Source organism: Lampetra fluviatilis, chromosome 71, assembly GCF_964198595.1.
Source record: "Lampetra fluviatilis chromosome 71, kcLamFluv1.1, whole genome shotgun sequence".
Taxonomy (NCBI): Eukaryota; Metazoa; Chordata; class Hyperoartia; order Petromyzontiformes; family Petromyzontidae; genus Lampetra; species Lampetra fluviatilis.
The window spans coordinates 301979-446157 of NC_136345.1; the positions used below are offsets into that span (position 1 = coordinate 301979).

The 144179-nt window shown below is 49.4% G+C and overlaps 4 protein-coding genes across 13 annotated transcripts in view; all 4 read left to right on the plus strand.

Annotated features, from left to right (window-relative positions):
• The first annotated feature begins 4883 nt into the window (after window positions 1–4883).
• On the plus strand, window positions 4884–17966 carry LOC144952931 (uncharacterized). Of its 2 annotated transcripts, XM_078883404.1 has the most exons (5): window positions 4884–4913; window positions 5398–5424; window positions 7776–7839; window positions 8709–11131; window positions 15478–17966. In XM_078883404.1, the coding sequence occupies exon 4, from the start codon at window positions 8737–8739 to the stop codon at window positions 10291–10293; it is 1557 nt and encodes a 518-aa protein (XP_078739530.1). In that variant the 5' UTR covers window positions 4884–4913; window positions 5398–5424; window positions 7776–7839; window positions 8709–8736; the 3' UTR covers window positions 10294–11131; window positions 15478–17966. The 2 variants fall into 2 exon arrangements, with proteins under 2 accessions (XP_078739530.1, XP_078739531.1); XM_078883405.1 differs by lacking the exons at window positions 4884–4913; window positions 5398–5424; window positions 15478–17966 and adding an exon at window positions 13995–14087 and having other exon boundaries at window positions 6375–7839; window positions 8709–13841.
• Window positions 17967–20296: 2330 nt separating this feature from the next.
• Window positions 20297–25540, plus strand: LOC144952933 (uncharacterized). Its single transcript, XM_078883419.1, is given in 4 exon segments — window positions 20297–20456; window positions 20875–20901; window positions 23718–24356; window positions 24358–25540. Coding segments are annotated over 2 exon segments (1308 nt in total). The 5' UTR covers window positions 20297–20456; window positions 20875–20901; window positions 23718–23745; the 3' UTR covers window positions 25055–25540.
• Window positions 25541–38942: 13402 nt separating this feature from the next.
• LOC144952958 (uncharacterized) lies at window positions 38943–83842 on the plus strand. The gene is made up of 9 exons (XM_078883444.1): window positions 38943–39000; window positions 39292–39358; window positions 51082–52036; window positions 55062–55134; window positions 55496–55562; window positions 56700–58364; window positions 66458–66492; window positions 66785–66851; window positions 79986–83842. The coding sequence occupies exons 3-9, from the start codon at window positions 51110–51112 to the stop codon at window positions 81166–81168; spliced, it is 4017 nt and encodes a 1338-aa protein (XP_078739570.1). The 5' UTR covers window positions 38943–39000; window positions 39292–39358; window positions 51082–51109; the 3' UTR covers window positions 81169–83842.
• A 47325-nt stretch (window positions 83843–131167) lies between these two features.
• Window positions 131168–144179, plus strand: part of LOC144952932 (uncharacterized) — a 19638-nt gene continuing 6626 nt past the window's right edge. Inside the window, exons 1-4 of one of the 9 annotated variants that reach the window (XM_078883407.1) lie at window positions 131168–131415; window positions 131767–131833; window positions 135208–135585; window positions 138676–141121. In XM_078883407.1, coding sequence (XP_078739533.1) covers window positions 138704–140071 — 1368 coding nt within the window. In that variant the 5' untranslated portion in view covers window positions 131168–131415; window positions 131767–131833; window positions 135208–135585; window positions 138676–138703 and the 3' untranslated portion in view covers window positions 140072–141121. Of the gene's footprint in view, window positions 131416–131510; window positions 131610–131766; window positions 131834–134975; window positions 135586–137747; window positions 141122–141168; window positions 141170–144179 lie in introns of those variants that run through there. The other 8 variants (XM_078883409.1, XM_078883408.1, XM_078883411.1 and 5 more) reach the window with 8 other exon arrangements.

Genomic DNA, 144179 nt, shown 5'->3' on the forward strand with positions numbered 1-144179 from the left:
ACAATCACTCACACTGACTCACTCACACACAGCTCACCCACACACACAGCTCACACACGGCTCACTCTCACACACAGCTCACTCACACACACAGCTCACTCTCACACACAGCTCACTTTCACACACAGCTCATTCACGCACAACTCACTCACACACACAGCTCACTCACACACAGCTCACTTTCACACACAGCTCATTCACACACAGCTCACTCACACACAGCTCACGCTCACACACAGCTCACTCACACACACAGCTCACTCACAAACACAGCTCACACACACAGCTCTCACACACACACAGCTCACTCACAGCTCACTCTCACATAGCTTGCTCACACACATACACAGCTCACTCACACTGACTCACTCACACACACAGTTCACTCACACTGACTCACACACTCTCACACGCAGCTCACACAGCTCATTCTCTCACACACACAGCTCAACCTCACACACAGCTCACTCACACACACAGCTCACTCACACTGACTCACTCACAGCTCACTCACACTGACTAACGCACTCTCACACGCAGCTCACACACAGCTCATTCTCTCTCACGCACAGCTCACTCTCACACACAGCTCACTCACACTGATTCACACACACTCACAAGCAGCTCACACACAGCTCATTCTCTCACACACACAACTCACACACGAAGCTCACTCTCACATACAGCTCACTCACACACACAGCTCACTCACACAGCTCACTCTCACACACAGCTCACTCACACATACAGCTCACTCACACACAGCTCACTCACACATACAGCTCACTCATACACACAGCTCACACAAACTGACTCACTCATACTGACTCACTCTCACACACAGCTCACTCACACTGACTCACTCATACACACAGCTCACTCACACTGACTGACACTGACTCACTCACACTGACTCACACACACAAAGCTCACACACAGCTCATTCTCTCACACATACAACTCACCCTCACACACAGCTCAATCTCACACACAGCTCACTCACACATTTCACTCACACTGACTCACTCACACACAGCTCACTCACACTGACTCACTCACACTGACTCACTCACACACAGCTCACTCACACAGACAGCTCACTCACACACAGCTCACTCTCACACACAGCTCACTCACACACAGCTCGCTCACACACATACACATCTCACTCACACTGACTCACTCATACTGACTCACACTCACACACAACTCAATCTCACACACAGCTCACTCACACAGCTCACTCACACTGACTCACTCACACTGACTCACTCACACACAGCTCACTCACACACAGCTCACTCACACTGACTCACTCACACTGACTCACTCACACACAGCTCACTCACACACACAGCTCACTCACACACAGCTCACTCTCACACACAGCTCACTCACACACAGCTCGCTCACACACATACACAGCTCACTCACACTGACTCACACACACTCACGCAGCTCACACAGCTCATTCTGTCACACACACAGCTCACTCACACACAGCTCACTCGCACGGATTCACACACTCACGCAGCTCACACACAGCTCATTCTCTCTTACACACAGCTCACTCTCACACACAGCTCACTCTCACACACAGCTCACTCACACTGACTCACACTGGCACACACACAGCTCACTCTCCCACACAGCTCAATCACAGCTCACTCTCACACACAGCTCACTCACACTCACAGCTCACACACAGCTCACTCACACCTCACTCTCACACACAGCTCAATCACACACAGCTCACTCTCACAGCTCACACACACAGCTCACTCACACAGCTCACATGCACAGCTCACTCACACTGACTCACGGACTCTCACACGCAGCTCACACACAGCTCATTCTCACACAGCTCACCCTCACAAACAGCTCACTCACACTGACTCACACACAGCTCACTCACACTGACTCACTCACACACAGCTCACTCACACACAGCTCACTCACACACAGCTCACTCGCACACAGCTCACTCACCAACACTGCTCACTCACACACAGCTCACCTTCACACAGCACACACACCCAGCTCACTCACATTCTCACACACACACAGCTCACTCTCAAACACAACTCACACACAGCTCACTCTCACACAGCTCGCTCACACACATACACAGCTCACTCACACTGACTCACACACACACACAGCTCACTCACACACACGCAGCCCACACAGCTCATTCCCTCACACACACAGCTCACACACACACAACTCACTCTCACACACATCTCACTCGCACGGATTCACACACTCACGCAGCTCACACACAGCTCATTCTCTCACACACAACTCACACAAAGCTCACTTTCACACAGCTCACTCACACAGCTCACTCACACACACAGCTCACTCTCACATACAGCTCACTCATACACACAGCTCACTCACACTGACTCACACTGACTCACACACACAGCTCACACTGACTCGCACACACAGCTCACTCACACTGACACACACACTCACACGCAGCTCACACACAGCACATTCTGTCTTACACACAGCTCACTCACACACAGCTCACTCTCACACACAGCTCACTCACACTGACTCACACTGACACACACACAGCTCACTCTCACACACAGCTCAATCACACACAGCTCACTCTGACACACAGCTCACTCACACTCACAGCTCACACACACAGCTCACTCACACAGCTCACATGCACAGCTCACTCACACTGACTCACAAACAGCTCACTCACACTTACACACACTCACACGCGGCTCACACACAGCTTACACACAGCTCACTCACACTGACTCACACATAGCTCACTCACACTGACTCACACACACAGCTCACTCACACTGACTCACGCACCCTCACGCGCAGCTCACACAGCTCATTCTCTCACACACCAAAGTAACAGACAGCTCACTCACACATAGCTCATTTTCACACACAGCTCACTCACACACAGCTCAATCACACACACAGCTCACTCATGCACACAGCTCACACTGACTCACTCATACTGACTCACTCTCACACACAGCTCACCCACACTGACTCACACAGCTCACTCCCACTGACTCACTCACACTGACTCACACACAGCTCAATCTCACACACAGCTCACTCACATAGCTCACTCACACTGACTCACTCATACACAGCTCACTCACACTGACTCACTCACACACAGCTCACTCACACACAGCTCACTCACAAACAGCTCACGTTCACACAGCTCAAACACACCGCTCACACAGCTCACTCACAAAGCTCACCTTCACACACAGCTCACACACACAGCTCACTCACACACACAGCTCACTCTCACACAGCTCACTCTCACACAGCTCATTCTCACAAACAGCTCACTCACACTGACTCACACACACAGCTCACTCACACTGACTCACTCACACACAGCTCACTCTCACACACAGCTTACTCACACACAGCTCACTCTCACACACAGCTCACTCTCACACACAGCTCACTCACACACAGCTCACTCACACACACAGCTCACTCTCACACACAGCTCACTCACACACAGCTCACACACACACAGCTCACTCTCACACACAGCTCACTCTCACTCACAGCTCACTCACACACAGCTCACTCTCACTCACAGCTCACTCACACACAGCTCACTCTCACACACAGCTCACTCACACACAGCTCACTCTCACACACAGCTCACTCTCACACACAGCTCACTCACACACAGCTCACTCTCACACACAGCTCACTCACACAGCTCACTCACACACACAGCTCACTCACACTCACAGCTCACTCTCACAGCTCACTCTCACACACAGCTCACTCACACACAGCTCACTCACACACACAGCTCACTCACACACAGCTCACTCGCACACAGCTAACACGCAGCTCATTCACACACAGCTCACTCACTCACATTGACTCACTCACACACACAGCTCACTCACACTGACTCTCACACACACACAGATCACTCACACTGACTCACACTCACATGCAGCTCACACACAGCTCACTCACACTGACTCACTCATACACACAGCTCACTCACACTGACTCACTCATACACACAGCTCACTCTCACACACAGCTCATTCTCACTCATTCTCACGCACAGGTCATACGCAGCACAACTCACGCCGCCGCACACGCCGTTCGTGAGCACCTAACACAAAGATCCCTGTATAGCCTTAACAGACTGTAGGGGCAAGTGCTGTTAGCGAGCACCTAATAAGGGTGGGACGGCACACGAGGGGTGGGTGGCCAGCACAACGCCCGGCCGCCTTTGTCTCCCTCGTGGCGATGTTTACACACCGCACCGGGTCCTCGTTTGAGGCTGAGTCGACGTAGGGGAGGCTCAGGACCGGTTCAGAGACTCGTCACTGGCGGTGTTGGCCACGAGCGGGAATGGAACTCGGCTGGTCGGTGCGGAGCGCAGCGCTCACCACGACACTGCCGCTCCCCTTCTGTCAACAAACTTGAACTTTGACCCCGCTCTTTGACGTCACCGCTTAGCGTGACCTCATCGGCGTCAAACGCCTGCAGAAGTAGACCTTGCTAGTGACGTCATGTCACCCACTAACGACCATCGCGCTCTTGAGAGTGACGTCACCTCCGTTCGGCCACTGCCGATATCTGTTCCAGTGCCAATCCTTATTTGGGCAAAGCTACGCCCAATTACTGGCCGCTCATTAACATAATATATTCGTGAAAGCCGTCGCGAGTTTATTGCGACGAGTTTGGCACCAGCGCCCCACCCCTCCGACGTATGGGCCGGGCTCATTAACATAATTCATTTAAGTTAACAGAGCCGCTCATTGTGGGAGGGGAGTGTATCGTACCCAGCAAGTGACGTCATGTCACCACCTGCTGCGTGACGTCACGCGGTAACAGGAAGTTTCTGCTCCGCCCGTCCACTGAAATCCGAGGTGAGAAATTCTCATCGCGGTTGTGGTTCTTGTGGTGGTGGTTGTGGTGGTGGTTGTGGTTGTGGTGGTGGTTGTGGTGGTGGTTGTGGTGGTGGTTGTGGTGGTGGTTGTGGTGGTGGTTGTGGTGGTGGTTGTGGTGGTGGTTGTGGTTGTGGTGGTGGTTGTGGTGGTGGTTGTGGTGGTGGTTGTGGTGGTTGTGGTGGTGGTTGTGGTGGTGGTTGTGGTGGTGGTTGTGGTGGTGGTTGTGGTTGTTTACCGAGGTAGAGCCTCGCTCTCTCTCGTAGGGATGTCAATTGAGTAGCAGCGAGCATGGAAGCGATGCCCTCGCCTGATCGCATTTGCTTCAATTCTCTCGCTTAAATTGAATTTGTCTTGACCTGGCTCACTACTTTGTAACTTTGTTTTACTTTAAATATTCACGCAGTTTTTTTCATATTTTACCAAGCCAAGCCCGCTTTAGCTGCTCTACCGCTCTTGTTTTCAGAAGCTACCTACCCACAACAACAACAAGGTGAGGCTTGTCATCAGCGTGGCGGTGTTCACTCTCTGCATGTGGAGTGGGGACAACAGGAGGATCCGGAGGGAAATCCACGCGACCACGGGGATAGAGAGAGACACGCAAACTCCAAATATACAGCAGGCTTCAGGGTCGGAGAGGTTGTTAACATTTCACCACGGGGAGATAAGAGAGACACGCAGCCTCGGCTGTGTTGATTGATCCTCAATGAATTACTTGGTGGAGTAAGGAAGCATTAATACTGACCGGAAGAAAGGTGGCCAGGCATGGGTCTGGACACACCACCACCTGTTAACCATGCCAGTGTGTGACAGCGTCAAGTGTGTGTTTGCAGTAAAGTCTATTAACTCTTGAACACGGAGGTTATATCAAAACAATTGTTTGTTTTTGTTTTCCTCTGGAACTCTTTGTAAGAATGGAAACAGTCAGGAAGTTAACACAGTACACACATGCAGCTGAAGTCAGATCTGTTCATCCCAGCATGCAAGGACATCGTGAGCCTGGCTGGCTTCACACCTCTAAGTTGCGATTGGACATTAATTTCTGCATAACACTATTAGTTTTATTTTCAACACCTTTTGCTATGTCAGTGGAATTTAGCTTTTAGAAATGTTTATTTTGTAGCCAGACAGCCAAAATTGTGTGCTTGGATTCATATTCTTAGGTGTTTTCGGTAAAGTCACGTAGGTAAAACATTAAAATTAATAAAAGTAAAATAAAATAAAAATCACGACGTTTCGGAGGCAACACAAGTCTCCGTCATCAGGTGGGACCGTCACAGCCAGATTCGCTGCATCAAGTGAGGCAATGATTTAAGATGTAATCCCTTAAAAGCAAGTTGAGGGGGGGAGGAGAGGGGGGGGGAGCTCATCAGAATGTGGTAGCCAATGAATGGAACGCATCGGGAGGGGGAGGGGGGGCGGGGCCAAAAGAATGGACGACGTGGTACACGAGAGCGGCGGCGTGGACGTGATTGTGCGCAAGCAACTACTGCTGCACACGCCAACGCATTGGACAGAGAGGGGGAGGGGAGGCCAAAAGAGAGTTTGGGGTGTAAGTGTACGTTGACATGTGTGTGTACAAGCACCTGTTGATACACATGATAGAAAAGAACGAAAATGCCCATGTTTATACCAGTGCTGGCTGAACAATGAAGAGAGTACTGTTAAACACTGGGGATGTTAACACTCGGTAAAGTAAAGTAAAATAGTGCCTGTCAGATAAGATGGTCCAAAAATGTGTAATTAAGTCTTTTTTGCGTGGTTGATAACATCTTTCCAATGATTACTAAGTTTGTACCCATCATCACGGTTGAAATTATGTCTGTGTTTGTATATTTGTATGGCCTCGTGTACAAACCTTTGATGGTAGCCAGGAGGTTTGCAGAGAACCTTGGTCTCGGAAAAGACAATTTCATGAGAGCCCACCGAGTTGTAGCAATGATCGGCAACGGCCGAAGAATCAGTTCTGCCGTGTTTCAGATCTAACTTGTGCTCGCGGACACGATCAGAAACATGACGTTTCGTTTCTCCAATGTAGCAATCACCACAAATGCAACTCAATTTATAGACTCCAGGATACTGTAAGTCAGGAACGACATACTTCACAGATGGAATCAGATCACGGATTTTATGCACTGTACTGAATCGGACTTGGATCTTATGTTTGTTTAGAATTTTGGAGATCTTTTTGGTCACGCCTGCTATGTAAGGTAATGTGATAGTTTTGGTCGGAGTTTCATGTGGCTGTTTCTGTGTGGTGGGAGAAACAGCTTGGCGGATAGTGCGGTCAGATTATCCGTTCATCCTGAGGGCCCAATGTACATGTCTTAATTCACCGGTCAGGTGGTGTTGGTCAGAAATGCCATGGGCTCTGTGGTATAGCGTTTTGATGAGAGAATTCTTTTGAGATGGGTGGTGGTGGGAATCCGGTTTCAAGTAAGAATCTGTGTGGGTGGCTTTCCTGTAGACAATGTCCCAAGGATCCGTCAGGCCTCCTCTCAAACAGAATATCCAAGAATGGTAGTTTACCGACTTTCTCCACTTCCATGGTGAATCTGATGGATGGGTGTCTAGAATTGATGTGGTCCAAGAAGTGGTTCAATGCTGGGAGGCCATGTGGCCAGATGACGAAAGTGTCATCCACATACCTCTTCCACAGGGAAGGATGCAGGGTGGATGTCTGGATGGCGTCTGATTCAAACTTTTCCATGAACATGTTGGCTATAACTGGTGACAAGGGGGAGCCCATAAGGGTACCCTCATTCTGTTTGTAGAAGGTGCCATTCCAGGTAAAATAGGTGTTTTACTTTAAATATTCACGCAGTTTTTTTCATATTTTACCAGGCCAAGCCCGCTTTAGCTGCTCTACCGCTCTTGTTTTCAGAAGCGACCTGCCCACAACAACAAGGTGAGGCTTGTCAACAGCGTGGCGGTGTTCACTCTCTGCATGTGGAGTGGGGACAACAGGAGGATCCGGAGGGAAATCCACGCGACCACGGGGATAGAGAGAGACACGCAAACTCCAAATATACAGCAGGCTTCAGGGTCGGAGAGGTTGTTAACATTTCACCACGGGGAGATAAGAGAGACACGCAGCCTTGGCTGTGTTGATTGATCCTCAATGAAACATTAATACTGACTGGAAGAAAGGTGGCCAGGCATGGGTCTGGACACACCACCACCTGTTAACCATGCCAGTGTGTGACAGCGTCAAGTGTGTGTTTGCAGTAAAGTCTATTAACTCTTGAACACGGAGGTTATATCAAAACAATTGTTTGTTTTTGTTTTCCTCTGGAACTCTTTGTAAGAATGGAAACAGTCAGGAAGTTAACACAGCACACACATGCAGCTGAAGTCAGATCTGTTCATCCCAGCATGCAAGGACATCGTGAGCCTGGCTGGCTTCACACCTCTAAGTTGCGATTGGACATTAATTTCTGCATTTCTGCATAACACTATTAGTTTTATTTTCAACACCTTTTGCTATGTCAGTGGAATTTAGCTTTTAGAAATGTTTATTTTGTAGCCAGACAGCCAAAATTGTGTGCTTGGAGTTTTGGGATAACATTCATTTTGAAGATACGAGGGCTTCCAGGCATGTTTGTGACCATTTGCCTTCTCATTGTGTGCCATAACAGCCCGTGTGATGAATTTGGGACACTTTTTCACTATATCATGAATATATGAATAGGTATACACGTTTGACTGTATATATGCATTCCTCTGTGCATCGATACTGACGTGTAGATGGTGTTGATATTTTTTTTCTGTCTGCAGCTGTCACTTCTTCTGCATAATTAATCTAATGGAGCAAAGGCACTCTGCGCGGCTCGGTGCATACAGCACGGATCGTACTGGAAATTTGACACGGCACCAGAGAACTCGCACAAGAGAGAAACCCTTCAAGTGCAGTGTGTTTGGGAAGGCATTTTCACATCCATCTGCTCTTCAAAAACACCAGAGAACACACACAGGAGAGAAACCCTTCAAGTGCAGTGTGTGTGGGAAGGCATTTGCACGTTCATGTCCTCTTGTAATACACCAGAGAACACACACGGGAGAGAAACCCTTCAAGTGCAGTGTGTGTGGGAAGGCATTTGCACGTTCATGTTCTCTTGTAATACACCAGAGAACACACACGGGAGAGAAACCCTTCAAGTGCAGTGTGTGTAGGAAGGCGTTTGCACAGTCATCTACTCTTGCAATGCACCAGAGAACACACACGGGAGAGAAACCCTTCAAGTGCAGTGTGTGTGCGAAGGCATTTGCACATTCAATTTCTCTTGTAGCACACCAGAGAACGCACACAGGAGAGAAACCCTTCAAATGCAGTGTGTGTGGGAAGGCGTTTGCACAGTCATCTACTCTTGTAGAACACCAGAGAACACACACGGGAGAGAAACCTCTCAAGTGCCGTGTGTGTGGGAAGGCGTTTGCACGGTCATCTACTCTTGGAAAACACCAGATAACACACACGGCAGAGAAACCCTTCAAGTGCAGTGTGTGTGGGAAGGGGTTTGCACGTTCATCTACTCTTGTAGACCACCAGAGAACACACACAGGAGAGAAACCCTTCAAGTGCAGTGTTTGTGGGAGGGCGTTTGCACTTTCATCTCCTCTTGTAGCACACCAGAGAACACACACGGGAGAGAAACCCTTCAAATGCAGTGTTTGTGGGAAAGCGTTTGCACAGTCATCTACTATTGGAATACACCAGAGAACGCACACAGGAGAGAAACCCTTCAAATGCCGTGTGTGTGGGAAGGCGTTTGCACAGTCATCTACTCTTGTAGAACACCAGAGAACACACACGGGGGAGAAACCTCTCAAGTGCAGTGTGTGTGGGAAGGCGTTTACACGTTCATCTCGTCTTGTAGCACACCAGAGAACACACACGGGAGAGAACCCCTTCAGGTGCACTCCTTGCAGGAAGACGTTTGCACTTGCATCAAATCTTCATGCACACCAGAGAACACACAAGCATCAGAAGATCCAGAAGGAGTGGAGTCTGAAATTAGCTTGTGAAAGTCAAAGTGCCGCAATGAGCCCATCCCTCATTAAACAAGAACCGGAAGAAAATCCCAGCTTGGACACTTTTAAAGGTATCAAGGTGAAATATGAAGAGGTGAAGGTGAAATCTGAAGAAGTGTTGGTCAAGAGCGAAGAAGTGAAGGTAAAATGTGAAGATGAAGATTTAACTCCAAAATCAGACCTTCACATCGATAGAGGCAACATGAAGCAGGAGGAGAATTCTGACTGTGAGGCAGAGCGAGGCAACTCCCAGCAGTTTGTGGAAGTTGAGGTGTGGGTGGACTTCCTCTGTAACAATACAAAGTCAAATGTAGACCCGGTAGATGTGTAGCTTGAGATTATGTCGCTCCAATAGACGCACCTTTGTCACAGGCCTTTAATGACAATAATGTGAAGTTTAATGCACAATTCCTAGGTTCAACCTGCAGGGTAAGAGCGGCCAGTCTTTGTGGACCTGTGGGTTGCGTAGATCTCTAACCAGGAGCATTCGCTATGTAATCATAATTGCATTTACATGGTGCTTGTTTAATCGCCTCAGCAACTTGGAGTTTTGTATCGTATCTCGTCTCAAACACTCGAAGAGCATCCCCAAGTAGCAACTGCCCCTGTGTGGCACAAGGAGGTGGCCCTGCACCGGCCTGCATGTGGACAAGAGCCTGTCAGTAGGGGGCGGTGGTTGATGTGGCATCTTAGTTGTAGAGTTTGTAGGTAATGTTTTAGAATTTGATAAATTTTGACCCAGATGCCAGCATGCAATGGCCTCGTTTTAAATTACACAATATTATGTTGTACATACACTGTTAAGCAGACGATGCGTATTTTTTAAAATAACTTATTGTTAATACGATATAACCTGATTCAGCATAATTAGGTGCAGTAATTAAATTTTGTTAAAATGACTCAATAATTTAGAATTAATACTTGTCTTATTTTGTCTATAAGGGTCAAACATTGATTAAGTGATGTTAGGACAAAGTGTGTGTTTTGGAAGTAACCTGGATAGTTCACTCTGGTGAGACCCGTTGTTTTTGTGATACAGGTCAAAGGGTACTTTTGTGTTTTCAGGAAGCATCTCCCTTTGGAGCAACTCATTGTCTTTGAAATAGGGAGCTCATTCGGATCATTCATCAGTTACAAGGCATACCACTCAAAAGTTACACGAATAGGAGGTACATTCTCTACAACACTAATTATAATTTTGTATTACATGTTGATGTAGATTTTGTCGAACTAGGACTAGAAATTCTCCTTGCTGATTAACGTCTGAATGTTCACAACCATGGGTTGAAGCAAGCCCCTCACAACCTTTTACGGCCTTGGGCCAGGAAAGTCATGAAAAAAAACTGCGCACGAACGACGCATCCACGCAAGCTCCCGATGGTCCGTTTTGAAGTTTGAAAATGAAACAACGTTGAATTGTATTATATTTTGAATTAGATAATTGTATTTCTTCATTAAAAGCTTATATCATTTTACATCTGGTAGACTTAATCGAAAACGACATTTCGTGTAAATTTCCTCTCGTCGTTAAGTAGATGGCCTTGCCGGGGATTTGGTTCAATGCGGACTTTCACCTTGTTGGGATCGCGGGATCGAGATAAGGCGACACAGAGCTGGCTGTGCAATAAGACCGCCGTCCGTAGATAGATTCCAACGTGATCGAACGTCTATCCCTGCGCCTCCGTCGTTCATACAGGGGGTGTGTAGGTTTCAGCGCCCCCTGCATGAAAACGACGGAAAATGCAGCGTTCGTCACAGATAGATGAAGTTGTGCGCTTATATAAGAGTATAGCCAGTGGGTTTCAAAGTACCTTCGTCTTACAGCAATCAATTTCGCGTGAGCCCAACGCATTAAAACAATGCTCAGCTGAGCGGGGCAAGCCACGGTGTGGGGGGGGGAGGCACCTTATATATGTCGCGTGCCGTAGCTCACGTGACTTCTGCCGCGAAAATGTCTGGATGTTTTAATCTGATGACGACTGCTTGTGTTGTGATCAAAACGTCGCGATTTATTTTATTATTTTATTTTTTCTATGTACGTGACTTTACCGAAAGAACCAAAGAGTATGAAAGACGTCTTGTCTGCTGATCTTGTTCATATCTGTGTACATCGATATCCCACATTGCTTACATGTACACGCCACACTGAAATTAATATAAACTAGAACGACTTCCGGGGATGGGCAAAGATCGAGAAAACTCTTTCCATGGAGCGAGTTCAGTGTTTTCGATTCAACATCTCTGTCCGTCTTTGTCTCTGTTGCCTCTGTGTGTCTCTCTCTGTCTCCTCTATCTTTCTCTGTCTCTGTATTCCTCTTGTCTGTGTCTGTCCGCCTGTCTTGTCTGTCTGTGTGTGTCTGTCTATCAGCGTCTGTCACACCGGAGTCAACGACTGTCAATAGCAGCACACGCCCGTTTAACTCCCACGGCTACACGCCACTCAAACTTGCTCCGAACACACAAAGACAAAGATCCCCCGTATAGCCTGGACAGAATGTCGGGGCAAGTGCCCAAGCCTTGTCCCTCGTTTTCATGAGCTTAGTAATCAAAGGATCAAACCATGGTGGGCGGTTCCCTTTAGTTTTAAATCTAACCAACGGAGCATGTTTGTCAAGAATTTGGAGAAGCGTGTACCTGAAGATCTCCCAAGCCGTAGTCAGGTTTGGGATTTCAGAGACCTTGTCAATATCCAAGTGAAGCACATCGTTAGTAAATGCCTGAATGCTCAAGTGTCTCATGGAGTGCTTCTCAAACAATTTAGGGGGGGCTTTGGGTCTGGCTGATGATCTCACCCCAAATATGAAGGAGTGATCACTAAGGTTATTACCCAGAACACCAGTCAGTGCGATATTGTGAGGGTCATTTGTCAATAGGACGTCAAGCAGACATGACTATCCCGGATTTTTTAGGTTGGGTCTTGTGGGGACATTTATTAATTGAAATAGGTTAAATTCATCTGTAAAATGTGTGGCCACAGCCTGCGATTTTAGCCAATTCCAATTTAGATCACCCACTAAAACGATTTCACCTTTAGGGAGGCCCCCAAGAAGCTCTCTCAGTGCAGACGCAGCTTCAACATCCCTACCACTAGGTGGTCTATAGCAGCACACTACCAATATCTGTTGATTATTTGGGAGAGTTATTCTGAGAGCAAGACCTTCAAAGCAAGTTTTTTTAAACAAGGAGTGAGCTGGTGAACATGCAATAGTATTACAAATATAGATGGCAATTCCACCTCCTTTAGATCCTCGGTCAAGCCCAAAAAGGTTGTAGTTGTCAATCGTAATCTGCAAGTCATTTACAGCAGGAGTGAGAAATGTTTGTTAGGCAAAAAATGTCCGGGTCCAGACTTGCCACTTCTAGTTTTAGTTGACTTAATTTAATCACAAGCCCTCTGATGTTGACGTGTAGAACACCAACACCTTTTCTGCCAGAAAAATCTACGTAATTATACGTTTTCTTTGAGCCAGGATGAAGCTCAATACCACACAGAAATAAGAAAATTAGAATTAATAGTTTGCACAGGTATTTTCTGTGAAAGGATGAAGAGAACCTTGGACGAATATCAGCAACTCGCAGATGGTGATATTCTTAAGAGCAGAATGAAGTTTGGAAGGAGTGCTGGTGAAGTAATGGGACAAAGATAGGGTTGAAAAGGATTCAATGGAGTGTATAATTGTCTATACGCTGTTTCATTAGCAGGTGTAGTGGCAAATTGAGCAACAAGTATGGACGCGAAGTAACGAGGGTAGCCGTTTGTAGAGTTGAGTGTGGCACTAGATATGGCCGGGAGGGACAACAGTAGGATATACAGCAGGAGAATTGCCATCTTTAAAATATCAGGGGTATACTCTTAGTTCTTTCGGTAAAGTCACGTAGGTAAAAAATGAAATAAAAATGTATAAAAATAAAACAATGAAAATCACGACGTCGTGCTTTTCATTGTTTTATTTGTATTAATTTTTATTTCATTTTTTACCTACGTGACTTTACCGAAAGAACTAAGAGTATGAATCCTTGCAGTCACGAAAGCTTCAAATCTAGAATGAATATCAGGGGTACACACAGTTTAACACATAAGCGAAAAATATATATACTTGTAGGCCGAGCGCGAGAAACGTCTTGCCGCACTCGCCACACATGCACGGCTTCTCACCCGTGTGCTCGAGTTTTTGGAGATGAGCACCGCCCTCAATGTGACATCCGAGCAAGAGATCACTATTGGCCACAACATTGGAGGTGACGCGGAAGAGGTTGGCGCGCTCATTTATGGCCTTGAGCTTCTCGCTGCACTCGGGCGGCAGCTGAAGGTTTTCCAGGTCGTTGAACGAGCGCTGGAGGGCAGCTCCGTGCTTGCCGATCAGGTCGTTGCATGTGCTCATATCCTCGAGCTTGGAAGACAGCGAGCGGAGCGTGGTCTGCAGTTCCCTCTTTGCCGGCCTGTGCGCCTGATTTCTCATCGCCCGAGTCATAAGCTTGCAGCACGCTTGTAGAGCCAGCCCTCCTTCACCACTGTCACCTCTGCCATGGCGACGATGGCGTTGTAGTCCTTCTGCCTTGGCTCTCTCGGTCTGCTCAAGCACTCCGCCACAGACTCTCCGTGCACTTCACACGAGCATGAGCGAGGCGTCACTCCTCACCACCACGACCACGGCGGTCCGTAGGGCCCTGGGTGCTGCTCCCTGTGACTTCGGGAGACAAAGGCGGCCGGGCCTGGTTCTACCCACACACCTCCTCCTGTGCCATGCCAGCCCCTATTTATATTACTCGGGAACAGCACGTTAAGGCTAAATGTGGGTCTTCGTCGAGTGTGGTTGTGTGCAAGTCAACCCGTGGCACCTGGGTCGTGCACATAGCCTGGCACAAGCGTCGTGGTGACATCACCGCCACTTAGCGGCAAATTGCGGTTGTCACCATTTGTGTGTGGGTGTTTGTGAGTGTTGAGTTGAATATCTGCGCTTTTTGTTACGTCCTGGGAGTACTGCCTACAACCCGTCCTGGGTGTCACCAGGCCGCCTCGTGTGAGCAGCTCACAAACCTACGTTGAACTTCTTTCGCACCGTACACAGCTGACCGCGATAATCGGAGGTGCGGGGGAAGGACAACAAACTAAGCACGCAAACAAACTGTTCTAGAGAAAATAGTTTTCAATCTGCCCCAGTGGCTTCCTCATATTCATTCATAAACTGTAAAAGATAATACATTCGCAATATGAAAAGCTTGTAGCCTAGGGCTTTAGACAATGCGCTGGCGAACTAGCTGTTTTAGACTAATTTCCGGGTGCTGATTCCAAATCTGATCTCAGATTTGCTCTATCACATCTCATTTTTATGCTATCGGCATACCCCATTTTCATTGATTTTACCCGAAATTAACTCTGTCACTTATGATTGCAAGTTGTTGCGAGTCAGTGACTGCTTTAGTGTTAAAATATGGTGCTGTATTTTTAGGATAGTGTGTTTATAATATCATTTTATGTAGATATCCACATTTATTTAATATTTTTCTTCTGCAGGACGTGATCGAACAATGGCTACAACATCCGAAAGGAAATGCAGTAATGGCCCAGATATCTTCTACTACATCTGTGGCAGCTTCACTTTGCAGGATCAAAGGTGCAACATCAATACCTTTGTCAAGAAGGTTTATCTTGCCTACTTAAAAAATTGGGCTCCTCACAAAGTGTGTAAAATCTGTGTTGAAACTTTGCGATCATGGTCTAAAGGAAAGAATGCTAAGCTGAAGTTTGGTGTGCCAATGGTTAGGAGAGAACCTACAAACCATTTGGATAACTGCTACTTCTGCCTTGTCAATGTAAAAGGTTTCAATAAGAAAAACAAACAACATTTACAATACCCAGATATCCCATCTACCAGATGACCAGTTGAGCACTGTGAGGAAATACTTGTGCCTGTATTTACTGAGCTACCAGAGATTTATGCTGAATCCCTCAGTTTACCTGTTTATACAGATGATGATGATGCTCAGATAGAATATACGTCATCTGATGCAGATTGTGATAAAATGTATCTGTTTAGTCAGCCTGAATTGAATGATCTTGTAAGATATTTGTATTTGCCAAAGCAGTCTGCTGAATTGTTGGCTTCCAGGCTGCAAGAGAAAGGACTACTCAGACCTGGTACTACTGTCCCCTTTTATCGTAACAGAGAAGCAGTACTTCCATTCAGATGGTCAACTTGTTTATTGTAATGATGTTGAAGGGCTTCTTCTCAATATGGGACTGCCCGTATATGATTAAAGTGAATGGAGACTTTTTATTGACAGTAGTAAAAGGAGTTTGAAATGTGTTACTTCACAACAGAAATATATATGGTTCAATCCCAATAGGACACTGTAAAAATGAATGAAGAATATGCCAACATCAAGATTGTTCTGGATAGATTGGAATACCATGTTCATGGATGGCTAATTTGTGTTGATTTGAAAATGGTTAATTTTCTGCTGGGTCAGCAAGGAGGTCACACCAAATACCCTTGTTTCCTGTGCTACTGGGACAGTAGGGCTACATTAGAATACTGGGTTAAACAGAACTGGCCATCAAGAATCAGTTTGACGCCTGGTGACAAGAACATCAAGAATGAGCCTCTGGTTGATAGGAATAAAATTGTATTTCCCCCACTGCACATAAAACTTGGGTTAATGAAGCAATTCGTCAAAGCTCTTGATCACACTGGAGACTGCTTCAGCTATATATGTTCAACCTTTTCAAGTCTCAGTGCCGAGAAGAAAAGGCAGGAATATTTGTTGGCCCTCAAATAAGAACACTCATCAGGGATCCACACTTTGTTACAACAACGACTGCGGCAGAGGCTAGAGCTTGGAATGCATTATCTGATGTGGTGCGGAATTTCCTTGGGAACAGGAAAGTGGACAACTATCGAGAGATTGTGGAGGAGCTGCTCTTGAGTTTCCAAGCACTGGGATGTAGAATGAGCATCAAGGTTACATAGTCACTTGGCTCAGTTTCCAGAGAACATGGGTCACGTGAGCAAAGAGCAAGGTGAACGCTTTCGTCAAGACATTAAAGTTATGGAAGAACGTTACCAAGACCATATGGGACTCAAACATGATGGCAGATTAATGCTGGTCCTTGATGAGAGACATTCCACAAGCTGTGCATCGGAGATCGTCAAAGAAGAGGTCGTTTATGGAGATGTAACATCACTATTGTGAATGACCTTTTTGTACATATTTTTATTATCTTCACAATTCAATTCTTACATCTATATATATAAAATCGCAAATCTGTCTGTCTGTCTGTGTGTCTGTGTGTCGCCGGACCATACGCAGTTTCATTGGACGGCGGTTGCCCCTGGCAACGGGTAGCGACGCATTCGCTGCGGGGTGGACGCCATTTTTAATTCCCGTTAAAATATGCGCACGCATTAACACGCGACTCTGAGGTAAATTCAAGTTTCACGTCCTCTTCACTCCCCCCCCACCACAATGTGTGCAATTACTATTATAGGGTCGGTAGATAATAAAATTATAGCGATTAGACAGTATTATTGTAGCGCGGGGGGGGGGGGGTACCGGACCCAGTACCCAGCCTCAGCCGGGTGGGCAATTTAGGCGAGGCCGGAGGCTCTGCACGGTACTAGGCCTCGACACCCCACCACACTATAGGCCGTACATATTACTGCACAGAGGCCCAGGAGATCGTGGCTGGTGGGGGGTGTGGTAGCAGCCCATCTGTGTATATATGTAAGGTTATTAAGAAATATTTTTTTCACCCGGGCAACGCCGGGTACTTATGCTAGTGGTAATATACATTCACTCACATTGATATGCAGTCACTCTCACAACTTTGTGCTACGGCTCATTAAATGTTTGTTTCATTATTATTGTATCTTATCTTATTCTTGTATGGATGTCTGTTTAGCTATTCGTATATGAGCATACATTTGCTGATTTGATTGAACATGCAATATTTCATATCCCAAAAATCTGATGTGATAGACAAAAACTGATGCCAGATTTGGAATCAGCACCCCAAAATTACCTTAAAACCGTTGGAATACCTTATGCCAGAAAAAGTGTGACCAGTGTAATTTTTTACTCAATAAACAAATAAAAATAAACCCAACATTTCAATAAATATCCTTGTATTTGTATTACAATAAATATAGACACGTACATTTATATTTGAAAGTGCATAAATGTACACAAATTAACAAAAAAACAATACAAAAGCGGAGTGCTTTAGTCAAGGCACTAACGGACTAGGCCCTAAATCACATTCAAACTCATTAACACTAAATAAACGTAATCTTGTTCTCTCTGCCTGTGTCCTTTCTTTGGAATTTTCACACTTAAATTCTAACTTAGCAATCTTTGAAATACGTAATCAACCGGGCTATGCGTTAATTGTGTGCTGACCGACTCTCTGTGTTGCATTACATTACATTTCGATATTTTACTAGGTTATTTAATTTTAGTGTGCCTTTCTAATTTTCAAGCTTGTGTACCGTACCACGTTGCCATCTTGCTTACCGCTGTCTGTTCTCTCTGCCTGGGTCCTCTCTGGAATTTTCACACTTAAATTCTAACTTAGCAATCTTTCAAATACGTAATCAACCGGGCTATGCGTTAATTGTGTGTTGACCGACTCTCTGTGTTGCATTACATTACATTTCGATATTTTACTAGGTTATTTAATTTTAGTGTCTTTCTCCTGATTTTCAAGCTTGCATGCCGTGCCGCGTCGTCATCTTACTTGCAGCAGCATCACGTTGCCGTCCACTCATTGACATGCTAATTTTTTCTCTGCCCCCTCCCTCTCTCCGCCCCCCTCTCTATATTTAAGGCACCGTCACAGAAACGACCTCTCTCTTTGTGCCGATATGTGTCCTCTCTCTGTGTCCTTGTGATGTCTGTCTGCTTGTATAGTTTTCTAGTTAGATTTTTGTTGCTATTTCTTTTATGCCTGATGATGATTGCTTGTGTTGCAATCGAAACGTCGTAATATGGTATTATTTAATTTATTATTTTATCTTTAGACGTGACTTAACCGAAAGAACCAAAGAATAAATAAACGTAGTTAATAAAACTTACAATTAGAATAAATAAACATTCATTTGTATTGTAATGAATACCGTAATGAATACAGACACGTACATTTATATTGACATTCACGAGAGAGATGAAGGAAAGTCATGATTACGGACAAATGGAAAAAGAACACGATTAAACCCCCCTGCACGCGCCAATGTAAACACACACAGCTCACTCACACAGCTCACTCACACTCACTCACACTGACTCACTCACACTGACTCACTCAAACTGACTCACTCACACAGCTCACTCACACAGCTCACTCACACAGCTCACTCACACTGACTCACTCACACTGACTCACACTCACTCACACTGACTCACACTCACTCACACTGACTCACTCACACAGCTCACTCACACAGCTCACGCACACAGCTCACTCACACAGCTCACGCACACAGCTCACTCACACAGCTCACTCACACAGCTCACTCACACAGCTCACTTACACTGACTCACTCACACTGACTCACTCACACAGCTCACTCACACACAGCTCACTCACGCACACAGCTCACTCACACAGCTCATTCACACACACAGCTCTCACTCACAGCTCACTCACACATGCAGCTCATTCTCACACACATGTTATACAGTTATACTCACGCAGCACAACTCACGCCGCCGCACACGCCGTTCGTGAGCACCTAACACAAAGATCCCTGTATAGCCTTAACAGACTGTAGGGGCAAGTGCTGTTAGCGAGCACCTAATAAGGGTGGGACGGCACACGAGGGGTGGGTGGCCAGCACCACGCCCGGCCGCCTTTGTCTCCCTCGTGGCGATGTTTACACACCGCACCGGGTCCTCGTTTGAGGCTGAGTCGACGTAGGGGAGGCTCAGGACCGGTTCAGAGACTCGTCACTGGCGGTGTTGGCCACGAGCGGGAATGGAACTCGGCTGGTCGGTGCGGAGCGCAGCGCTCACCACGACACTGCCGCTCCCCTTCTGTCAACAAACTTGAACTTTAACCCCGCTCTTTGACGTCACCGCTTAGCGTGACCTCATTGGCGTCAAACGCCCGCAGAAGTAGACCTTGCTAGTGACGTCATGTCACCCACTAACGACCATCGCGCTCTTGAGAGTGACGTCACCTCCGTTCGGCCACTGCCGATATCTGTTCCAGTGCCAATCCTTATTTGGGCAAAGCTACGCCCAATTACTGGCCGCTCATTAACATAATTTATTCGTGAAAGCCGTCGCGAGTTTATTGCGACGAGTTTGGCACCAGCCCCCCACCCCTCCGACGTATGGGCCGGGCTCATTAACATAATTCATTTAAGTTAACAGAGCCGCTCATTGTGGGAGGGGAGTGTATCGTACCCAGCAAGTGACGTCATGTCACCACCTGCTGCGTGACGTCACGCGGTAACAGGAAGTTTCTGCTCCGCCCGTCCACTGAAATCCGAGGTGAGAAATTCTCATCGCGGTTGTGGTTCTTGTGGTAGTGGTGGTGGTTGTGGTGGTGGTTGTGGTGGTGGTGGTTGTGGTGGTGGTTGTGGTGGTGGTGGTGGTTGTGGTGGTGGTTGTGGTGGTGGTTGTGGTGGTGGTTGTGGTGGTGGTTGTGGTGGTGGTTGTGGTGGTGGTTGTGGTTGTTTACCGAGGTAGAGCCTCGCTCTCTCTCGTAGGGATGTCAATTGAGTAGCAGCGAGCATGGAAGCGATGCCCTCGCCTGATCGCATTTGCTTCAATTCTCTCGCTTAAATTGAATTTGTCTTGACCTGGCTCACTACTTTGTAACTTTGTTTTACTTTAAATATTCACGCAGTTTTTTTCATATTTTACCAAGCCAAGCCCGCTTTAGCTGCTCTACCGCTCTTGTTTTCAGAAGCGACCTACCCACAACAACAACAAGGTGAGGCTTGTCATCAGCGTGGCTGTGTTCACTCTCTGCATGTGGAGTGGGGACAACCGGAGGATCCGGAGGGAAATCCACGCGACCACGGGGATAGAGAGAGACACGCAAACTCCAAATATACAGCAGGCTTCAGGGTCGGAGAGGTTGTTAACATTTCACCACGGGGAGATAAGAGAGACACGCAGCCTCGGCTGTGTTGATTGATCCTCAATGAATTACTTGGTGGAGTAAGGAAGCATTAATACTGACCGGAAGAAAGGTGGCCAGGCATGGGTCTGGACACACCACCACCTGTTAACCATGCCAGTGTGTGACAGCGTCAAGTGTGTGTTTGCAGTAAAGTCTATTAACTCTTGAACACGGAGGTTACATCAAAACAATAGTTTGTTTTTGTTTTCCTCTGGAACTCTTTGTAAGAATGGAAACAGTCAGGAAGTTAACACAGCACACACATGCAGCTGAAGTCAGATCTGTTCATCCCAGCATGCAAGGACATCGTGAGCCTGGCTGGCTTCACACCTCTAAGTTGCGATTGGACATTAATTTATGCATTTCTGCATAACACTATTAGTTTTATTTTCAACACCTTTTGCTATGTCAGTGGAATTTAGCTTTTAGAAATGTTTATTTTGTAGCCAGACAGCCAAAATTATATGCTTGGATTCATATTATTAGGTGTTTTCGGTAAAGTCACGTAGGTAAAACATTAAAATTAATAAAAGTAAAATAAAATAAAAATCACGACGTTTCGGAGGCAACACAAGTCTCCGTCATCAGGTGGGACCGTCACAGCCTGATTCGCTGCATCAAGTGAGGCAATGATTTAAGATGTAATCCCTTAAAAACAAGTTGAGGGGGGGAGGAGAGGGGGGGGGGCTCATCAGAATGTGATAGCCAATGAATGGAACGCATCGGGAGGGGGGGCGGGGCTTAAAGACGGCACGAAGTGCCAAGTAGACCGCATCGGGAGGGGGAGGGGGGGCGGGCCAAAAGAGAGTTTGGGGTGTAAGTGTACGTTGGCATGTGTGTGTACAAGCACCTGTTGATACACATGATAGAAAAGAACGAAAATGCCCATGTTTATACCAGTGCTGGCTGAACAATGAAGAGAGTACTGTTAAACACTGGGGATGTTAACACTCGGTAAAGTAAAGTAAAATAGTGCCTGTCAGATAAGATGGTCCATAAATGTGTAATTAAGTCTTTTTTGCGTGGTTGATAACATCTTTCCAATGATTACTAAGTTTGTACCCATCATCACGGTTGAAATTATGTCTGTGTTTGTATATTTGTATGGCCTCGTGTACAAACCTTTGATGGTAGCCAGGAGGTTTGCAGAGAACCTTGGTCTCGGAAAAGACAATTTCATGAGAGCCCACCGAGTTGTAGCAATGATCAGCAACGGCCGAAGAATCAGTTCTGCCGTGTTTCAGATCTAACTTGTGCTCGCGGACACGATCAGAAACATGACGTTTCGTTTCTCCAATGTAGCAATCACCACAAATGCAACTCAATTTATAGACTCCAGGATACTGTAAGTCAGGAACGACATCCTTCACAGATGGAATCAGATTACGGATTTTATGCACTGTACTGAATCGGACTTGGATCTTATGTTTGTTTAGAATTTTGGAGATCTTTTTGGTCACGCCTGCTATGTAAGGTAACGTGATAGTTTTGGTTGGAGTTTCAAGTGGCTGTTTCTGTGTGGTGGGAGAAACAGCTTGGCGGATAGTGCGGTCAGAGTATCCGTTCATCCTGAGGGCCCAATGTACATGTCTTAATTCACCGGTCAGGTGGTGTTGGTCAGAAATGCCATGGGCTCTGTGGTATAGCGTTTTGATGAGAGAATTCTTTTGAGATGGGTGGTGGTGGGAATCCGGTTTCAAGTAGGAATCTGTGTGGGTGGCTTTCCTGTAGAAAATGTCCCAAGGATCTGTCAGGCCTCCTCTCAAACAGAATATCCAAGAATGGTAGTTTACCGACTTTCTCCACTTCCATGGTGAATCTGATGGATGGGTGTCTAGAATTGATGTGGTCCAAGAAGTGGTTCAATGCTGGGAGGCCATGTGGCCAGATGACGAAAGTGTCATCCACATACCTCTTCCACAGGGAAGGATGCAGGGTGGATGTCTGGATGGCGTCTGATTCAAACTTTTCCATGAACATGTTGGCTATAACTGGTGACAAGGGGGAGCCCATAGGGGTACCCTCATTCTGTTTGTAGAAGGTGCCATTCCAGGTAAAATAGGTGTTGGTGAGGCAATGCCTAACCAGCACAGGTACATCAGAATTCAATCCATGTTGGACTAAGTCCTCAAATATTGTTAGGGTGTCCGGTACTGGGACTTTGGTAAACAAAGATACTACATCAAAGCTGACGAGGATGTCATCAGGAGATAGTACCATGTCTCTAACCATAGAGACCAATTGGGTTGAGTTGAGTACTGCCGAAGAGGTCTTGCCTGTGAAGGGGAGCAGAGTATCTGATAGAAAACGGGCCAGTTTGTACGTAGGAGAGTTTATCGTCGACACGATGGGTCATAGCGGGGTGCCTTCTTTATGGATTTTGGGAAGACCATAGAGTCTGGGAGGTCTTGCCGCCGATGGTTTTAGAGAGGGCTTCCAGGCATGTTTGTGACTATTTGCCTTCTCATTGTGTGCCATAACAACCTGTGTGATGAATTTGGGACACTTTTTCACTATATCATGAATATATGAATAGGTATAGACGTTTGACTGTGTATATATGCATTCCTCTGTGCATCGATACTGACGTGTAGATGGTGTTGATATTTTTTTTCTGTCTGCAGCTGTCACTTCTTCTGCAGAATTAGTCTAATGGAGCAAAGGCACTCCGCGCGGCTCGGTGCATACAGCACGGATCGTACTGGAAATTTGACACGGCACCAGAGAACACACACGGGAGAGAAACCCTTCAAGTGCAGTGTGTGTGGAAAGGCGTTTGCACAGTCATCTACTATTGTAATGCACCAGAGAACACACACGGGAGAGAAATCCTTCAAGTGCAGTGTGTGTGGGAAGGCATTTGCACATTCAATTTCTCTTGGAGCACACCACAGAACACACACAGGAGAGAAACCCTTCAGGTGCAGTGTGTGTGGGAAGGCGTTTGCACATTCATCTACTCTTGTAATACATCAGAGAACACACACAGGAGAGAAACCCTTCAGGTGCAGTGTGTGTGGGATAGCGTTTACAATTTCATCTACTCTTGTAACACACCAGAGAACACATACTGGAGAGAAACCCTTCAGGTTCAGTGTGTGTGGGAAGGCGTTTGCACAGTCATCTGTTCTTAAAACACACCAGAGAACTCACACGGGACATAAACCCTTCAAGTGCAGTGTGTGTGGGAAGGCGTTTGCACAGTCATCTGTTCTTAAAACACACCAGAGAACTCACACGGGACATAAACCCTTCAAGTGCAGTGTGTGGGAAGGCGTTTACAGTTTCATCTGCTCTTGTACAACACCAGAGAACACACACAGGAGAAAACCCCTTCAGGTGCAGTGTGTGTTGGAAAGCGTTTGCACAGTCATCTGCTCATGTAGAACACCAGAGAACACAGACGGGAGATAAACCCTTCAATTGCAGTGTATGTGGAAAGGCGTTTACAGTTTCATTTGCTCTTGTACAACACCAGAGAACGCACACAGGAGAGAAACCCTTCAAGTGCAGTGTGTGTGGGAAGGCGTTTGCACAGTCATCTGCTCTTGTACAACACCAGAGAACACACACAGGAGAGAAACCCTTCAGGTGCAGTGTGTGCGGGAAGACGTTTTCACAGTCATCAAATCTTCAAAGACACCAGAGAACACACAAGCATCAGAAGATTCACAAGGAGTGGAGTCTGAAATCCGCTTGTGAAAGTCAAAGTGCCGCAATGAGCCCATCCCTCATGAAACAAGAACCGGAAGAAAATCCCAGCTTGGACACTTTTAAAGGTATCGAGGTGAAATATGAAGAGGTGAAGGTGAAATATGAAGAAGTGATGGTGAAAAGCGAAGAAGTGAAGGTAAAATGTGAAGATGAAGAGTCAACTCAAAAATCGGACCTTCACATCGATGGAGGCAACGTGAAGCAGGAGGCTAATTCTCACTGCGAGGCAGAGCAAGGCAACTCCTAGCAGTTGGTGGAAGTGGAGGTGTGGGTGGACTTCCTCCGAGACAATACAAAGTCAAATGGAGACCCGGTAGATGTGTAAGTGTGAGACGATGTCGCTCCAATAGACGCACCTTTGTCACAGGCCTTTAATTACAAGAATGTGAAGTTGAACTCAATTTCTAGGTGCAACCTGCAGGGTAAGAGCAGCCAGTCTTTGTGGACCTGTGGGTTGCGTAGATCTCTAACCAGGAGCGATAGCCAATAAGCTCCCAAGCTTTTGCTATGTTATCATAATTGCATTTTTATTGTGCTTGCTTAATCGCCTCGGAAATTCTGAGTTTTTTTTTATCGTATATCGTCTCAAACACTCGAAGAGCATCCCCAAGTAGCAGCTGCCCCTGTGTGGCACAAGGAGGTGGCCCTGCACCGGTGGCCCTGCACCGGTGGCCCTGCACCGGTGGCCCTGCACCGGTGGCCCTGCACCGGTGGCCCTGCACCGGTGGCCCTGCACCGGTGGCCCTGCACCGGTGGCCCTGCACCGGTGGCCCTGCACCCGCCTGCATGTGGACAAGAGCCTGTCAGTAGCGGGCAATGGTTTATGTGGCATCTTGGTTGTGGAGTTTGTTGGTAATGTTTAGAATTTCATCAATTTTGACCCAGACGCCAGCATGCAATGGCCTACTCGTTTTGAATGACACAATAGTATGTTGTACATATACTGGTAAGCAGACGGTGTGTATTTTTTTAAATAGCTTCTTGTTAATTCGATGTAACCTGATGCAGCGTATTTCAGTGCAGTAATTAAATTTGGTTAAAATGACTCAATAATTTAGAATGAATACTTATCTGATTTTGTCTATAAGGGTAAAACATTGAATAAGTGATGTTAGATTTGAAGTTTTCGTGACTGCAGGTATCCATACTCTTTGGTTCTTTCGGTAAAGTCACGTAGGTATATGTAGTGGTGGTATTGACGTGCGCCGACTGTGACAGTGATGGATCACGGGGCGGCGCGGGGTGCGGGGTTGGGCACGCGTTGTGGGCGTGGTGTGGACGCGCGCGCCGGGAGTGACAGATGACGGGGCGGCGCGGCGTGAGTGGTGAGGCACGATGAGATGTGGGAAAAGAGGATCGTAGCCAGCGCCCGGCGATTGGTCGAATAAGTGGGTGCTCGCAGCGACGTCCGCAGGTGGGGTATAAAGGGGGACGCGCGAGAGCACTCGGGGAGAGTTACCCAGTTGAAGACCCGAAGACGGAGCTGAAGACTTAGTCGCTAAGTGGATGTTAGTCATCCGAGTAGCTCAGTGGCGTTAGTCGCCGAGTAGCTAAGTGGATGTTAGTCATCCGAGTAGCTCAGTGGCGTTAGTCGCCGAGTAGCTAAGTGGATGTTGGTCATCCGAGTAGCTCAGTGGGCGTTAGTCGCCAAGTAGCTAAGTGGGTGGTTGTCACCCGAGTACTAAGTGGATGTTGGTCATCCGAGTAGCTCAGTGGGCGTTAGTCGCCAAGTAGCTAAGTGGGTGTTTGTCACCCGAGTACTAAGTGGATGTTGGTCATCCGAGTAGCTCAGTGGGCGTTAGTCGCCAAGTAGCTAAGTGGGTGTTGTCACCCGAGATACAAAGTAGGTGTTAGTCACCTGTAACCAAGTTTGATAAAATAAAGAGTGTGTTACCCGTGAAGTCGTCACCCGCCGAGTTACTACATTACAACTGGCGTCAGAAGTGAACCTGTCTTCAAGAAGTATGGACACAAGGAAGACTACCCGTACCCACGAGCGAGGTCGGGATGACGACGGCGTACCGGGGACACCGACCTCGGGAGTAGAGGACGAGGAGTTGCCGCCGATGCAGCACTTCGCGGTGATGGCCGACGCTCCGCTTGCCTCCGACACCGGCCTCCAGGACGCGCACGCCCGGTTGGCGGAGTTGCTACTCGCCGCCGCCGCTGTCTTGGCCGACATCTCCGTTCCGGCGAGCGGAAAAATGGCTGCGGGGGTCGTGGAGGAAGCGGCGGTGGAGGATTCCCGCCAAAAGGCGCTTCGCGCCAAGAGTCTGGAAGTTGCCGCCGTTTTTGGGGGGCCGCCACCGATTGGCGGGAAAGACGGACGCCACGTGGCCGGACACCTCCGCGCAGCGCAGCCCACGTCATCGGCGCGCGCCGGAGCCCTCCATTTTGCGCCTGACAACCGAGCCGACATTTTACACAACTCCAGCGGAGCGCGGGAAAATCTCTCCGACGTCGACGACGATCGGGTCCTCCAGCAAAGATTGCCCGCGCTGTCGGCGTTCAAGGCGGATGGGGGCGACTGGGGAGCCTTCCAACGAAGGTTCCTCGCTCATCAGGAGATGTCGGGGTGGTCCGACACCACTGCCCTGCGTGCGTTGCCAGCGATGCTTGACGACGACGCGCTTGCAGCCTTCACATCTGCTGCAAGGTCGTCCCGCTCTACGCTCCAGGCCGCACTACACCTGATGGCGAAGGTGTTCGGGCCGCCCTCCACGTGCCGCCACCAGTTCTACGATCGGCGGAAGGTGGCTGGGGAAACGACGCTAGCCTACCGCACGGCACTGCTCGCCTTGGCGGACGCGGCTTTTCCCCGCATGGATAAGGAGGGGAAGGACGCCATGGTGACGGAGCAGCTGCTGGTGTTGGCCCACGAGTTGGGGGTCCCCATCAACGTGGCAGACGAGATGGAGATCTGCTCCCTGGCGATCGCCACGAGCATTCACGCGTACGAGGTCCTCAAACGCAAGCCGGGGGTCGTCTGCAAATGGCCGGGGAATGCGGCACTGGCCGCCACGATCGCCGAACCTCAGCCAGCTGCGGTGCAGGAGCGGGGCTTCGCTGCATCGTGTCCGGGGGAGTGGAGAACGGGAGGTCGTTCGCCCACACGTTCGCCCCGCAAGCTGGAGCAACCGAAACCTACGACGTCCGTCGTCTGCTACAACTGCGGCCTTCGGGGTCACGTCGCAGCCGGGTGCCGGGCCCCGCGTCCGCGCGCCGCAGGACCACGTCGGGACGACGACCAGGGCCACAAGTCATCCCAACAAAACCCGGCAAGTCGCGGCACCTCACACGTTCGGTCCACAAACACGGCACATTCGGGTCGCCGCTTCGCGGTGGGGGGTTCGCGGCTGGGTGCCGGGGGTTCAATTCGGCGAGGGGGGTCCGTACGCGGCCCGCAAGCAGTCGAGTGGTCCGAATTGGCCCACAGGATCGTGGCTGCGTCAGCCGGGTCGTCCGTGGTAACGGGGTTCATTGACGGGGTTGAGGTCCGGGTGCTTGTTGACACGGGTGCGTCGGCCACCATCATCTCGGACCTTATTTATAACATTCTTCCCGTCCAAAGTAGACCCCTTCTGCCAGTAGACGTGCCATTTTATGCGGCGAATGGGGGATCCCTGGGGATCATCGGCCAGATTCGGGCGACTATTTGCATTGGGGACATTAAATTAGCGGGCCCTATTTTTGTATCATCATCGCTGGCCGTTCCCTGTTTGCTAGGTACGGACTTTTTGTCAAAAATGCCCATCAAAATTCTTATTGATCAGGCCTGCATAGAGCTTCCGTCAGGTCGGCGGGTTGCCTTCTTGTCGAGCCCTATCAAAGTGCGCACGGTTTGTGCGACGGTGCAGGCGCTGGCGACTCACACTGTACGGGTACCCCCGGGATCGCAAATGTTAGTACCCCTTCGGTTCAGGAAGCCACTCGAGGTGGGTGCGGAGGCACAGGGGGTGCTGTTGGGGCTGTCAAACAGAGCCAGTAAGGGCCTCGACTTAGCGGTTGCTCAAACCGTGGTGAGAGGGGACAGTGAGCCGTTCGTAATGGTCCTGAATACGGGGTCGCGGCCGGCCGTAATTGCGCAGGGAACGGTGCTGGCTCACGCCGCGCCGCTGCCCGTTGAGGAACGGCTCGTGGCTCAAGCAGATTTTACTGTCGAGTCGCATCCTCAAAGTGATGAGGGGACTGAGTGGTTGGACTCGCTGTGTGCGGGTTCTGCTAACTTGTCCGGGGTGCAATTGGGAGCATTGAGGGGTTTGCTCATCGAGTTTGCTGACGTGTTCAGCAAACATAAGTACGATATCGGCTGCACTGACCTGTTGCGCCACCACATAGCTACAGGGGACGCGGCCCCTATTCGTCAGAATCCCTTCCGGCTCAGCCCGGCCGAGAAGGAACATGTGCAATCGGCGGTTAATGATATGTTGGCGGCCGATATCATTTCGCCCTCTTCTAGTCCGTGGGGTGCTCCTATTGTCCTAGTAAAGAAACAGGACGGGTCCTTGCGGTTTTGTGTCGATTTCCGCCGCTTAAACAAAATCTCGATGGCGGATGCGTATCCGCTCCCCAGGATGGATGAGTCGCTGGATGCCTTGGCGGGAGCGCAGTTTTTTTCCACACTCGATCTGCTTTCTGGATTTTGGCAATTGCCACTCGATAACGAGTCTAAACCTAAAACTGCTTTCCGGACACCTGGGGGCCTTTTTGAATTCAACCGTTTGCCCATGGGCTTACATTCCGCTCCCGCCACGTTCCAGAGACTCATGGAATTGGTTTTGTCGGGCCTCCAATGGGATACCTGTTTGATTTATCTTGACGATATTATCGTCTTTAGTCGGACTTTCGAGGAGCACCTCCAGCGACTGAGAGCGGTGTTCCTCAGGATGCGTTCCGCTAAGCTTAAATTTAAACCGGCTAAATGTTTTCTGCTTCGGGAATCGGTCAGGTATTTGGGCCATATCGTGAGTCGTTCAGGGATCTCGACGGACCCTGCTAAGACGCATTGCGTCAGCTCATGGCCAACGCCAACCTCGGTCACGGAGGTTCGTAGTTTCATTGGTTTTGCCTCCTATTACCGTCGTTTTGTCAAGCAATTTGCCACCATAGCCAAGCCCCTGTACGCTTTGACGGCTAAGGGTGTGAGGTTTCACTGGGGGGCAGAGGAGGAGGATGCGTTCTGCTCCCTCCGTGACGCTTTGGTGCAGGCTCCCCCCTTGTGTTACCCCGATTTCACACAACCGTTTTTGCTTGACACGGACGCCAGCAATACGGGTATCGGGGGGGTGCTCTCACAGTTGGTCGGGGGGGTTGAACGGGTGGTCGCCTACGGTAGTAGGGTTCTTTCCCCCGCAGAACAACGCTATTGCGTAACTCGTCGTGAATTGTTAGCCATTGTGTTTTTTACACAGCAATTCAGGCCGTATCTTTACGGCCGTCATTTTACGGTCCGGACGGACCATGCGGCTCAACAATACGCTATGCGCGTGGCGCAGCCATCGGGCCAATTGTCCCGATGGTTGGAGCTCCTTCAAGACTACCAATTCACGACGATTTACCGCAAGGGGTTGCGGCACTCAAACGCGGACGCCTTGTCGCGGTTGCCGCCGTGCACGGACTGCACATGTTTGTTGGGATCAGCGCGGTGCAAACCCCCGGTCGCCGGCACCCCGGGAGTTGCGCTCGCCGCCACTGACACCCCGGGAGAGGACGCCCCCACGGGGAGGGATTCGCTGTTGTCGTTGCCCCTCATTGAGTGGGGCCGCCTCCAGATGTCCGACAGCTCCCTACTTACGCTGCGTCGGAAAGTTGGCGCTCCCGAACAAGGGGAGGCGCGGGTCGGTTCCTGGGTGTGCAGACAGGGCCTGTTGATGAGGTGGGACAACATGTCCCGGCGTCACGTGCTCGTTGTGCCTGTTGCTATGCGGGGTAGGGTTGTTCTGGCAGCTCATGAACGGCTCATGCATCTGGGTTTTCACAAAACGCTCGCCCTAATCCAGCGAGACTATTATTGGCCGGGGATGGGTAACGACGTGGCGAATATTCTTAAGGGATGCGTAGGGTGCGCCAAAAGGAAACCGCCACCATTGGCAGCTAATCCACCGCTGCAATCCATTCAGGTTTCGCGTATAAACGAATTGGTAGCGTTGGACATCTTGGGGCCCTTTCCGGTTACACCAAGGGGAAATAGGTTCCTGCTGGTTGGCGTGGAATACTTCACCCGATGGCCTATGGCATGGCCGCTCGCCAACCAGTCGGCTGCGGCGGTGGCGGACGCCTTTGTCCAGGGTTATGTGTTGGACAAGGGCGCCCCCGAACGCTTGCTGACGGATCAAGGGAAGAATTTTTCGAGCGTTTTGTTGCGCGAGGTGTGCGACCTGTTGGGTACAAAGAAAGTGCGTACTTCCCCCTACCACCCGCAGACTGACGGGATGGTTGAGCGTCTGAACAGAACGATTACGTCTATGTTGTGCCAACAGGTCTGCGACGATCAGGTTGATTGGGACTTACAGGTGCCGGGGGTACTCGCGGCCTATCGAATGGCCCCTCATGCGGCGACAGGGTTTTCCCCATTTTTTCTTATGTATGGGCGGGAGGCCGATCCGGCCATGGACGTCCAACTGGGGATTTCCCAGCCACGTGCAAAATCTAAATTGGCAGACCACATCAAATTTAATATCGCCAAATTGACTGAAGCGCGGGAGGGGGCAAGGTTGAATTCGCGGTCGCGGCAAATTGCAAACGAGAAATTGCATGAGCGGAGGGTGCATACGCATGATTGGAAACCAGGCGATAAGGCCTGGCTGCATTGTCCACATGCACCGTTGGCTACGTCCCCCAAGTTGTTGAGACCTTGGAGGGGACCGGTGGAAATTGTGCGGGTTGCACGGCCCCAGAGTATACAGATTAAATGGGGGAAACGCCGTTGGTATGTGCACCCCTCCCGACTGAAGCCCTATGCGGCACCGTGTGACCCCGTTCTGTGCCGTGACGACCGGGCGTGTGATGTGACCGTCGACTCGGGGAGGGAGGTGTCGCAGGCTGATCCTCACGTGTCTCCACCTGACCCACCCCCAGGTGCCTCGGGCTTGACGGCTGCTGACCGTCGAGAGCCTGAACCCCGGGGCACGCACGAGTCCTCGATGCCTGGCCGATGTCTTCCTGAACCGCCGGCACCACCGGACGTTCAACCGCGTCTGGTGCCGTACGACGGACCGGCAAGGCGGACTCGGGCTAGGTCTCAACAATTTTCATGAGGACGGTTTTTTTTGTGCTCTACACCGAGCTCGCCCGGTGTTCCCCTCTGCCGGGGTAATGTCCCGTTGTAGGGACGCTCGGAAGAAAAGGGGACACTGCACGAGTCGAAAGAAAAAAAAAAATTTTCCATTTATTTTTTTTGTATACACATTGCTATTGTCACTCGCCGGTTTGTATATATTGTTCTATTGTCGCGGTGGCATTGGTTGAGGGTTGCGGATGGTGGTGTTCGCGTCGTGTTGTGTTGTTAGCTTAGTTGTTGTTCTTGTTGTTGTGTTGTGTTACGGGGCACACAGGGAGGGTTTGTATATTTTTGTAGCAGCCGGGGCGGCTGCGAGCTATGTGGTAGGGGGTGATGTAGTGGTGGTATTGACGTGCGCCGACTGTGACAGTGATGGATCACGGGGCGGCGCGGGGTGCGGGGTTGGGCACGCGTTGTGGGCGTGGTGTGGACGCGCGCGCCGGGAGTGACAGATGACGGGGCGGCGCGGCGTGAGTGGTGAGGCACGATGAGATGTGGGAAAAGAGGATCGTAGCCAGCGCCCGGCGATTGGTCGAATAAGTGGGTGCTCGCAGCGACGTCCGCAGGTGGGGTATAAAGGGGGACGCGCGAGAGCACTCGGGGAGAGTTACCCAGTTGAAGACCCGAAGACGGAGCTGAAGACTTAGTCGCTAAGTGGATGTTAGTCATCCGAGTAGCTCAGTGGCGTTAGTCGCCGAGTAGCTAAGTGGATGTTAGTCATCCGAGTAGCTCAGTGGCGTTAGTCGCCGAGTAGCTAAGTGGATGTTGGTCATCCGAGTAGCTCAGTGGGCGTTAGTCGCCAAGTAGCTAAGTGGGTGGTTGTCACCCGAGTACTAAGTGGATGTTGGTCATCCGAGTAGCTCAGTGGGCGTTAGTCGCCAAGTAGCTAAGTGGGTGTTTGTCACCCGAGTACTAAGTGGATGTTGGTCATCCGAGTAGCTCAGTGGGCGTTAGTCGCCAAGTAGCTAAGTGGGTGTTGTCACCCGAGATACAAAGTAGGTGTTAGTCACCTGTAACCAAGTTTGATAAAATAAAGAGTGTGTTACCCGTGAAGTCGTCTCCCGCCGAGTTACTACATTACATATACAATAAAAATAAATTAAATCACAACGTCTTGGGCTCAACACAAGCGTCCGTCATCAGGTGGGACAACCACAGCAAGAAGCAACTGCTGAAGTGGGCAAAAGAGATGCTATTGTCTTCCTAAGATGCGTAAAGAAGGCTCTTCATTTCGGCCCACACACAAAGCTCACTTTCACACAGCTCACACACACAGCTGACTTTCTCACAGCTCACTCATACACAGCTCACTCACACTGACTCATACTGACTCACTCTCACAAACAGCTCACACAGCTCACTCACACGGACTCACACACAGCTCACTCACACTCTCACAGCTCATTCTCTCACACAGCTCACTCACACTGACTCACACTGACTCACACTCTCACAGCTCATTCTCTCACACAGCTCACGCTCACGCAGTTCACTCTCACACCCAGCTCACAGCTCGCTCACACTGACTCACACAGCTCACACACAGCTCACTCACACAGCTCACTCACATACACAGCTCACTCGCACAGCTCACACAGCTCGCTCACACACAGCTCGCTCACACACAGCTTGCTCACACACAGCTCGCTCACACACACAGCTCACTCACACTGACACACACGCAGCTCACACTGACACAGCTTACAGCTCACACTGACACAGCTCACTCTCAGACAGCTCACTCACACAGCTCACTCGCACTGATTTACACTCATGCAGCTCGCACACAGCTCATTCTCTCACAACTCGCACACACACAGCTCACTCACACACACAGCTCACTCTCACATACAGCTCACTCATACAGCTCACACTCACTCATACTGACTTACTCTCACACACAGCTCACTCACACTGACTCACACTGACTCACAGCTCACTCGCACACAGCTCACTCACACACAGCTCACTCACTCAGCTCACCTTCACACAGCTCACACAGCTCACTCAAACTGACTCACACACAGCTCACACTGAATCACGCACCCTCACATACAGCTCATACACACAGCTCACTCACACTGACTCGGACACACGGCTCACTCACACTGACACACACACTCGCACGCAGCTCACACACAGCTCATTCTCTCTTACAAACAGATCACTCTCACACAGCTCACTCACACACAGCTCACTGACACTGACTCACACACAGCTCACTCGCACTGACTCACACACTCACGCAGCTCACACAGCTCATTCTCTCTTACACACAGCTCACTCACACACAGCTCACTCTCACAGCTCACTCTCACAGCTCACTCACACTGACACACACACAGCTCACTCTCCCACACAGCTCAATCACAGCTCACTCTCCCACACAGCTCAATCACAGCTCACTCTCACACAGCTCACACTCACAGCTCACTCTCACACACAGCTCAATCACACACAGCTCACTCACAGCTCACATGCACAGCTCACTCACACTGACTCACAAACAGCTCACACACACTCACACGCGGCTCACACACAGCTCATTCTCTCACAGCTCACACACAGCTCACACTGACTCACACACAGCTCACTCACACTGATTCACACACACACACACGCAGCTCACACAGCTCATTCTCTCACACACCCAAGTCACACACAGCTCACTCACACACAGCTCACTCACACACAGCTCAATCACACATACAGCTCACTCATGCACACAGCTCACTCACACACCTCTCACACACAGCTCAATCACACACACAGCTCACTCTCACACACAGCTCACTCACACACAGCTCACTCACACTCACAGCTCACATGCACAGCTCACTGACACACGCAGCTCACACAGCTAATTCTCTCACACACAGCTCACTCACACACACAGCTCACCCTCACACAGCTCACTCTCACATACAGCTCACTCATACACACAGCTCACTCACACTCACACAAACAGCTCACACAGCTCACTCACACTGACTCACTCACACTGACTCACTCACACACAGCTCACTCACACTGACTCACTCACACTGACTCACTCACACACAGCTCACTCACACACACAGCTCACTCTCACACACAGCTCACTCACACACAGCTCACTCACATACACAGCTCACACAGCTCACTCACAAACACAGCTCACTCACAGCTCACTCTCACACAGCTCGCTCACACACATACACAGCTCACTCACACTGACACACACACAGTTCACTCACACTGACTCACACACACACGCAGCTCACACAGCTCATTCACACACACAGCTCACTCTCTCACACAGCTCACTCCCACACACAACTCACTCACACACAGCTCACTCTCACACACAGCTCACTCACACACAGCTCACTCACACACACAGCTCACTCACACTGACTCACACACACACACAGATCACTCACACTGACTCACACACACTCACATGCAGCTCACATACAGCTCATTCTCTCACACACACAGCTCACTCACAGCTAACTCAAACACAAAGCTCACTCTCACACACAGCTCACTCTCACATGCAGCTCACTCATACACACAGCTCACTCACACTGACTCACACTGACTCACTCACACACACAGCTGACTTACTCACACTGACTCACTCACACTGACTCACTCATACACACAGCTGACTCACACTGACTCACTCACACACACAGCTCACTCACACTGACTCACACTGACTCACTCATACACACAGCTCACTCTCACACAGCTCACACACAGCTCACTCACACACAGCTCACTCACACAGCTCACTCACACTGACTCACGCACACTCACACACAGCTCATTCTCTCACAGACAGCTGACACACACACAGCTCACCCTAACAGCTCACTCTCACATACAGCTCACTGACTCACACAAACAGCTCACACAGCTCACTCACACTGACTCACACTGACTCACTCACACACAGCTCACTCACACTGACTCACTCACACTGACTCACTCACACACAGCTCACTCACACACAGCTCACTCACACAGCTCACTCACACACAGCTCACTCTCACACACAGCTCACTCTCACACAGCTCACTCACACACAGCTCACTCACATACACAGCTCACTCACACAGCTCACTCACACTGACTCACACTGACTCACTCATACACAGCTCACTCTCACACACAGCTCACACACAGCTCACTCACACACACAGCTCACTCACACACAGCTCAATCACACACACAGATCACTCACACACAGCTCACTCACACTAACACACACTCACAGCTCATTCTCTCACACACAGCTGACTCACACACACAGCTCACTCACACACAGCTCACTCACACACAGCTCACTCACACACAGCTCACTCACAGCTCACTCTCTCACACACACAGCTCACTCACACACACTCACACACAGCTCATTCTCTCACACACACAGCTTACTCACACACAGCTCACTCACAGCTCACTCACACTGACTCATTCACACACACAGCTCACTCTCACACACAGCTCACTCTCACATGCAGCTCACTCATACACACAGCTCACTCACACTGACTCACTCACACTGACTCACTCACACACAGCTCACTCACACTGACTCACTCACACTGACTCACTCATACACACAGCTCACTCACACTGACTCACTCACACACACAGCTCACTCACACTGACTCACTCATACACACAGCTCACTCTCATACAGCTCACACACAGCTCACTCACACACACAGCTCACTCACACAGCTCACTCTCACACACAGCTCAATCACACACACAGCTCACTCACACTGACTCACGCACACTCACACACAGCTCATTCTCTCACAGACAGCTGACACACACACAGCTCACCCTAACACACAGCTCACTCTCACATACAGCTCACTCACACTGACTCACACAAACAGCTCAAACAGCTCACTCACACTGACTCACACTGACTCACTCACACACAGCTCACTCACAATGACTCACTCACACACAGCTCACTCACACACAGCTCACTCACACAGCTCACTCACACACAGCTCACTCTCACACACAGCTCACTCACATACACAGCTCACTCACACAGCTCACTCACACACAGCTCACTCACACACAGCTCACTCACACACAGCTCACTCTCACACACAGCTCACACACATACACAGCTCACTCACACTGACTCACACACACAGTTGACTCACACTGACTCGCACACACACGCAGCTCACACAGCTCATTCTCTCACACACACAGCTCACTCTCTCACACACCTCACTCCCACACACAGCTCACACACACACAGCTCACACACAGCTCACTCACACACACAGCTCACTCACACACAGCTCACTCTCACACACATCTCACTCACACACACAGCTCACTCACTCACATTGACTCACTCACACACACATCTCACTCACACTGACTCACACACACACACAGATCACTCACACTGACTCACACACACATGCAGCTCACATACAGCTCATTCTCTCACACACACAGCTCACTCACACTGACTCACACTCACTCATACACAGCTCACTCTCACACACAGCTCACACACAGCTCACTCACACACAGCTCACTCACACACAGCTCAATCACACACACAGATCACTCACATAGAGCTCACTCACACTGACTAACACACACTCACAGCTAATTCTCTCACACACACAGCTGACACACACACAGCTCACCCTCACACACAGCTTACTCACACACACAGCTCACTCACACACAGCTCACTCACAGCTCACTCTCTCACACACACAGCTTACTCACACACACAGCTCACTCACAGCTCACTCACACTGACTCATTCACACACACAGCTCACTCACACTGACTCACACACACTCACACGCAGCTCACACACAGCTCATTCTCTCACACACACAGCTCACTCACACACAGCTCACTCACACACAGCTCACTCACACACAGCTCACTCTCACACACAGCTCACTCACACACACAGCTCACTCACACACACAGCTCACTCACATTGACTCACTCACACACACAGCTCACTCAAACACACAGCTCACTCTCACACACAGCTCACTCTCACATACAGCTCACTCTCACATACAGCTCATTCTCACGCACAGGTCATACGCAGCACAACTCACACGCCGCCGCACACGCCGTTCGTGAGCACCTAACACAAAGATCCCCCGTATAGCCTTAATAGACTGTAGGGGCAAGTGCTGTTAGCGAGCACCTAATAAGGGTGGGACGGCACACAAGGGGTGGGTGGCCAGCACCACGCCCGGTCGCCTTTGTCTCCCTCGTGGCGATGTTTACACACCGCACCGGGTCCTCGTTTGAGGCTGAGTCAACGTAGGGGAGGCTCAGGACCGGTTCAGAGACTCGTCACTGGCGGTGTTGGCCACGAGCGGGAATGGAACTCGGCTGGTCGGTGCAGAGCGCAGCGCTCACCACGACACTGCCGCTCCCCTTCTGTCAACAAACTTGAACTCTGACCCCGCTCTTTGACGTCACCGCTAAGCGTGACCTCATCAACGTCAAACGCCCGGGGAAATAGACCTTGCTAGTGACGTCATGTCACCCACTACCGACCACCGCGCTCTTGAGAGTGACGTCACCTCCCCTCAGCCGCTGCCGATATCTGTTCCAGTGACAATATTTATTCGGGCAAAACTACGCCCGGTGACTGGCCGCTCATTAACATAATATATTCGTGAAAGCAGTCGCGAGTTTATTGCGACGAGTCCGTCACCCGCGTCCCACCCCTCCTACAGATGGGCCGGCTCATTAGCATAATTTATTTAAATTAAACCGCTCATTGTGTGAGGGGAGTGTTTTCGTACCCAGCAAGTGACGTCATGTCACCTCCTACTGCCGCGTGACGTAGTAAGGTAACAGGAAGCTGCCGTTCCGCCCGTGCACTGAAATCCGAGGTGAGAAATTCTCATCGCGGTTGTGGTGTTTGTGGTTGTTTTGATGGTGATGGTTGTTGTTTACCGAGGTAGAGACTCGTTCTCTCTCTTGTTGGGATGTCAATTGAGTAGCAGCGAGCATGGAAGCGATGTCCAGGTAGTAACTTTACAACGCGGGGCCTTGCCTCCTGCCCTCGCCTGATCGCATTTGCTTCAATTCTCTTGCTTAAGATAATTTGTCTTGACCTGGCTCACTACTTTGTAACTTTGTTTTACTTTAAATATTGACACAGTTTTTTTATATTTTACCAGGCCAAGCCCGCTTTAGCTGCTCTACCGCTCTTGTTTTCAGAAGCGACCTGCCCACAACAACAACAAGGTGAGGCTTGTCAACAGCGTGGCGGTGTTCACTCTCTACATGTGGAGGGGAAACCGGGGGATCGGGAAGGAAATCCACGCAACCACGGGGAGAGAGAGACACGCAGCCTCGGCGATGTTAATTGTACCTCAATGAATTACTTGGTAGAGTGAGGAAGCATTAATACTGAGCAGGTGAAGGTGGCCAGGTGTGGGTCTAGACACACCACCACCTGTGAACCATGCCAGTGTGACAGTGGTGAAGCCAGTGGGGGTGGGGTGGCACATGCCCCCCAACGATCCGATCTAAATCCCAAATTTCGATTGGATCATTGGGGTTTAATAGTAACTAGCTTCACTACCCGGCTTCGCCCAGGACTTGGATTCTTGTCTTGAATTCATTTAATATTCCCTTATTTCACTGAAATATTTTTTTATTATTGAAAGAATGAAAAAAGCCGAAACAAATCAATTTACCTAAATCGGATATTTTCACTCAATTCAACCTTGACCCACTTCTACGTAAACTCGATTTGGCCACTCGGTAAGGGAATGACAAGGTGAGCTGAAAATAGTCGCGTTCACTTAGAAATTCCAGACAGTAAATGCTGTGAAAATTTCATGATGCCAGAGCTCAGCGTTGTAGAGGTTTTGCTGCTTCAAACAAACAGATGTAAATTCTGCTTTATATTTAAGACTAGCAGTCGCCGCCCGCTTCGCGGGCGGTGTGCATATACTTGGTTGGTGGGGAGTTGAAAGTGGCTGGACACAATATACATATTTTGGTGATCGTTTTATGTTTATTTTTGTGAGGTTATATTATTTTAATGAGACGCTCAATCGACGGTATTCAAGAATACAACTTATTCAAATATAGAATGCAACTTATTCAAATATATCTGGCGATACACGATATTCTTCGTGTACACTCCGTCTTCCTCCTCGTCGTCAGGTCCCTCAATAAGCGCCTTGATGTTGGATCTTGCCGTGACTCGCGATAGTGCCACGTAAAGTTGGCCGTGCGAGAAGCATGGCGTTGGTAGATATAATCCCAGGTTGTGAACAGTTTGCCCTTGCGCCTTGTTGATGGTCATCGCGAAGGCTGGGACAATGGGGAACTGTTTGCGCCGAAGTCGAAATGGGAAGTCCTTCATGTCCAATTCGCGGCGGATATGGTTGTTCTCAAGCAGTGAGTCCAAGACCAAGTGTGGGTACTCGGAAAGCTGCAGGGGGTCGTCAAAGTCCGACAGAGCGATCCCACCTGCCGTGAGGAACTCGTGGAGGCTGTGAAGAGTCTTGAACTTTACCATTTCTTTTATTTTCTTTGATGCTGCTAATCCTGCATAATGCACGGGCATAAGTAGTACAAATCACATACCTGCATTTCCCATAAATATGCTAAATTCCTCTTGATATGCACATTTTATTGTGAAGTCGCCATTTCCCCCCCTTCCAACCCAGCTTATATATATGCTCCAAGCACGTGTGCTGTTTCATTCAGACGCTGTCGCCTCGACAGACCTGGTTTTCACCTGAGGACGGCTGCTTGCGTTGTGGCCGAAACGTCGTGAGAATTATTTTATTATGTTTAAATTTTTTTATTGTATTACTTCCCTTCTACGTGACTTTACCGAAAGAACCAAGAAGATTTACCATTTCTTCTTTGTTGGTCAGCTGGCGGTACTGGTACTCGTAATCCCGAGCCAATTCGTCGTAGAATTTATCCCAGAGAGCCTTCGTATCTGCTGGCATGGAATACAGCAGTATCGTAGCGAAGAGTTGACGAAGCTGGTACTGCATCTGAAAGAGCGAGGCTTCTTCCAGACACGCAACCCATTCGCCATCGCTCCCAAGGTAGCCTGCTCGCATGGCTGCTTCCAGCGGTTTGTTTTATTTTATTTTATTCGTAACGCACCATCCATATGCGCTCCACCATCCACCATGCCCTTGCATCGCAAAGACACAGCTCCGGTGTGCGTCAGCGTGTGCGCCATCCACAGTGACATTGGTCAGCAATTGCACCGTTCCGATCGCACACAGGTTGGCCCCTGCATCCTCCGTCTTTATGTACACACACACACAGACAGATGCGCTATGGGGCCACCTATTTTTTTCTTATATTAAAATGTATTTTGTTGGTGTGTTTACGTTTACGTATTCCCATTGTGGGTGTTGTACGCATGCATCAGATTTTTGGGTTCCTCACATATGGTATCAGAGGTGTGGGTCACTCCATTTCTCAATCGAACAATAACGGGGATCGTTTAAGTTATGGCAGCTTGCAGATAGAAACATTGCATGATCGTATACTAATAATGACAAAATTTGTACCCCAGTGGAGGGCATCCCCCACCCGGCGCTTCTTACCGGTACTGTGAGACTTACAAATCCAGACCTCTCCTCCTCCTGAAGCGTTCACAATACCCTGTGGTAGTACCATAATCATCTCAATAAAGCGATCACTTTCCAATGCCCATTTTGATCCCGGGAGTTACCCGGGTGGTGTCACACTGTACTCATTGTTTTAGCATGTCGCAAATTCCGATATGGCTTGTGCAACGGCCAGAGAGTGACAGCGGCGGGGGGCGGGCTGCAACCTTTTTAGACAGTGTATTCTATTTCAAAGTGCATGGGATTGGCACTCCAAAACATGAAAAATGTACAGTAATGCCAACTGCATCCGTGGCAAACATGATACGCGGACACATGCTGCATATTATGCAACACATGCCCTTACCAGCAGCAGCATGCCGTCCATGGAGACGTGATGAACGTCAATACATAATAATGGTAATAAGCCGGATAGTACCCATTGTACCCATGAATCAGTCAACTCGGTTGCCCCATGGGGGTATTGACCCATGGGCGAAACTATAGGGGGCGCTACGCAACTGGCCGTGGTCCCGGCAGGTGAAGCTGGCAGCTCAGTCCGCTAAGACTCACTGTATAGCGACCCCTGCCTACTCGTAAGGTAAAGTTGTTTGGTGACTCCACTAATCGCAACACGCAGCACCCATTTTTTACATAAATAAACGTAATATTAGCGTAACTACCATTCGCACACTTGCATACACACCACACTCACACAGCACAGGGTCTGCGCCCACAGTGCACTGCAGCACTGCGGCGCAGACCTTGCCAAACATATGATATCGCTCTCTTTCAGGCGTGTTAATTATTTATTTATATCGAATCAAAGTGAGCTGTGGCTTTTTGCCGGCTGTTTTATTTTCATCGAATCAGAGCGAGCTGTTTGGACGGGTCCGTAAATAAATTAACGTCCAGATACGCACGCAGACGACCAAACCACCGTAGTTGTTTAAGATAGCAGTTGTACCCGTTCTTTGCACGGATATGTATTGAACTCCAGGGGCGGTTTCTTCATTAGGGCGATTGGGCGACGCACCACCAATGTCATTCAACCACAGAGTCACGCTAGCCGTCACTGTCAGCCTCTGGATATAGTCCAATCAGCGTCATGTCACGTTCTGTGGAGTACCGCCTCTTTTTGGGCGATTTCACTCCGGCTGAGAATCGCCCCGAGTTGCCCCATAGACTTACATTCAAAGATGTTTTTTTCGAACGGGGGCGCTGCAATGCATTCTCTATGGCTTCCGGGAGGACATGCACTAACGTGCTTACGTCATCATACATGCTAACGTCATCATACGTAAGCACGTTTCATCCAACAATATAATTTATCGCCACCTAGTGGAATCTTTAATAAAATAAACTTGAGTGGTTTGTTTTAATAGTGAGTATATAAACAAATAAGATGTATTGTAAGAGTCACTTTATTTTTCATTAATATTAAAGAAGTGAAGTTGCCTTTACATGCTTAAGCTGTTAATTTATTCATTGCATGGGTGGACCTTATCCTTATCAATCATCCAGACATTTGCCCCCCCTGAGAGATTTTGCAGGAGCCGCCACTGTTGAACTCCGAGAAGCCAATGGCCTCATCGGCCAGGAGCGAAACGCCACCTAAAATCTCCCGGCACGCTGTTAACAGCTCTATGCATTGCAGAGCGCTTAACTCAGGTGTGTTGCGGGTTGATGCCACACACTTCATGGTCATTCCCCCCCCCCAAAATACAAAAGTCTATTATTATGCTTTTTACATTGTGTATAGTATGGAACCTACCCACATGCCAAATTTCAAGTGTGTTGCATGTTGGGAACTATGCTAAACATTTCGAAAAGACACACGTATCCACACATTTCCATTTTATATATAGACTAGCATAAGTACCCGGCGTTGCCCGGGTGAAAAATATATTTCTTAATAACCTTACATATATACACAGATTTCATTGTTATGTAATGTTTGAAAGTTTTCAGAAGATTTTAAATGTATTTTCCCCCCGGGCAACGCTGGGTATATCGAGTTTATACCACAAAGTCGTCGCTTGACACGGGTGGGGTGTCGAGGCCTAGTACCGTGCAGAGCCTCCGGCCTCGCCTAGATTGCCCAATCGGCTGAGGCTGGGTACTGGGGCCGTTAACCCCCCCCCCCCCCGCGCTACAATAATACTGTCTAATCGCTATGAAAAATATATTTCTTAATAACCTTACATATATACACAGATGGGCTGCTACCCCTGCCCCCCCCCCCCCAGCCACGATCTCCTCGGCCGCTGTGCAGTAATATGTACGGCCTATAGTGTGGTGGGGTGTCGAGGCCTAGTACCGTGCAGAGCCTCCGGCCTCGCCTAGATTGCCCACCCGGCTGAGGCCGGGTACCGGGGCCGTTACCCCCTCCCCCCCGCGCTACAATAATACTGTCTAATCGCTATAATTTTATTATCCACCGACCCTATAACAGTAATTACACACATTGTGGTGGGGGGGGGAGTGAAGAGGACGTGAAACTTTGATGAATTTACCTCAGAGTCGCGTGGTGGGTGTCGAGGCCTAGTAGCGTGCAGAGCCTCCGGCCTCGCCTAAATTGCCCACCCGGCTGAGGCTGGGTACGGGTGCCGTCCCCCCCCCCCCCCCCCCGCGCTACAATAATACTCTTCTTGGTTCTTTCGGTAAAGTCACGTAGAAGGGAAGTAATAAAATAATAAAAATAAAACATAATAAAACAATTCTCACGACGTTTCGGCCACAACGCAAGCAGCCATCCTCAGGCGAAGAATGAAACACCCCAAGCTTGGAGCGTATATTTAAGCTGGGTTAGAGGGGGGGGAGGTGGGAAGAAGAGCGTCTAAACAAAATAATTTGCATATCAAGAGGAATTCAGCATATGGAAAATGCGTAGGAGGTGGGCGGGGGGGGTTCCAAATCAATACTATGCCCGTGCATTATGCAGGATTAGCAGCATCAAAGGGGGGGGGGGAAGGGGGGGAGCATTAACAAAGGAAAGGAATGTTAATAGTATGTAGCTGTAGTTACTAAACAACCACGTAAAAAACTACAGTATAAACTGCATGACAAACTAAAGTATAAACTACATAGCATCATCAGTAAACTTACTATACTCTACAATAAGCTGAGTTACTAACAGTAAGTAATACATGAAAAATTCTACGTTGTAAAAAAAAAAAAAAAAATTATATAATATGCTTCCATCTAAACTTTATTCTCTTACATCACACGCGTCTATACCGTACTATATACTTCCATAGGCAAAACCAACATTAAATTACATACTGTATTGCTATAAACCACCCTATACCTTATACATTTTTAATATAACACTATGTATTATTCTACCCACCCTAATGTGTATCAAAATGGTTTATTACGTCCTTCCAGTGATTGCTAAGCCAGAATCCATCTTCTCGGTTAAAATTGTCTCTGTGTTTGTAAATGTGGATCGCCTCATGTACGAATCTCTCATGATAGCCAGATGGCTTGCAGAGAACCTCTGTCTTGGAGAAGTCAATGTCATGTGAGCCCACTGAGTTGTAACAGTGATCTGCCACGGCTGAGGTGTTTGTCCTACAGTGTTTCAGGTCAGCTTTATGTTCACGGATGCGGTCCGAGACATGTCGTTTGGTTTCCCCAATGTAACTGCTACCACAGAGGCAACTTAGTTTGTAGACACCAGGGTACTGTATGTCTGGAACCACATCTTTTACAGACGGTACCAGATCACGGATTTTATGTACTGTGTTGAATCGGACCTGGATCTTGTGTTTAATCAGGATTTTGGAGATCTTTTTTGTGACCCCAGCAATGTAGGGTAAGGTGATGGTCTTGAAAGGCTCCTCAACAGGATCCTTCTTGGTGGTTGGAGTGATGGCTTTGCGGATTGTGTAGTCGGAGTAACCATTAGCCTTAAGAGCTTGGCGTACGTGTTTGAGTTCACTGGAAATGTGTTCATGGTCGGAGATGCATTGGGCTCTATGATATAGAGTCTTGATGAGGGAATTCTTCTGGGATGGATGGTGGTGGGAATCCGGTTTTAGATAAGCATCCGTGTGGGTGGCTTTCCTGTAGACAGAGTGGCTCATTGAACCATCAGGTCTCCTTTTGATTAGGACATCCAAAAAGGGTAGCTTGCCATCATTTTCGACTTCCATGGTGAATCTGATGGCTGGGTGTATGGAATTGATATGGTCGAGAAATTGGTCTAGAGCAGGCCGGCCATGTGGCCAGATGACAAAAGTGTCGTCTACGTACCTCTTCCATAAGGTCGGGCGTAGAGTGGCAGTCTGGATGGCGTCCGTCTCAAATTTCTCCATGAAGATGTTGGCTACAACCGGAGATAAGGGGGAGCCCATTGGGGTGCCCTCAATTTGCTTGTAGAAGGTTCCATTCCAGGTGAAGTATGTATTGGTTAAGCAGTGTCTCACCAGGGGGGGTACCCCAGCATTCAGTCCTTGATGAACCAAGTCTTCAATGATTGCGATGGTGTCAGGCACAGGCACCTTGGTGAACAAGGAAACCACATCAAAACTGACAAGCAGGTCGTCTGGGGACAGGGCAATCCCCTTGATTGTTGATACCAGGTCAGTAGAGTTTAGTACTGCAGAGGTGGTTTTTCCAGTGAAAGGCCGTAGGATTTCGGACAAAAAACGAGCCAGTTTGTAAGTCGGGGAGTTGATAGTAGAGACAATGGGGCGAAGAGGTGTATCTTCTTTATGTATCTTTGGCAAGCCGTACAATCTTGGTGGCCTGGCTGCAGAAGGTTTCAACGAGAACTGTTTGGTCTGATCAATTAATGCGGTTGAAGCAGAAATGATGTTGTTGGTTTTGGAGACGAGGCTGTTGGTGGGGTCTCTTTTTATTTTTGTATAGCTGCCATCGGTGAGTAGTTCTTGAATTTTGTTGTTGTATTCTATTTTGTCCATGATGACAGTGGCATTGCCTTTGTCGGCTGAGAGGATGACAATGTCATCCCTCTTTTTTAATTGAGCTAATTCAAAACGCTCATCTTTGCTGATGTTGCTAGCTGGCATCTTAGCGTTTTTGAGGGTTACAGAGATTTCCGATCTTGCTACGTCTGCAGCGATGTGACTCAAGCCCTTGAGAGCTACATCTACTCGAGCAATTATATCATTAACTGGTATGTGTCTAGGTGTGACTGCAAAGTTTAGTCCTTTAGCTAAAACGGATTTCAAACCTTCAGAAATAGGACTGTTACTGCGATTAATTACGACTTTGTTAACATCTAGCTTTTCAATGTGTGGGTCCGGTTTCTTGTTTGAGAGGCGGTTGAATTTGGAAATCAAGTTGTCCTTACATTTAGTCGACATAGCGGCAGCTGAAGAGGCAGTCATTTTTTCCACATGTTCCCAATCCGATGTGGACATTGTTGCACTCAAGGATAAGAGTGCAACAATGTCCACATCGGATTGGGAACATGTGGAAAAAATGACTGCCTCTTCAGCTGCCGCTATGTCGACTAAATGTAAGGACAACTTGATTTCCAAATTCAACCGCCTCTCAAACAAGAAACCGGACCCACACATTGAAAAGCTAGATGTTAACAAAGTCGTAATTAATCGCAGTAACAGTCCTATTTCTGAAGGTTTGAAATCCGTTTTAGCTAAAGGACTAAACTTTGCAGTCACACCTAGACACATACCAGTTAATGATATAATTGCTCGAGTAGATGTAGCTCTCAAGGGCTTGAGTCACATCGCTGCAGACGTAGCAAGATCGGAAATCTCTGTAACCCTCAAAAACGCTAAGATGCCAGCTAGCAACATCAGCAAAGATGAGCGTTTTGAATTAGCTCAATTAAAAAAGAGGGATGACATTGTCATCCTCTCAGCCGACAAAGGCAATGCCACTGTCATCATGGACAAAATAGAATACAACAACAAAATTCAAGAACTACTCACCGATGGCAGCTATACAAAAATAAAAAGAGACCCCACCAACAGCCTCGTCTCCAAAACCAACAACATCATTTCTGCTTCAACCGCATTAATTGATCAGACCAAACAGTTCTCGTTGAAACCTTCTGCAGCCAGGCCACCAAGATTGTACGGCTTGCCAAAGATACATAAAGAAGATACACCTCTTCGCCCCATTGTCTCTACTATCAACTCCCCGACTTACAAACTGGCTCGTTTTTTGTCCGAAATCCTACGGCCTTTCACTGGAAAAACCACCTCTGCAGTACTAAACTCTACTGACCTGGTATCAACAATCAAGGGGATTGCCCTGTCCCCAGACGACCTGCTTGTCAGTTTTGATGTGGTTTCCTTGTTCACCAAGGTGCCTGTGCCTGACACCATCGCAATCATTGAAGACTTGGTTCATCAAGGACTGAATGCTGGGGTACCCCCCCTGGTGAGACACTGCTTAACCAATACATACTTCACCTGGAATGGAACCTTCTACAAGCAAATTGAGGGCACCCCAATGGGCTCCCCCTTATCTCCGGTTGTAGCCAACATCTTCATGGAGAAATTTGAGACGGACGCCATCCAGACTGCCACTCTACGCCCGACCTTATGGAAGAGGTACGTAGACGACACTTTTGTCATCTGGCCACATGGCCGGCCTGCTCTAGACCAATTTCTCGACCATATCAATTCCATACACCCAGCCATCAGATTCACCATGGAAGTCGAAAATGATGGCAAGCTACCCTTTTTGGATGTCCTAATCAAAAGGAGACCTGATGGTTCAATGAGCCACTCTGTCTACAGGAAAGCCACCCACACGGATGCTTATCTAAAACCGGATTCCCACCACCATCCATCCCAGAAGAATTCCCTCATCAAGACTCTATATCATAGAGCCCAATGCATCTCCGACCATGAACACATTTCCAGTGAACTCAAACACGTACGCCAAGCTCTTAAGGCTAATGGTTACTCCGACTACACAATCCGCAAAGCCATCACTCCAACCACCAAGAAGGATCCTGTTGAGGAGCCTTTCAAGACCATCACCTTACCCTACATTGCTGGGGTCACAAAAAAGATCTCCAAAATCCTGATTAAACACAAGATCCAGGTCCGATTCAACACAGTACATAAAATCCGTGATCTGGTACCGTCTGTAAAAGATGTGGTTCCAGACATACAGTACCCTGGTGTCTACAAACTAAGTTGCCTCTGTGGTAGCAGTTACATTGGGGAAACCAAACGACATGTCTCGGACCGCATCCGTGAACATAAAGCTGACCTGAAACACTGTAGGACAAACACCTCAGCCGTGGCAGATCACTGTTACAACTCAGTGGGCTCACATGACATTGACTTCTCCAAGACAGAGGTTCTCTGCAAGCCATCTGGCTATCATGAGAGATTCGTACATGAGGCGATCCACATTTACAAACACAGAGACAATTTTAACCGAGAAGATGGATTCTGGCTTAGCAATCACTGGAAGGACGTAATAAACCATTTTGATACACATTAGGGTGGGTAGAATAATACATAGTGTTATATTAAAAATGTATAAGGTATAGGGTGGTTTATAGCAATACAGTATGTAATTTAATGTTGGTTTTGCCTATGGAAGTATATAGTACGGTATAGACGCGTGTGATGTAAGAGAATAAAGTTTAGATGGAAGCATATTATATAATTTTTTTTTTTTACAACGTAGAATTTTTCATGTATTACTTACTGTTAGTAACTCAGCTTATTGTAGAGTATAGTAAGTTTACTGATGATGCTATGTAGTTTATACTTTAGTTTGTCATGCAGTTTATACTGTAGTTTTTTACGTGGTTGTTTAGTAACTACAGCTACATACTATTAACATTCCTTTCCTTTGTTAATGCTCCCCCCCTTCCCCCCCCCCCTTTGATGCTGCTAATCCTGCATAATGCACGGGCATAGTATTGATTTGGAACCCCCCCCGCCCACCTCCTACGCATTTTCCATATGCTGAATTCCTCTTGATATGCAAATTATTTTGTTTAGACGCTCTTCTTCCCACCTCCCCCCCCTCTAACCCAGCTTAAATATACGCTCCAAGCTTGGGGTGTTTCATTCTTCGCCTGAGGATGGCTGCTTGCGTTGTGGCCGAAACGTCGTGAGAATTGTTTTATTATGTTTTATTTTTATTATTTTATTACTTCCCTTCTACGTGACTTTACCGAAAGAACCAAGAAGATGAATCCCTGCAGTCACGAAAGCTTTAAATCGAAAAATACAATAATACTGTCTAATTGCTATAATTTTATTATCTACCGACCCTATAATAGTAATTGCACACATTGAGGTGGGGGGGGAGTGAAGAGGACGTGAAACTTTGATGAACTTACCTCAGAGTCGCGTGTTAATGCGTTCGCATATTTTTAACGGGAATAAAAAATGGCGTCCACCCCGCAGCGAATGCGTCGCTACCCGTTGCCAGGGGCAACCGCCGTCCAATGAAACTGCGTATGGTCCGGCGACACACAGACAGACAGACAGATTTGCGATTTTATATATATATAGATAAATCGGCATTTTGCGACCCCCACTGCCACCGTGTGGCATATTACGTGCCAGGGACTCTAAGAGAGGACAACGGTCTGAGTCCATAATTGGCAATAAGTAACGGCAAAGCAGTTGCAAGCGACTCAGAATTGTGCGCAGTTGCGTATACAGTACACGACTTCCCTGAAGGCAAACACCTTCAGCGAGCGCCATGCCGATCACACGCTTCGAATAAAAAGCATGGGATAAGTCCTTGCTTAATAACAACTCCTTACATACTAACAACTCCTATCATTTTTCATTGCTGGAGGGGTTGCCCCCCCTACTTGAAAATCCTGGCTCTGCCTATGAGTGTGGGACAGTGTCAAGTTTGTATTTGCAGTAACGTCTATTAACTCTATTGAGCATGGAGGTTATATCAAAATAGTAGTTTGTTTTTATTTTCCTCTGGAACTCCTTGTACGAATGGAGTCAGGAAGTTATCACAGCACACATGCAGCTGATGTTGGAACTGTTCATCCCAGCATTCAAGGACATCTGTGCCTGGCTTCACACCTCTAAGTTGCGATTGAACATTAATTTATGCATTTCTGCATAACACAAATAACACAAATAGTATTATTCTCAACACCATATGCTATTCCTTTTGGAGCCAGACAGCCGAAATTGTGTGCTCGGAGTTTTGGGTTAACATTCATTTTGAAGATACGAGGGCTTCCAGGCATGTTTGTGACCATTTGCCCTCTCATTGTGTGCCATAACAGCCTGTGTGAGGAATTTGGGACACTTTTTCACTATATCATGAATATATGAATAAGTATATACACGTGTGACTATATATATGCATTCCTCTGTGCATCAATACTGACGTGTAGATGGTGTTGATATTTTTTTCTGTCTGCAGCTGTCACTTCCTCTGCAGAATTTGTCTGATGGAGCAAAGGCACTCGGCACGGCTCGGTGCAAAAAGGCAACAATGCGACCAGCGTGCATACAGCACGGATCGTACTGGAAATTTGACACGGCACCAGAGAACTCGCACAGGAGAGAAACGCTTCAAGTGCAGTGTGTGTGGGAAGGCATTTGCATATTCATCTCTTCTTGTAATACACCAGAGAACACACACGGGAGAGAAACCCTTCAAGTGCAGTGTGTGTGGGAAGGCATTTGCAGAGTCATCTACTCTTGTAGAACACCAGAGAACACACACAGGAGAGAAACCTTTCAAGTGCAGTGTGTGTGGGAAGGCATTTGCACATTCAGATTCTCTTGTAGCACACCAGAGAATGCACACAGGAGAGAAACCCTTCAAGTGCAGTGTGTGTGGGAAGGCATTTGTACGTTCATCTCCTCTTGCAATACACCAGAGAACACACACAGGAGAGAAACCCTTCAAGTGCAGTGTGTGTGGGAAGGCGTTTGCACAGTCATCTGCTCTTGTACAACACCAGAGAACACACACAGGAGAGAAACCCTTCAGGTGCAGTGTGTGCGGGAAGACGTTTTCACAGTCATCAAATCTTCAAAGACACCAGAGAACACACAAGGAGTGGAGTCTGAAATCCGCTTGTGAAAGTCAAAGTGCCGCAATGAGCCCATCCCTCATGAAACAAGAACCGGAAGAAAATCCCAGCTTGGACACTTTTAAAGGTATCGAGGTGAAATATGAAGAGGTGAAGGTGAAATATGAAGAAGTGATGGTGAAAAGTGAAGAAGTGAAGGTAAAATGTGAAGATGAAGAGTCAACTCAAAAATCGGACCTTCACATCGATGGAGGCAACGTGAAGCAGGAGGATAATTCTCACTGTGAGGCAGAGCAAGGCAACTCCCAGCAGTTGGTGGAAGTGGAGGTGTGGGTGGACTTCCTCTGAGACAATACAAAGTCAAATGGAGACCCGGTAGATGTGTAAGTCTGAGACAATGTCGCTCCAATAGACGCACCTTTGTCACAGGCCTTCAATTACAAGAATGTGAAGTTGAACTCAATTTCTAGGTGCAACCTGCAGGGTAAGAGCGGCCAGTCTTTGTGGACCTGTGGGTTGCGTAGATCTCTAACCAGGAGTGATAGCCAATAAGCTCCCAAGCTTTTGCTATGTTATCATAATTGCATTTTTATTGTGCTTGCTTAATCGCCTCGGAAATTCGGAGTTTTTTTTATCGTATCTCGTCTCAAACACTTGAAGAGCATCCCCAAGTAGCAGCTGCCCCTGTGTGGCACAAGGAGGTGGCCCTGCACCGGTGGCCCTGCACCGTTGGCCCTGCACCGGTGGCCCTGCACCGGTGGCCCTGCACCGGTGGCCCTGCACCGGCCTGCATGTGGACAAGAGCCTGTCAGTAGCGGGCAATGGTTGATGTGGCATCTTGGTTGTGGAGTTTGTTGGTAATGTTTAGAATTTCATCAATTTTGACCCAGACGCCAGCATGCAATGGCCTACTCGTTTTGAATGACACAATAGTATGTTGTACATATACTGGTAAGCAGACGGTGTGTATTTTTTTAAATGGCTTCTTGTTAATTCGATGTAACCTGATGCAGCATATTTCAGTGCAGTAATTAAATTTGGTTAAAATGACTCAATAATTTAGAATTAATACTTATATGATTTTGTCTATAAGGGTCAAACATTGAATAAGTGATGTTAGATTTGAAGTTTTCGTGGCTGCAGGTATCCATACTCTTTGGTTCTTTCGGTAAAGTCACGTAGGTATAAAATAAAAATAAATTAAATCACAACGTCTTGGGCTCAACACAAGCGTCCGTCATCAGGTGGGACAACCACAGCAAGAAGCATCTGCTGAAGTGGGCAAAAGAGGTGCTATTGTCTTCCTAAGATGCGTAAAGAAGGCTCTTCATTTCACCCCACACACAAAGCTCACTTTTCACACAGCTCACACAGCTCACTCACACACAGCTGACTTTCTCACAGCTCACTCATACACAGCTCACTCACACTGACTCATACTGACTCACTCTCACAAACAGCTCACACAGCTCACTCACACTGACTCACACTGACTCACACTCTCACAGCTCATTCTCTCACACAGCGCACTCTCACAGTTCACTCTCACACCCAGCTCACAGCTCGCTCACACTGACTCACACAGCTCACTCACACAGCTCACTCACATACACAGCTCACTGGCACAACTCACAAACAGCTCACACAGCTCGCTCACACACAGCTCGCTCACACACAGCTTGCTCACACAGCTCCCTCACACACAGCTCACTCACACTGACACACGCAGCTCACACTGACACAGCTTACAGCTCACTCACACAGCTCACTCACACAGCTCACTCGCACTGATTCACACTCATGCAGCTCGCACACAGCTCATTCTCTCACAAATCGCACACACAAAGCTCACACACACAGCTCACTCACACACAGCTCACTCTCACAGCTCACTCTCACATACAGCTCACTCAAACAGCTCACACTCACTCGTACTGACTCACTCTCACACACAGCTCACTCACACTGACTCACACACAGCTCACTCGCACACAGCTCACTCGCACACAGCTCACTCGCACACAGCTCACTCGCGCACAGCTCACTCGCAAACACAGCTCACTCACACTGACTCACACACAGCTCACACTGAATCACGCACTCTCACACGCAGCTCACACACAGCTCATTCTTTCACACACACAGCTCGCTCTCAAACACAACTCACACACAGCTCACTGTCACACAGCTCGCTCACACACATACACAGCTCACACTGACTCGCACACACACAGCTCACACACACGCAGCTCACACAGCTCATTCCCTCACACACACAGCTCGCACACACACAGCTCACTCTCACGCACAGCTCACTCACACACAGCTCACTCTCACATACAGCTCATACACACCGCTCACTCACACTGACACACACAGCTCACACTGACTCGCACACACAGCTCACTCACACACAGCTCACTCACACTGACACACACACTCGCACGCAGCTCACACACAGCTCATTCTCTCTTACACACAGATCACTCACACACAGCTCACTCTCACACACAGCTCACTCACACACAGCTCACTGACACTGACTCACACACTTACACGCAGCTCACACAGCTCATTCTCTCTTACACACAGCTCACTCACACACAGCTCACTCTCACACACAGCTCACACACAGCTCACTCACACATAGCTCACTCACACACAGCTCACTCACACACACAGCTCACTCACACACACAGCTCACTCTCACACACAGCTCACTCTCACACAGCTCACTCACACACACAGCTCACTCACACAGCTCATTCACACACACAGCTCACTCACACACAGCTCACTCACACACAGCTCACTCACACACACAGCTCACTCACACAGAGCTCACTCTCACACACAGCTCACTCTCACACACAGCTCACTCACACAGCTCAATCACACACACAGCTCACTCTCACACAGCTCATTCACACACAGCTCACTCACACAGCTCACTCACACACACAGCTCACTCACACACACAGCTCACTCACACACAGCTCACTCTCACACACAGCTCACTCACACTGATTCACACACACTCACACGCAGCTCACACACAGTTCATTCTCTCACACACACCTCACTCCCACACACAGCTCACTCACACACTGCTCACTCTCACAAAGCTCACTCATACACAGCTCACTCACACTGACTCTCTCACACACAGCTCACTCACACTGACTCACGCACATACATTAACATAATATATTCGTGAAAGCCGTCGCGAGTTTATTGCGACGAGTTTGGCACCAGCGCCCCACCCCTCCTACGTATGGGCCGGGCTCATTAACATAATTCATTTAAGTTAACAGAGCCGCTCATTGTGGGAGGGGAGTGTATCGTACCCAGCAAGTGACGTCATGTCACCACCTGCTGCGTGACGTCACGCGGTAACAGGAAGTTTCCGCTCCGCCCGTCCACTGAAATCCGAGGTGAGAAATTCTCATCGCGGTTGTGGTTCTTGTGGTGGTGGTGGTTGTGGTGGTGGTTGTGGTTGTGGTGGTGGTTGTGGTGGTGGTTGTGGTGGTGGTTGTGGTGGTGGTTGTGGTGGTTGTGGTTGTTTACCGAGGTAGAGCCTCGCTCTCTCTCGTAGGGATGTCAATTGAGTAGCAGCGAGCATGGAAGCGATGTCCAGGTTGGAATATTACAACGCGGGGCCTTGCCTCTTGCCCTCGCCTGATCGCATTTGCTTCAATTCTCTCGCTTAAATTGAATTTGTCTTGACCTGGCTCACTACTTTGTAACTTTGTTTTACTTTAAATATTGACACAGTTTTTTTTTATATTTTACCAGGCCAAGCCCGCTTTAGCTGCTCTACCGCTCTTGTTTTCAGAAGCGACCTGCCCACAACAACAACAAGGTGAGGCTTGTCATCAGCGTGGCGGTGTTCACTCTCTGCATGTGGAGTGGGGACAACAGGAGGATCCGGAGGGAAATCCACGCGACCACGGGGATAGAGAGAGACACGCAAACTCCAAATATACAGCAGGCTTCAGGGTCGGAGAGGTTGTTAACATTTCACCACGGGGAGATAAGAGAGACACGCAGCCTCGGCTATGTTATTAATACTGACCGGTAGGGTAAGGTGATGGTCTTGAAAGGCTCCTCAACAGGATCCTTCTTGATAATGACTTTGAAACCCCCCCTCCCACCTCCTACGCATTTTCCATGAATATGCTAAATTCCTCTTCATATGCACATTCCTTCTGTTAAGGCGCTCTTCCACCTCCAACCCAGTTTATATATAAGCTCCTAGCTTGGTAGTGTCTCATTCTTCACCTGAAGACGGCTGCTTGCGTTGTAGCCGAAACGTCGTGAGAATTGTTTTATTATGTTTTATTTTTATTATTTTATTACTTCCCTTCTACGTGACTTTACCGAAAGAACCAAGAAGATGAATCCCTGCAGTCACGAAAGCTTTAAAGCGTCAAGTGTGTGTTTGCAGTAAAGTCTATTAACTCTTGAACACGGAGGTTATATCAAAATAATAGTTTGTTTTTATTTTCCTCTGGAACTCTTTGTAAGAATTGAAACAGTCAGGAAGTTAACACAGCACACACATGCAGCTGAAGTCAGATCTGTTCATCCCAGCATGCAAGGACATCGTGAGCCTGGTTGGCTTCACACCTCTAAGTTGTGATTGGACATTAATTTATGCATTTCTGCATAACACTATTAGTTTTATTTTCAACACCTTTTGCTATGTCAGTGGAATTTAGCTTTTAGAAATGTTTATTTTGTAGCCAGACAGCCAAAATTGTGTGCTTGGAGTTTTGGGTTAACATTCATTTTGAAGATACGAGGGCTTCCAGGCATGTTTGTGACCATTTGCCTTCTTATTGTGTGCCATTACAGCCCGTGTGATGAATTTGGGACACTTTTTCACTATATCATGAATATATGAATAGGTATAGACGTTTGACTGTGTATATATGCATTCCTCTGTGCATCGATACTGACGTGTAGATGGTGTTGATATCTTTTTTTCTGTCTGCAGCTGTCACTTCTTCTGCATAATTAATCTAATGGAGCAAAGGCACTCTGCGCGGCTCGGTGCATACAGCACGGATCGTACTGGAAATTTGACACGGCACCAGAGAACTCGCACAAGAGAGAAACCCTTCAAGTGCAGTGTGTGTGGGGAGGCATTTTCACATCCATCTGCTCTTAAAAAACACCAGAGAACACACACAGGAGAGAAACCCTTCAAATGCAGTGTGTGTGGGAAGGCATTTTCACATCTATCTGCTCTTCAAAAACACCAGAGAACACACACAGGAGAGAAACCCTTCAAGTGCAGTGTGTGTGGGAAGGCATTTGCACGTTCATGTCCTCTTGTAATACACCAGAGAACACACACGGGAGAGAAACCCTTCAAGTGCAGTGTGTGTGAGAAGGCATTTGCACGTTCATGTTCTCTTGTAATACACCAGAGAACACACACGGGAGAGAAACCCTTCAAGTGCAGTGTGTGTAGGAAGGCGTTTGCACAGTCATCTACTCTTGCAATGCACCAGAGAACACACACGGGAGAGAAACCCTTCAAGTGCAGTGTGTGTGCGAAGGCATTTGCACATTCAATTTCTCTTGTAGCACACCAGAGAACGCACACAGGCGAGAAACCCTTCAAATGCAGTGTGTGTGGGAAGGCGTTTGCACAGTCATCTACTCTTGTAGAACACCAGAGAACACACACGGGAGAGAAACCTCTCAAGTGCCGTGTGTGTGGGAAGGCGTTTGCACGGTCATCTACTCTTGGAAAACACCAGATAACACACACGGCAGAGAAACCCTTCAAGTGCAGTGTGTGTGGGAAGGGGTTTGCACGTTCATCTACTCTTGTAGACCACCAGAGAACACACACAGGAGAGAAACCCTTCAAGTGCAGTGTTTGTGGGAGGGCGTTTGCACTTTCATCTCCTCTTGTAGCACACCAGAGAACACACACGGGAGAGAAACCCTTCAAATGCAGTGTTTGTGGGAAAGCGTTTGCACAGTCATCTACTCTTGGAATACACCAGAGAACGCACACGGGACAGAAACCCTTCAAATGCCGTGTGTGTGGGAAGGCGTTTGCACAGTCATCTACTCTTGTAGAACACCAGAGAACACACACGGGAGAGAAACCTCTCAAGTGCAGTGTGTGTGGGAAGGCGTTTGCACGTTCATCTCGTCTTGTAGCACACCAGAGAACACACACGGGAGAGAACCCCTTCAGGTGCACTCCTTGCAGGAAGACGTTTGCACTTGCATCAAATCTTCATGCACACCAGAGAACACACAAGCATCAGAAGATCCAGAAGGAGTGGAGTCTGAAATTAGCTTGTGAAAGTCAAAGTGCCGCAATGAGCCCATCCCTCATTAAACAAGAACCGGAAGAAAATCCCAGCTTGGACACTTTTAAAGGTATCAAGGTGAAATATGAAGAGGTGAAGGTGAAATCTGAAGAAGTGTTGGTCAAGAGCGAAGAAGTGAAGGTAAAATGTGAAGATGAAGATTTAACTCCAAAATCAGACCTTCACATCGATAGAGGCAACATGAAGCAGGAGGAGAATTCTGACTGTGAGGCAGAGCGAGGCAACTCCCAGCAGTTTGTGGAAGTTGAGGTGTGGGTGGACTTCCTCTGTAACAATACAAAGTCAAATGTAGACCCGGTAGATGTGTAGCTTGAGATTATGTCGCTCCAATAGACGCACCTTTGTCACAGGCCTTTAATGACAAGAATGTGAAGTTGAACGCACAATTCCTAGGTTCAACCTGCAGGGTAAGAGCGGCCAGTCTTTGTGGACCTGTGGGTTGCGTATATCTCTAACCAGGAGTGAGAGCCAATAAGCTCCCAAGCATTCGCTATGTAATCATAATTGCATTTACATGGTGCTTGCTTAATCGCCTCAGCAACTTGGAGTTTTGTATCGTATCTCGTCTCAAACACTCGAAGAGCATCCCCAAGTAGCAGCTGCCCCTGTGTGGCACAAGGAGGTGGCCCTGCACCGGACTGCATGTGGACAAGAGCCTGTCAGTAGGGGGCGATGGTTGATGTGGCATCTTAGTTGTGGAGTTTGTAGGTAATGTTTTAGAATTTGATAAATTTTGACCCAGACGCCAGCATGCAATGGCCTCGTTTTCAATTACACAATATTATGTTGTACATACACTGTTAAGCAGACGGTGCGTATTTTTTTAAATAACTTATTGTTAATACGATGTAACCTGATTCAGCATAATTAGGTGCAGTAATTAAATTTTGTTAAAATGACTCAATAATTTAGAATTAATACTTGTCTGATTGTGTGTGTACATGTAGCATTTTGTCTAAGGGTCAAACATTGATTAAGTGATGTTAGGACAAAGTGTGTGTTTTGGAAGTAACCTGGATAGTTCACTCTGGTGAGACCCGTTGTTTTTGTGATACAGGTCAAAGGGTACTTTTGTGTTTTCAGGAAGCATCTCCCTTTGGAGCAACTCATTGTCTTTGAAATAGGGAGCTCATTCGGATCATTCATCAGTTACAAGGCATACCACTCAAAAGTTACACGAATAGGAGGTACATTCTCTACAACACAAATTATAATTTTGTATTACATGTTGATGTAGATTTTGTCGAACTAGGACTAGAAATTCTCCTTGCTGATTAACGTTTGAATGTTCACAACCATGGGTTGAAGCAAGCCCCTCACAACCTTTTACGGCCTTGGGCCAGGAAAGTCATGAAAAAAACTGCGCACGAACGACGCATCCACGCAAGCTCCCGATGGTCCGTTTTGAAGTTTGAAAATGAAACAACGTTGAATTGTATTATGTTTTGAATTAGATAATTGATTTCTTCATTAAAAGCTTATATCATTTTACATCTGGTAGACTTAATCGAAAATGACATTTCGTGTAAATTTCCTCTCGTCGTTAAGTAGATGGCCTTGCCGGGGATTTGGTTCAATGCGGACTTTCACCTTGTTGGGATCGCGGGATCGAGATAAGGCGACACAGAGCTGGCTGTGCGAGAAGACCGCCGTCCGTAGATCGATTCCAACGTGATCGAACGTCTGTCCCTGCGCCTCCGTCGTTCATACAGGGGGTGCGTAGGTTTGCAGCGCCCCCTGCATGAAAACGACGGAAAGTGCAGCGTTCGTCACAGATAGATGAAGTTATGCGCTTATATAAGAGTATAGCCAGTGGGTTTCAAAGTACCTTCGTCTTACAGCAATCAATTTCGCGTGAGCCCAACGCATTAAAACAATGCTCAGCTGAGCGGGGCAAGCCACGGTGTGGGGGGGGGGCACCTTATATATGTCACGTGCCGTAGCTCACGTGACTTCTGCCGCGAAAATGTCTGGATGTTTTAATCTGATGACGACTGCTTGTGTTGTGATCGAAACGTCGCGATTTATTTTATTATTTTATCTTTTCTACGTACGTGACTTTACCGAAAGAACCAAAGAGTATGAAAGACGTCTTGTCTGCTGATCTTGTTCATATCTGTGTACATCGATATCCCACATTGCTTACATATACACGCCACACTGAAATTAATATAAACTAGAACGACTTCCGGTGATGGGCAAAGATCGAGAAAACTCTTTCCATGGAGTGAGTTAAGTGTTTTCGATTCAACATCTCTGTCTGTCTTTGTCTCTGTTGCCTCTGTGTGTCTCTCTCTGTCTCCTCTATCTTTCTCTGTCTCTGTATTCCTCTTGTCTGTGTCTGTCCGCCTGTCTTGTGTCTGTGTGTGTCTATCAGCGTCTGTCACACCGGAGTCAACGACTGTCAATAGCAGCACACGCCCGTTTAACTCCCACGGCTACACGCCACTCAAACTTGCTCCGAACACACAAAGACAAAGATCCCCCATATAGCCTGGACAGAATGTCGGGGCAAGGGCCCAAGCCTTGTCCCTCGTTTTCATGAGCTTAGTAATCAAAGGATCAAACCATGGTGGGCGGTTCCCTTTAGTTTTAAATCTAACCAATGGAGCATTTTTGTCAAGAATTTGGAGAAACGTGTACCTGAAGATCTCCCAAGCCGTAGTCAGGTTTGGAATTTCAGAGACCTTGTCAATATCCAAGTGAAGCACATCATTAGTAAATGCCTGAATGCTCAAGTGTCTCATGGAGTGCTTCTCAACCAATTTAGGGGGGGCTTTGGGTCTGGCTGATGATCTCACCCCAAATATGAAGGAGTGATCACTAAGGTTATTACCCAGAACACCAGTCAGTGCGATATTGTGAGGGTCATTTGTCAATAGGACGTCAAGCAAACATGACTATCCCGGATTTTTTAGGTTGGGTCTTGTGGGGACATTTATTAATTGAAATAGGTTAAATTCATCTGTAAAATTTGTGGCCACGGCCTGCGATTTTAGCCAATTCCAATTTAGATCACCTACTAAAACGATTTCACCTTTAGGGAGGCCCCCAAGAAGCTCTCTCAGTGCAGACGCAGCTTCAACATCCCTACCACTAGGTGGTCTAAAGCAGCACACTACCAATATCTGTTGATTATTCTGAGAGCAAGACCTTCAAAGCAAGTTTTTTTAAACAAGGAGTGAGCTGGTGAACATGCAATAGTATTACAAATATAGATGGCAATTCCACCTCCTTTAGATCCTCGGTCAAGCCCAAAAAGGTTGTAGTTGTCAATCGTAATCTGGAAGTCATTTACAGCAGGAGTGAGAAATGTTTGTTAGGCAAAAAATGTCCGGGTCCAGACTTGCCACTTCTAGTTTTAGTTGACTTAATTTAATCACAAGCCCTCTGATGTTGACGTGTAGAACACCAACACCTTTTCTGCCAGAAAAATCTACGTAATTATACGATTTCTTTGAGCCAGGATGAAGCTCAATACCACCCAGAAATAAGAAAAGTAGAATTAATAGTTTGCACAGGTATTTTCTGTGAAAGGATGACGAGCAGCGAACATTGGACGAATATCAGCAACTCGCAGATGGTGATATTCTTAAGAGCAGATTGAAGTTTGGAAGGAGTGCTGGTGAAGTAATGGGACAAAGATAGGGTTGAAAATGATTCAATGATGGAGTGCATAATTGTCTATACGCTGTTTCATTAGCAGGTGTAGTGGCAAATTGAGCAACAAGTATGGACGCGAAGTAACGAGGGTAGCCGTTTGTAGAGTTGAGTGTGGCACTAGATATGGCCGGGAGGAACAACAGTAGGATATACAGCAGGAGAATTGCCATCTTTAAAATATCAGGGGTATACTCTTAGTTCTTTCAGTAAAGTCACGTAGGTAAAAAATGAAATAAAAATGTATAAAAATAAAACAATGAAAATCACTACGTCGTGATTCACTTTGCAGGATCAAAGGTGCAACATCAATACCTTTGTCAAGGTTTATCTTGCCTACTTAAAAAATTGGGCTCCTCACAAAGTGTGTAAAATCTGTGTTGAAACTTTGCGATCATGGTCTAAAGGAAAGAATGCTAAGCTGAAGTTTGGTGTGCCAATGGTTAGGAGAGAACCTACAAACCATTTGGATAACTGCTACTTCTGCCTTGTCAATGTAAAAGGTTTCAATAAGAAAAACAAACAACATTTACAATACCCAGATATCCCATCTACCAGATGACCAGTTGAGCACTGTGAGGAAATACTTGTGCCTGTATTTACTGAGCTACCAGAGATTTATGCTGAATCCCTCAGTTTACCTGTTTATACAGATGATGATGATGCTCAGATAGAATATACGTCATCTGATGCAGATTGTGATAAAATGTATCTGTTTAGTCAGCCTGAATTGAATGATCTTGTAAGATATTTGTATTTGCCAAAGCAGTCTGCTGAATTGATGGCTTCCAGGCTGCAAGAGAAAGGACTACTCAGACCTGGTACTACTGTCCCCTTTTATCGTAACAGAGAAGCAGTACTTCCATTCAGATGGCCAACTTATTCTAGATTTGAAGCTTTCGTGACTGCAAGGAATCATCTTCTTAGGTTTTTTCGGTAAAGTCACGTAGAAAGTAAAACTTGTTTATTGTAATGATGCTGAAGGGCTTCTTCTCAATATGGGACTGCCCGCATATGATTAAAGTGAATGGAGACTTTTTATTGACAGTAGTAAAAGGAGTTTGAAATGTGTTACTTCACAACAGAAATATATATGGTTCAATCCCAATAGGACACTGTAAAAATGAATGAAGAATATGCCAACATCAAGATTGTTCTGGATAGATTGGAATACCATGTTCATGGATGGCTAATTTGTGTTGATTTGAAAATGGTTAATTTTCTGCTGGGTCAGCAAGGAGGTCACACCAAATACCCTTGTTTCCTGTGCTACTGGGACAGTAGGGCTACATTAGAATACTGGGTTAAACAGAACTGGCCACCAAGAATCAGTTTGACGCCTGGTGACAAGAACATCAAGAATGAGCCTCTGGTTGATAGGAATACAATTGTATTTCCCCCACTGCACATAAAACTTGGGTTAATGAAGCAATTCGTCAAAGCTCTTGATCACACTGGAGACTGCTTCAGCTATATATGTTCAACCTTTTCAAGTCTCAGTGCCGAGAAGAAAAGGCAGGAATATTTGTTGGCCCTCAAATAAGAACACTCATCAGGGATCCACACTTTGTTACAACAACGACTGCGGCAGAGGCTAGAGCTTGGAATGCATTATCTGATGTGGTGCGGAATTTCCTTGGGAACAGGAAAGTGGACAACTATCGAGAGATTGTGGAGGAGCTGCTCTTGAGTTTCCAAGCACTTGGATGTAGAATGAGCATCAAGGTTACATAGTCACTTGGCTAAGTTTCCAGAGAACATGGGTCACGTGAGCAAAGAGCAAGGTGAACGCTTTCGTCAAGACATTAAAGTTATGGAAGAACGTTACCAAGACCATGGGTCTTAAACATGATGGCAGATTAATACTGGTCCTTGATGAGAGACATTCCATAAGCTGTACATCGGAGATCGTCAAAGAAGAGGTCGTTTATGGAGATGTAACATCACTATTGTGAATGACCTTTTTGTACATATTTTTATTATCTTCACAATTCAATTCTTACATTCACTCACATTGATATGCAGTCACTCTCACAACTTTGTGCTACGGCTCATTAAATGTTTGGTTCATTATTATTGTATCTTATCTTATTCTTATATGGATGTCTGTTTAGCTATTCGTATATGAGCATACATTTGCTGATTTGATTGAAAATGCAATATTTCATATCCCAAAAATATGATGTGATACACAAAAACTGATGCCAGATTTGGAATCAGCACCCCAAAATTACCTTAAAACCGTTGGAATACCTTATGCCAGAAAAAGTGTGACCAGTGTAATTTTAACTCAATAAACAAATAAAAATAAACCCAACATTTCAATAAATATCCTTGTATTTGTATTACAATAAATATAGACACGTACATTTATATTTGAAAGTGCATAAATGTACACAAATTAACAAAAAAATAATACAAAAGCGGAGTGCTTTAGTCAAGGCACTAACGGACTAGGCCCTAAATCACATTCAAACTCATTAACACTAAATAAACGTAATCTTGTTCTCTCTGCCTGTGTCCTTTCTTTGGAATTTTCACACTTAAATTCTAACTTAGCAATCTTTGAAATACGTAATCAACCGGGCTATGCGTTAATTGTGTGCTGACCGACTCTCTGTGTTGCATTACATTACATTTCGATATTTTACTAGGTTATTTAATTTTAGTGTGCCTTTCTAATTTTCAAGCTTGTGTACCGTACCACGTTGCCATCTTGCTTACCGCTGTCTGTTCTCTCTGCCTGGGTCCTCTCTGGAATTTTCACACTTAAATTCTAACTTAGCAATCTTTCAAATACGTAATCAACCGGGCTATGCGTTAATTGTGTGTTGACCGACTCTCTGTGTTGCATTACATTACATTTCGATATTTTACTAGGTTATTTAATTTTAGTGTCTTTCTCCTGATTTTCAAGCTTGCATGCCGTGCCGCGTCGTCATCTTACTTGCAGCAGCATCACGTTGCCGTCCACTTATTGACATGCTAATTTTTTCTCTACCCCCTCCCTCTCTCCGCCCCCGCCCCCCTCTCTATATTTAAGGCACAGTCACAGAAACGACCTCTCTCTTTGTGCCGATATGTGTCCTCTCTCTGTGTGTCCTTGTGATGTCTGTCTGCTTGTATGTCTGTCTATAGTTTTCTAGTTAGATTTTTGTTGCTATTTCTTTTATGCCTGATGATGATTGCTTGTGTTGCAATCGAAACGTCGTAATATGGTATTATTTAATTTATTATTTTATCTTTAGACGTGACTTAACCGAAAGAACCAAAGAATAAATAAACGTAGTTAATAAAACTTACAATTAGAATAAATAAACATTCATTTGTATTGTAATGAATACCGTAATGAATACAGACACGTACATTTATATTGACATTCACGAGAGAGATGAAGGAAAGTCATGATTACGGACAAATGGAAAAAGAACACGATTAAACCCCCCTGCACGCGCCAATGTAAACACACACAGCTCACTCACACAGCTCACTCACACTCACTCACACTGACTCACTCACACTGACTCACTCACACTGACTCACTCAAACTGACTCACTCACACAGCTCACTCACACAGCTCACTCACACAGCTCACTCACACAGCTCACTCACACAGCTCACTCACACAGCTCACTCACACTGACTCACTCACACTGACTCACTCACACTGACTCACACTCACTCACACTGACTCACACTCACTCACACTGACTCACACAGCTCACTCACACAGCTCACGCACACAGCTCACTCACACAGCTCACTCACACAGCTCACTTACACTGACTCACTCACACTGACTCACTCACACAGCTCACTCACACACAGCTCACTCACGCACACAGCTCACTCACACAGCTCATTCACACACACAGCTCACTCTCACTCAGCTCACTCACACATGCAGCTCATTCTCACTCATTCTCACACACATGTTATACAGTTATACTCACGCAGCACAACTCACGCCGCCGCACACGCCGTTCGTGAGCACCTAACACAAAGATCCCTGTATAGCCTTAACAGACTGTAGGGGCAAGTGCTGTTAGCGAGCACCTAATAAGGGTGGGACGGCACACGAGGGGTGGGTGGCCAGCACCACGCCCGGCCGCCTTTGTCTCCCTCGTGGCGATGTTTACACACCGCACCGGGTCCTCGTTTGAGGCTGAGTCGACGTAGGGGAGGCTCAGGACCGGTTCAGAGACTCGTCACTGGCGGTGTTGGCCACGAGCGGGAATGGAACTCGGCTGGTCGGTGCGGAGCGCAGCGCTCACCACGACACTGCCGCTCCGCTTCTGTCAACAAACTTGAACTTTGACCCCGCTCTTTGACGTCACCACTTAGCGTGACCTCATCAACGTCAAACGCCCGGGGAAATAGACCTTGCTAGTGACGTCATGTCACCCACTACCGACCACCGCGCTCTTGAGAGTGACGTCACCTCCCCTCAGCCGCTGCCGATATCTGTTCCAGTGACAATCTTTATTTGGGCAAAACTACGCCCGGTGACTGGCCGCTCATTAACATAATGTATTCGTGAAAGCAGTCGCGAGTTTATTGCGACTAGTTCGGCACCCGCGCCCCACCCCTCCTACAGATGGGCCGGCTCATTAGCATAATTTATTTAAATTAAACCGCTCATTGTGGGAGGGGAGTGTTTTCGTACCCCGCAAGTGACGTCATGTCACCTACTGCCGCGTGACGTAAGGAGGTAACAGTGACGTAGTAAGGTAACAGGAAGCTGCCGTTCCGCCCGTGCGCTGAAATCCGAGGTGAGAAATTCTCATCGCGGTTGTGGTGGTTGTGGTTGTTTTGATGGTGATGGTTGTTGTTTACCGAGGTAGAGACTCGCTCTCTCTCTTGTTGGGATGTCAATTGAGTAGCAGCGAGCATGGAAGCGATGTCCAGGTAGGAACTTTACAACGCGGGGCCTTGCCTCCTGCCCTCGCCTGATCGCATTTGCTTCAATTCTCTTGCTTAAGATAATTTGTCTTGACCTGGCTCACTACTTTGTAACTTTATTTTACTTTAAATATTGACACAGTTTTTTTTATATTTTACCAGGCCAAGCCCGCTTTAGCTGCTCTACCGCTCTTGTTTTCAGAAGCGACCTGCCCACAACAACAACAAGGTGAGGCTTGTCAACAACGTGGCGGTGTTCACTCTAGACGCGTGGCGGTGCTCACTCTCTACATGTGGAGGGGAAACCGGGGGATCGGGAAGGAAATCCACGCAACCACGGGGAGAGAGAGACACGCAGCCTCGGCGATGTTAATTGTACCTCAATGAATTACTTGGTAGAGTGAGGAAGCATTAATACTGAGCAGGTGAAGGTGGCCAGGTGTGGGTCTAGACACACCACCACCTGTGAACCATGCCAGTGTGTGACAGTGGTGAAGCCAGTGGGGGTGGGGTGGCACATGCCCCCCAACGATCCGATCGAAATCCCAAATTTCGATTGGATCATTGGGGTTTAATAGTAACTAGCGTCACTACCCGGCTTCGCCCGGGACTTGGATTCTTGTCTTGAATTCATTTAATATTCCCTTATTTCACTGAAATATTTTTTTATTATTGAAAGAATGAAAAAAGCCAAAACAAATCAATTTACCTAAATCGGATATTTTCACTCAATTCAACCTTAACCCACTTCTACGTAAACTCGATTTGGCCACTCGGTAAGGGAATGACAAGGTGAGCTGAAAATAGTCGCGTTCACTTAGAAATTCCAGACAGTAAATGCTGTGAAAATTTCATGATGCCAGAGCTCAGCGTTGTAGAGGTTTTGCTGCTTCAAACAAACAGATGTAAATTCTGCTTTATATTTAAGACTAGCAGTCGCCGCCCGCTTCGCGGGCGGTGTGCATATACTTGGTTGATGGGGAGTTGAAAGTGGCTGGACACAATATACATATTTTGGTGATTGTTTTATGTTTATTTTTGTGAGGTTATATTATTTTAATGAGACGCTCAATCGACGGTATTCAAGAATACAACTTATTCAAATATAGAATGCAACTTATTCAAATATATCTGGCGATACACGATATTCTTCGTGTACACTCCGTCTTCCTCCTCGTCGTCAGGTCCCTCAATAAGCGCCTTGATGTTGGATCTTGCCGTGACTCGCGATATTGCCACGTACAGTTGGCCGTGCGAGAAGCATGGCGTTGGTAGATATAATCCCAGGTTGTGAACAGTTTGCCCTTGCGCCTTGTTGATGGTCATCGCGAAGGCTGGGACAATGGGGAACTGTTTGCGCCGAAGTCGAAATGGGAAGTCCTTCGTGTCCAATTCGCGGCGGATATGGTTGTTCTCAAGCAGCGAGTCCAAGACCAAGTGTGGGTACTCGGAAAGCTGCAGGAGGTCGTCAAAGTCCGACAGAGCGATCCCACCTGCCGTGAGGAACTCGTGGAGGCTGTGAAGGGTCTTTAACTTTACCATTTCTTTTATTTTCTTTGATGCTGCTAATCCTGCATAATGCACGGGTATAAGTAGTACTAATCACATACCTGCATTTCCCATATCCCCTCCCTTTGATGCTGCTAATCCTGCATAATGCACGGGCATAAGTAGTACTAATCACATACCTGCATTTCCTATATCCCCTCCCTTTGATGCTGCTAATCATGCATAATGCACGGGCATAAGTAGTACAAATCACATACCTGCATTTCCCATAAATATGCTAAATTCCTCTTGATATGCACATTTTATTGTGAAGTCGCCATTTCCCCCCCTTCCAACCCAGCTTATATATATGCTCCAAGCACGTGTGCTGTTTCATTCAGACGCTGTCGCCTCGACAGACCTGGTTTTCACCTGAGGACGGCTGCTTGCGTTGTGGCCGAAACGTCGTGAGAATTATTTTATTATGTTTACATTTTTTAATTGTATTACTTCCCTTCTACGTGACTTTAACGAAAGAACCAAGAAGATTTACCATTTCTTCTTTGTTGGTCAGCTGGCGGTACTGGTACTCGTAATCCCGAGCCAATTCGTCGTAGAATTTATCCCAGAGAGCCTTCGTATCTGCTGGCATGGAATACAGCAGTATCGTAGCGAAGAGTTGACGAAGCTGGTACGGCATCTGAAAGAGCGAGGCTTCTTCCAGACACGCAACCCATTCGCCATCGCTCCCAAGGTAGCCTGCTCGCATGGCTGCTTCCAGCGGTTTGTTTTATTTTATTTTATTCGTAACGCACCATCCATATGCGCTCCACCATCCACCATGCCCTTGCATCGCAAAGACACAGCTCCGGTGTGCGTCAGCGTGTGCGCCATCCACAGTGACATTGGTCAGCAATTGCACCGTTCCGATCGCACACAGGTTGGCCCCTGCATCCTCCGTCTTTATGTACACACACAGACAGATGCGCTATGGGGCCACCTATTTTTTTCTTATATTAAAATGTATTTTGTTGGTGTGTTTACGTTTACGTATTCCCATTGTGGGTGTTGTACGCATGCATCAGATTTTTGGGTTCCTCAGATGGTATCAGAGGTGTGGGTCACTCCATTTCTCAATCGAACAATAACGGGGATCATTTAAGTTATGGCAGCTTGCAGATAGAAACATTGCATGATCGTATACTAATAATGACAAAATTTGTACCCCAGTGGAGGGCATCCCCCACCCGGCGCTTCTTACCGGTACTGTGAGACTTACAAATCCAGACCTCTCCTCCTCCTGAAGCGTTCACAATACCCTGTGGTAGTGTAGTAACGCTCACGACTCGTTCACACCGGAGTTGGAGGCACACTTGTTTATTTAACACCAACGTTGTGACATACACATTTGAGGGGGTATCGGCCCCCTCACCCGTCTATCTGAGGACACACCTCTCTAGCTAACCCTAGCCTGCCTCTGAGTCCTCCACTAATGGGCTAGGGGAGGCTATCTTGGCCCGACACTGGTCAGTCGGGCCCGGTACCCAGAGTCCAGACCAGCACTGGCTCTGGCCCTGGTACCACGCCACTGGCTCGAGCCTGCGCGGTCCTGATAAGGACGGCGTACCAGGGGGAGTCCAGGGCTCTCTCTAAGGCGTCTTCCGTCTTCTCTCCTTTAGCTAAACATCACTCCCGAGCCCTTCGATACATTCCCCTTTTATACCCAACCCCTCCCTGAGGGGTGGGGCCCCGGGGGATCATAACGACCGAATCGACCCCCCAGGGTGTCTGGCGCGGACGTCGCAGAGGGCACCTGCTCGTGCACTCATGTAGCCCCGCCTACTGTGTTTGTTTACCATAGGCTGCCATGCATAACGGGCTCTCTCTCTAACACCCCTACATCACTCCCCCCCGCATAGCATGCAGCCGTCCCGGCTGCCAACATACAAAAATTTGACAATAAAGGTGCCTTCACCCCCTGACCGCGCGTGTGCCTCACTATTTTTGAACAATAACAGGAACCAGAACAAGAACGCAACAGCAAGATGAGAAAACAACCCGTCGCACCCCCCCCGAATAAATACGAATTCCGTAAAAAAAACAGCCTATATACAATCAGCAGGGAACCCACCCCGCACACACAACACACGGTGAAGCCAACATATGTACATCCGAGGAGTGGGGAACACACCACCCACACAACACCCAATGAACACAACAGCTATGTACACATTTTCCGGCCTCACAACAGTTTGCGCATTTTAGCGCGCGTCCTTGCAGCGGGCCCCTCACACGGGGTAACCGCGCGTGGCGGACCATCAGGTGGCAATTGTCCGTCTTGGGGTGAGCATTCATCCGACTCCGCGTGACCCTTGGTATCCGCAGGAGGGGTGATCGGGCGTGAGCCCGTCACTCCTGATGCACCTGAAGGTGGCACAGCCGGCAAGGCATTAGGTGATAGCGACGGAGACGGACCCAGCGAGTCGGCCGACCCCCCACATGCTTGGCCACGCGCGTGTGAAGTGTGATTGTGTACCGCAGAGAAGGGTTTTAACCTAGAGGGGTGCACGAACCATCGCCGCTTCCCCCACTTGATGCGCACGCACTGCGGTCGTAACACCTCCACCACTTCCACAGGGCCCCGCCACGGCCGTACCAGTTTAGAGGAGGTTGCCAGTGGCACCTGGGGGCAGTGCAGCCATGCCTTGTCCCCCGGCTTCCACTGCAGCATGTGCGCTCGACTCAATCTGAGGCGCTCATTCGCCTTCTGACGGAGGTCAGAGTTTTGCATTGCAGCATCCCGTGCCTCGGTCAATTTGTCCAGATTAAATTTAACGTGGTCAGCCAGATTAGTTTTTCCCTGCGGCACGGGGATCTGCAACTGGGCACGAACAGGCGGGTCTGGTTCTCGGCCGTACATGAGGTAAAAGGGAGAAAACCCCGTAGCTGCATGGGGTGCCATCCGGTACGCCGCCAAGACCCCCTGAATTTGTAGGTCCCAATCCGTTTGCGAGTCCGAAACTTGTTGTGATAACATGGACGTGATGGTGTGATGCAACCGTTCGACCATCCCGTCAGTTTGTGGGTGATATGGGGAGGTCCGAATTTTCTTTGTGCCCAGGAGATCACAGACTTGTCTGAGTAGTTTACCGGAAAAATTTCTGCCCTGGTCGGTCAGCAGCCTCTCCGGAGCACCTTTGTCCAGGACATAACCCTGAACAAAGGCCTCCACGATGGCTGCTGCCGACTGGTTGGCCAGAGGCCAGGCCATAGGCCAGCGTGTAAAATACTCGACACCAGTCAACAAATATCTATTCCCCCTGGGGGTGGCGGGGAATGGTCCCAAAATGTCCAGAGCGACCAGCTCGTTTATCCTGGACACTTTGATCGATTGCAAGGGCGGGTTAGACTCCCGTGCCGGCGGTTTGCGTTGTGCACATCGAGGGCATGATCCCAACAAATCCCCAACATCCCTCGTCATGCCAGGCCAATAAAAATCAAGTTGCAGCAAGGCGAGAGTCTTTTGGGTCCCCAGGTGTAGGAGGCGCTCATGAGCGGCCCATACCACCCTGCCCCGCAACCCAGTATGGACCACCAGCCGATGTCGACGCGACTTCCCGTCCCAATGCATCAGCAGGCCTTGGCACATTTCCCATGCGTCGGAACCACCTCTTTTTCCCCCCGCCGCACCGCCAACGCGACGTCGCCACCCGAGGAGGGAGACATCCTCCATCTGGAGGCGCCCCCATTCAATGACGGGCAACCCCAACAGGGAATCTTTGCCCTGTTGTTCGATCGAATTAGTAACTACTGTATCGTCGTCGTTGGCGGCCGCCAAGACAGGAACCGATGTGTCCCCTGGAGGTCTGCAACGTCCAGACCCCAGGAGGCATGCACACTCGGAGGTGGTTGGCAAGCGCGACAGAGCGTCCGCGTTGGTGTGGCGAACGCCCTTACGGTATGTGGTTTGGAAATCGTAATCCTGGAGGACCTCCAACCATCGGGACAATTGTCCCGATGGCTGTTGAACCCTCAGGGCGTACTGCAGTGCCGCATGATCTGTGCGGACGGTGAAATGCCGACCGTACAGATATGGGCGATACTGTTGGATGAAATGGACAATTGCCAACAGTTCCCTACGGGTGACACAATATCGTTGCTCCGCTGGAGACAACACCCGACTGCCGTACGCAACCACACGTTCCACGCCGTCAACCACCTGGGAGAGCACGCCCCCAATACCCGTGTTGCTCGCATCGGTGTCGAGCAAGAATGGTTTTGAAAAATCAGGGTAAATCAGGGGAGGAGCGTTTACCAAAGCGTCCCGAAGGGAGCAAAAAGCAGCTTACTCCTCCTGACCCCAGCAGAACCGAACCCCTTTTGATGTTAAAGCGTGTAGGGGTTTTGCTATAGTCGCAAAATTAGCGATGAAGCGTCTATAATACGACACAAACCCAATAAAACTCCTAACCTCTCCCACTGAGGTGGGAGTCGGCCAGGAGCTTACACACTGCGTTTTGGCGGGATCGGTAGAAATACCTGAGCGTCCCACGATGTGCCCCAAATAACGCACCGACTCGCGTAACAAATGGCATTTTTGGGGCTTAAATTTCAAATTAGCAGCCCGCATCTTTAGGAAAACCGCCCGCAACCTCTGGAGATGTTCATCAAAAGTTTTGCCAAAGACAATAACGTCATCCAAATAAATCAGGCACGACTCCCATTGCAATCCAGCCAAAACCAATTCCATCAACCGCTGGAAAGTTGCCGGCGCTGAGTGTAAGCCCATCGGCAACCGGTTGAATTGAAACAGGCCGTGCGGAGTACGGAAAGCAGTTTTAGGCTTTGAATCATCGTCCAGAGGTAGCTGCCAGAATCCCGAAAGTAAGTCCAATGTGGAGAAGAATCGCGCTCCCGCCAAGGCGTCAAGCGATTCGTCCATCCGTGGGAGCGGGTATGCGTCGGCAACCGTAATTTTATTAAGGCGCCGAAAGTCAACGCAAAACCGCAACGAACCGTCCTGCTTCTTAACCAGGACGATCGGCGCTCCCCAAGGGCTGTTGGAGGGAGAAATGATGTCGGCGGCTAGCATGTCATCAACAGCCGATTTGACATGGTCCTTTTCGGCGGGACTCAACCGAAAAGGATTCTGGCGTATTGGCGCGCTGTCACCCGTATCAATATGGTGACGCAGCAGATTAGTGCAGCCCAAATCGTATTTATCCCGACTGAAAACGTCGGAAAATTCCCTTAGTAGTGTCTTAAGACGTTGACGCTCTAAATTTGACAGGTCCGTCGATCCCGCACAAAGCGCCTCGAGCCACCCTTCATCGCTGTCCGAATGTGGTCGCGGTGCAGGGACAGCGCCGACATGACTCGCGACGGGTTCCTCACAGGGCACCGGCGTTGCGTGAGCAAGCACGGTCCCCTGTGGGACCACCACCGTCTGCGAGCCCACATTGAGGACCGCCATGAAGGGTTCTCCTTCCCCTCTCACTATGGTCTGGGCCGGGAGTAAATCAGGTCCACTGACCCCGGCCCTGGACGGTCCCAACAGAACCCCTTGAGCCCCAATGCCCTTAGCGAAGGGCCGCCGAAGTTTCAAAGGAATCAACATTTGCGCCCCCGGAGGAACGCGCACCGTTCTATCTACGAACGCCGGCACCGTCGCGAACGCCGTCCGGCTCGTAGCGGGGGATGGCAGAAACGCCATGCGTCGGCCCGATGGGAGCTCAATGCATCCCTGGTCGATTAATATCCTAATCGGCATTTTGGCCAGGAAGTCCGTCCCCAGCAGGCACGGAACCGCCAGCGAGGAGGAAACAAAAATCGGCCCAGACAATTTAATATCCCCGACACAAATTTGGGCACGAATTTGTCCGATGATGCCAAGTGAACCCCCGTTAGCAGCAAAGAATGGCACGTTAACAGGCATCAAAGGACGGCTTTGGGCAGGGAGAATGTTATAAATCAACTCCGAAATAATGGTCGCCGATGCTCCTGTATCGACCAGGATGCGCACCTCGACCCCATCGATGTGACCCACAACGGCCGACGACCCTGACGACGCGGCTACAACCCGATGGGCCAACACGGACCACTGGCTGGGTTCAATCTGAGTACCCAGAGCGGTGCGTGTTGGTGCCATGGTACGCGATATTGGCCCCCCCTTCGCTGCGGTGTTTGAGTGTGTGACGGGCGTGTGCGTGGGCCAAGCATGAGGGGTGCCGCGACTCGCCGGATTATGATGGTGGAGCTTGTGACGAGGGCCGGCGTCCCGTTGAGGTGTCGTCCTGCGCTGCCCAGGAGAGCGGCACCCCGAGGCGACGTGGCCCCGGATGCCGCAGTTGTAACAGCGTGGAAGCGCTGGTGACGACGATGGATGTTGTAGACGGCTTGAACCGGCCCGGTCCTCCCGTACTCCCGCTCCATGCTGCCGTTGATGGTCGATGGCGCAAACCTCTTCCGCCGGGAGGGTGGCTGCAGCGACGGCACGCCCGCTCGCCGCCTTGCTGGCCTTCCGTCGTTGAGAGGACAGGTTTGCGTGGAGAAGACGGGCCGCTTGGAGGGAGCACATCTCTGCATCGTCCTGTGCGACAATGACGATGTCTAAGTCGTCCGCCAGCAAAAGTATCTTCTCTGTCACCATGGCGTCGACACCCTCGTCATCCATTCGTGGAAAGGCCTCCTTCGCCAGTGCCAGGAGGCTTGTGCGGTACGCCAGGGGCGACTCCTTCGTCCCCCGCTGGCGATCGTAAAAGAGTTGGCGACAGTCCGATGGTGGACCATATACCGCCGACAGCACCTGCATCGCCTTCCGCAGCGTGGAGCGCCTCTCCTTCGAAGCCGATGTTAGAGTGGCGAGGGCGTCGCTGTCGAGAAGTGCTGGCAGCGCGCTGAGAGCCTCGGCGTCTGTCCACTGTGCCATCTCCTGGTGAGCGAGGAAGCGCCGCTGGAAGCCGCCCCAGTCGCCATCCTCGCCCACAAATTCCTTGAGTGGAGGTAGCCGCTGATGTAAGGCAGCGGCTGCAGAGGAAGAACGCACTCCCTCGTCCGCCTCACTCAACTCAGCGTCGGCACGAACCAGCGATGGCATCGCCGGTCGCACCCGTGGTGACGTTCCGCCCGTTGGTGGTGACGCGGCAGGTACTGTACTCCCGCCGTTGGACGCGATGCTTAGAGCGGCCACGCCCTCAACAGCAGCTGCGGCGATGGCGGGAGTTTCAAAATGTTGCTCCGTGGAAATGGCGGGAAGGCGCTGTGATCGTCGGCTGCCGTTGCCCCGTGGCGGTCCCGCAGCCCCCAGCTTGCGTGATGGTGTCGAGCATGGCGGCTGCGGCGTACAGCAGCTCGGTCAGCTTCGCGTGCGCCTCCCTCAGCCCCTCCATCGACGGCTCCCCTTCCTCCAGCTGCTGTGGCGTGGATGCGCCCAGCCCCGGCTGGTCGATGGCATCTTCAGCCGTCTCGGGCCCTCCGACTGCAGTGGTGTCTTCTGCCTCTGGTACCCCGACTCGAGTCGTCCGGCGTGTATCCATGTTCGTACTTTGTTTCACTTCTGACGCCAGATGTAGTAACGCTCACGACTCGTTCACACCGGAGTTGGAGGCACACTTGTTTATTTAACACCAACGTTGTGACATACACATTTGAGGGGGTATCGGCCCCCTCACCCGTCTATCTGAGGACACACCTCTCTAGCTAACCCTAGCCTGCCTCTGAGTCCTCCACTAATGGGCTAGGGGAGGCTATCTTGGCCCGACACTGGTCAGTCGGGCCCGGTACCCAGAGTCCAGACCAGCACTGGCTCTGGCCCTGGTACCACGCCACTGGCTCGAGCCTGCGCGGTCCTGATAAGGACGGCGTACCAGGGGGAGTCCAGGGCTCTCTCTTAGGCGTCTTCCGTCTTCTCTCCTTTAGCTAAACATCACTCCCGAGCCCTTCGATACATTCCCCTTTTATACCCAACCCCTCCCTGAGGGGTGGGGCCCCGGGGGATCATAACGACCGAATCGACCCCCCAGGGTGTCTGGCGCGGACGTCGCAGAGGGCACCTGCTCGTGCACTCATGTAGCCCCGCCTACTGTGTTTGTTTACCATAGGCTGCCATGCATAACGGGCTCTCTCTCTAACACCCCTACAGTAGTACCATAATCATCTCAATAAAGCGATCACTTTCCAATGCCCATTTTGATCCCGGGAGTTACCCGGGTGGTGTCACACTGTACTCATTGTTTTAGCATGTCGCAAATTCCGATATGGCTTGTGCAACGGCCAGAGAGTGACAGCGGCGGGGGGCGGGCTGCAACCTTTTTAGACAGTGTATTCTATTTCAAAGTGCATGGGATTGGCACTCCAAAACATGAAAAATGTACAGTAATGCCAACTGCATCCGTGGCAAACATGATACGCGGACACATGCTGCATATTATGCAACACATGCCCTTACCAGCAGCAGCATGCCGTCCATGGAGACGTGATGAACGTCAATACATAATAATGGTAATAAGCCGGATAGTACCCATTGTACCCATGAATCAGTCAGCTTGGTTGCCCCATGGGGGTATTGACCCATGGGCGAAACTATAGGGGGCGCTACGCAACTGGCCGTGGTCCCGGCAGGTGAAGCTGGCAGCTCAGTCCGCTAAGACTCACTGTATAGCGACCCCTGCCTACTCGTAAGGTAAAGTTGTTTGGGGACTCCACTAATCGCAGCACGCAGCACCCATTTTTTACGTAAATAAACGTAATATTAGCGTAACTACCATTCGCACACTTGCATACACACCACACTCACACAGCGCAGGGTCTGCGCCCACAGTGCACTGCAGCACTGCGGCGCAGACCTTGCCAAACATATGTTATCGCTCTCTTCCAGGCGTGTTAATTATTTAATTTTATCGAATCAAAGTGAGCTGTGGCTTTTTGCCGGCTGTTTTATTTTCATCGAATCAGAGCGAGCTGTTTGGGCGGGTCCGTAAATAAATTAACGTCCAGATACGCACGCAGACGACCAAACCAGCGTAGTTGTTTAAGATAGCAGTTGTACCCGTTCTTTGCACGGATATGTATTGAACTCCAGGGGCGGTTTCTTCATTAGGGCGATTGGGCGACGCACCACCAATGTCATTCAACCACAGAGTCACGCTAGCCGTCACTGTGCCTCTGGATATAGTCCAATCAGCGTCATGTCACGTTCTGTGGAGTACCGCTTCTTTATGGGCGATTTCACTCCGGCTGAGAATCGCCCCGAGTGGCCCCATAGACTTACATTCAAAGATGTTTTTTTTCGAACGGGGGCGCTGCAATGCATTCTCTATGGCTTCCGGGAGGGCATGCACTAACGTGCTTACGTCATCATACGTGCTAACGTCATCATACGTAAGCACGTTTCATCCAACAATATAATTTATCGCCACCTAGTGGAATCTATAATAAAATAAACTTGAGTGGTTTGTTTTAATAGTGAGTATATAAACAAACAAGATGTATTGTAAGAGTCACTTTATTTTTCATTAATATTAAAGAAGTGAAGTTGCCTTTACATGCTTAAGCTGTTAATTTATTCATTGCATGGGTGGACCTTATCCTTATCAATCATCCAGACATTTGCCCCCCCTGAGAGATTTTGCAGGAGCCGCCACTGTTGAACTCCGAGAAGCCAATGGCCTCATCGGCCAGGAGCGAAACGCCACCTAAAATCTCCCGGCACGCTGTTAACAGCTCTATGCATTGCAGAGCGCTTAACTCAGGTGTGTTGCGGGTTGACGCCACACACTTCATGGTCATTCCCCCCCCCCCAAAATACAAAAGTCTATTATTATGCTTTTTAGATTGTGTATAGTATGGAACCTACCCACATGCCAAATTTCAAGTGTGTTGCATGTTGGGAACTATGCTAAACATTTCGAAAAGACACACGTATCCACACATTTCCATTTTATATATAGACTCGCATAAGTACCCGGCGTTGCCCGGGTGAAAAATATATTTCTTAATAACCTTACATATATACACAGATTTCATTGTTATGTAATGTTTGAAAGTTAAATGTATTTTCCCCCCGGGCAACGCTGGGTATATCGAGTTTATACCACAAAGTTGTCGCTTGACACGGGTGGGGTGTCGAGGCCTAGTACCGTGCAGAGCCTCCGGCCTCGCCTAGATTGCCCACCCGGCTGAGGCTGGGTACTGGGCCCGTTAACCCCCCCCCCCCCCGCGCTACAATAATACTGTCTAATCGCTATGAAAAATATATTTCTTAATAACCTTACATATATACACAGATGGGCTGCTACCCCTGCCCCCCCCCCCCCCAGCCACGATCTCCTCGGCCGCTGTGCAGTAATATGTACGGCCTATAGTGTGGTGGGGTGTCGAGGCCTAGTACCGTGCAGAGCCTCCGGCCTCGCCTAGATTGCCCACCCGGCTGAGGCTGGGTACCGGGGCCGTTATTCCCTCCCCCCCCGCGCTACAATAATACTGTCTAATCGCTATAATTTTATTATCTACCGACCCTATAATAGTAATTGCACACATTGTGGTGGGGGGGAGTGAAGAGGACGTGAAACTTTGATGAATTTACCTCAGAGTCGCGTGGTGGGTGTCGAGGCCTAGTAGCGTGCAGAGCCTCCGGCCTCGCCTAAATTGCCCACCCGGCTGAGGCTGGGTACGGGTGCCGTTCCCACCCCCCCCCCCCGCGCTACAATAATACTGTCTAATCGCTATAATTTTATTATCTACCGACCCTATAATAGTAATTGCACACATTGAGGTGGGGGGGGAGTGAAGAGGACGTGAAACTTTGATGAACTTACCTCAGAGTCGCGTGTTAATGCGTGCGCATATTTTTAACGGGAATAAAAAATGGCGTCCACCCCGCAGCGAATGCGTCGCTACCCGTTGCCAGGGGCAACCGCCGTCCAATGAAACTGCGTATGGTCCGGCGACACACAGACAGATAGACAGATTTGCGATTTTATATATATAGATAAATCGGCATTTTGCGACCCCCACTGCCACCGTGTGGCATATTACGTGCCAGGGACTCTAAGAGAGGACAACGGTCTGAGTCCATAATTGGCAATAAGTAACGGCAAAGCAGTTGCAAGCGACTCAGAATTGTGCGCAGTTGCGTATACAGTACACGACTTCCCTGAAGGCAAACACCTTCAGCGAGCGCCATGCCGATCACACGCTTCGAATAAAAAGCATGGGATAAGTCCTTGCTTAATAACAACTCTTTACATACTAACAACTCCTATCATTTTTCATTGCTGGAGGGTTTGCCCCCCCCTACTTGAAAATCCTGGCTCTACCTATGAGTGTGGGACAGTGTCAAGTTTGTATTTGCAGTAATGTCTATTAACTCTATTGAGCATGGAGGTTATATCAAAATAGTAGTTTGTTTTTATTTTCCTCTGGAACTCCTTGTACGAATGGAGTCAGGAAGTTATCACAGCACACATGCAGCTGATGTTGGAACTGTTCATCCCAGCATTCAAGGACATCTGTGCCTGGCTTCACACCTCTAAGTTGCGATTGAACATTAATTTATGCATTTCTGCATAACACAAATAACACAAATAGTATTATTCTCAACACCCTATGATATTCCTTTTGGAGCCAGACAGCCGAAATTGTGTGCTCGGAGTTTTGGGTTAACATTCATTTTGAAGATACGAGGGCTTCCAGGCATGTTTGTGACCATTTGCCCTCTCATTGTGTGCCATAACAGCCTGTGTGAGGAATTTGGGACACTTTTTCACTATATCATGAATATATGAATAAGTATATACACGTGTGACTGTATATATGCATTCCTCTGTGCATCAATACTGACGTGTAGATGGTGTTGATATTTTTTTTCTGTCTGCAGCTGTCACTTCCTCTGCAGAATTTGTCTGATGGAGCAAAGGCACTCGGCACGGCTCGGTGCAAAAAGGCAACAATGCGACCAGCGTGCATACAGCACGGATCGTACTGGAAATTTGACACGGCACCAGAGAACTCGCACAGGAGAGAAACGCTTCAAGTGCAGTGTGTGTGGGAAGGCATTTGCCTATTCATCTCTTCTTGTAATACACCAGAGAACACACACGGGAGAGAAACCCTTCAAGTGCAGTGTGTGTGGGAAGGCATTTGCACATTCATCTTCTCTTGTAATACACAAGAGAACACACACAGGAGAGAAACCCTTCAAGTGCAGTGTGTGTGGGAAGGCATTTGCAGAGTCATCTACTCTTGTAGAACACCAGAGAACACACACGGGAGAGAAACCTTTCAAGTGCAGTGTGTGTGGGAAAGCATTTGCACATTCAGTTTCTCTTGTAGCACACCAGAGAATGCACACAGGAGAGAAACCCTTCAAGTGCAGTGTGTGTGGGAAGGCATTTGTACGTTCATCTCCTCTTGCAATACACCAGAGAACACACACAGGAGAGAAACCCTTCAAGTGCAGTGTGTGTGGGAAGGCGTTTGCACAGTCATCTACTCTTGTAATGCACCAGAGAACACACACGGGAGAGAAACCCTTCAAGTGCAGTGTGTGTGGGAAGGCATTTGCACATTCAATTTCTCTTGTAGCACACCAGAGAATGCACACAGGAGAGAAACCCTTCAAGTGCAGTGTGTGTGGGAAGGTGTTTGCACAGTCATCTGCTCTTGTACAACACCAGAGAACACACACAGGAGAGAAACCCTTCAGGTGCAGTGTGTGCGGGAAGACGTTTTCACAGTCATCAAATCTTCAAAGACACCAGAGAACACACAAGCATCAGAAGATTCACAAGGAGTGGAGTCTGAAATCCGCTTGTGAAAGTCAAAGTGCCGCAATGAGCCCATCCCTAATGAAACAAGAACCGGAAGAAAATCCCAGCTTGGACACTTTTAAAGGTATCGAGGTGAAATATGAAGAGGTGAAGGTGAAATATGAAGAAGTGATGGTGAAAAGTGAAGAAATGAAGGTAAAATGTGAAGATGAAGAGTCAACTCAAAAATCGGACCTTCACATCGATGGAGGCAACGTGAAGCAGGAGGATAATTCTCACTGCGAGGCATAGCAAGGCAACTCCCAGCAGTTGGGGGAAGTGGAGGTGTGGGTGGACTTCCGAGACAATACAAAGTCAAATGGAGACCCGGTAGATGTGTAAGTCTGAGACAATGTCGCTCCAATAGACGCACCTTTGTCACAGGCCTTTAATTACAAGAATGTGAAGTTGAACTCAATTTCTAGGTGCAACCTGCAGGGTAAGAGCGGCCAGTCTTTGTGGACCTGTGGGTTGCGTAGATCTCTAACCAGGAGCGATAGCCAATAAGCTCCCAAGCTTTTGCTATGTTATCATAATTGCATTTTTATTGTGCTTGCTTAATCGCCTCGGAAATTCGGAGTTTTTTTTATCGTATCTCGTCTCAAACACTCGAAGAGCATCCCCAAGTAGCAGCTGCCCCTGTGTGGCACAAGGAGGTGGCCCTGCACCGGTGGCCCTGCACCGGCCTGCATGTGGACAAGAGCCTGTCAGTAGCGGGCAATGGTTGATGTGGCATCTTGGTTGTGGAGTTTGTTGGTAATGTTTAGAATTTCATCAATTTTGACCCAGACGCCAGCATGCAATGTCCTACTCGTTTTGAATGACACAATAGTATGTTGTACATATACTGGTAAGCAGACGGTGTGTATTTTTTTAAATAGCTTCTTGTTAATTCGATGTAACCTGATGCAGCATATTTTAGTGCAGTAATTAAATTTGGTTAAAATGACTCAATAATTTAGAATTATTACTTATCTGATTTTGTCTATAAGGGTCAAACATTGAATAAGTGATGTTAGATTTGAAGTTTTCGTGACTGCAGGTATCCATACTCTTTGGTTCTTTCGGTAAAGTCACGTAGGTATAAAATGAAAATAAATTAAATCACAACGTCTTGGGCTCAACACAAGCATCCGTCATCAGGTGGGACAACCACAGCAAGAAGCAACTGCTGAAGTGGGCAAAAGAGGTGCTATTGTCTTTCTAAGATGCGTAAAGAAGGCTCTTCATTTCGGCCCACACACAAAGCTCACTTTCACACAGCTCACTCACACACAGCTGACTTTCTCACAGCTCACTCATACACAGCTCACTCACACTGACTCATACTGACTCACTTTCACAAACAGCTCACAGCTCACTCACACTCTCACAGCTCATTCTCTCACACAGCTCACACTGACTCACACTGACTCACACTCTCACAGCTCATTCTTTCACACAGCTCACTCTCACAGTTCACTCTCACAGTTCACTCTCACACCCAGCTCACAGCTCGCTCACACTGACTCACACAGCTCACACAGCTCACTCACACAGCTCACTCACATACACAGCTCACTCGCACAACTCACAAACAGCTCACACAGCTCGCTCACACACAGCTCGCTCACACAACTTGCTCACACAGCTCGCTCACACACACAGCTCACTCACACTGACACACACGCAGCTCACACTGACACACAGCTTACAGCTCACACTGACTCCCACAGCTCACACTGACACAGCTCACTCTCACACAGCTCACTCGCACAGCTCACTCGCACTGATTCACACTCATGCAGCTCGCACACAGCTCATTCACAACTCGCACACACACAAAGCTCACACAGCTCACACACACAGCTCACTCCCACACACAGCTCACTCTCACAGCTCACTCTCACATACAGCTCACTCATACAGCTCACACTCACTCATACTGACTCACTCTCACACACAGCTCACTCACACTGACATTGACTCACACACAGCTCACTCACACAGCTCACTCGCACACAGCTCACTCGCACAGCTCACAAACAGCTCACTCACACAGCTCACCTTCACACAGCTCACACACACAGCTCACTCACACACACGCAGCTCACACAGCTCATTCCCTCACACACACAGCTCACACACACAGCTCACTCTCACGCACAGCTCACTCACACACACAGCTCACTCTCACATACAGCTCATACACACAGCTCACTCACACTGACTCACACACAGCTCACACTGACTCGCACACACAGCTCACTTACACTGACACACACACACTCGCACGCAGCTCACACACAGCTCATTCTCTCTAACACACAGATCACTCTCACACACAGCTCACTCTCACACAGCTCACTCACACACAGCTCACTGACACAGACTCACACACACAGCTCACTCGCACTGACTCACTCACACGCAGCTCACACAGCTCATTCTCTCTTACACACAGATCACACACAGCTCACTCTCACACAGCTCACTCACACACAGCTCACTCACACTGACTCACACTGACACACACACAGCTCACTCACACTGACTCACACTGACACACACACAGCTCACTCACACTCAGCTCACAAACAGCTCACTCACACCTCACTCACACACAGCTCAATCACACACAGCTCACTCTCACAGCTCACATACACAGCTCACTCACATTGACTCACAAACAGCTCACACACACACACGCGGCTCACACACAGCTCATTCTCTCACACAGCTCACACACAGCTTACACACAGCTCGCACACAGCTCACTCACACTGACACACACAGCTCACACTGACTCACGCACACTCACACGCAGCTCACTCACACTGATTCACACACGCACGCAGCTCACACAGCTCATTCTCTCACACACCCAAGACACACAGCTCACTCACACACAGCTCATTTTCACACAGCTCACTCACACACCGCTCAATCACACACACAGCTCATTCATGTGTAATAAAAGACTCGGACGCTTTTCTCTGTCCTGTGTCCTTTATTTGGGTTCGATCTCTTTTCCCTCACGGCACTCCCCCTTACTCTTCGCTCTGCAGCCCCAGGCTGCTATCGCTCACGTAGCCCACTTCCCTCCTTGCAGACCCGCTGCTGTCTCGTCGTGCAGACCCCGCTGCCCAACTCCACCCTTGCAGACCCGCTGCTCTCTCTGCAGCCTCCTCGCTGCTCCTCCAGCCCCGGGGTCGGTCACCGCTGGCCGACGGTGCCGATCCTCGGGGTCTGTGTGTGTGGCGATCTCGCCACCCTCTCTCTTCCCCACTCCGCCCTGCGTGGCCTTACACTTTCCCAGTCTCCGATCACTCCCCTACTGCTTCCGGTTTCTCCCCTTATAACCCTGAACCCTTTCCCCCACGTGACGTAACTCCTCCCCCCATGACGTCACTTCCGGGAGGTCGTTTACGCCCGCATTACACATGCACACAGCTCACTCACACACCTCACACACAGCTTAATCACACACACAGCTCACTCTCACACACAGCTCATTTTCACACAGCTCACTCACACACAGCTCAATCACACACACACAGCTCACTCACACAGCTCACTCACAGCTCACATGCACAGCTCACTCACACTGACACACGCAGCTCACACAGCTCATTCTCCCACACACACAGCTCACACACACAGCTCACCCTCACACACAGCTCACTCTCACATACAGCTCACTCATACACACAGCTCACTCACACTGACTCACACAAACAGCTCATACAGCTCACTCACACTGACTCACTCACACTGACTCACTCACACATAGCTCACTCACACTGACTCACTCACACTGACTCACTCACACACAGCTCACTCACACACAGCTCACTCACACACAGCTCACTCTCACACAGCTCACACACTCACATACACAGCTCACTCACACAGCTCACTCACAAACACAGCTCACACACACAGCTCACTCTCACACAGCTCACTCCCACACACAGCTCACTCACACACAGCTCACTGACACACAGCTCACTCACACACACAGCTCAATCACTCTGATTCATACACACTCACACGCAGCTCACACACAGTTCATTCTCTCACACACACCTCACTCACACAGCTCACTCACACACACACGCTCTCACACACACAGCTCACTCACACGTACAGCTCACTCACACACACAGCTCACTCACACTGACACACACAACTCACACTCAAACATACACGGCTCACTCACACAGCTCACTCTCACACACAGCTCACTCTCACACACAGCTCACTCACACACAGCTCACACTCACTCACACACTCACATGCACTCACACACAGCTCACTTACATGGCTTACTCACACTCACTTACAGACTCACACACACACAGCTCACACTAACTCACACACACAGCTCAGTCACACAGCTCACTCTCACACAAAGCTCACTCTCACACACAGCTCACTCACACACACAGCTCACTCACGCACAGCTCACTCACACACACTGACTCACTCACACACAGATCACTCTCACACACAGCTCACTCACACACACAGCTCACACTCACTCACACAAACAGCTCATTCACACTGACTCACACACACACAGCTCACACTCATTCACGCAGCTCACTCTCACACACAGCTCACTCTCACACACAGCTCACACACACAGCTTACTCTCATACACAGTTCACACTGATTCACACACACTCACACGCAGCTCACACACAGCTCATTCTCTCACACACACATCTCACTCTCACACAGCTCACTCACACACACAGCTCACTCACACTGAGCTCACGCACACAGCTCACTCTCACACGCAGCTCATTCACACACACAGCTCACTCACACACACAGCTCACTCATACAGAGCTCACTCATACAGAGCTCACTCTCACACACAGCTCACTATCACACACAGCTCACTCACACACACAGCTCACTCATACAGAGCTCACTCTCACACACAGCTCACTCACATTGATTCACACACACTCACACGCAGCTCACACACAGTTCATTCTCTCACACACACCTCACTCACACACACAGCTCACTCACACACTGCTCACTCTCACACAGCTCACTCATGCACAGCTAACTCACACTGACTCACACACACAGCTCACTCACACACACTCACACGCACACACACAGCTCACTCACACGTACAGCTCACTCACACACACACAGCTCACTCACACTGACACACACACACAGCTCACACTCACTCAAACACACACGGCTCACTCACACAGCTCACTCTCACACACAGCTCACTCTCACACACAGCTCACTCACACACACAGCTCACTCACACACAGCTCACTCACACACACTGACTCACTCACACATACAGCTCACTCATACATACAGCTCACTCACACACAGCTCATTCACACACACAGCTTATTCACACACACAGCTCACTCACACACACAGCTCACACACATAGCTCACTCTCACACACAGCTCACTCTCACACACAGCTCAGTCACACACACAGCTCACTCTCACACACAGCTCACTCACACACACAGCTCACTCACACACACAGCTCACTCTCACACACAGCTCTCTCACACACACAGCTCACTCACAAACACAGCTCACTCTCACACACAGCTCACTCACACACACAGCTCATTCACACACACAGCTCACACACACACACACACAGCTCACTCACACACAGCTCATTCACATACACAGCTCACTCTCACACACAGCTCATTCACACACAAGAGCTCACTAACACACACAGCTCACTCACACAGCTCACTCATACAGAGCTCACTCTCACGCACAGCTCACTCTCACACACAGCTCACTCACATTGATTCACACACACTCAAACGCAGCTCACACACAGTTCATTCTCTCACACACACCTCACTCACACACACAGCTCACTCATACGCAACTCACTCACACTGACTCACACACACAGCTCACTCACACACACTCACACGCTCTCACACACACAGCTCACTCATACGTACAGCTCACTCACACTCACACACACAGCTCACTCACACTGACACACACACACAGCTCACACTCACTCAAACATACACGGCTCACTCACACAGCTCACTCTCACACACAGCTCACTCTCACACACAGCTCACTCAAACACAGCTCACTCACACACACTCACACACACTCACATGCACTCACACACACAGCTCACTCACATAGCTTACTCACTCACTTACAAACACAGCTCACTCGCACTGACTCAAACACACAGCTCACTCACACACACTCACTCACACACACTCACACACACTCACATGCACTCACGCACAGCTCACTCACACAGCTTACTCACACTCACTCACACATACAGCTCACTCGCAATGACTCACACACACACAGCTCACACTCACTCACACACACAGCTCAGTCACACAGCTCACTCTCACACAAAGCTCACTCTCACACACAGCTCACTCACAAACACAGCTCAATCACACACAGCTCACTCACACACAGCTCACTCACACACAGCTCACTCACACACACTGACTCACTCACACACACAGCTCACTCTCACACACAGCTCACTCACACACACAGCTCACTTACACTCACTCACACACACAGCTCATTCACACTGACTCACACACACACAGCTCACACTCATTCACACAGCTCACTCTCACACACAGCTCACTCTCACACACAGCTCACACACACAGCTCACTCTCATACACAGTTCACACTGATTCACACACACTCACACGCAACTCACACACAGCTCATTCTCGCACACACACAGCTCACTCACACACAGCTCACTCACACTGAGCTCACTCACACAGCTCACTCTCACACGCAGCTCATTCAAACACAAGAGCACACTCACACACACAGCTCACTCACACACACAGCTCTCTCATACAGAGCTCACTCTCACACACAGCTCACTCTCACACACAGCTCACTCACATTGATTCACACACACTAACACGCAGCTCACACACAGTTCATTCTCTCACACACACCTCACTCACACACACAGCTCACTCACACACTGCTCACTCTCACACAGCTCACTCATGCACAGCTCACTCACACTGACTCACACACACAGCTCACTCACACACACTCACACGCACTCATACACACAGCTCACTCACACGTACAGCTCACTCACACACAAACAGCTCACTCACACTGACACACAAACACAGCTCACACTCACTCAAACACACACGGCTCACTCACACAGCTCACTCTCACACACAGCTCACTCTCACACACAGCTCACTCACACACACAGCTCACTCACACACACTGACTCACTCACACACACAGCTCACTCACACACAGCTCATTCACACACACAGCTTATTCACACACACAGCTCACTCACACACACAGAGCACACACAGAGCTCACTCTCACACACAGCTCACTCTCACACACAGCTCACTCACACACACAGCTCACTCTCACACACAGCTCACTCAGACACACAGCTCATTCACACACACAGCTCACACACACACACAGCTCACTCACACACAGCTCACTCACACACACAGCTCACTCTCACACACAGCTCTCTCACACACACAGCTCACTCACACACACAGCTCACTCTCACACACAGCTCACTCAGACACACAGCTCATTCACACACACAGCTCACTCACACACACTGACTCACTCACACACACAGCTCACTCACACACAGCTCATTCACGAACACAGCTTATTCACACACACAGCTCACTCACACACACAGCTCACACACAGAGCTCACTCTCACACACAGCTCACACTCACACACAGCTCACTCACACACACAGCTCACTCTCACACACAGCTCATTCACACACACAGCTCACTCACACACAGCTCACTCTCACACACAGCTCTCTCACACACACAGCTCACTCACACACACAGCTCACTCTCACACACAGCTCACTCACACACACAGCTCACTCACACAAACAGCTCACTCACACACACAGCTCACTCACACACACAGCTCACTCTCACACACAGCTCACACACACAAAGCTCATTCACACACACAGCTCATTCACACACAGCTCTCATTCACAGCTCACTCTCAGCTCACTCTCAAACACAGCTCACTCACACACAGCTCACTCTCACACAGCTCACTCTCACACAGCTCACTCTCACACAGCTCAATCACACACAGCTCACTCACACTGACTCAAACACACAGCTCACTCACACACACACACACACTCACATGCACTCACACACAGCTCAATCACACAGCTTACTCACACTCACACACACAGCTCACTCGCACTGACTCTCACACACACAGCTCACACTCACTCACACACACAGCTCAGTCACACAGCTCAGTCTCACACAAAGCTCACTCTCACACACAGCTCACTCACACACATAGCTCACTCACACACAGCTCACACACACACACAGCTCACTCACACACAGCTCATTCACATACACAGCTCACTCTCACACACAGCTCACTCTCACACACAGCTCACTCACACACACAGCTCACTCACACTCACTCACACACACAGCTCATTCACACTGACTCACACACACACAGCTCACACTCACTCACACAGCTCACTCACACACACAGCTCACTCACATTGAGCTCACTCACACAGCTCACTCTCACACACAGCTCATTCACACACAAGAGCTCACTCACACACACAGCTCACTCACACACACAGCTCACTCATACAGAACTCACTCTCACACACAGCTCACTCACATTGATTCACACACACTCACACGCAGCTCACACACAGTTCATTCTCTCACACACACCTCACTCACACACACATCTCACTCACACACAGCTCACTCACACTGACTCACACTCACACCACACACAGCTCACTCACACACAGCTCACTTACACAGCTCACTCTCACACACAGCTCATTCACACACACAGCTCACTCACACACACAGCTCACTCACACAGAGCTCACTCTCACACACAGCTCACTCTCACACACAGCTCACTCTCACACACAGCTCACTCACATTGATTCACACACACTCACACGCAGCTCACACACAGTTCATTCTCTCACACACACCTCACTCACACACACAGCTCACTCACACACTGCTCACTCTCACACAGCTCACTCATGCACAGCTCACTCACACTGACTCACACACACAGCTCACTCACACACACTCACACGCACTCACACACACAGCTCACTCACACGTACAGCTCACTCACACACACACAGCTCACTCACACTGACACACAAACACACAGCTCACACTCACTCAAACACACACGGCTCACTCACACAGCTCACTCTCACACACAGCTCACTCTCACACACAGCTCACTCACACACACAGCTCACTCACACACACTGACTCACTCACACACACAGCTCACTCACACACAGCTCATTCACACACACAGCTTATTCACACACACAGCTCACTCACACACACAGAGCACACACAGCTCACTCTCACACACAGCTCACTCTCACACACAGCTCACTCACACACACAGCTCACTCTCACACACAGCTCACTCACACACACAGCTCACTCACACACACAGCTTACTCTCACACACAGCTCTCTCACACACACAGCTCACTCACACACACAGCTCACTCTCACACACAGCTCACTCAGACACACAGCTCATTCACACACACAGCTCACACACACACACACAGCTCACTCACACACAGCTCACTCACACACACAGCTCACTCTCACACACAGCTCTCTCACACACACAGCTCACTCACACACACAGCTCATTCACACACACAGCTCACTCACACACACTGACTCACTCACACACACAGCTCACTCACACACAGCTCATTCACACACACAGCTTATTCACACACACAGCTCACTCACACACACAGCTCACACACAGAGCTCACTCTCACACACAGGTCACACTCACACACAGCTCACTCACACACACAGCTCACTCTCACACACAGCTCATTCACACACACAGCTCACTCACACACAGCTCACTCTCACACACAGCTCTCTCACACACACAGCTCACTCACACACACAGCTCACTCTCACACACAGCTCACTCACATTGAGCTCCCTCACACAGCTCACTCTCACACACAGCTCATTCACACACACAGCTCACTCACATTGAGCTCCCTCACACAGCTCACTCTCACACACAGCTCATTCACACACAAGAGCTCACTCACACACACAGCTCACACTCACTCACACAGCTCACTCACACACACAGCTCACTCACATTGAGCTCCCTCACACAGCTCACTCTCACACACAGCTCATTCACACACAAGAGCTCACTCACACACACAGCTCACTCACACACACAGCTCACTCATACAGAGCTCACTCTCACACACAGCTCACTCACATTGATTCACACACACTCACACGCAGCTCACACACAGTTCATTCTCTCACACACACCTCACTCACACACACAGCTCACTCACACACAGCTCACTCACACTGACTCACACTCACACACAGCTCACTCACACACAGCTCACTTACACAGCTCACTCTCACACACAGCTCATTCACACACACAGCTCACTCACACACACAGCTCACTCACACACAGCTCACTCTCACACACAGCTCTCTCACACACACAGCTCACTCACACACACAGCTCACTCTCACACACAGCTCACTCACACACACAGCTCACTCACACACACAGCTCACTCACACACACAGCTCACTCACACACACAGCTCACTCTCACACACAGCTCACACACACAAAGCTCATTCACACACACAGCTCATTCACACACAGCTCTCATTCACAGCTCACTCTCAGCTTACTCTCAAACACAGCTCACTCACACACAGCTCACTCTCACACAGCTCACTCACACTGACTCAAACACACAGCTCACTCACACACACTCACACACACTCACATGCACTCACACACAGCTCACTCACACAGCTTACTCACACTCACACACACAGCTCACTCGCACTGACTCTCACACACACAGCTCACACTCACTCACACACACAGCTCAGTCACACAGCTCACTCTCACACAAAGCTCACTCTCAAACACAGCTCACTCACACACATAGCTCACTCACACACAGCTCACACACACACACAGCTCACTCACACACAGCTCATTCACATACACAGCTCACTCTCACACACAGCTCAATCTCACACACAGCTCACTCACACACACAGCTCACTCACACTCACTCACACACACAGCTCATTCACACTGACTCACACACACACAGCTCACACTCACTCACACAGCTCACTCACACACACAGCTCACTCACATTGAGCTCCCTCACACAGCTCACTCTCACACACAGCTCATTCACACACAAGAGCTCACTCACACACACAGCTCACTCACACACACAGCTCACTCATACAGAGCTCACTCTCACACACAGCTCACTCACATTGATTCACACACACTCACACGCAGCTCACACACAGTTCATTCTCTCACACACACAGCTCACTCACACACACAGCTCACTCATACAGAGCTCACTCTCACACACAGCTCACTCACATTGATTCACACACACTCACACGCAGCTCACACACAGTTCATTCTCTCACACACACCTCACTCACACACACAGCTCACTCACACACAGCTCACTCACACTGACTCACACTCACACACAGCTCACTCACACACAGCTCACTTACACAGCTCACTCTCACACACAGCTCATTCACACACACAGCTCACTCACACACACAGCTCACTCACACACAGCTCACTCTCACACACAGCTCTCTCACACACACAGCTCACTCACACACACAGCTCACTCTCACACACAGCTCACTCACACACACAGCTCACTCACACACACAGCTCACTCACACACACAGCTCACTCACACACACAGCTCACTCTCACACACAGCTCACACACACAAAGCTCATTCACACACACAGCTCATTCACACACAGCTCTCATTCACAGCTCACTCTCAGCTTACTCTCAAACACAGCTCACTCACACACAGCTCACTCTCACACAGCTCACTCACACTGACTCAAACACACAGCTCACTCACACACACTCACACACACTCACATGCACTCACACACAGCTCACTCACACAGCTTACTCACACTCACACACACAGCTCACTCGCACTGACTCTCACACACACAGCTCACACTCACTCACACACACAGCTCAGTCACACAGCTCACTCTCACACAAAGCTCACTCTCAAACACAGCTCACTCACACACATAGCTCACTCAGACACAGCTCACACACACACACAGCTCACTCACACACAGCTCATTCACATACACAGCTCACTCTCACACACAGCTCAATCTCACACACAGCTCACTCACACACACAGCTCACTCACACTCACTCACACACACAGCTCATTCACACTGACTCACACACACACAGCTCACACTCACTCACACAGCTCACTCACACACACAGCTCACTCACATTGAGCTCCCTCACACAGCTCACTCTCACACACAGCTCATTCACACACAAGAGCTCACTCACACACACAGCTCACTCACACACACAGCTCACTCATACAGAGCTCACTCTCACACACAGCTCACTCACATTGATTCACACACACTCACACGCAGCTCACACACAGTTCATTCTCTCACACACACCTCACTCACACACACAGCTCACTCACACACAGCTCACTCACACTGACTCACACTCACACACAGCTCACTCACACACAGCTCACTTACACAGCTCACTCTCACACACAGCTCATTCACACACACAGCTCACTCACACACACAGCTTACTCACACAGAGCTCACTCTCACACACAGCTCACTCTCACACACAGCTCACTCACATTGATTCACACACACTCACACACAGCTCACACGCAGTTCATTCTCTCACACACACCTCACTCACACACACAGCTCACTCACACACTGCTCACTCTCACACAGCTCACTCATGCACAGCTAACTCACACTGACTCACACACACAGCTCACTCACACACACTCACACACACTCACATGCACTCACACACAGCTCACTCACACAGCTTACTCACACTCACACACACAGCTCACTCGCACTGACTCTCACACACACAGCTCACACTCACTCACACACACAGCTCAGTCACACAGCTCACTCTCACACAAAGCTCACTCTCAAACACAGCTCACTCACACACATAGCTCACTCACACACAGCTCACACACACACACAGCTCACTCACACACAGCTCATTCACATACACAGCTCACTCTCACACACAGCTCAATCTCACACACAGCTCACTCACACACACAGCTCACTCACACTCACTCACACACACAGCTCATTCACACTGACTCACACACACACAGCTCACACTCACTCACACAGCTCACTCACACACACAGCTCACTCACATTGAGCTCCCTCACACAGCTCACTCTCACACACAGCTCATTCACACACAAGAGCTCACTCACACACACAGCTCACTCACACACACAGCTCACTCATACAGAGCTCACTCTCACACACAGCTCACTCACATTGATTCACACACACTCACACGCAGCTCACACACAGTTCATTCTCTCACACACACCTCACTCACACACACAGCTCACTCACACACAGCTCACTCACACTGACTCACACTCACACACAGCTCACTCACACACAGCTCACTTACACAGCTCACTCTCACACACAGCTCATTCACACACACAGCTCACTCACACACACAGCTCACTCACACACAGCTCACTCTCACACACAGCTCTCTCACACACACAGCTCACTCACACACACATCTCACTCTCACACACAGCTCACTCACACACACAGCTCACTCACACACACAGCTCACTCACACACACAGCTCACTCACACACACAGCTCACTCTCACACACAGCTCACACACACAAAGCTCATTCACACACACAGCTCATTCACACACAGCTCTCATTCACAGCTCACTCTCAGCTCACTCTCAAACACAGCTCACTCACACACAGCTCACTCTCACACAGCTCACTCACACTGACTCAAACACACAGCTCACTCACACACACTCACACACACTCACATGCACTCACACACAGCTCACTCACACAGCTTACTCACACTCACACACACAGCTCACTCGCACTGACTCTCACACACACAGCTCACACTCACTCACACACACAGCTCAGTCACACAGCTCACTCTCACACAAAGCTCACTCTCAAACACAGCTCACTCACACACATAGCTCACTCACACACAGCTCACACACACACACAGCTCACTCACACACAGCTCATTCACATACACAGCTCACTCTCACACACAGCTCAATCTCACACACAGCTCACTCACACACACAGCTCACTCACACTCACTCACACACACAGCTCATTCACACTGACTCACACACACACAGCTCACACTCACTCACACAGCTCACTCACACACACAGCTCACTCACATTGAGCTCCCTCACACAGCTCACTCTCACACACAGCTCATTCACACACAAGAGCTCACTCACACACACAGCTCACTCACACACACAGCTCACTCATACAGAGCTCACTCTCACACACAGCTCACTCACATTGATTCACACACACTCACACGCAGCTCACACACAGTTCATTCTCTCACACACACCTCACTCACACACACAGCTCACTCACACACAGCTCACTCACACTGACTCACACTCACACACAGCTCACTCACACACAGCTCACTTACACAGCTCACTCTCACACACAGCTCATTCACACACACAGCTCACTCACACACACAGCTTACTCACACAGAGCTCACTCTCACACACAGCTCACTCTCACACACAGCTCACTCACATTGATTCACACACACTCACACACAGCTCACACGCAGTTCATTCTCTCACACACACCTCACTCACACACACAGCTCACTCACACACTGCTCACTCTCACACAGCTCACTCATGCACAGCTAACTCACACTGACTCACACACACAGCTCACTCACACACACTCACACGCACTCACACACACAGCTCACACTCACTCAAACACACACGGCTCACTCACACAGCTCACTCTCACACACAGCTCACTCTCACACACAGCTCACTCACACACACAGCTCACTCACACACAGCTCACTCACACACACTGACTCACTCACACATACAGCTCACTCATACATACAACTCACTCACACACAGCTCATTCACACACACAGCTTATTCACACACACAGCTCACTCACACACACATCTCACTCATACAGAGCTCACTCTCACACACAGCTCACTCTCACACACAGCTCACTCACACACACAGCTCACTCTCACACACAGCTCACTCACACACACAGCTCACTCACACACACAGCTCACTCTCACACACTGCTCTCTCACACACACAGCTCACTCACACACACAGCTCACTCTCACACGCAGCTCACTCACACACACAGCTCATTCACACACACAGCCCACACACACACACAGCTCACTCACACACAGCTCATTCACATACACAGCTCACTCTCACACACAGCTCATTCACACACAAGAGCTCACTAACACACACAGCTCACTCACACAGCTCACTCATACAGAGCTCACTCTCACGCAAAGCTCACTCTCACACACAGCTCACTCACATTGATTCACACACACTCACACGCAGCTCACACACAGTTCATTCTCTCACACACACCTCACTCACACACACAGCTCACTCACACACTGCTCACTCTCACACAGCTCACTCATACGCAACTCACTCACACTGACTCACACACACAGCTCACTCACACACACTCACACGCTCTCACACACACAGCTCACTCACACGTACATCTCACTCACACTCACACACACAGCTCACTCACACTGACAAACACACACAGCTCACACTCACTCAAACATACACGGCTCACTCACACAGCTCACTCTCACACACAGCTCACTCTCACGCACAGCTCACTGAAACACAGCTCACTCACACACACTCACTCACACACACTCACATGCACTCACACACAGCTCACTCACATAGCTTACTCACACTCACAAACACAGCTCACTCGCACTGACTCACACACACACAGCTCACACTAACTCACAAACACAGCTCAGTCACACAGCTCACTCTCACACAAAGCTCACTCTCACACACAGCTCACTCACACACACTGACTCACTCACACACACAGCTCACTCTCACACACAGCTCACTCACACACACAGCTCACTCACACTCACACAAACAGCTCATTCACACTGACTCACACACACACAGCTCACACTCATTCACACAGCTCACTCTCACACACAGCTCACTCTCACACACAGCTCACACACACAGCTTACTCTCATACACAGTTAACACTGATTCACACACACTCACACGCAGCTCACACACAGCTCATTCTCTCACACACACAGCTCACTCTCACACACAGCTCACTCACACACAGAGCTCACTCACACTGAGCGCACTCACACAGCTCACTCTCACACACAGCTCATTAACACACACAGCTCACTCACACACACAGCTCACTCATACAGAGCTCACTCTCACACACAGCTCACTCTCACACACAGCTCACTCGCATTGATTCACACACACTCACACGCAGCTCACACACAGTTCATTCTCTCACACACACCTCACTCACACACACAGCTCACTCACACACTGCTCACTCTCACACAGCTCACTCATGCACAGCTAACTCACACTGACTCACACACACACAGCTCACTCACACACACTCACACGCACTCACACACACAGCTCACTCACACGTACAGCTCACTTACACACACACAGCTCACTCACACTGACACACACACACACACAGCTCACACTCAAACACACACGGCTCACTCACACAGCTCACTCTCACACACAGCTCACTCTCACACACAGCTCACTCACACACACAGCTCACTCACACACAGCTCACTCACACACACTGACTCACTCACACACACAGCTCACTCACACACAGCTCATTCACACACACAGCTTATTCACACACACAGCTCACTCACACACACAGCTCACACACAGAGCTCACTCTCACACACAGCTCACTCTCACACACAGCTCACTCACACACACAGCTCACTCTCACACACAGCTCACTCACACACACAGCTCACTCACACACACAGCTCACTCTCACACACATCTCTCTCACACACACAGCTTACTCACACACACAGCTCACTCACACACACAGCTCACACACACAAAGCTCATTCACACACACAGCTCATTCACACACACAGCTCACTCTCACATACAGCTCACTCACACACTGACTCACTCACACACACACAGCTCACTCACACACACAGCTCATTCACACACAGCTCTCATTCACAGCTCACTCTCAGCTCACTCTCAAACACAGCTCACTCACACACAGCTCACTCTCACACAGCTCAATCACACACAGCTCACTCACACTGACAAACACACACAGCTCACACTCACTCAAACATACACGGCTCACTCACACAGCTCACTCTCACACACAGCTCACTCTCACGCACAGCTCACTCAAACACAGCTCACTCACACACACTCACTCACACACACTCACATGCACTCACACAGCTCACTCACATAGCTTACTCACACTCACTTACAAACACAGCTCACTCGCACTGACTCACTCACACACACAGCTCACTCTCACACACAGCTCACTCACACACACAGCTCACTCACACTCACTCACACAAACAGCTCATTCACACTGACTCACACACACACAGCTCACACTCATTCACACAGCTCACTCTCACACACAGCTCAATCTCACACACAGCTCACACACACAGCTTACTCTCATACACAGTTCACACTGATTCACACACACTCACACGCAGCTCACACACAGCTTATTCTCTCACACACACAGCTCACTCTCACACACAGCTCACTCACACACACAGCTCACTCACACACACAGCTCACTCTCACACACTGCTCTCTCACACACACAGCTCACTCACACACACAGCTCACTCTCACACGCAGCTCACTCACACACACAGCTCATTCACACACACAGCTCACACACACACACAGCTCACTCACACACAGCTCATTCACATACACAGCTCACTCTCAAACACAGCTCATTCACACACAAGAGCTCACTAACACACACAGCTCACTCACACAGCTCACTCATACAGAGCTCACTCTCACGCAAAGCTCACTCTCACACACAGCTCACTCACATTGATTCACACACACTCACACGCAGCTCACACACAGTTCATTCTCTCACACACACCTCACTCACACACACAGCTCACTCACACACTGCTCACTCTCACACAGCTCACTCATACGCAACTCACTCACACTGACTCACACACACAGCTCACTCACACACACTCACACGCTCTCACACACACAGCTCACTCACACGTACATCTCACTCACACTCACACACACAGCTCACTCACACTGACAAACACACACAGCTCACACTCACTCAAACATACACGGCTCACTCACACAGCTCACTCTCACACACAGCTCACTCTCACGCACAGCTCACTGAAACACAGCACACTCACACACACTCACTCACACACACTCACATGCACTCACACACAGCTCACTCACATAGCTTACTCACACTCACTTACAAACACAGCTCACTCGCACTGACTCACACACACACAGCTCACACTAACTCACACACACAGCTCAGTCACACAGCTCACTCTCACACAAAGCTCACTCTCACACACAGCTCACTCACACACACAGCTCACTCACACACAGCTCACTCACACACACTGACTCACTCACACACACAGCTCACTCTCACACACAGCTCACTCACACACACAGCTCACTCACACTCACTCACACAAACAGCTCATTCACACTGACTCACACACACACAGCTCACACTCATTCACACAGCTCACTCTCACACACAGCTCACTCTCACACACAGCTCACACACACAGCTTACTCTCATACACAGTTCACACTGATTCACACACACTCACACGCAGCTCACACACAGCTCATTCTCTCACACACACAGCTCACTCTCACACACAGCTCACTCACACACACAGCTCACTCACACTGAGCTCACTCACACAGCTCACTCTCACACACAGCTCATTAACACACACAGCTCACTCACACACACAGCTCACTCATACAGAGCTCACTCTCACACACAGCTCACTCTCACACACAGCTCACTCACATTGATTCACACACACTCACACGCAGCTCACACACAGTTCATTCTCTCACACACACCTCACTCACACACACAGCTCACTCACACACTGCTCACTCTCACACAGCTCACTCATGCACAGCTAACTCACACTGACTCACACACACACAGCTCACTCACACACACTCACACGCACTCACACACACAGCTCACTCACACGTACAGCTCACTCACACACACACAGCTCACTCACACTGACACACACACACACACAGCTCACACTCAAACACACACGGCTCACTCTCACACACAGCTCACTCTCACACACAGCTCACTCTCACACACAGCTCACTCACACACACAGCTCACTCACACACAGCTCACTCACACACACTGACTCACTCACACACACAGCTCACTCACACACAGCTCATTCACACACACAGCTTATTCACACACACAGCTCACTCACACACACAGCTCACACACAGAGCTCACTCTCACACACAGCTCACTCTCACACACAGCTCACTCACACACACAGCTCACTCTCACACACAGCTCACTCACACACACAGCTCACTCACACACACAGCTCACTCTCACACACAGCTCTCTCACACACACAGCTTACTCACACACACAGCTCACTCATACACACAGCTCACACACACAAAGCTCATTCACACACACAGCTCATTCACACACACAGCTCACTGTCACACACAGCTCACTCACACACTGACTCACTCACACACACACAGCTCACTCACACACACAGCTCATTCACACACAGCTCTCATTCACAGCTCACTCTCAGCTCACTCTCAAACACAGCTCACTCACACACAGCTCACTCTCACACAGCTCAATCACACACAGCTCACTCACACTGACAAACACACACAGCTCACACTCACTCAAACATACACGGCTCACTCACACAGCTCACTCTCACACACAGCTCACTCTCACGCACAGCTCACTCAAACACAGCTAACTCACACACACTCACTCACACACACTCACATGCATTCACACACAGCTCACTCACATAGCTTACTCACACTCACTTACAAACACAGCTCACTCGCACACACAGCTCACTCTCACACACAGCTCTCTCACACACACAGCTCACTCACACACACAGCTCACTCACACACACAGCTCACACACACAAAGCTCATTCACACACACAGCTCATTCACACACACAGCTCACTCTCACACACAGCTCACTCACACACTGACTCACTCACACACACACAGCTCACTCACACACACAGCTCATTCACACACAGCTCTCATTCACAGCTCACTCTCAGCTCACTCTCAAACACAGCTCACTCACACACAGCTCACTCTCACACAGCTCAATCACACACAGCTCACTCACACTGACTCAAACACACAGCTCACTCACACACACTCACTCACACACACTCACACACACTCACATGCACTCACATACAGCTCACTCACACAGCTTACTCACACTCACTCACACATACAGCTCACTCACACTAACTCACACACACACAGCGCACACTCACTCAAACACACACGGCTCACTCACACAGCTCACTCTCACACACAGCTCACTCTCACACACAGCTCACTCACACACACAGCTCACTCACACACAGCTCACTCACACACACTGACTCACTCACACACACAGCTCACTCACACACACAGCTCACACACAGAGCTCACTCTCACACACAGCTCACTCACACACACAGCTCACTCACACACAGATCACTCTCACACACAGCTCACTCTCACACACAGCTCACTCTCTCACACAGCTCACTCACACACACAGCTCACTCACACACACAGCTCACTCTCACACACAGCTCACTCACACACACAGCTCAATCACACACAGCTCACTCACAATGACTCAAACACACAGCTCACTCACAACAACAACAACAACCGCCATTCGCCACTAAGTGGCGGTGACGTCACCACGACGCTTGTGCCAGGCCATGTGCACCCTGAGGCCACGTGAAGTGTCGAACGCCCGCTGGCAGGAGGTCACGGGGCAGACCCAGCAGGTGCCACGGGTCGACTGACCGAGATGACCGAGATGACTGGCTGATGCACCACCTGTGTCCCCTACTGTGCCAACTTGCTGTGCTTTAGCCACCCGGCGCTCCGCTCGTTGTTGTGAGCGTCGCTCCTCCGCCCTCCGTTGTTGTTGGAGGGCGACTGCCTCCAACTGCCCAGTAGCGTCCTTCACGAGCCTCCTCCACTGAGGCCGATCTTGACACCGCTGGTACCAGTCATCGGCAAGTCCACTCAGCTCCACGTCCTCCTGTACCACATCACTCCATCTCTTCTCTAGCCCGTGCCGCGCCCGTTTAGCCCCCTCGATCCGGCCGAACAAAAGCTGCTTAGGCATGCGGTGGCTGGGCATGCGGGCTACATGACCCAGCCAACGCAGCCTTGCCTGCCGGAGGAGCTCATTGATGGGACTTTGCCCAGATCTTTCAAGGACTTGTGAGCTCCTCACACAATCCAGCCTGGTTAAACCCATGATGGATCGTAGGCAGGCCAGCCTAAATGTTTCCAACCGGCGAAGATGCTCCACTAGGGGGGTCCACGTTTCGCAAGCGTAGAGAAGGGAGGGAATGACCGTGGCCGAGAAGACCTGAAGCTTCGTGCGGAGCGACAGACCAGGTAGCTTCCACACAGCGTTACGCAACCGATGAAAAGATATTGCCGCTCGACTGATTCGGAGTGAGACCTCTGCTGATAAACTGGAGCCGGTCATAAGCACACTGCCCAGGTATGGGAAACTCTCCACTCTCTCCACAACTGCCCCATCACCGATTGGGAGTTGTGGGGGTGGAGTGCCCGATGGTACAAAATACCCAGGCAGGTGCTTAGTTTTGGTGGGGTTGATGGTAAGGCCCCACCTCTTAGTGGCACGCTCCAGTCTCAGCAGCAGCGTCTCCAACTCCTCTTCTGAATGAGCAGCTATTACCAAATCATCGGCATACATAACGTGGTTGACCAATAGGGAGCCATCCCTTGATCGCACCCGGGAGTCGATCAGCCTCCCATTATATCTGTACCAAATGGTAATTCCCCCGGTACAGCTATTGAAGGCTTCACGAACTACGCAGTCGAAATAGATGTTAAATAATGTGGGAGCCAGAGGACATCCCTGTCGCACCCCAAGGTGTACAGGGAAAGGCTCCGACACCCGGCCACGTAGTTTTACCCGGGCCCGCTCACCATCATGAAGGTCCTTAATGATCGTGAGCAGAGGGTCAGGGACTCCGAAAGCACGAAGAACAACCCAGAGCCCAGTCCTACTGATGGTATCATAGGCCTTGACCAGGTCAATAAAGCAGAGATGTAGGTCTTTTTGGAATTCCCTACACCTCTGCTGTAGCAGACGGACAGAAAATATGGCATCTGTGCAGGACCGCCCTTTCCTGAAACCGCATTGGGGCTCCGCAAGCCTCTCCTCAGCGTGCCTAACAAGGCGATGTTGAATAATCCTTGCCAGGACCTTACCCGGCACACTGAGGAGTGAGATGCCCCTGTAGTTGTTACAGTCGGTACGGTCCCCCTTCTTAAAGAGGGGGACCACCAGGGCATCCTTCCAGTCCTGCGGAACCCGTCCAGTGGTCCAGACTGTTGTTATGATGTCATATAGGGCAGTCTGTGCACAAACGCCACCCTCCCTCAGCATTTCGCTTGGGAGATCATCTCTGCCCGGTGCCTTCCCTGGTCTCAGACTCCGGATCGCCCTCAGTACTTCCTCAACAGCTGGTACCTCAGCCAGCCACTCACAGGGGGTGACCTCTTCCAATATTTGAGGCACCGCAGCCTCAGCAGGGTTATCCCCACTTTGTGCCATGATGTTTTCCTGGCTGAGAGATTTTCCCTCCCCCAGGACCTCACAGAAATGCTCAGCAAATCTGCAAACCTGTTCCTGGGGGTCGGAGATTGGATCACCGTTTTTTCCTCTAATGATGGTAATAGGTGTGGCGCTGCAGGTTACTTTTTTGATGGAGTTAAATAGTGATTTGTGATCGCGGGCCACTGAGGCAGACTCCATCTCCTCAGCAACCCGCGACCACCACCCATCCTTACAGCGCCTTACGGCTCTCCGAACCTCCGAGCGAAGGCTGCGGTAAACCTCCTCATTCTCTGACGTGGGATGCTGTAGGCGATGAGAGTGGGCCTGTCGCTTTTTCTCAATTAACCTGAACACCTCCTCCGTCAGCCAGGGTTTCTGGGGAGGTCTGGACCGCGTACCCAAAGCAGCCATTGCAGCTGCATGAGTCACAGTCTTAAACCTCGCCCATTTACCCTCGACATCAGGTGGAGTGGGGGACGATGCCAACCCCAGCTGCAAGCAATGATGAAATTCTCGCTTGCAACTTTCATCAGCTAGCTGAGACCAGGCCACTTTTGGTTGGAATGGGGTCCTGGGTGTACACCCACCACCGGAGTGGAAGAATGGCAGGCGCATCTTACAGATGACTAGTCGATGGTCAGAGGTCAGATCAGCTCCACGGTAGGTCCTGGTGTCAAGGACATGGGCTCGCATCCGCTGGTCCGTCACTATGTAGTCCAGCAGATGTTCTTGCTTGGACCCGGCATGTATCCATGATGTTGTGTGGATGCGCCGATGCCGGAAGAGCGTGTTGGTAATTACAAGCCCATGGGCTGCACAAAAATCTAGCAGCCTCCTACCGTTATTATTGAGCTGATCTGGCCCATGCCTTCCAATCACTCCAGACCAGGTGCCAGCATCATGACCAACTCGGGCATTGAAGTCACCCAACAAGATGACTCTGTCCCGAGTGGCCACTTTAGCCAGCACCTGTGACAGGAGGTCATAGAAAGCGTCTGACTCATCGGCTTTGCCTGCATCCCTCCACGGATGTTCGTCTTCGGTGGGGGCGTAAGTAACCACGACCACCACTCCTCGCCTCTGGTTGATGGGAAGGCGAGCCCAAAGTATCCTGGGGCTTACAGCTTCCCACACCTCACCGCCACGCTCCCACGCCCCCTTCATTCTTTTGTTCTGAAGAAGAGCCACACCCTGTTGTTTGGCAGTCTCCTGCCCCGAGTAGAGGACTGTCCACCCCTCATGGTGGCAGGAGCCAGAACCGGTCCACCGGACCTCCTGAATGCCACAGAGATCCAGGCGGTACCGGTCCAGCTCCCGACAGAGGAGTGGCAGCCTCTCCTCCGCAGTGAGCGTTCGAACTCACACACACTCACTCACACACACTCACATGCACTCACACACAGCTCACTCACACAGCTTACTCACACTCACACATACAGCTCACTCGCACTGACTCACACACACACAGCTCACACTCACTCACACACACAGCTCAGTCACACAGCTCACTCTCACACACAGCTCACTCTCACACACAGCTCACTCTCACACACAGCTCACTCACACACACACCTCACTCACACACAGCTCGCTCACACACACTGACTCACTCACACACACAGCTCACTCACACACAGCTCATTCACACACACAGCTTATTCACACACACAGCTCACTCACACACACAGCTCACACACAGAGCTCACTCTCACACACAGCTCACTCTCACACACAGCTCACTCACACACACAGCTCACTCACACACAGCTCACTCACACACACTGACTCACTCACACACACAGCTCACTCACACAGCTTATTCACACACACAGCTCACTCACACACACAGCTCACACACAGAGCTCACTCTCACACACAGCTCACTCTCACACACAGCTCACTCACACACACAGCTCACTCTCTCACACAGCTCACTCACACACACAGCTCACTCTCACATACAGCTCACTCACACACACAGCTCATTCACACACACAGCTCACTCACACACAGCTCATTCACATACACAGCTCACTCTCACACACAGCTCACTCACACACACAGCTCACATACACAAAGCTCATTCACACACAGCTCATTCACACACACAGCTCACTCTCACACACAGCTCACTCACACACTGACTCACTCACACACACACAGCTCACTCACACACACAGCTCATTCACACACAACTCTCATTCACAGCTCACTCTCAGCTCACTCTCAAACACAGCTCACTCACACACAGCTCACTCTCACACAGCTCAATCACACACAGCTCACTCACACTGACTCAAACACACTACTCACTCACACACACTCACACACACTCACATGCACTCACACACAGCTCACTCACACAGCTTACTCACACTCACACATACAGCTCACTCGCACTGACTCACACACACAGCTCACTCACACACACTCACACGCACTCACACACACAGCTCACACTCACTCAAACACACACGGCTCACTCACACAGCTCACTCTCACACACAGCTCACTCTCACACACAGCTCACTCACACACACAGCTCACTCACACACAGCTCACTCACACACACTGACTCACTCACACATACAGCTCACTCATACATACAACTCACTCACACACAGCTCATTCACACACACAGCTTATTCACACACACAGCTCACTCACACACACATCTCACTCATACAGAGCTCACTCTCACACACAGCTCACTCTCACACACAGCTCACTCACACACACAGCTCACTCTCACACACAGCTCACTCACACACACAGCTCACTCACACACACAGCTCACTCTCACACACTGCTCTCTCACACACACAGCTCACTCACACACACAGCTCACTCTCACACGCAGCTCACTCACACACACAGCTCATTCACACACACAGCCCACACACACACACAGCTCACTCACACACAGCTCATTCACATACACAGCTCACTCTCACACACAGCTCATTCACACACAAGAGCTCACTAACACACACAGCTCACTCACACAGCTCACTCATACAGAGCTCACTCTCACGCAAAGCTCACTCTCACACACAGCTCACTCACATTGATTCACACACACTCACACGCAGCTCACACACAGTTCATTCTCTCACACACACCTCACTCACACACACAGCTCACTCACACACTGCTCACTCTCACACAGCTCACTCATACGCAACTCACTCACACTGACTCACACACACAGCTCACTCACACACACTCACACGCTCTCACACACACAGCTCACTCACACGTACATCTCACTCACACTCACACACACAGCTCACTCACACTGACAAACACACACAGCTCACACTCACTCAAACATACACGGCTCACTCACACAGCTCACTCTCACACACAGCTCACTCTCACGCACAGCTCACTGAAACACAGCTCACTCACACACACTCACTCACACACACTCACATGCACTCACACACAGCTCACTCACATAGCTTACTCACACTCACTTACAAACACAGCTCACTCGCACTGACTCACACACACACAGCTCACACTAACTCACAAACACAGCTCAGTCACACAGCTCACTCTCACACAAAGCTCACTCTCACACACAGCTCACTCACACACACTGACTCACTCACACACACAGCTCACTCTCACACACAGCTCACTCACACACACAGCTCACTCACACTCACACAAACAGCTCATTCACACTGACTCACACACACACAGCTCACACTCATTCACACAGCTCACTCTCACACACAGCTCACTCTCACACACAGCTCACACACACAGCTTACTCTCATACACAGTTAACACTGATTCACACACACTCACACGCAGCTCACACACAGCTCATTCTCTCACACACACAGCTCACTCTCACACACAGCTCACTCACACACAGAGCTCACTCACACTGAGCGCACTCACACAGCTCACTCTCACACACAGCTCATTAACACACACAGCTCACTCACACACACAGCTCACTCATACAGAGCTCACTCTCACACACAGCTCACTCTCACACACAGCTCACTCGCATTGATTCACACACACTCACACGCAGCTCACACACAGTTCATTCTCTCACACACACCTCACTCACACACACAGCTCACTCACACACTGCTCACTCTCACACAGCTCACTCATGCACAGCTAACTCACACTGACTCACACACACACAGCTCACTCACACACACTCACACGCACTCACACACACAGCTCACTCACACGTACAGCTCACTTACACACACACAGCTCACTCACACTGACACACACACACACACAGCTCACACTCAAACACACACGGCTCACTCACACAGCTCACTCTCACACACAGCTCACTCTCACACACAGCTCACTCACACACACAGCTCACTCACACACAGCTCACTCACACACACTGACTCACTCACACACACAGCTCACTCACACACAGCTCATTCACACACACAGCTTATTCACACACACAGCTCACTCACACACACAGCTCACACACAGAGCTCACTCTCACACACAGCTCACTCTCACACACAGCTCACTCACACACACAGCTCACTCTCACACACAGCTCACTCACACACACAGCTCACTCACACACACAGCTCACTCTCACACACATCTCTCTCACACACACAGCTTACTCACACACACAGCTCACTCACACACACAGCTCACACACACAAAGCTCATTCACACACACAGCTCATTCACACACACAGCTCACTCTCACATACAGCTCACTCACACACTGACTCACTCACACACACACAGCTCACTCACACACACAGCTCATTCACACACAGCTCTCATTCACAGCTCACTCTCAGCTCACTCTCAAACACAGCTCACTCACACACAGCTCACTCTCACACAGCTCAATCACACACAGCTCACTCACACTGACAAACACACACAGCTCACACTCACTCAAACATACACGGCTCACTCACACAGCTCACTCTCACACACAGCTCACTCTCACGCACAGCTCACTCAAACACAGCTCACTCACACACACTCACTCACACACACTCACATGCACTCACACAGCTCACTCACATAGCTTACTCACACTCACTTACAAACACAGCTCACTCGCACTGACTCACTCACACACACAGCTCACTCTCACACACAGCTCACTCACACACACAGCTCACTCACACTCACTCACACAAACAGCTCATTCACACTGACTCACACACACACAGCTCACACTCATTCACACAGCTCACTCTCACACACAGCTCAATCTCACACACAGCTCACACACACAGCTTACTCTCATACACAGTTCACACTGATTCACACACACTCACACGCAGCTCACACACAGCTTATTCTCTCACACACACAGCTCACTCTCACACACAGCTCACTCACACACACAGCTCACTCACACACACAGCTCACTCTCACACACTGCTCTCTCACACACACAGCTCACTCACACACACAGCTCACTCTCACACGCAGCTCACTCACACACACAGCTCATTCACACACACAGCTCACACACACACACACAGCTCACTCACACACAGCTCATTCACATACACAGCTCACTCTCAAACACAGCTCATTCACACACAAGAGCTCACTAACACACACAGCTCACTCACACAGCTCACTCATACAGAGCTCACTCTCACGCAAAGCTCACTCTCACACACAGCTCACTCACATTGATTCACACACACTCACACGCAGCTCACACACAGTTCATTCTCTCACACACACCTCACTCACACACACAGCTCACTCACACACTGCTCACTCTCACACAGCTCACTCATACGCAACTCACTCACACTGACTCACACACACAGCTCACTCACACACACTCACACGCTCTCACACACACAGCTCACTCACACGTACATCTCACTCACACTCACACACACAGCTCACTCACACTGACAAACACACACAGCTCACACTCACTCAAACATACACGGCTCACTCACACAGCTCACTCTCACACACAGCTCACTCTCACGCACAGCTCACTGAAACACAGCACACTCACACACACTCACTCACACACACTCACATGCACTCACACACAGCTCACTCACATAGCTTACTCACACTCACTTACAAACACAGCTCACTCGCACTGACTCACACACACACAGCTCACACTAACTCACACACACAGCTCAGTCACACAGCTCACTCTCACACAAAGCTCACTCTCACACACAGCTCACTCACACACACAGCTCACTCACACACAGCTCACTCACACACACTGACTCACTCACACACACAGCTCACTCTCACACACAGCTCACTCACACACACAGCTCACTCACACTCACTCACACAAACAGCTCATTCACACTGACTCACACACACACAGCTCACACTCATTCACACAGCTCACTCTCACACACAGCTCACTCTCACACACAGCTCACACACACAGCTTACTCTCATACACAGTTCACACTGATTCACACACACTCACACGCAGCTCACACACAGCTCATTCTCTCACACACACAGCTCACTCTCACACACAGCTCACTCACACACACAGCTCACTCACACTGAGCTCACTCACACAGCTCACTCTCACACACAGCTCATTAACACACACAGCTCACTCACACACACAGCTCACTCATACAGAGCTCACTCTCACACACAGCTCACTCTCACACACAGCTCACTCACATTGATTCACACACACTCACACGCAGCTCACACACAGTTCATTCTCTCACACACACCTCACTCACACACACAGCTCACTCACACACTGCTCACTCTCACACAGCTCACTCATGCACAGCTAACTCACACTGACTCACACACACACAGCTCACTCACACACACTCACACGCACTCACACACACAGCTCACTCACACGTACAGCTCACTCACACACACACAGCTCACTCACACTGACACACACACACACACAGCTCACACTCAAACACACACGGCTCACTCTCACACACAGCTCACTCTCACACACAGCTCACTCTCACACACAGCTCACTCACACACACAGCTCACTCACACACAGCTCACTCACACACACTGACTCACTCACACACACAGCTCACTCACACACAGCTCATTCACACACACAGCTTATTCACACACACAGCTCACTCACACACACAGCTCACACACAGAGCTCACTCTCACACACAGCTCACTCTCACACACAGCTCACTCACACACACAGCTCACTCTCACACACAGCTCACTCACACACACAGCTCACTCACACACACAGCTCACTCTCACACACAGCTCTCTCACACACACAGCTTACTCACACACACAGCTCACTCATACACACAGCTCACACACACAAAGCTCATTCACACACACAGCTCATTCACACACACAGCTCACTGTCACACACAGCTCACTCACACACTGACTCACTCACACACACACAGCTCACTCACACACACAGCTCATTCACACACAGCTCTCATTCACAGCTCACTCTCAGCTCACTCTCAAACACAGCTCACTCACACACAGCTCACTCTCACACAGCTCAATCACACACAGCTCACTCACACTGACAAACACACACAGCTCACACTCACTCAAACATACACGGCTCACTCACACAGCTCACTCTCACACACAGCTCACTCTCACGCACAGCTCACTCAAACACAGCTAACTCACACACACTCACTCACACACACTCACATGCATTCACACACAGCTCACTCACATAGCTTACTCACACTCACTTACAAACACAGCTCACTCGCACACACAGCTCACTCTCACACACAGCTCTCTCACACACACAGCTCACTCACACACACAGCTCACTCACACACACAGCTCACACACACAAAGCTCATTCACACACACAGCTCATTCACACACACAGCTCACTCTCACACACAGCTCACTCACACACTGACTCACTCACACACACACAGCTCACTCACACACACAGCTCATTCACACACAGCTCTCATTCACAGCTCACTCTCAGCTCACTCTCAAACACAGCTCACTCACACACAGCTCACTCTCACACAGCTCAATCACACACAGCTCACTCACACTGACTCAAACACACAGCTCACTCACACACACTCACTCACACACACTCACACACACTCACATGCACTCACATACAGCTCACTCACACAGCTTACTCACACTCACTCACACATACAGCTCACTCACACTAACTCACACACACACAGCGCACACTCACTCAAACACACACGGCTCACTCACACAGCTCACTCTCACACACAGCTCACTCTCACACACAGCTCACTCACACACACAGCTCACTCACACACAGCTCACTCACACACACTGACTCACTCACACACACAGCTCACTCACACACACAGCTCACACACAGAGCTCACTCTCACACACAGCTCACTCACACACACAGCTCACTCACACACAGATCACTCTCACACACAGCTCACTCTCACACACAGCTCACTCTCTCACACAGCTCACTCACACACACAGCTCACTCACACACACAGCTCACTCTCACACACAGCTCACTCACACACACAGCTCAATCACACACAGCTCACTCACAATGACTCAAACACACAGCTCACTCACAACAACAACAACAACCGCCATTCGCCACTAAGTGGCGGTGACGTCACCACGACGCTTGTGCCAGGCCATGTGCACCCTGAGGCCACGTGAAGTGTCGAACGCCCGCTGGCAGGAGGTCACGGGGCAGACCCAGCAGGTGCCACGGGTCGACTGACCGAGATGACCGAGATGACTGGCTGATGCACCACCTGTGTCCCCTACTGTGCCAACTTGCTGTGCTTTAGCCACCCGGCGCTCCGCTCGTTGTTGTGAGCGTCGCTCCTCCGCCCTCCGTTGTTGTTGGAGGGCGACTGCCTCCAACTGCCCAGTAGCGTCCTTCACGAGCCTCCTCCACTGAGGCCGATCTTGACACCGCTGGTACCAGTCATCGGCAAGTCCACTCAGCTCCACGTCCTCCTGTACCACATCACTCCATCTCTTCTCTAGCCCGTGCCGCGCCCGTTTAGCCCCCTCGATCCGGCCGAACAAAAGCTGCTTAGGCATGCGGTGGCTGGGCATGCGGGCTACATGACCCAGCCAACGCAGCCTTGCCTGCCGGAGGAGCTCATTGATGGGACTTTGCCCAGATCTTTCAAGGACTTGTGAGCTCCTCACACAATCCAGCCTGGTTAAACCCATGATGGATCGTAGGCAGGCCAGCCTAAATGTTTCCAACCGGCGAAGATGCTCCACTAGGGGGGTCCACGTTTCGCAAGCGTAGAGAAGGGAGGGAATGACCGTGGCCGAGAAGACCTGAAGCTTCGTGCGGAGCGACAGACCAGGTAGCTTCCACACAGCGTTACGCAACCGATGAAAAGATATTGCCGCTCGACTGATTCGGAGTGAGACCTCTGCTGATAAACTGGAGCCGGTCATAAGCACACTGCCCAGGTATGGGAAACTCTCCACTCTCTCCACAACTGCCCCATCACCGATTGGGAGTTGTGGGGGTGGAGTGCCCGATGGTACAAAATACCCAGGCAGGTGCTTAGTTTTGGTGGGGTTGATGGTAAGGCCCCACCTCTTAGTGGCACGCTCCAGTCTCAGCAGCAGCGTCTCCAACTCCTCTTCTGAATGAGCAGCTATTACCAAATCATCGGCATACATAACGTGGTTGACCAATAGGGAGCCATCCCTTGATCGCACCCGGGAGTCGATCAGCCTCCCATTATATCTGTACCAAATGGTAATTCCCCCGGTACAGCTATTGAAGGCTTCACGAACTACGCAGTCGAAATAGATGTTAAATAATGTGGGAGCCAGAGGACATCCCTGTCGCACCCCAAGGTGTACAGGGAAAGGCTCCGACACCCGGCCACGTAGTTTTACCCGGGCCCGCTCACCATCATGAAGGTCCTTAATGATCGTGAGCAGAGGGTCAGGGACTCCGAAAGCACGAAGAACAACCCAGAGCCCAGTCCTACTGATGGTATCATAGGCCTTGACCAGGTCAATAAAGCAGAGATGTAGGTCTTTTTGGAATTCCCTACACCTCTGCTGTAGCAGACGGACAGAAAATATGGCATCTGTGCAGGACCGCCCTTTCCTGAAACCGCATTGGGGCTCCGCAAGCCTCTCCTCAGCGTGCCTAACAAGGCGATGTTGAATAATCCTTGCCAGGACCTTACCCGGCACACTGAGGAGTGAGATGCCCCTGTAGTTGTTACAGTCGGTACGGTCCCCCTTCTTAAAGAGGGGGACCACCAGGGCATCCTTCCAGTCCTGCGGAACCCGTCCAGTGGTCCAGACTGTTGTTATGATGTCATATAGGGCAGTCTGTGCACAAACGCCACCCTCCCTCAGCATTTCGCTTGGGAGATCATCTCTGCCCGGTGCCTTCCCTGGTCTCAGACTCCGGATCGCCCTCAGTACTTCCTCAACAGCTGGTACCTCAGCCAGCCACTCACAGGGGGTGACCTCTTCCAATATTTGAGGCACCGCAGCCTCAGCAGGGTTATCCCCACTTTGTGCCATGATGTTTTCCTGGCTGAGAGATTTTCCCTCCCCCAGGACCTCACAGAAATGCTCAGCAAATCTGCAAACCTGTTCCTGGGGGTCGGAGATTGGATCACCGTTTTTTCCTCTAATGATGGTAATAGGTGTGGCGCTGCAGGTTACTTTTTTGATGGAGTTAAATAGTGATTTGTGATCGCGGGCCACTGAGGCAGACTCCATCTCCTCAGCAACCCGCGACCACCACCCATCCTTACAGCGCCTTACGGCTCTCCGAACCTCCGAGCGAAGGCTGCGGTAAACCTCCTCATTCTCTGACGTGGGATGCTGTAGGCGATGAGAGTGGGCCTGTCGCTTTTTCTCAATTAACCTGAACACCTCCTCCGTCAGCCAGGGTTTCTGGGGAGGTCTGGACCGCGTACCCAAAGCAGCCATTGCAGCTGCATGAGTCACAGTCTTAAACCTCGCCCATTTACCCTCGACATCAGGTGGAGTGGGGGACGATGCCAACCCCAGCTGCAAGCAATGATGAAATTCTCGCTTGCAACTTTCATCAGCTAGCTGAGACCAGGCCACTTTTGGTTGGAATGGGGTCCTGGGTGTACACCCACCACCGGAGTGGAAGAATGGCAGGCGCATCTTACAGATGACTAGTCGATGGTCAGAGGTCAGATCAGCTCCACGGTAGGTCCTGGTGTCAAGGACATGGGCTCGCATCCGCTGGTCCGTCACTATGTAGTCCAGCAGATGTTCTTGCTTGGACCCGGCATGTATCCATGATGTTGTGTGGATGCGCCGATGCCGGAAGAGCGTGTTGGTAATTACAAGCCCATGGGCTGCACAAAAATCTAGCAGCCTCCTACCGTTATTATTGAGCTGATCTGGCCCATGCCTTCCAATCACTCCAGACCAGGTGCCAGCATCATGACCAACTCGGGCATTGAAGTCACCCAACAAGATGACTCTGTCCCGAGTGGCCACTTTAGCCAGCACCTGTGACAGGAGGTCATAGAAAGCGTCTGACTCATCGGCTTTGCCTGCATCCCTCCACGGATGTTCGTCTTCGGTGGGGGCGTAAGTAACCACGACCACCACTCCTCGCCTCTGGTTGATGGGAAGGCGAGCCCAAAGTATCCTGGGGCTTACAGCTTCCCACACCTCACCGCCACGCTCCCACGCCCCCTTCATTCTTTTGTTCTGAAGAAGAGCCACACCCTGTTGTTTGGCAGTCTCCTGCCCCGAGTAGAGGACTGTCCACCCCTCATGGTGGCAGGAGCCAGAACCGGTCCACCGGACCTCCTGAATGCCACAGAGATCCAGGCGGTACCGGTCCAGCTCCCGACAGAGGAGTGGCAGCCTCTCCTCCGCAGTGAGCGTTCGAACTCACACACACTCACTCACACACACTCACATGCACTCACACACAGCTCACTCACACAGCTTACTCACACTCACACATACAGCTCACTCGCACTGACTCACACACACACAGCTCACACTCACTCACACACACAGCTCAGTCACACAGCTCACTCTCACACACAGCTCACTCTCACACACAGCTCACTCTCACACACAGCTCACTCACACACACACCTCACTCACACACAGCTCGCTCACACACACTGACTCACTCACACACACAGCTCACTCACACACAGCTCATTCACACACACAGCTTATTCACACACACAGCTCACTCACACACACAGCTCACACACAGAGCTCACTCTCACACACAGCTCACTCTCACACACAGCTCACTCACACACACAGCTCACTCACACACAGCTCACTCACACACACTGACTCACTCACACACACAGCTCACTCACACAGCTTATTCACACACACAGCTCACTCACACACACAGCTCACACACAGAGCTCACTCTCACACACAGCTCACTCTCACACACAGCTCACTCACACACACAGCTCACTCTCTCACACAGCTCACTCACACACACAGCTCACTCTCACATACAGCTCACTCACACACACAGCTCATTCACACACACAGCTCACTCACACACAGCTCATTCACATACACAGCTCACTCTCACACACAGCTCACTCACACACACAGCTCACATACACAAAGCTCATTCACACACAGCTCATTCACACACACAGCTCACTCTCACACACAGCTCACTCACACACTGACTCACTCACACACACACAGCTCACTCACACACACAGCTCATTCACACACAACTCTCATTCACAGCTCACTCTCAGCTCACTCTCAAACACAGCTCACTCACACACAGCTCACTCTCACACAGCTCAATCACACACAGCTCACTCACACTGACTCAAACACACTACTCACTCACACACACTCACACACACTCACATGCACTCACACACAGCTCACTCACACAGCTTACTCACACTCACACATACAGCTCACTCGCACTGACTCACACACACACAGCTCACACTCACTCACACACACAGCTCAGTCACACAGCTCACTCTCACACACAGCTCACTCACACACAGCTCACTCACACACACTGACTCACTCACACACACAGCTCACTCACACACAGCTCATTCACACACACAGCTCACTCACACACACAGCTCACACACAGAGCTCACTCTCACACACAGCTCACTCTCAAACGAAGCTCACTCACACACACACCTCACTCACACACAGCTCGCTCACACACACAGCTCACACACAGAGCTCACTCTCACACACAGCTCACTCTCACACACAGCTCACTCACACACACACCTCACTCACACACAGCTCGCTCACACACACTGACTCACACACACAGCTCACTCACACACAGCTCATTCACACACACAGCTCACTCACACACACAGCTCACACACAGAGCTCACTCTCACACACAGCTCACTCTCACACACAGCTCACTCACACACACAGCTCACTCACACACAGCTCACTCACACACACTGACTCACTCACACACACAGTTCACTCACACAGCTCATTCACACACACAGCTTATTCACACACACAGCTCACTCACACACACAGCTCACACACAGAGCTCACTCTCACACACAGCTCACTCTCACACACAGCTCAATCACACACACAGCTCACTCTCTCACACAGCTCACTCACACACACAGCTCACACACAGAGCTCACTCTCACACACAGCTCACTCTCACACACAGCTCACTCACACACACACCTCACTCACACACAGCTCGCTCACACACACTGACTCACACACACAGCTCACTCACACACAGCTCATTCACACACACAGCTTATTCACACACACAGCTCACTCACACACACAGCTCACACACAGAGCTCACTCTCACACACAGCTCACTCTCACACACAGCTCACTCACACACACAGCTCACTCACACACAGCTCACTCACACACACTGACTCACTCACACACACAGCTCACTCACACAGCTCATTCACACACACAACTTATTCACACACACAGCTCATTCACACACACAGCTCACACACAGAGCTCACTCTCACACACAGCTCACTCTCACACACAGCTCACTCACACACACAGCTCACTCTCTCACACAGCTCACTCACACACACAGCTCACTCTCACACACAGCTCACTCACACACACAGCTCATTCACACACACAGCTCACTCACACACAGCTCATTCACATACACAGCTCACTCTCACACACAGCTCACTCACACACACAGCTCACATACACAAAGCTCATTCACACACAGCTCATTCACACACACAACTCACTCTCACACACAGCTCACTCACACACTGACTCACTCACACACACACAGCTCACTCACACACACAGCTCATTCACACAACTCTCATTCACAGCTCACTCTCAGCTCACTCTCAAACACAGCTCACTCACACACAGCTCACTCTCACACAGCTCAATCACACACAACTCACTCACACTGACTCAAACACACAGCTCACTCACACACACTCACTCACACACACTCACACACACTCACATGCACTCACACACAGCTCACTCACACAGCTTACTCACACTCACACATACAGCTCACTCGCACTGACTCACACTCACACAGCTCACACTCACTCACACACACAGCTCAGTCACACAGCTCACTCTCACACACAGCTCACTCTCACACACAGCTCACTCACACACACAGCTCACTCACACACACAGCTCACTCACACACAGCTCACTCACACACACTGACTCACTCACACACACAGCTCACTCACACACAGCTCATTCACACACACAGCTTATTCACACACACAGCTCACTCACACAAACAGCTCACACACAGAGCTCACTCTCACACACAGCTCACTCTCACACACAGCTCACTCACACACACAGCTCACTCACACACAGCTCACTCACACACACTGACTCACTCACACACACAGCTCACTCACACACAGCTCATTCACACACACAGCTTATTCACACACAGCTCACTCACACACACAGCTCACACACAGAGCTCACTCTCACACACAGCTCACTCTCACACACAGCTCACTCACACACACAGCTCATTCTCTCACACAGCTAACTCACACACACAGCTCACTCACACACACAGCTCACTCTCACAAACAGCTCACTCACACACACAGCTCATTCACACACACAGCTCACTCACACTGACTCAAACACACAGCTCACTCACACAAACTTACTCACACACACTCACACACACTCACATGCACTCACACACAGCTCACTCACACAGCTTACTCACACTCACACATACAGCTCACTCGCACTGACTCACACACACACAGCTCACACTCACTCACACACACAGCTCAGTCACACAGCTCACTCTCACACACAGCTCACTCTCACACACAGCTCACTCACACACACAGCTCACTCACACACACAGCTCACTCACACACAGCTCACTCACACACACTGACTCACTCACACACACAGCTCACTCACACAAACAGCTCACACACAGAGCTCACTCTCACACACAGCTCACTCACACACACAGCTCACTCACACACAGCTCACTCACACACACTGACTCACTCACACACACAGCTCACTCACACACAGCTCATTCACACACACAGCTTATTCACACACACAGCTCATTCACACACACAGCTCACACACAGAGCTCACTCTCACACACAGCTCATTCTCTCACACAGCTAACTCACACACACAGCTTACTCACACACACAGCTCACTCTCACACACAGCTCACTCACACACACAGCTCATTCACACACACAGCTCACACACACACAGCTCACTCACATACAGCTCATTCACATACACAGCTCACTCTCACACACAGCTCACTCACACACACAGCTCACACACACAAAGCTCATTCACACACAGCTCATTCACACACACAGCTCACTCACACACACAGCTCACACACAGAACTCACTCTCACACACAGCTCACTCTCACACACAGCTCACTCACACACACAGCTCACTCTCTCACACAGCTCACTCACACACACAGCTCACTCTCACACACAGCTCACTCACACACACAGCTCATTCACACACACAGCTCACTCACACACAGCTCATTCACATACACAGCTCACTCTCACACACAGCTCACTCACACACACAGCTCACATACACAAAGCTCATTCACACACAGCTCATTCACACACACAGCTCACTCTCACACACAGCTCACTCACACACAGCTCATTCACATACACAGCTCACTCTAACACACAGCTCACTCACACACACAGCTCACATACACAAAGCTCATTCACACACAGCTCATTCACACACACAGCTCACTCTCACACACAGCTCACTCACACACTGACTCACTCACACACACACAGCTCACTCACACACACACAGCTCACTCACACACACAGCTCATTCACACACAACTCTCATTCACAGCTCACTCTCAGCTCACTCTCAAACACAGCTCACTCACACACAGCTCACTCTCACACAGCTCAATCACACACAGCTCACTCACACTGACTCAAACACACAGCTCACTCACACACACTCACTCACACACACTCACACACACTCACATGCACTCAGACACAGCTCACTCACACAGCTTACTCACACTCACACATACAGCTCACTCGCACTGACTCACACACACACAGCTCACACTCACTCACACACACAGCTCAGTCACACAGCTCACTCTCACACACAGTTCACTCTCACACACAGCTCACTCACACACACAGCTCACTCACACACAGCTCACTCACACACACTGACTCACTCACACACACAGCTCACTCACACACAGCTCATTCACACACACAGCTTATTCACACACACAGCTCACTCACACACACAGCTCACACACAGAGCTCACTCTCACACACAGCTCACTCTCACACACAGCTCACTCACACACAGCTCACTCACACACACTGACTCACCCACACACACAGCTCACTCACACACAGCTCATTCACACACACAGCTTATTCACACACACAGCTCACTCACACACACAGCTCACACACAGAGCTCACTCTCACACACAGCTCACTCTCTCACACAGCTAACTCACACACACAGCTCACTCACACACACAGCTCACTCTCACACACAGCTCACTCACACACACAGCTCATTCACACACACAGCTCACACACACACAGCTCACTCACATACAGCTCATTCACATACACAGCTCACTCTCACACACAGCTCACTCACACACACAGCTCACACACACAAAGCTCATTCACACACAGCTCATTCACACACACAGCTCACTCTCACACACAGCTCACTCACACACACAGCTCACTCACACACACAGCTCACACACAGAGCTCACTCTCACACACAGCTCACTCTCTCACACAGCTAACTCACACACACAGCTCACTCTCACACACAGCTCACTCACACACACAGCTCATTCACACACACAGCTCACACACACACAGCTCACTCACATACAGCTCATTCACATACACAGCTCACTCTCACACACAGCTCACTCACACACACAGCTCACACACACAAAGCTCATTCACACACAGCTCATTCACACACACAGCTCACTCTCACACACAGCTCACTCACACACACAGCTCACTCTCTCACACAGCTAACTCACACACACAGCTCACTCACACACACAGCTCACTCTCACACACAGCTCACTCACACACACAGCTCATTCACACACACAGCTCACTCACACACAGCTTACTCACACTCACACATACAGCTCACTCGCACTGACTCACACACACACAGCTCACACTCACTCACACACACAGCTCAGTCACACAGCTCACTCTCACACACAGCTCACTCTCACACACAGCTCACTCACACACACAGCTCACTCACACACAGCTCACTCACACACACTGACTCACTCACACACACAGCTCACTCACACACAGCTCATTCACACACACAGCTTATTCACACACACACAGCTCACTCACACACACAGCTCACACACAGAGCTCACTCTCACACACAGCTCACTCTCACACACAGCTCACTCACACACAGCTCACTCACACACACTGACTCACTCACACACACAGCTCACTCACACACAGCTCATTCACACACACAGCTTATTCACACACACAGCTCACTCACACACACAGCTCACACACAGAGCTCACTCTCACACACAGCTCACTCTCACACACAGCTCACTCACACACACAGCTCACTCTCTCACACAGCTAACTCACACACACAGCTCACTCACACACACAGCTCACTCTCACACACAGCTCACTCACACACACAGCTCATTCACACACACAGCTCACACACACACAGCTCACTCACATACAGCTCATTCACATACACAGCTCACTCTCACACACAGCTCACTCACACACACAGCTCACACACACAAAGCTCATTCACACACAGCTCATTCACACACACAGCTCACTCACACACTGACTCACTCACACACACACAGCTCACTCACACACACAGCTCATTCACACACAACTCTCATTCACAGCTCACTCTCAGCTCACTCTCAAACACAGCTCACTCACAGACAGCTCACTCTCACACAGCTCACTCTCACACACAGCTCACTCACACACACAGCTCACACACACAAAGCTCATTCACACACAGCTCACTCTCACACACAGCTCACTCACACACTGACTCACTCACACACACACAGCTCACTCACACACACAGCTCATTCACACACAACTCTCATTCACAGCTCACTCTCAGCTCACTCTCAAACACAGCTCACTCACACACAGCTCACTCTCACACAGCTCAATCACACACAGCTCACTCACACTGACTCAAACACACAGCTCACTCACACACACTCACTCACACACACTCACACACACTCACATGCACTCACACACAGCTCACTCACACAGCTTACTCACACTCACACATACAGCTCACTCGCACTGACTCACACACACACAGCTCACACTCACTCACACACACAGCTCAGTCACACAGCTCACTCTCACACACAGTTCACTCTCACACACAGCTCACTCACACACACAGCTCACTCACACACAGCTCACTCACACACACTGACTCACTCACACACACAGCTCACTCACACACAGCTCATTCACACACACAGCTTATTCACACACACAGCTCACTCACACACACAGCTCACACACAGAGCTCACTCTCACACACAGCTCACTCTCACACACAGCTCACTCACACACAGCTCACTCACACACACTGACTCACCCACACACACAGCTCACTCACACACAGCTCATTCACACACACAGCTTATTCACACACACAGCTCACTCACACACACAGCTCACACACAGAGCTCACTCTCACACACAGCTCACTCTCACACACAGCTCACTCACACACACAGCTCACTCTCTCACACAGCTAACTCACACACACAGCTCACTCACACACACAGCTCACTCTCACACACAGCTCACTCACACACACAGCTCATTCACACACACAGCTCACACACACACAGCTCACTCACATACAGCTCATTCACATACACAGCTCACTCTCACACACAGCTCACTCACACACACAGCTCACACACACAAAGCTCATTCACACACAGCTCATTCACACACACAGCTCACTCTCACACACAGCTCACTCACACACACAGCTCACTCTCTCACACAGCTAACTCACACACACAGCTCACTCATACACACAGCTCACTCTCACACACAGCTCACTCACAAACACAGCTCATTCACACACACAGCTCACTCACACACAGCTCACTCACACAGCTTACTCACACTCACACATACAGCTCACTCGCACTGACTCACACACACACAGCTCACACTCACTCACACACACAGCTCAGTCACACAGCTCACTCTCACACACAGCTCACTCTCACACACAGCTCACTCACACACACAGCTCACTCACACACAGCTCACTCACACACACTGACTCACTCACACACACAGCTCACTCACACACAGCTCATTCACACACACACAGCTCACTCACACACACAGCTCACACACAGAGCTCACTCTCACACACAGCTCACTCTCACACACAGCTCACTCACACACAGCTCACTCACACACACTGACTCACTCACACACACAGCTCACTCACACACAGCTCATTCACACACACAGCTTATTCACACACACAGCTCACTCACACACACAGCTCACACACAGAGCTCACTCTCACACACAGCTCACTCTCACACACAGCTCACTCACACACACAGCTCACTCTCTCACACAGCTAACTCACACACACAGCTCACTCACACACACAGCTCACTCTCACACACAGCTCACTCACACACACAGCTCATTCACACACACAGCTCACACACACACAGCTCACTCACATACAGCTCATTCACATACACAGCTCACTCTCACACACAGCTCACTCACACACACAGCTCACACACACAAAGCTCATTCACACACAGCTCATTCACACACACAGCTCACTCTCGCACACAGCTCACTCACACACACAGCTCACTCTCTCACACAGCTAACTCACACACACAGCTCACTCACACACACAGCTCACTCTCACACACAGCTCACTCACACACACAGCTCATTCACACACACAGCTCACTCACACACAGCTCACTCACACACACAGCTCACTCACACACAGATCACTCTCACACAGCTCAATCACACACAGCTCACTCACACTGACTCAAACACACACTCACAAAGATCCCCCGTATAGCCTTAACAGACTGTAGGGGCAAGTGCTGTTAGCGAGCACCTATGAAGGCCGGAACGGTACATGAGGGGGTGGGTGGCCAGCGCCACGCCCGACCGCCTTTGTCTCCCCAGTGGCGATGTTTACACACCGCACCAGGTACTCATTTAAGGCTGAGTCGACCTAGGGGAGGCCCAGGACCGGTTCAGATAATCGTCACTGGTGTTAGCCGTGAGCGGGAATCGAACTCGGGTCGTCGGGTTCATAGCGCAGCGCGCTAACCGCTACACTCACACACACTCACACACACTCACATGCACTCACGCACAGCTCACTCACACACACAGCTCACTCACACACACAGCTCACTCTCACACACAGCTCACACACACAAATCTCATTCACACACACAGCTCATTCACACACAGCTCTCATTCACAGCTCACTCTCAGCTCACTCTCAAACACAGCTCACTCACACACAGCTCACTCTCACACAGCTCACTCTCACACAGCTCAATCACACACAGCTCACTCACACTGACTCAAACACACAGCTCACTCACACACACTCACACACACTCACATGCACTCACACACAGCTCACTCACACAGCTTACTCACACTCACACACACATCTCACTCGCACTGACTCACACACACACACAGCTCACACTCACTCACACACACAGCTCAGTCACACAGCTCACTCTCACACAAAGCTCACTCTCACACACAGCTCACTCACACACATAGCTCACTCACACACAGCTCACACACACACACAGCTCACTCACACACAGCTCATTCACACACACAGCTTATTCACACACACAGCTCACTCACACACACAGCTCACACACAGAGCTCACTCTCACACACAGCTCACTCTCACACACAGCTCACTCACACACACAGCTCACTCTCACACACAGCTCACTCACACACACAGCTCACTCACACACAGCTCACTCTCACACACAGCTCTCTCACACACACAGCTCACTCACACACACAGCTCACTCTCACACACAGCTCACTCACACACACAGCTCACTCACACACACAGCTCACTCACACACACAGCTCACTCACACACACAGCTCACTCTCACACACAGCTCACACACACAAAGCTCATTCACACACACAGCTCATTCACACACAGCTCTCATTCACAGCTCACTCTCAGCTCACTCTCAAACACAGCTCACTCACACACAGCTCACTCTCACACAGCTCAATCACACACAGCTCACTCACACTGACTCAAACACACAGCTCACTCACACATACTCACACACACTCACATGCACTCACACACAGCTCACTCACACAGCTTACTCACACTCACACACACATCTCACTCGCACTGACTGACACACACACAGCTCACACTCACTCACACACACAGCTCAGTCACACAGCTCACTCTCACACAAAGCTCACTCTCACACACAGCTCACTCACACACATAGCTCACTCACACACAGCTCACACACACAGCTCACTCACACACAGCTCATTCACATACACAGCTCACTCTCACACACAGCTCACTCTCACACACAGCTCACTCACACACACAGCTCACTCACACACACAGCTCATTCACACTGACTCACACACACACAGCTCACACTCACTCACACAGCTCACTCACACACACAGCTCATTCACATTGAGCTCACTCACACAGCTCACTCTCACACACAGCTCATTCACACACAAGAGCTCACTCACACACACAGCTCACTCACACACACAGCTCACTCATACAGAGCTCACTCTCACACACAGCTCACTCACATTGATTCACACACACTCACACGCAGCTCACACACAGTTCATTCTCTCACACACACCTCACTCACACACACAGCTCACTCACACACTGCTCACTCTCACACAGCTCACTCATGCACAGCTCACTCACACTGACTCACACACACAGCTCACACTCACTCAAACACACACGGCTCACTCACACAGCTCACTCTCACACACAGCTCACTCTCACACACAGCTCACTCACACACACAGCTCACTCTCACACACAGCTCACTCACACACACAGCTCACTCACACACACAGCTTACTCTCACACACAGCTCTCTCACACACACAGCTCATTCACACACACAGCTCACTCTCACACACAGCTCACTCAGACACACAGCTCATTCACACACACAGCTCACTCACACACACTGACTCACTCACACACACAGCTCACTCACACACAGCTCATTCACACACACAGCTTATTCACACGCACAGCTCACTCACACACACAGCTCACACACAGAGCTCACTCTCACACACAGCTCACTCTCACACACAGCTCACTCACACACACAGCTCACTCTCACACACAGCTCACTCACACACACAGCTCACTCACACACAGCTCACTCTCACACACAGCTCTCTCACACACACAGCTCACTCACACACACAGCTCACTCTCACACACAGCTCACTCACACACACAGCTCACTCACACACACAGCTCACTCACACACACAGCTCACTCACACACACAGCTCACTCTCACACACAGCTCACACACACAAAGCTCATTCACACACACAGCTCATTCACACACAGCTCTCATTCACAGCTCACTCTCAGCTCACTCTCAAACACAGCTCACTCACACACAGCTCACTCTCACACAGCTCAATCACACGCAGCTCACTCACACTGACTCAAACACACAGCTCACTCACACACACTCACACACACTCACATGCACTCACACACAGCTCACTCACACAGCTTACTCACACTCACACACACATCTCACTCGCACTGACTCACACACACACAGCTCACACTCACTCACACACACAGCTCAGTCACACAGCTCACTCTCACACAAAGCTCACTCTCACACACAGCTCACTCACACACATAGCTCACTCACACACAGCTCACACACACACACAGCTCACTCACACACAGCTCATTCACATACACAGCTCACTCTCACACACAGCTCACTCTCACACACAGCTCACTCACACACACAGCTCACTCACACTCACTCACACACACAGCTCATTCACACTGACTCACACACACACAGCTCACACTCACTCACACAGCTCACTCACACACACACAGCTCATTCACATTGAGCTCACTCACACAGCTCACTCTCACACACAGCTCATTCACACACAAGAGCTCACTCACACACACAGCTCACTCACACACACAGCTCACTCATACAGAGCTCACTCTCACACACAGCTCACTCACATTGATTCACACACACTCACACGCAGCTCACACACAGTTCATTCTCTCACACACACCTCACTCACACACACACAGCTCACTCACACACTGCTCACTCTCACTGACTCACACACACAGCTCACTCACACACTCACACGCTCTCACACGTACAGCTCACTCACACTCACACACACAGCTCACTCACACTGACACACACACATAGCTCACACTCACTCAAACACACACGGCTCACTCACACAGCTCATTCTCACACACAGCTCACTCTCACAAACAGCTCACTCTCACACAGCTCACTCACACACAGCTCACTCACACTGACTCACAGACACAGCTCACTCACGCACACTCACTCACACAGAGCTCACACACACTGATTCACTCACACAGCTCACTGTCACACACAGCTCACTCACACTCACTCACACACAGCTCATTCACACTGACTCACACACACAGAGCTCACACTCACTCACACAGCTCACTCTCACACACAGTTAACACCACAGCTCACTCTCACACACAGTTCACACTGATTCACACACACTCACACGCAGCTCACACACAGCTCATTCTCTCACACACACAGCTCACTCACACTGACTCACACTCACACACAGCTCACTCACACACAGCTCACTCACACAGCTCACTCACACACACAACTCACTCACACACACAGCTCACTCACACACAGCTCACTCTCACACACAGCTCACTCACACACACAGCTCATTCACACACACAGCTCACTCTCACACACAGCTCACCCTCACACACACAACTCACTCTCACACACAGCTCACTCACACACAGCTCATTCACATACACAGCTCACTCTCACACACAGCTCACTCACACACACAGCTCACTCACACAGCTCACTCTTACACACAGCTCACACACACATAGCTCATTCACACACACAGCTCACTCTCACTCAAACACACACGGCTCACTCACACAGCTCATTCTCACACACAGCTCACTCTCACAAACAGCTCACTCTCACACAGCTCACTCACACACAGCTCACTCACACTGACTCACAGACACAGCTCACTCACACACACTCACTCACACAGAGCTCACACACACTGATTCACTCACACAGCTCACTCTCACACACAGCTCACTCACACTCACTCACACACAGCTCATTCACACTGACTCACACACACACAGCTCACACTCACTCACACAGCTCACTCTCACACACAGCTCACTCTCACACACAGCTCACACCACAGCTCACTCTCACACACAGTTCACACTGATTCACACACACTCACACGCAGCTCACACACAGCTCATTCTCTCACACACACAGCTCACTCACACTGACTCACACTCACACACAGCTCACTCACACACAGCTCACTCACACAGCTCACTCACACACACAACTCACTCACACACACAGCTCACTCACACACAGCTCACTCTCACACACAGCTCACTCACACACACACAGCTCATTCACACACACAGCTCACTCTCACACACAGCTCACCCTCACACACACAACTCACTCTCACACACAGCTCACTCACACACAGCTCATTCACATACACAGCTCACTCTCACACACAGCTCACTCACACACACAGCTCACTCATACACACAGCTCACTCTTACACACAGCTCACACACACATAGCTCATTCACACACACAGCTCACTCTCACACACAGCTCACTCACACACTGACTCACACTGACTCACTCACACACACAGCTCACTCACACACACAGCTCACTCACACACACAGCTCATTCACACACAGCTCTCACTCACAGCTCACTCTCATTCACAGCTCACTCTCACACAGCTCACTCTCACACAGCTCACTCACACAGCTCACTCACATTGACTCTCACACACAGCTCACTCACACTGACTCACGCACACACAGCTCACTCACACAGCTCACTCTCACACACAGCTCACTCACACACTCACTCACACACACAGCTCACTCACACACACAGCTCACTCACACTGACACACACACACAGCTCACACTCACTCACATAGCTCACCCTCACACACAGCTCACTCTCACACACAGCTCACTCACACACAGCTCACTCACACACTGACTTACTCACACACACAGCTCACACACACAGCTCACTCACACACACAGCTCACTCACACACAGCTCATTCACATACACAGCTCACTCTCACACGCAGCTCACTCACACACACAGCTCATTTACACACACAGCTCACACTCACACAGCTCACTCACACAGCTCACTCACACACAGCTCACTCACACACACAGCTCACTCACACACTGACTCACTCACACACACAGCTCACTCTCACACACAGCTCACTCACACATACAGCTCTCACACTCAACACACAGCTCACTCACACACAGCTCACTCTCACACACAGCTCACTCACACACACAGCTAATTTTCACACACAGCTCACTCTCACTCACAGCTCACTCACAGCTCACTCACACACACAGCGTATTCTCACACACAGCTCATTCTCACACACATCGTATTCTCACACACAGCTCACTCTCACACACAGCTCACTCTCACACACAGCTCACACACAGCTCACTGTCACTCACAGCTCATTCTCACTCATTCTCACGCACAGGTCATACTCACGCAGCACAACTCACACGCCGCCGCACACGCCGTTCGTGAGCACCTAACACAAAGATCCCCCGTATAGCCTTAACAGACTGTAGGGGCAAGTGCTGTTAGCGAGCACCTAATAAGGGTGGGACGGCACACGAGGGGTGGGTGGCCAGCACCACGCCCGGTTGCCTTTGTCTCCCTCGTGGCGATGTTTACACACCGCACCGGGTCCTCGTTTGAGGCTGAGTCGACGTAGGGGAGGCTCAGGACCGGTTCGGAAAGTCGTCACTGGCGGTGTTGGCCACGAGCGGGAATGGAACTCGGCTGGTCGGTGCCGAGCGCAGCGCTCACCACGCCACTGCCGCTCCCCTTCTGTCAACAAATTTGAACTTTGACCCCGCTCTTTGACGTCACCGCTTAGCGTGACCTCATCGGCGTCAAACGGCCGCAGAAGTAGACCTTGCTAGTGACGTCATGTCACGACCATCGCGCTCTTGAGAGTGACGTCACCTCCGTTCGGCCACTGCCGATATCTGTTCCAGTGCCAATCCTTATTTGGGCAAAGCTACGCCCAATTACTGGCCGCTCATTAACATAATATATTCGTGAAAGCCGTCGCGAGTTTATTGCGACGAGTTTGGCACCAGCGCCCCACCCCTCCGACGTATGGGCCGGGCTCATTAACATAATTCATTTAAGTTAACAGAGCCGCTCATTGTGGGAGGGGAGTGTATCGTACCCAGCAAGTGACGTCATGTCACCACCTGCTGCGTGACGTCACGCGGTAACAGGAAGTTTCCGCTCCGCCCGTCCACTGAAATCCGAGGTGAGAAATTCTCATCGCGGTTGTGGTGGTGGTTGTGGTGGTGGTTGTGGTGGTGGTGGTGGTGGTGGTGGTGGTTGTGGTGGTGGTTGTGGTGGTGGTTGTGGTGGTGGTTGTGGTTGTTTACCGAGGTAGAGCCTCGCTCTCTCTCGTAGGGATGTCAATTGAGTAGCAGCGAGCATGGAAGCGATGTCCAGGTTGGAATATTACAACGCGGGGCCTTGCCTCCTGCCCTCGCCTGATCGCATTTGCTTCAATTCTCTCGCTTAAATTGAATTTGTCTTGACCTGGCTCACTACTTTGTAACTTTGTTTTACTTTAAATATTCACGCAGTTTTTTTCATATTTTACCAGGCCAAGCCCGCTTTAGCTGCTCTACCGCTCTTGTTTTCAGAAGCGACCTGCCCACAACAACAACAAGGTGAGGCTTGTCAACAGCGTGGCGGTGTTCACTCTCTGCATGTGGAGTGGGGACAACAGGAGGATCCGGAGGGAAATCCACGCGACCACGGGGATAGAGAGAGACACGCAAACTCCAAATATACAGCAGGCTTCAGGGTCGGAGAGGTTGTTAACATTTCACCACGGGGAGATAAGAGAGACACGCATCCTCGGCTGTGTTGATTGATCCTCAATGAATTACTTGGTGGAGTAAGGAAGCATTAATACTGACCGGAAGAAAGGTGGCCAGGCATGGTTCTGGACACACCACCACCTGTTAACCATGCCAGTGTGTGACAGCGTCAAGTGTGTGTTTGCAGTAAAGTCTATTAACTCTTGAACACGGAGGTTATATCAAAACAATAGTTTGTTTTTGTTTTCCTCTGGAACTCTTTGTAAGAATTGAAACAGTCAGGAAGTTAACACAGCACACACATGCAGCTGAAGTCAGATATGTTCATCCCAGCATGCAAGGACATCGTGAGCCTGGCTGGCTTCACACCTCTAAGTTGCGATTGGACATTAATTTATGCATTTCTGCATAACACTATTAGTTTTATTTTCAACACCTTTTGCTATGTCAGTGGAATTTAGCTTTTAGAAATGTTTATTTTGTAGCCAGACAGCCAAAATTGTGTGCTTGGATTCATAGTATTAGGTGTTTTAGGTAAAGTCACGTAGGTAAAACATTAAAATTAATAAAAGTAAAATAAAATAAAAATCACGACGTTTCGGAGCAACACAAGTCTCCGTCATCAGGTGGGACCGTCACAGCCAGATTCGCTGCATCAAGTGAGGCAATGATTCAAGATGTAATCCCTTAAAAGCAAGTTGAGGGGGGGGGGAGCTCATCAGAATGTGGTAGCCAATGAATGGAACGTATCGGGAGGGAGGTGGGGCGGGGCCAAAAGAATGCACAACGTGGTACACGAGAAGCGGCGGCGTGGACGTGGTTGTGCGCAAGCAACTAGGGGTCGGCACGGTTTGGCTCAAACCACCAAACCGCGGTTTGAACCGAACCAAATCGGTTTGGTTTGGCTCTGTTTGAACTGGTTCGGTTTGGTTTGGGGCTACGAAAACCAACTCGGTTTGGCTCGGACAGGGTGGAACCGGCTCAAACTAGTTTGGTTGGTTGTAAAGGCGACACGAAAGGACATGCTGTAGTTGCCTTTGCCTGCGAATTCACTTTGCAATTGCATCTCCATGGCTCGAGCGGCTCAAGACGGCGCCATCCCCGGCGGCTCCAGCATCACAAGGTATTTCATCCACGACGTGGAAGAGACCAAACATGCCGGTAGCGACTATTTGCCTATCCCGGCGTCGTCCGTGCCCTCCGAGAGAGCAAACTCGGCCGCCAAGCGCTCCTTTCTCGACCGACCAAACCTGCACAAGTGCACGTTCAAGGCCGAGATGTGTGTGCGCTCGTGGGCGCGGATGTTGCCTAGTGTTGGGGTTTCACTGCCATTGAACTACCACACTGCGTTCAAGGACATTGGGCGTGCCAAGCTTGAGGAGATGGCTGTGGACGACATCGTCGTCCAGTACTTGCTAGTGAATCTCAATATGAAGAAAGCCTGCGTAGAAATTAGCGATTAATACACTTGATATTTGTATTGAATGCGAATATTGTTTGCCGCGCATCTTTTCGGTTCAAGCCAACTCAAGAGGTTTGGTTTAGCTTGGTTTGGTTTGGTTTTGGTTTGGTTTGGTTCAGTCGTCGCTGGTTTGGTTTGGTTTGCTCAATTTGTCGGTTCAAACCGTGCCTACCCCTACAAGCAACTACTGCTGCACACGCCAACGCATTGGACAGAGAGGGGGAGGGGAGGCCAAAAGAGAGTTTGGGGTGTAAGTGTACGTTGACATGTGTGTGTACAAGCACCTGTTGATACACATGATAGAAAAGAACGAAAATGCCCTTGTTTATACCAGTGCTGGCTGAACAATGAAGAGAGTACTGTTAAACACTGGGGATGTTAACACTCGGTAAAGTAAAGTAAAATAGTGCCTGTCAGATAAGATGGTCCAAAAATGTGTAATTAAGTCTTTTTTGCGTGGTTGATAACATCTTTCCAATGATTACTAAGTTTGTACCCATCATCACGGTTGAAATTATGTCTGTGTTTGTATATTTGTATGGCCTCGTGTACAAACCTTTGATGGTAGCCAATAAAGGTGTCAGTTTTGTACCAGTTAAAAGGGTAAAAACCTACTATTATAGGTAGCCAGGAGGTTTGCAGAGAACCTTGGTCTCGGAAAAGACAATTTCATGAGAGCCCACCGAGTTGTAGCAATGATCGGCAACGGCCGAAGAATCAGTTCTGCCGTGTTTCAGATCTAACTTGTGCTCGCGGACACGATCAGAAACATGACGTTTCGTTTCTCCAATGTAGCAATCACCACAAATGCAACTCAATTTATAGACTCCAGGATACTGTAAGTCAGGAACGACATCCTTCACAGATGGAATCAGATCACGGATTTTATGTACTGTACTGAATCGGACTTGGATCTTATGTTTGTTTAGAATTTTGGAGATCTTTTTGGTCACGCCTGCTATGTAAGATAACGTGATAGTTTTGGTCGGAGTTTCATGTGGCTGTTTCTGTGTGGTGGGAGAAACAGCTTGGCGGATAGTGCGGTCAGAGTATCCGTTCATCCTGAGGGCCCGATGTACATGTCTTAATTCACCGGTCAGGTGGTGTTGGTCAGAAATGCCATGGGCTCTGTGGTATAGAATCAATCAATCAGAATCAGAAACGGTTTTAATTGCCATGTAAGTTTGCACAGACAAGGAATTCACTATGGCGGGATGGTGCATACATTGAACAAGTAGGAATCTTAACTTATACAGGGTGATATTCTTTGGTTCTTTCGGTAAAGTCACGTATAAAGAAAAAATAATAAATTAAATTATAACATACGACGTTTCGATTGCAACACAAGCAATCATCATCAGGTATAATGAAATAGCGACATAAAATCTAACCAGAAAAAATTATGGACAGACATATAAGCAGACAGATATCACCAAGATACACACAGCGGGCAACATGTATCTTGGTGATATCTGTCTGCTTATATGTCTGTCTATAATTTTTTCTGGTTAGATTATATGTCGCTATTTCATTATACCTGATGATGATTGCTTGTGTTGCAATCGAAACGTCGTATGTTATTATTTAATTTATTATTTTTTCTTTATACGTGACTTTACCGAAAAAACCAAATAATAATTCCTGCAGTCACGAAAGCTCCAAAGTTAAGATTATACAGGGTGATCCAAAAAAAACAGGCCCCGTGTACACTTTATGTGATATCTCCTTTATTTATTCACCGATTGCCCTTATTTTACAGGACATGGCAGAATCAACGACCGTGAGTACACCAAGACCCCAGTGGGAGCTGGGACAAAGAATACACTGTGTTAAATTTTACTACAAGACAGGCTCGTTTAAGAAAACCCAGGACAGTTTCATGCGTCAGTTCGAATGTGAAAAGGCTCCATCCAAAAGCAGAATTCAGAACTGGGTGGCCCACTTCGAGAAGTATGGGACCGTGGAGAACCTCAACGCTGCCAGTGAGAACCGTCCAAGCCACTCGGGACGTCCCAAGAAGCGAACAGCCGAGCTGGTCGAAAGTGTGAGAGAGTCTCTCCAGCAGAGTCCGAAACGCTCTGTGCGTAAGCGAAGTCAGTCCCTCGGTATGTCCCGTGAGACTTGCAGGAGAGTGCTGGTGAGTGCTGTATAAAATGTATACACTCTAACTATACTAACGTTACAAAGTATAAGTAATACTAAAGGGCTAAAATCTTTAAAATTATGAATAAGTAGACCTTATAAAATGCGAAATGTAAAATGTTAATTAGCCGTATTAAACAATCTTAAAATACAAAAATACAAATAAGATTACATGTAAGTATGGAAAGGTGTAATTATGTAGATAAAATGTTATAGTAAGTGTAACAGTCATTTTAAGTGTAAAAGTCATTTTAAGCCCTTGGCCTTGTTGAGGAGGCCAACAGCGGATGGGAAAAACCTGTTTTTGTGACGTGAGGTTTTGGTCTTGATGGACCGCAGCCTTCTGCCGGAGGGGAGTAGCTGGAACAGAGAGTGTCCAGGGTGCGAGGAATTGTCCGCAATCTTCCTCGCTCGCCTCAGGGTCCTCAAAGTGTGCAGGTCCTCAAGGGTTGGTAGATTACAGCCAATCACCTTCTCAGCAGTGCGGATGATACGCTGCAGTCTGCTCTTGTCCTTGGCAGTGGCAGCAGCGTACCAGACGGTGTTGGAGGAGGTGAGAATGGACTCAATGATGGCTGTATAGAAGCACATAATCATTGTCTTTGGCAGATTAAATTTCTTCAGCTGCCGTAGGAAGTACATTCTCTGTTGAGCTCTCTTGATAAGGGAGCTGATGTTCAGTTCCCACTTGAGGTCCTGGGAAAGAATAGTGCCCAGGAAGCGGAAGGACTGAACATTGGTGACTGGGGAGTCGCACAGGGTGATGGGGGTGAGTGGGGCTGTATTCTTCCTGAAGTCCACAACCATCTCCACGGTCTTAAGAGCATTAAGCTCCAGGTTGTTCTGGCTACACCAGGTCACCAGGTTGTCAGCTTCCCTCCTATAGTCAGACTCATCCCCATCAGAGATTAGCCCAATGAGGGTGGTGTCGTCCGCAAACTTCAAGAGTTTGACGGACTGGTGACTGGAGGTGAAGCTGTTGGTGTACAGGGTGAATAGCAGAGGGGAAAGGACACAGCCCTGAGGAGACCCGGTGCTGATTGACCTGAAGGCAGAAACTTGTGATCCCAGTTTGACACACTGCTTCCTGTCAGACAGGAAGTCTGTGATCCATCTGCAGGTGGAGTCTGGCACGTTCAGCAGGGAGAGCTTGTCCTGAAGCAGGCTCGGAATGATGGTGTTAAAAGCTGAGCTAAAGTCCACAAACAGGATCCTGGCGTAGGATGCTGTGGAGTCCAGATGCTGTAGGGTGAAGTGGAGGGCCATGTTAACTGCGTCATCCACAGACCTGTTGGCTCTGTAGGCAAACTGAAGGGGGTCCAGTAGAGGGTCTGTGATGGCTTTGAGGTGTGCCAGGACCAGGCGCTCAAAAGACTTCATTACCACGGAGGTAAGGGCGATGGGTCTGTAATCATTTAATCCTGTTGGCCTTGGCTTTTTGGGCACTGGAATGATGATGGAGGACTTGAGACAGGCTGGTACATGACATGTCTCCATGGAGGTGGTAAAGATGTTGGTGAACACTGGAGACAGCTGGTCCGCGCAGTGCCTGAGGGTGGCTGGAGAGACAGAGTCCAGCCCAGCTGCTTTGTGTGGGTTCTGCCTCTTGAAAAGTGTTTTAACTTCTCCCTCCTGAATGGAGATAATTGTCTCTGTAGTGTGGGTGGGATAGGGGCCTCTTGGGTGGGAAGGGGTAGTTCAGGACAGTCCAATTGTCTTTCAAATCTGCAGTAGAACTCGTTCAGGTCGTTGGCTAGGCGGGAGTCGTTAGTGGTGTGGGGGGCTCTGGGCTTGTAGTTGGTGATCTGCCTGAGCCCTCTCCAGACAGAAGCAGAGTCGTTAGCAGAGAACTGGTGTTTTAGTCTCTCTGAGTACAATCGTTTAGCCTCTCTCACCGCCTTGCTAAACCTGTTCTTCAACTCCTTGAATCGGTCTCTATCCCCACTCCTAAACGCTTCCTCCTTCTCCAACCTCAACCTTCTGAGCTTTGCTGAGAACCAGGGCTTGTTGTTGAAGTTCACCCTGGTGCGTGTTGGAATACAGCAGTCCTCACAGAAGCTGATGTACGACGTCACAGCCTCTGTGAGGACTGCTGTATTCCAACAGCGTTTTGATGAGAGAATTCTTTTGAGATGGGTGGTGGTGGGAATCCGGTTTCAAGTAGGAATCTGTGTGGGTGGCTTTCCTGTAGACAGAATGTCCCAAGGATCCGTCAGGCCTCCTCTCAAACAGAATATCCAAGAATGGTAGTTTACCGTCTTTCTCCACTTCCATGGTGAATCTGATGGATGGGTGTCTAGAATTGATGTGGTCCAAGAAGTGGTTCAATGCTGGGAGGCCATGTGGCCAGATGACGAAAGTGTCATCCACATACCTCTTCCACAGGGAAGGATGCAGGGTGGATGTCTGGATGGCGTCTGATTCAAACTTTTCCATGAACATGTTGGCTATAACTGGTGACAAGGGGGAGCCCCTAGGGGTACCCTCATTCTGTTTGTAGGAGGTGCCATTCCAGGTAAAATAGGTGTTGGTGAGGAAATGCCTAACCAGCGCAGGTACATCAGAATTCAATCCATGTTGGACTAAGTCCTCAATTATTGTTAGGGTGTCCGGTACTGGGACTTTGGTAAACAAAGATAATACATCAAAGCTGACGAGGATGTCATCAGGAGATAGTACCATGTCTCTAACCATAGAGACCAATTGGGTTGAGTTGAGTACTGCCGAAGAGGTCTTGCCTGTGAAGGGGAGCAGAGTATCTGATAGAAAACGGGCCAGTTTGTACGTAGGAGAGTTTATCGTCGACACGATGGGTCGTAGCGGGGTGCCTTCTTTATGGATTTTGGGAAGACCATAGAGTCTGGGAGGTCTTGCCGCCGATGGTTTTAGAGAGGGCTTCCAGGCATGTTTGTGACCATTTGCCTTCTCATTGTGTGCCATAACAGCCCGTGTGATGAATTTGGGACACTTTTTCACTATATCATGAATATATGAATAGATATAGACGTTTGACTGTGTATATATGCATTCCTCTGTGCATCGATACTGACGTGTAGATGGTGTTGATATTTTTTTCTGTCTGCAGCTGTCACTTCTTCTGCAGAATTAGTCTAATGGAGCAAAGGCACTCCGCGCGGCTCGGTGCATACAGCACGGATCGTACTGGAAATTTGACACGGCACCAGAGAACTCGCACAAGAGAGAAACCCTTCAAGTGCAGTGTGTGTGGAAAGGCGTTTGCACAGTCATCTACTATTGTAATGCACCAGAGAACACACACGGGAGAGAAATCCTTCAAGTGCAGTGTGTGTGGAAAGGCGTTTGCACAGTCATCTACTATTGTAATGCACCAGAGAACACACACGGGAGAGAAATCCTTCAAGTGCAGTGTGTGTGGAAAGGCGTTTGCACAGTCATCTACTATTGTAATGCACCAGAGAACACACACGGGAGAGAAATCCTTCAAGTGCAGTGTGTGTGGAAAGGCGTTTGCACAGTCATCTACTATTGTAATGCACCAGAGAACACACACGGGAGAGAAATCCTTCAAGTGCAGTGTGTGTGGGAAGGCATTTGCACATTCAATTTCTCTTGGAGCACACCACAGAACACACACAGGAGAGAAACCCTTCAGGTGCAGTGTGTGTGGGAAGGCATTTGCACATTCATCTACTCTTGTAATACATCAGAGAACACACACAGGAGAGAAACCCTTCAGGTGCAGTGTGTGTGGGATAGCGTTTACAATTTCATCTACTCTTGTAACACACCAGAGAACACATACTGGAGAGACACCCTTCAGGTGCAGTGTGTGTGGGAAGGCGTTTGCACAGTCATCTGTTCTTAAAACACACCAGAGAACACATGCAGGAGATAAACCCTTCCAGTGCAGTGAGTGTGGGAAGGCGTTTGCACGTTCATCTGCTCTTGTAATACACCAGAGAACTCACACGGGACATAAACCCTTCAAGTGCAGTGTGTGTGGGAAGGCGTTTACAGTTTCATCTGCTCTTGTACAACACCAGAGAACACACACAGGAGAAAAACCCTTCAGGTGCAGTGTGTGTGGGAAAGCGTTTGCACAGTCATCTGCTCATGTAGAACACCAGAGAACACACACGGGAGATAAACCCTTCAATTGCAGTGTATGTGGAAAGGCGTTTACAGTTTCATTTGCTCTTGTACAACACCAGAGAACGCACACAGGAGAGAAACCCTTCAAGTGCAGTGTGTGTGGGAAGGCGTTTGCACAGTCATCTGCTCTTGTACAACACCAGAGAACACACACAGGAGAGAAACCCTTCAGGTGCAGTGTGTGCGGGAAGACGTTTTCACAGTCATCAAATCTTCAAAGACACCAGAGAACACACAAGCATCAGAAGATTCACAAGGAGTGGAGTCTGACATCCGCTTCTGAAAGTCAGTGCCGCAATGAGCCCATCCCTCATGAAACAAGAACCGGAAGAAAATCCCAGCTTTGACACTTTTAAAGGTATCGAGGTGAAATATGAAGAGGTGAAGGTGAAATATGAAGAAGTGATGGTGAAAAGCGAAGAAGTGAAGGTAAAATGTGAAGATGAAGTCAACTCAAAAATCGGACCTTCACATCGATGGAGGCAACGTGAAGCAGGAGGATAATTCTCACTGCGAGGCAGAGCAAGGCAACTCCCAGCAGTTGGTGGAAGTGGAGGTGTGGGTGGACTTCCTCCGAGACAATACAAAGTCAAATGGAGACCCGGTAGATGTGTAAGTCTGAGACGATGTCGCTCCAATAGACGCACCTTTGTCACAGGCCTTTAATTGCAAGAATGTGAAGTTGAACTCAATTTCTAGGTGCAACCTGCAGGGTAAGAGTGGCCAGTCTTTGTGGACCTGTGGGTTGCGTAGATCTCTAACCAGGAGCGATAGCCAATAAGCTCCCAAGCTTTTGCTATGTTATCATAATTGCATTTTTATTGTGCTTGCTTAATCGCCTCGGAAATTCGGAGTTTTTTTTTATCGTATCTCGTCTCAAACACTCGAAGAGCATCCCCAAGTAGCAGCTGCCCCTGTGTGGCACAAGGAGGTGGCCCTGCACCGGTGGCCCTGCACCGGTGGCCCTGCACCGGTGGCCCTGCACCGGTGGCCCTGCACCGGCCTGCATGTGGACAAGAGCCTGTCAGTAGCGGGCAATGGTTGATGTGGCATCTTGGTTGTGGAGTTTGTTGGTAATGTTTAGAATTTCATCAATTTTGACCGACACCAGCATGCAATGGCCTACTCGTTTTGAATGACAATAGTATGTTGTACATATACTGGTAAGCAGACGGTGTGTATTTTTTTAAAGTAGCTTCTTGTTAATTCGATGTAACCTGATGCAGCATATTTCAGTGCAGTAATTAAATTTGGTTAAAATGACTCAATAATTTAGAATGAATACTTATCTGATTTTGTCTATAAGGGTCAAACATTGAATAAGTGATGTTAGATTTGAAGTTTTCGTGACTGCAGGTATCCATACTCTTTGGTTCTTTCGGTAAAGTCACGTAGGTATAAAATGAAAATAAATTAAATCACAACGTCTTGGGCTCAACACAAGCGTCCGTCATCAGGTGGGACAACCACAGCAAGAAGCAACTGCTGAAGTGGGCAAAAGAGGTGCTATTGTCTTCCTAAGATGCGTAAAGAAGGCTCTTCATTTCGGCCCACACACAAAGCTCACTTTCACACAGCTCACACAGCTCACACAGCTCACTCACACACAGCTGACTTTCTCACAGCTCACTCATACACAGCTCACTCACACTGACTCATACTGACTCACTCTCACAAACAGCTCACACAGCTCACTGACACACACAGCTCACTCACACTGACGCTCTCACAGCTCATTCTCTCACACAGCTCACTCTCACAGCTCACACACACAGCTCACTCACTCACATTGACTCACTCACACACAGCTCACTCACACTGACACACACACAGATCACTCACACTGACTCACACACACATGCAGCTCACATACAGCTCATTCTCTCACACACACAGCTCACTCACAGCTCACTCAAACACACAGCTCACATGCAGCTCACTCATACAGCTCACACTGACTCACACACACAGCTCACTCACACTGACTCATACACAGCTCACTCACACTGACTCACACTGACTCACTTATACACACAGCTCACTCTCACACACAGCTCACTCTCACACACAGCTCACTCACACACACAGCTCACTCACACAGCTCACTCTCACACACAGCTCAATCACACAGCTCACTCACACTGACTCACGCACACTCACACACAGCTCATTCTCTCACACAGACAGCTGACAGCTCACCCTCACACACAGCTCACTCTCACATACAGCTCACTCACACTGACTCACTCATACACAGCTCACTCACACTGACTCACTCACACTGACTCACTCACACTGACTCACTCATACACAGCTCACTCACACTGACTCACACACAGCTCACTCACACTGACTCACACTGACTCACTTATACACACAGCTCACTCTCACACAGCTCACACACAGCTCACTCACACAGCTCACTCACACAGCTCACTCACACAGCTCACTCACACTGACTCACGCACACTCACACACAGCTCATTCTCTCACACAGACAGCTGACACAGCTCACCCTCACACACAGCTCACTCTCACATACAGCTCACTCACACTGACTCACAAACAGCTCACACAGCTCACTCACACTGACTCACTCACACTGACTCACTCACACACAGCTCACTCACACTGACTCACTCACACTGACTCACACAGCTCACACACAGCTCACACACACAGCTCACATACACGGCTCACACAGCTCACACACACAGCTCACTCACAGCTCACTCTCACAGCTCGCTCACACATACAAAGCTCACTCACACTGACTCACACACACAGTTGACTCACACTGACTCACACACGCAGCTCACACAGCTCATTCTCTCACACAGCTCACTCACACAGCTCACCCCCACACACAGCTCACACACACAGCTCACTCTCACACAGCTCACTCACACACACAGCTCACTCACACTGACTCACACACATCACTCGCACTGACTCACACACATGCAGCTCACATATAGCTCATTCTCTCACACACAGCTCACTCACACTGACTCACTCATACACAGCTCACTCTCACACACAGCTCAATCACACAGCTCACTCACACTGACTCACGCACACACACACAGCTCATTCTCTCACACAGACAGCTGACACAGCTCACCCTCACACACAGCTCACTCTCACATACAGCTCACTCACACTGACTCACTCACACTGACTCACTCACACTGACTCACTCACACTGACTCACTCATACACAGCTCACTCACACTGACTCACTCACACTGACTCACTCACACTGACTCACTCATACACAGCTCACTCACACTGACTCACACACACAGCTCACTCACACTGACTCACTTATACACACAGCTCACTCTCACACACAGCTCACACACAGCTCACTCACACAGCTCACTCTCACACAGCTCACTCACACTGACTCACGCACACTCACACACAGCTCATTCTCTCACACAGACAGCTGACACAGCTCACCCTCACAGCTCACTCTCACATACAGCTCACTCACACTGACTCACACAAACAGCTCACACAGCTCACTCACACTGACTCACTCACACTGACTCACTCACACACAGCTCACTCACACTGACTCACTCACACTGACTCACACAGCTCACTCACACACAGCTCACTCACACACAGCTCACATACACAGCTCACACAGCTCACTCACAAACACAGCTCACACACAGCTCACTCACAGCTCACTCTCACACAGCTCGCTCACACACATACACAGCTCACTCACACTGACTCACACACACAGTTGACTCACAGTGACTCACACACACGCAGCTCACACAGCTCATTCTCTCACACACAGCTCACTCTCACACAGCTCACCCCCACACGCAGCTCACTCACACACACAGCTCACACACAGCTCACTCTCACACACAGCTCACTCACACACACAGCTCACTCACTCACATTGACTCACACACACAGCTCACTCACACTGACTCACACACACGCACATCACTCACACTGACTCACACACATGCAGCTCACATATAGCTCATTCTCTCACACACACAGCTCACTCACACTGACTCACTCATACACAGCTCACTCTCACACACAGCTCACACACACAGCTCAATCACACACAGCTCACTCACACACAGCTCACTCACACACACTCACACAGCTCATTCTACACTATGGGAACCTCATTTGCCAGTAAAAATATGATAATTGGTTCGTTACCCTTCTATCTGGCAACAAAACTGACACCTTTTTACAAGGAGTCATGTTTGAATAGACCGCAATACCTGCAGTCATAATACAAACAAAAGAACATAACTCTGATAATGTGCAACTTCAAGGACAATGCACATTATCAGAGTTATGTTCTTTTGTTTGTATTATGACTGCAGGTATTGCGGTCTATTCAAACATGACTCCTTGTAAAAAGGTGTCAGTTTTGTTGCCAGATAGAAGGGTAAAGAACCAATTATC

What these genes read in the sequence shown, in the direction of transcription:
- LOC144952931 (XM_078883404.1), top strand. Translation starts at nt 8,737, where the DNA reads ATGGAGCAAAGGCACTCTGCGCGGCTCGGTGCATACAGCACGGATCGT.
- LOC144952958 (XM_078883444.1), top strand. Translation starts at nt 51,110, where the DNA reads ATGGAGCAAAGGCACTCGGCACGGCTCGGTGCAAAAAGGCAACAATGC. An exon ending in CTGCCCACAACAACAACAAG is followed by an intron (nt 55,563 to 56,699) that starts GTGAGGCTTGTC and finishes TTCTGTCTGCAG; the next exon opens with CTGTCACTTCTTCTGCATAA. An exon ending in CTGCCCACAACAACAACAAG is followed by an intron (nt 66,852 to 79,985) that starts GTGAGGCTTGTC and finishes TTCTGTCTGCAG; the next exon opens with CTGTCACTTCCTCTGCAGAA.